Source organism: Doryrhamphus excisus, linkage group LG22 (genome assembly GCF_037039965.1).
Source record: "Doryrhamphus excisus strain RoL-2023G ecotype Guam linkage group LG22, RoL_Dexc_Guam_v1.1, whole genome shotgun sequence".
Taxonomy (NCBI): domain Eukaryota; kingdom Metazoa; phylum Chordata; class Actinopteri; order Syngnathiformes; family Syngnathidae; genus Doryrhamphus; species Doryrhamphus excisus.
The window spans coordinates 285,735-412,659 of NC_136378.1; the positions used below are offsets into that span (position 1 = coordinate 285,735).

At 49.7% G+C, this 126,925-nt stretch overlaps 4 protein-coding genes and 1 long non-coding RNA gene across 21 annotated transcripts; 1 reads left to right on the top strand and 4 right to left on the bottom strand.

Moving 5' to 3' along the window:
* Positions 1-4,927: 4,927 nt before the first annotated feature.
* Positions 4,928-18,532, bottom strand: f8 (coagulation factor VIII, procoagulant component). Of its 10 annotated transcripts, XM_078788164.1 has the most exons (28): positions 18,314-18,524; positions 18,136-18,236; positions 17,221-17,343; positions 16,133-16,345; positions 15,431-15,586; positions 15,210-15,313; positions 14,806-14,926; positions 14,481-14,733; positions 14,249-14,420; positions 14,087-14,174; positions 12,663-12,874; positions 12,450-12,591; positions 12,166-12,375; positions 10,942-11,684; positions 10,715-10,857; positions 10,179-10,353; positions 9,862-10,101; positions 9,360-9,582; positions 9,091-9,273; positions 8,822-8,938; positions 6,984-7,055; positions 6,770-6,847; positions 6,666-6,696; positions 6,547-6,595; positions 6,036-6,177; positions 5,822-5,964; positions 5,567-5,749; positions 4,928-5,299 (listed from the first exon to the last, which is right to left on the bottom strand). In XM_078788164.1, exons 1-28 carry the CDS (start codon positions 18,463-18,465, stop codon positions 5,144-5,146), a joined length of 4,725 nt encoding a protein of 1,574 aa, XP_078644290.1. In that variant the 5' UTR covers positions 18,466-18,524; the 3' UTR covers positions 4,928-5,143. The 10 variants fall into 10 exon arrangements, 7 of the variants coding, with proteins under 7 accessions (XP_078644290.1, XP_078644291.1, XP_078644289.1 ...); XM_078788165.1 differs by having other exon boundaries at positions 6,547-6,696; positions 6,766-6,851; positions 14,806-14,871; positions 15,511-15,586; positions 18,314-18,522; XM_078788163.1 differs by having other exon boundaries at positions 6,547-6,696; positions 6,766-6,851; positions 10,179-10,344; positions 18,314-18,522.
* A 1,540-nt stretch (positions 18,533-20,072) lies between these two features.
* Positions 20,073-26,702, bottom strand: pmt (phosphoethanolamine methyltransferase). Of its 3 annotated transcripts, none has more exons than XM_078788168.1 (12): positions 25,656-25,941; positions 24,655-24,826; positions 23,898-24,053; positions 23,699-23,835; positions 23,337-23,488; positions 22,962-23,150; positions 22,580-22,669; positions 22,428-22,517; positions 22,230-22,352; positions 21,655-21,786; positions 20,471-20,587; positions 20,073-20,409 (listed from the first exon to the last, which is right to left on the bottom strand). In XM_078788168.1, the coding sequence occupies exons 1-12, from the start codon at positions 25,753-25,755 to the stop codon at positions 20,299-20,301; spliced, it is 1,569 nt and encodes a 522-aa protein (XP_078644294.1). In that variant the 5' UTR covers positions 25,756-25,941; the 3' UTR covers positions 20,073-20,298. The 3 variants fall into 3 exon arrangements, with proteins under 3 accessions (XP_078644294.1, XP_057918789.2, XP_057918791.2); XM_058062806.2 differs by having other exon boundaries at positions 25,665-25,939; XM_058062808.2 differs by lacking the exon at positions 25,656-25,941 and adding an exon at positions 25,971-26,702 and having other exon boundaries at positions 20,074-20,409.
* A 5,416-nt stretch (positions 26,703-32,118) lies between these two features.
* On the bottom strand, positions 32,119-90,183 carry mid2 (midline 2). Of its 4 annotated transcripts, XM_058062805.2 has the most exons (12): positions 90,166-90,183; positions 89,330-89,410; positions 57,837-58,708; positions 49,627-49,692; positions 48,902-48,997; positions 45,512-45,619; positions 43,828-43,976; positions 43,615-43,742; positions 42,925-43,068; positions 40,768-40,929; positions 33,842-34,049; positions 32,119-33,507 (listed from the first exon to the last, which is right to left on the bottom strand). In XM_058062805.2, the coding sequence occupies exons 3-12, from the start codon at positions 58,650-58,652 to the stop codon at positions 33,087-33,089; spliced, it is 2,298 nt and encodes a 765-aa protein (XP_057918788.2). In that variant the 5' UTR covers positions 58,653-58,708; positions 89,330-89,410; positions 90,166-90,183; the 3' UTR covers positions 32,119-33,086. The 4 variants fall into 4 exon arrangements, with proteins under 4 accessions (XP_057918788.2, XP_057918787.2, XP_057918785.2 ...); XM_058062804.2 differs by lacking the exon at positions 90,166-90,183 and having other exon boundaries at positions 89,330-89,540; XM_058062802.2 differs by lacking the exons at positions 89,330-89,410; positions 90,166-90,183 and adding an exon at positions 67,452-67,670.
* On the bottom strand, positions 73,398-74,182 carry LOC144894641 (uncharacterized). The gene is made up of 3 exons (XR_013625303.1): positions 74,126-74,182; positions 73,965-74,023; positions 73,398-73,430 (listed from the first exon to the last, which is right to left on the bottom strand). It is a non-coding gene; the product is annotated as an uncharacterized LOC144894641 (long non-coding RNA).
* A 3,851-nt stretch (positions 90,184-94,034) lies between the features above and the next one.
* Positions 94,035-121,066, top strand: tsc22d3 (TSC22 domain family, member 3). Of its 3 annotated transcripts, XM_078788231.1 has the most exons (4): positions 94,035-94,262; positions 94,323-94,662; positions 119,230-119,281; positions 119,752-121,066. In XM_078788231.1, the coding sequence occupies exons 2-4, from the start codon at positions 94,352-94,354 to the stop codon at positions 120,007-120,009; spliced, it is 621 nt and encodes a 206-aa protein (XP_078644357.1). In that variant the 5' UTR covers positions 94,035-94,262; positions 94,323-94,351; the 3' UTR covers positions 120,010-121,066. The 3 variants fall into 3 exon arrangements, with proteins under 3 accessions (XP_078644357.1, XP_057919190.2, XP_057919191.2); XM_058063207.2 differs by having other exon boundaries at positions 94,035-94,662; XM_058063208.2 differs by lacking the exons at positions 94,035-94,262; positions 94,323-94,662 and adding an exon at positions 117,415-118,944.
* The last annotated feature ends 5,859 nt before the right edge of the window (positions 121,067-126,925 follow it).

Consider the following 126,925-nt stretch of genomic DNA (forward strand, 5'->3'; position numbering starts at 1 on the left):
CCTTCTATCCTGACTCATCCAAAGGCTTTGAGTCTTGACCTGTTCTTGCAGCGACACCAAGCTAACAGGAGTTGGAATATTAGCCAGCCATTGAACGAAAGAACCCACGCAAGGAGGATAGACTAGGTTGGTTAGCTGGGCTTTTATTGTGGAGGGTTCATGGGCTACTCTCTACTAGCTTGTACAAATCACCGTTCTACGTCATGTCTGACTGCTGTTGGCTACGTATGTAAACACTTTAGAGCCTATCATACGGTATGCTAACATTCACAGCTAAAGGTCACACGGCATGCTAACATTCACAGCTAAAGGTCACACGGCATGCTAACATTCACAGCTAAAGGTCACACGGTATGCTAACATTCACAGCTAAAGGTCACACGGCATGCTAACATTCACAGCTAAAGGTCACACGGTATGCTAACATTCACAGCTAAAGGTCACACGGCATGCTAACATTCACAGCTAAAGGTCACACAGTATGCTAACATTCACAGCTAAAGGTCACACGGCATGCTAACATTCACAACTAAAGGTCACACGGCATGCTAACATTCACAGCTAAAGGTCACACGGCATGCTAACATTCACAGCTAAAGGTCACACAGTATGCTAACATTCACAGCTAAAGGTCACACGGCATGCTAACATTCACAGCTAAAGGTCACACGGTATGCTAACATTCACAGCTAAAGGTCACACGGCATGCTAACATTCACAGCTAAAGGTCACACAGTATGCTAACATTCACAGCTAAAGGTCACACGGCATGCTAACATTCACAACTAAAGGTCACACGGCATGCTAACATTCACAGCTAAAGGTCACACAGCATGCTAACATTCACAACTAAAGGTCACACGGCATGCTAACATTCACAGCTAAAGGTCACACGGCATGCTAACATTCACAGCTAAAGGTCACACAGTATGCTAACATTCACAGCTAAAGGTCACACGGTATGCTAACATTCACAGCTAAAGGTCACACGGTACACGGTATGCTAACATTCACAGCTAAAGGTCACACAGCATGCTAACATTCACAGCTAAAGGTCACACGGTATGCTAACATTCACAGCTAAAGGTCACACGGCATGCTAACATTCACAGCTAAAGGTCATAAGTAGGCTAACATTCACAGCTAAAGGTCATAAGTAGGCTAACATTCACAGCTAAAGGTCACACGGCATGCTAACATTCACAGCTAAAGGTCACACGGCATGCTAACATTCACAGCTAAAGGTCACACGGTATGCTAACATTCACAGCTAAAGGTCACACGGCATGCTAACATTCACAGCTAAAGGTCATAAGTAGGCTAACATTCACAGCTAAATTTATGTCTTATGTTCTCTGATTATGTCTACTACATAATAATAGGGGTAATAGGGGTGTAAATGTGACTATAGGGGTGCTATTTCACGTCTAAAGGGCTCTAATAATGTATTGTCCAATGAGGAGCGGAAGCAGCGCTAAACGAAGGCTGACCGTATCTCGTTTGCATCCATCTGCTCATATCCATTTGTCTTTATTACTTGTATGCGGCAGTCAGTTCTATGGTTATCATCACACCTCCTCTTGCAAAGAGACTAGTGAACCCTGGAGGATGTTTGGGGTTGCAGCATCTCATTGGGCATGAAGCAGACGCATCTCCTGGCCTGTGTTTGGCTTGAGCTCTTCATGGCCATCGTGGTCACCTGAGCCATGGTTGGCCTCCATGGAGACGTTCCTGCAAGAACCACCACAGCCGCCATCTCTGCACAGACTATCACTGATGCGCTACAAACTCATGTAGCCATCACTTCTCTTCTTTTGTCTGCTTTCTTGTTGACGTGTGTGTGCGTGCGTGCGCTGACCTCCATAGAGGTTCCTGCAGCTGAACCATGATTGCCTTTGTTTTTGGCAGCCTTGGGACAGGAGCCTCGTCCTAAGAGAGCAGGCCAGTAACTGTTAGAAACATGAAAGTCCTCATGCTGTTTGTCCAAGTCCTGTTTTCTAATCAAACAGCATTAAAGAAGCTAATAGGAACATGACGTGTGCTGTCATTGTGAGCGTTCCTGTCCTCAGCCTGCAGGAGTGGTCCTTGAGACTTGCATTCATGGGGGGTGGGGGGATTAACCCCGCATCCCCTCAGAAAGCACGCAGTGTGCCAGCTGAAGAGCTGGGCTGCTAGGACATCCATGTGTCTCCAAACGCGTGACGTGGAATCACCACAGCAACACGGCTGAGTTCAGTCAGGCATCCACCCCCCGTGTACGCTCCAGCGCCAGGGTGCTTTCATAGTCCACCTGCACGGTCATTATCGGGAGGCATGAGGGAATTATGATGTCATACGGATAAATCCACGCGACCGTGAGCAGTCAATCAATAAACCGCCTGCGACTTTAAGGGCCCGTCCTAACATGCCCTGGGCACAAGCCACCCGGCACCCGAACAACCTTAGCAGCCGCCCGAAACACCAGCATCGCTACAGCGCCTGGGACCACCAATGCCCCCCCCCCCCCATGCAAACAGAGAAATACTGGATGGAAGTAGAAGTACTCCTAAGGCATGTCTGGCTGGCACTGGATGGAAAACACCTAAAAACTACACGGCTTCCATCCATGAAAATACTGTACAGCACTGCCGCTGGTGGGACAATGCATGCAACACCAAACATGTCCGCTAGAGGTCCTCCTCCACCCTGAAGTACAAACGCAACGTTGGAGAAACTCGGAGACAAACAACCTCGTTTGTGGGAAGAAAGAACTGAAAATGATATATGATGACAGAAATATGTCTGTTTGACACAACACCTGTACTTATACTTACCTCACATATACCTAGAATACTAACACTTACCACACATGTACTTAATACCATTAATAATAGCAATAATAACGATAACTATAACAACACGACCTACTAATAATAATGGATTTCATGTACTGCTGCCTGTGATCCGGATGAAAGAATAAAGGTAAAACCAACAAAGCCACAGTGAGGATGAGTTATGAGTTATGAGTCAGGATATGAATATGAATACTAGGAGATGATGGGCTCACTGTGCCCCATTTTGAAGAGCCCCGTTGAGCTAAGACTCGGATTTGAAATACATTAGCTGGAGGTGAGACCAAAGTGGCGGTGGGAGGCTTCCAGGACGGCCCCCGAGGACCTGACGCAAGCAAGAGGTCGAGACGCTCAATGCTGGGGCACAGGAAGTTGCTGGCTCGGTTGCGTCACAACGAGCAACGAGATGTAAACAAACACTCACCAATTCCGTAGTTCTATCAAACACTGCTCCTTTCAATATGGCGTCCCGCCGGTGGACCCCCCTACACTCCGACAACATATACATTATGTTTACACTTTTAGATTGTGAAATGACGACAACTTTGCCATACCTGCAGCATCTCTTCCATGGGTGTCCCCCACGGCTCCCGGTGTGGAATCTCTTCCGGGTGACTGGTATAGACCACACTGATTGGTGGCGCACCGTCACGTGACCAAGTGGCCCCGGGGTTATGTGTGGCCTGTGCACTTTGAAATAAGTGCACTGAGAAATAAGTGCACTGAGAAATAAGTGCAGTGTGAAATAAGTGCAGTGTGAAATAAGTGCAGTGTGAAATAAGTGCAGTGTGAAATAAGTGCAGTGTGAAATAAGTGCACTGTGAAATAAGTGCAGTGTGAAATAAGTGCAGTGTGAAATAAGTGCACTGTGAAATAAGTGCAGTGTGAAATAAGTGCACTGTGAAATAAGTGCAGTGTGAAATAAGTGCAGTGTGAAATAAGTGCAGTGTGAAATAAGTGCAGTGTGAAATAAGTGCAGTGTGAAATAAGTGCAGTGTGAAATAAGTGTACTACGGCAACTCACAAGGACCACTCCCAGGCAGGATCAAACACATTTTACAAAACCACATTGAAATTGAAGTCATTCATACATTCATACTTTTTAATATGATCAGCCACTAGGGGGTGCTGTTGGTTATGAATGAGTTATGAATTGTCTTCAATGCTTATTTAACTGAATTGGCCACCTTATTAGGCCAACATTGGCGCGAAGTCCCAACACGACACACGCATCGTCACACAACACTTCCTTATTATCAACCAATCACTGTCACGGCGAGCGAGGTGAGTTCAGGAACACCGGAATTCTGATTATCGTACAGCTGCTGCTTCTGCTGTGATAAATGACAATTTATTGTGTCTTGTATTCCATGATGATGACATTATGACTTAGTTATGCTTCCATTGATATTATTTAGAATTTAAATGACTATTTTCTTCAGGATAAAAATCAAAAGACACTATTTTTTGTATTTTAGCATTAAAAATACCAAACGAGTGTATTAACCATACAGTAGACAGGACACAAGGGGGGGGGGGGGGGGGCTGTGACAGATAGAGAAGACATGCTATGGGGGGGGCGGGGGGGGGGGGGGGGGCTGTGACAGACATGTTTCTGCTGTGCACGTTGTGCTTTAAAGCCCCCAGGTGAAGCTCAGGCAGGGGGGCTGACCTCGGCGTGCTCCCTTCAGTGGTCCCTCTGCGCTGAGAAGACACTGCTATTGTTTTGCAAGCCTATCGGCCAAACACGATGTCCCCGTGCTAACGTCCTGTCCGTTGTTGCTCTTCCCTCCCCGGCTGGAAACTTCCCGGGCCGATAATGAGGCGATAACGTCGGTTTGGAGCAACAAACACGCTGATGGCGTTTCCTTCGCTGCTGCCCGAGGCACAAACCTGCTTGTTGTCTGAGAACAATGTGCGAGGTGGATAAGCCGAAATAACACCAAGAAGGGGAGAAGATAAAAGTGCTGGCAAGGGGGGGGTGGGGGGGGGTCTGTTTCCCACGACAAGAAAATGTTAACCAGGACAGGAAACAAGCAGCTTTTGGGCGCACGTACTCTGTAAGGTTTTAGATTCACGATGACACACCATGAGGATTGATGAGGAATTAGGATTTATCAGAAGCAGGAACATCAGGAATACAAGCCATATCGGAAGCATTCATCCATCCGTGGGCGTGACCAAGCTGGTCTCCATCAAGGCTGGCCTCCCCCACTCCCACAGTGACATCATTCAATATCATAACGATACGTACTTCAGCGCTAGCTTAGGGTGCTATTGGGACAGGAAGTGCAGTACGGGACGGCGCTTTGTTAGACGACCTTCTCCGTGTCGCAGCCCAGCACCTCCAGACGCAGAGCGATGTCGTTGACCCAACGGCGGGGGTAGATCCGCAGGTAGCGGCCAAACAGAGCCGGTTCAAAAAGCGTGAGGGCCTCCTCGTCCGGTTCGTTGGTTCCTGTGAAGATCTGGAGAAGAAAGCTCTGTCACCGTGGTTCTCAGCTGCTTTGGCCGCGGGGCCACCCGCCATCGCCGCTCATCAAACGAGTCTTAGCTTAGGTGGGAGGGACTGTTTCTCCAAGCACAAGCTCATCTAGCAGCAATAACGATACCACCAATTGCCATGAGACGTTCAGTGCTGCTGTGTTGATGGGCACCACAAGCATGGATGAAGTCAGATGGTGATGGACATTTGGGAGTACGTGTTTGGCGCTGGCGCCGTTGTTTGCGTTTACCTTTTCACTTTGCGAGTCCTCCTCCAGCACGCCGCGCCACGATGCTTCATCGTAGCTGACGCTCACTGCAAACTCAGTCACCATCATCTTTGTCAGCAGGGACCGCGCCCCCTGGGTCACCACGCCCGTGATGCGCTTGACGGTCCCCAGGTCCACTTGGATCCACTCCTGAGGGCTGTTGTTCTGGGGAACCGCGTCAGACAGGATGTGCGATGATTCCCTCGGGAATCGGGAAGGTCATGTCTTATTATTCACCTTGGGCCTCCAGGCGTTGACGCTGCCCTGCTGATGGAGGCGAGCCAGAGTGGGTTCCCATCTCCGAAACAGAGAGGAGCGATAGGAGGAGGCGCTGATGTCCGTAATCTTCCCTGAGCTCAGGCCGAGCGGCTGCGAGCAACCTGCACACAGACGATGCCAACGTCACTATCCCAGCATCCAAGCTACCCGTGCTAAATATTCCAACGCTGACTGTTGACATCGCAGCCCAGCAGCTCCAGGCGCAGCGCCGGCTTCGGGGAAAAGTTCTCAGGGTGAATCCTGATGTAGCGAGCCACCAGCGGCGGACGGAAGTGGTTGCTTTTCACGTTGGAGTGGTGCATGCTGCCGTGGAACTACAAGACAAAACAATGCTTAGGCTCCTTCGTGGAGGAACTTGGTCTTTACAGAGCAACCCGAGAAGCACGCCTGAAGGCCACATCAGGAAGGCTCTCAGGTCCAGCAGCCGTGTATCTGCGGCGTGCCCAGCATCTAACCTTGATGCCGGAATTGGGAACGCCCTTTTCATTGTCTGCAGCTTTAATGCTGATGAGCCCTTTGCCCACGCCCTTGTCTGACCTTGTCTGACCTTGTCTGACCTCTCTCCAAAGTGGAGCCTTTCTCCCACAGACATACTGGCCTGTACTATTGGTACACTTGCAGGGTGGAGGACCTTCAACCATCACCAACTGGTGACTAAGACAATGCAGGCTGGGGTGTCTTACCAAATTTGTGAGGTTCCCTTGGTAGGTGGTCCACTTCTCCTGGTCCAGGCTGTAGGAGACAGTGAAGTGTGAGATGTAGTGGTCCCTCAGGTTTGAACTGACTCCCTGCGTCTCAATACCGTGCAGCAAGGTTGGCTTCAGCAGGTCCACCTGATGAGATGTTCATGAATCAAACACATGCTTTGCTCATGGACACGTGCAGCGTGTCAAAAGTTCAACCTGCAGCCAAGAAGATCTGCTGGACCCCATCCAAGCATTGATGTAACCAGACTGATGCAGCCGCGCCAGATGGGGCTTCCAGCTTCCTGGCCAAGGTTGCCATCCCGGAGAAGGAAAATGATCACACGGACACAAACACCAATAGAAGGAAGACATTTGGAAAGGTGTCGTACCCTCAAAAATGATAATCAATCATAATCAAATAAAAGGTGTGATACCGATATGATCTGAAGCGCTGATCTGGAAATCCTTGATTCTTCCTGATTGCATCCCCAAAGGTGAAGAACATTCTGCATGGAAAGATGTCATTGGAAGTGGAAGAATAGGTGGGGCTGTTTATTATACTAGACTGGAGATATTCATGGATGGATGGATGGATAAATGGATGGATGGGTGGATGCATAGATGGATGGGTGGATACATGGATGCATGGATGGATACATGGATGGATGGATGGATACATGGATGCATGGATGGATGGATGGATGGATGGATGCATGGATGGATGGATGGATGGATAAATGGATGGATGGATGGATAAATGGATGGATGGATGGATAGATGATGCATGGATGGATGGATGGATGCATGGATGGATGGATGGATGGATAAATGGATGGATGGATGGATAAATGGATGGATGGATGGATAGATGGATGCATGGATGGATGGATGGATGCATGGATGGATGGATGGATGGATAAATGGATGGATGGATGGATAGATGGATGGATGGATGCATGGATGGATGGATACATGGATGGATGGGTGGATACATGGATGGATGGATGGATGGATGGATGGATGGATGCATGGATGGATGGATGCATGGATGGATGGATACATGGATGGATGGGTGGATACATGGATGGATGGATACATGGATGGATGGATGGATACATGGATGGATGGGTGGATACATGGATGGATGGATGCATAGATGGATGGGTGGATACATGGATGGATGGATGGATGCATAGATGGATGGGTGGATACATGGATGCATGGATGGATACATGGATGGATGGATGGATACATGGATGGATGGATGGATACATGGATGGATTGATGGATACATGGATGGATGGCTGGATGGGTGGATGGATGGATACATGGATGGATGGATACATGGATGGATGGATGGATACATGGATGGATGGATGGATGGATGGATACATGGATGGATGGATGGATGGATACATGGATGGATGGATGGATGGATGGATACATGGATGGATGGATACATGGATGGATGGATGGATAAATGGATGGATGGATGGATGGATACATGGATGGATGGATGGATGGATACATGGATGGATGGGTGGATACATGGATGGATGGATGCATAGATGGATGGGTGGATACATGGATGGATGGATGGATGCATAGATGGATGGGTGGATACATGGATGCATGGATGGATACATGGATGGATGGATGGATACATGGATGGATGGATGGATACATGGATGGATTGATGGATACATGGATGGATGGCTGGATGGGTGGATGGATGGATACATGGATGGATGGATACATGGATGGATGGATGGATACATGGATGGATGGATGGATGGATGGATACATGGATGGATGGATGGATGGATACATGGATGGATGGATGGATGGATGGATACATGGATGGATGGATACATGGATGGATGGATGGATAAATGGATGGATGGATGGATGGATACATGGATGGATGGATGGATGCATGGATGGATGGATGGATACATGGATGGATGGATGGGTGGATACATGGATGGATGGATGGATACATGGATGGATGGATGGATAAATGGATGGATGGATACATGGATGGATGGATGGATGGATACATGGATGGATGGATGGATACATGGATGGATGGATGGATGCATGGATGGATGGATGGATGGATGGATGCATGGATGGATGGGTGGATACATGGATGGATGGATGGATACATGGATGGATGGATACATGGATGGATACATGGATGGATGGATGGATGGATGTATGGAAGTATGGATGGATGTGAATGTGTGAAGTTGCCCTTGAGGGTACGCACCTGGATCGTAGACCAGCAGTTTAGCTCTCATCCCAGCCAGCTGGTAGTCTCCTATGGTGCACTCCACCAGCCAGGTGCCAGTAGTGGAAGGTACCATCTCCACGGTGCCGAACACGCCTGCACAGTCAAGGTGACTTTGAAGTGGTGTGGACGCCATGACATGAGTAAGAAGAATGTTCATGAGCCAAGAGCTCTTGGTACGGAGTACTGGATCTGACCGGCCCGGGCAGGAGAACTTCATATGTTGGTATACCCGTGTGCGTATTTACCAGGGAAGAGGTTGTAGACGCCCATGCGGTGGTTCTGCTCGATGGGCACGGTGAAAGGCAAACCGTGGAAGTGCACAGCGTGGTACTCTCCATCACCTCCCACACTGAGCAGGTGCCACCTGACCGTCCAGTTGTGGGGCACCAACAGACCAGGAAGTGTCTCTGCCACGTAGCCATTGATGGCTGGAGACAGAACAACACGGAGGCGGGGTTGACGTGAGCGACCGGACAGTTAATAATACAACTAATACACCAACAGGTATCTCCACCTGAAAACTTATTGCTGATGTGGTACCACGGGTCCTCAGGGTTGACCTGACAAGGAGGGGCGCAGTGCCTGCGCAGGTTCTCCTCCAGGTACCAGCTTTTGGTCTCATCAAAGGTGTGGAAGAGAAGCGAGAACTCCTGGATCTTAGGTTGATGGTTTTTCCCAAGAGTCCCGCTCTTACACACAAGCAGCGGTCCGATCAGACCCGAGTGAAGGTCTTTCTCCTGGCATACAAACATGAGGAGTCAACTTCGGGAATAAAGTCATCACGAAGTTGAAATGACATCAAAAGTCCACCCAAATGGACAACTCATTCTAGCAGGAAGATGTAAGGATATGAAGAAAAACAAGTAGACAGGCCCAGTAGGCCCAGTAGGCCCAGTAGGCCCAGTAGGCCCAGTAGGCCTAGTAGGCCCCAGCCCAGGCCCCGGCCCCGGCCCCCCAGCCCCGGCCCCGGCCTTTGTAAAGCTATGACTTGGCGAGGAATTGACGAGCGTGCAGACCTTGTTGACGGTGGAGTAGTACGCTCCGGCCTTGCAGTCAAATTCCACCTTGGTGGGTCCGTGTTGCCTGGCTATTTTCCAGCTGTAAATGCGAACCTGCCCCGGTTGGACGGGCTCTCCTGGGACCCCAGAGAGCAGTGAAGTGCTGTAACTTGGTGCAAAGCCGCCCCCCTGGGTCCGATCATAAACTCCCTGAAGGTGAAAGGAGTACGGCCTGGATGCCTTGTTCTTGAACATGACCTTCAAGAAGACGGTCAAGCAGACAAGGTCACCCATCAATCTTTGGTTGTTCTTCGGTCTTCCACTGCCTGACTTACGATGAGGACGTCGTTGACTTCCACTCTGATGACAGGTCCCATGATTCCTAGGTGCTGATGAAGCTCGCCTCTGTTTGCAGGAAGCACGAAGTTGTGGTCGCTGTAGTTCTTGAACACCACCTTCTTGTAGTCTGGCAGGAACTTTCTCATTCCACGTCGCATCTCTCTGAAAGGAAAGGATTACGGTACCTTCATGACAAGCGAGTACGCACTCTTGCCAAGTAGTCTTAGACCTTGTTAGGATGGACAAAGCGAAGGCGGTTCAGTCCTAGTAACAGTGCTGTGTTGTTTCATCGTTACTCCCAAAGTACTGCAGCTCAACACCCACCTTTCCATGTGGAACATGGTCGTATCCTAGCAGATCATCTGCTAGGATACGACCATGTTGATGCTGTAGATACGTATGAGCATGTGTCTCAACAGACACAACAAACGGGAAGTCCCCAAGAATGAGGAACCTTACTGGAAGGACGGACGTTTGCCAACCATCCAGCAACACCAAGGAAGTTCTTTCATCAGACAGAGTTTGGCCCCACCTGGGTTTTATGAGGTGATGAGGTTTCTTGATGCCGTAGTCCCAGCTGATCTCCTCTGCAGCGATGTAGTAAGGGTCGGGGTTGGTTTTCCTGGAGCGCATGTCCAGTCGGTCTGAGGCGATCCCACCAGACGTGCTGTTCTCCTGCACAACAGGAAGCAGCAGGAAGAGATGGTGTGGGATGAAACGGTCGGCTTGCAAGGAGGAGAAGAGAAGAAGTAAGCATACCTCTTGGCTGTAGTCATCAAACTCCACTGAGAGACCGATTCCTGGCGCGTTCCCGGTGGCAGTGTCATTAGAATCCATCAGCAGATCCACTTCCTGACCTGAACCGGACTCGCTCCTTCCATCTGTCGCTAGTGAATTACTGGAGATCTTCTCTGGGAAGATTGGTTTTCTCTCCAGTAAGATCTCGTTGCTCTCTTCCATTGTCCCATTCATGTCACCTGGGCTCTCCTTCCTTGGCTCAACGCTGGTATCTGTTCCATTTTCCACAGAGTCTCCTCCCAACTCTCCATCTCGTGGCCCTCCAGTTGTCCAGTTGCCTTCTGCCCGTCTTCTTCGTCTGCCGCTTCTATCAGGTTCGGCGTCTTCAATCCAATGCCCGTTTCTGTCCAATTCCTCCAAGACGTCCTGTGGGATTCCTTCTTCCTCCTTTTCCTCACGGGCTTCGTTTGGTTCCTCTGAAGACACTTGGGTCACGTGTAGCATCTGGCAGATTTGGTCTCCTTCCACGGTCCCCACTGGTAGACCATCCGTGCCATTTTGACTGGCAGTGTAGTTGTGACACACTTTGACCTGCGTGGGTTCAGTTTCAAGCCTCTTGCCCTTTGGTAGGAGGTACGTCGGATCCCCGCACTCAGAGAGATCATCCAGGTTCAGGACGTCTCCGTCGCAGGAACAAACGCTGTAACGAAAGCTCATCCCCCGGTTCTTGAGGCTGCTGTCAAAGGCGCCGATCTCCCACTCACCTACGAGAGGAGAGGAAAATCACACACTGGTATTTCCCGACGTACCTGAACTAACCCTGGAACATGAACCCTCCAACTACTCCAAGTCCATAAATGCTCCAGACCACTACCACACCCCTCCAGCCTCTACTGGAAAGCCTGCACCCCCAGCGTGGGGGCTGCCTGATGTGTTCTTCCAGGATGGACGGCCACCAGACCTCTGTGGGAAAGGGCTGGACAATTCCAGGGAGAGAGAACGTGCTGGAGGTGTGGCGGTGGACGGGTTCATCTTTTGTGACCCCCGCCCATCCAGTAGGTGAATTCAGACATGGGTGCAATCAAGCACATTGCTTTTACCAACATTGGTGACAGGATGCCCAGGGAGGGGGCCCCCATGCCCGACCCACCTCACCCGGGCAGCAGTTCCACTCCCCCATGACAGCCATCTTGTCCTTCGGGTGACCTGCTCGACCACGAGGAAGGAGTCGACTGAGCGGCGTACCTGGCAGGTCCATTTCCGTGCTGATGGTAACGGCAGTCATGGGAAAGAGGGTGAGGACGGACTGATGAAGGCCACGATACTGAAAGAGGTTTCCGGTGAAGTAGACCGACAGGAAGCGGTCGTGCATGCCCACGCTAGCCACGTGCCAGAAGGCGATGTCGGTCTGACACGCCACCAGCTGGTGGCCGCTGAACACCAGGCCGTTGATGCCTGGAAGATGGAGGTGAAAGGTCAACTGCTTTGGTTTGGTCTCTACAGCAGAAGGCAAAGACCAGGAGACTCACTGTGGATGACGTTGGAGTCGTAGAAGTCCGGATCGGAGCTGTTGGATGAATTGGGATCTTTGGAAAGGTTCTCATCCACGTACCAACTCTTGTTCTCATCGAAGACGGCAAACATCAGACTCCACTCCTTATCGGCACGCAGCTGGAAGCGATGACACGTCAGGCATGAGGAGCGCGGCGTACGTTCAGGTGGACGTGTCAAGCGCCTCTCACCAGCCGTTTTCTTCTGTCCATGGAATCGAACTTGCAGATGAGCAAGAGGCCAACCAGCCCCGAGGCCAGATCTCTCTCCGGGGACACGGTGCTCTGATAGAGCTGGGCCAGGCACTGGGGGTCCTCCTCTAAGGGCGCATCATCGATGGTGACCTCCCAGACGTAGACAAAGGTCCCGTTGGGCGGCACCTCCATCGAACGCAAGTCCGTTTCTGCGCAGAACAGATTTGGGACTGAGCCCGGCGGAGAGCAGCAAAGCGAGCCAGGTAGAACATGAACACGGACTGGGGTCTCCATGAGGAAGTGCTTGGGTGTGTCTACTCCCACCCAACCATGACACTTCAACAGCGGGTCCCCAACATGGCAACACCGCGCCAAAAAGGAAAGAATGGACTTCAGCACTGGTGGACCTTAGGGAGCTTCTAGGGAGACATCCAAACCGCAGGAAGAAGAGTAGGTTATCTCAAAGAAACAGCGTGGGCCGCTCATCAGCGCGTCAAAGGTTGGAATCCACACATGAAGAAAGTAAAGTGGTAAAAAATAAAAGAATAAAATGGCCGTGGGCATGCCTGATGCCTGATGCCTGATGCCTGATGCCGGATGCCGGATGCCGGATGCCGGATGCCGGATGCCGGATGCCGGATGCCGGATGCCGGATGCCGGATGCCTGATGCCGGATGCCGGATGCCGGATGCCTGATGCCGGATGCCGGATGCCGGATGCCTGATGCCGGATGCCGGATGCCTGATGCCTGATGCCGGATGCCGGATGCCGGATGCCGGATGCCGGATGCCGGATGCCGGATGCCGGATGCCGGATGCCTGATGCCTGATGCCTGATGCCTGATGCCTGATGCCGGATGCCTGATGCCTGATGCCTGATGCCTGAGCTTCCAGGAAGCCGGTGGGAATGCTTCTCCAGGTGATGAAGATGTCTTCACTGTCTGGAAGTCATGTCCATCTTGGTAAATCCAGGCCCAATGGTCTCCGTTGGATTTGGATGAGGGGAAGACCAGGATCTGCAAGATGTGAGGCGACTGAACGTCTTCCTGCGTCCAAGCCAGAGGCCTCGCTTCTCCATCCCACCGTGTTCAATTGCCTTGGCCGTCAAGAGATGATGACGATGGGAATTCCTGACACTAAATCACATCCAGTCCACATTTTGCTTTCATGGCTTATATTTCTTCTTCTGGCCTTCTGGATGTCTACTGAGAAGCTCCAGAAGATCCACCAGTGCTGATGTTCAATCCCACTTTCCGTTTTCTTTAATATGCCAACTTCATGCTCCTAAAATGTTGTCTTTCCTCATAATTTTGGTTGAGGTTGTTTTCATAACATTCACAATTGTACTGAACCAACTGCACGTTTTTCTCCTAATATTTTGACCTTCAGCTCGTTTTGGGATCAGGCAGCGGTTCGGCTCACCCTCCGTGGGCGTCAGCAGCGGGTAGACCTTGGTGAGGCCGTTGGGGTAGATGTTAAAGGGGTGACCGGCCAGGTTTTTGAAGACAATCTGGAGGTGACATGGAAGATTACCAGCAGACTGCGGTGGTTCCTGTGGTTCCTTCTGATGCTCCTCTGACTTACGTGGAGGTGATCCGTGACCTTTCCTTTCAGCAGGGGACCCATCAGCGTCCGGCCGGTCTTCTTCCTCTGTGTGAACGATGCGTCCGTGTATTCCACGTAGGCCACCTTCTTGTACTTGTAGTCCAGGTGATGAGGACCGGGGGGCGTGTCCCCGTCCCCGAACTGCCCCTCACTGTTTGACAGAGGAAGCTTTCAGTTGTCTTACCTCCCCGCCGCTGGCGTCGCGTGCTACCTGTCCGTGGCCTCCAGGTGAGGAGCGTAGTCCCACACGACCTCCTCGGCTGCGATGTAGTAGCGCTTGGTTGGGAACGACCTCCCGCTGGATCTCACGTGCGCTTGTGGCATCTTCTGCGGGATCAGCATGGGCTCGAACACGTAATCTCCCTCATCGTAATTCTCCGTGTATTTGGCTCGGCGAAGATCGGGCCCCGGCGGGCGGGTGGGGTCCGGGCACGTGTCCACCGTGAACACGGCGTTCATGCCATCTTGAGGGGACACCGGGCGGATGTTTAGGGGCCATGTCAAGGTGGGACGTGACGGAAGAGGACCTCCCTTACCCAGGTGGTGGGAACGTATCTGACAGCTGATCAGGAAGTGGCCCACGGAGGCGGGCTTCATCTGCGCTGTGACAAAGGTCATGGGGGTCACCTCCAAACTCACTTTCCGATGGTTCATCACCTGAGGAACACGAGGAGCCTTGATTTGTCCCACAGTGAAGAAATGATTCAAAACATTTCAATAATGTTTAACATTTCCAATAAATCAACATTTTGTTTTTAGAGATGGACACGGCATGGCGGAGATGGGCGGCGGAGCAGTGACCCCTGACCCCCACAACTTCACTGCAACCATGAAGGAACGCATGTCCACGTGTACACACTAAGTACACAAGTACACATGTACATACTAAGTACACATGTACACATAGGAGTATTAGCACGGCTCGCTCGGCCTGCCTTACCTTCAGCGTGTGATGCTGGAACCGGATGGAGTGTATCTGGGGGGCGGTGCCGATGCCAATCAGATGCCAAAACACATGGTGGTTGCTTTGGCACATTGTCAAACCTGCACACGCACACACGCACACACGCACGCACACACACGCGCACACACACACACGCACACACACAATGAAGGCGTCCATGAAGAGCAGCCAACGGCACCTAGCATCTCCTGTCCTACCAGGCAAGGTGGAGTTGACGTATCCGTTGATGGTGTGATATTCCTTCCTGCTGCCCCTCCCCCCCCCCACGTGTCCGTACCAGCTCTTGCTCTCGTCAAACACGGCAAAGAGCAGGAAGAAGGCGGGGTTCCTCCTCTGTCCGTCATGCAAAGCCGCTGGAGGAGCAGAGAGAGAGCGTATGTACTTTATGTACTTCAGGTCCTTCAAGTATCGCCTCAGCTTCCCCAGAATCAAGAAAGTAAAATAGTTCACTAAAAGTATTTGCCATGTCATAGTTGTATATCATATATATCATATATATCATATATATCATATGTATGTATATCATATGAAGTATTTTAGATCTATGATTGGCAGCAATACTACATCTGGTATACATCCATCCCCACTACTTCGTAGTTCCAATTATGCGGCATTACTGTGCTTAATATATGAATATATAATAATATGAATATAATAGAATAAAATATATGACATATGTCTCAAATGAGACATATCTCATATAGCAGGAGTTTCAATTGGACTATAGGGTTGTTATTTCATGTCTAGAGGGCTCTAACAAAGCCCATTTGGAAGATGGTCGTCTATGCTGTAACTAGGAAAATATTGTATTCCCAAAAAGGAATCCTTTGGGTGGGAATTCCCTCATCATCGTTCTGGAGGGAATTCCCCGCCATAAGAACCAGTTTTCATCGACTGACTTGGCTTGCAGATGAGCAGGACCCCGATCAGTCCTGAGTTGAGGTCTCGGACGGGGTCCACCTGGGAGGAGTAGGAGTACGTGAGGCACTCCGGGTCGTCGTCCGTGGGGCCGTGCTCGGGGTCGATGTCCCACACGTACTTGTGGTATCCTCCAGGAGCGACGGCGTCGTCCTCCTTCTCTTGGCCTCCCGTGGAGTCCTCGTAGCCCGCCCCTGCACAGGAAGTGACCCAAACAGCTGAAGCGCCAGGCCTGAGCCGTGGAAACGTGCGGAGCGGAGATGGACGGCGAGGATGAAGTTCATGGTGAGTCATTGAGACAGGAAGACACGGGCTGCTTACAGGAAATGATGCGTGCCGCTGAGCACACACACGATAAAGCCCCCCCCCCATGTCTTAGTGAGTCTTGGCTCAAGTAGGATTGGACCAAGGGTACCTCCTACCGCATCACGACGACACAGGGTATAGAGCGGGGGGGGACAACCATTACTGCCGGTAATACTCCCCACGATCTCACATGGAAATGATGCTGAGCAGCAGGGGGGGGGGGGGGGGGGCATCTACGGAAGTCAATAAAGGAAGCTGAAGCTATGGCTTCCATACCTGCTGAGTGTTAGCTTGCTGTGTGATGAGTTTTGTGTTCTTTGTGTGTTATTTTATGTTGAAGCTGGACCCCCCCTGCAACAGCGGCAGAGAGGGGGACCCTAAACAAACAAACTGCGGGCCGTTCTGGACAATGCCAGCCACCCTCTGCACACCGTCACCAGCAGTTCCTCCCCAAGTGCAGGACCAACAGACCGAAGAACTCCTTTGTTCCCCGCCATCAAACTGTGGGGGGGGGGGGCATAATAATACCATATATATACGTACATATATATGATAGTATGTATGACGTCTATCTATTTGAGCTTTTATATACTTTTACACTTGATTGTATTTATTTACTTTGATTAGTATTACTATTATTTCTTGACTTGAAACCGTGCTCCACACGGAGCGGTGGAGATGCCAATTCCCCTGAGGAAGTATTCTGTCTGGGAGGAGACATGTCATCAAGGCATGAGCCCCAAGTCCAGTTAAGCTGTCCTACCTTCAGACTGCTTCCCGTATGAGACCCCCACCGGGCTGATACTGTAAGGCTGAGACGCCAGGTTTTTGAAGTGCACCACCACCTGGACTTCGGTCTCCATCACGATCACCGGACCTTGGATTCCTGAAAGCAACACATCGGAACCCTCGTGTGTACGTGTTCAATGAACATGCTCGTACTACCACATACAGTACTTCTTGAATGAACATGGTAGTACTATCACCTATAGTACTTCTTCAATGAACATGGTAGTACTATCACCTACAGTATTTCTTCAATGAACATGGTAGTACTATCACCTACAGTACTTCTTGAATGAACATGGTAGTACTACCACCTACAGTACATGTTGAATGAACACGGTAGTACTATCACCTGCAGTACTTCTTGAATGAACATGGTAGTACTACCACCTACATTACTTCTTGAATGAACATGGTAGTACTACCACCTACAGTACATGTTGAATGAACACAGTAGTACTATCACCTACAGTACTTCTTGAATGAACATGGTGGTACTATCACCTACAGTACTTCTTGAATGAACATGGTAGTACTATCACCTACAGTACTTCTTGAATGAACATGGTAGTAGTATTACCTACAGTACTTCTTGAATGAACATGGTAGTACTATCACCTACGGTACTTCTTCAATGAACATGGTAGTAGTATCACCTACAGTACTTCTTGAATGAACATGGTAGTAGTATCACCTACAGTACTTCTTGAATGAACATGGTAGTAGTATCACCTACAGTACTTCTTGAATGAACATGGTAGTACTATCACCTACAGTACTTCTTGAATGAACATGGCGGTACTATCACCTACAGTACTTGTCAGTAGTTGTACTAGTAGTTGTACAGTATTTAGTCAAGCGGTGTATCATCAGATATACTGCAGTTCCCCACCTGCCCACGGCGGTCTGGTCTTGGGGACGGTGTATGTGGCGTCCGTGTACTCCCTGTACATCACCTTCTTGTATTTCTGAGGCGCATCCTTGGAGTTCCAACTGGGGGCCAAGCAGGAAGACGTTAGTCTCGGCAGGTTTAAAGCCTGAGCCAACCACAACAAAGCCCCGGGTCTCACCTTTGGCCGGGCATCGCACCTCCATCATCAACGTGGACGTAGTCCCAGCCCATCTCCACGGCAGCAATGTAGTGGTCCTTCACCCTTGTGGGATGCCCCCCCCCCACGGCGACCAGCAGCAGCAGCCAAGGCCTGAAAAGCGACGTCGCCATGGCAGCCTGAACACCTGATGGCGTCCGGTTCCTGGAGAGACTGAGCTGGAAGTCAATGCTGCAAATACTGAAGTCAGTGTGGGCGGGTGGGGGCGGGTGGGGGGGGCTGAAGCGGTTGTGGGAGTGACAAAGACTGCAGGGGACTGACCAGAGTCCAAGGTGACCCCACGCATGTCAGAGGGGAGAAATATAAAAAGCACCATCTCAATAGAAGAAGTATATATGTACATATACGTATGTACATATATACTTATATATGGAACACTTCTCATTTCAATAGAAAGACGACTATAAAAATACAAATATTTCTATAAATACAATACTTCATCAATGTGGTGTACAACATTTAAAGCAGTAACAGTGCTATTTGATGAATCATTTCTAATTGTAACTTTGCAGTGGCCTCACATAGTCTTTATAGTACTACGTCCTAGGATGTACTTGTACACGCTGTTCATAGCAGATTAGCACCCATAGAGTGACCAAGGTGTGAAGTTAGGCCATGTTACTGTTTATGTATTTTACAGTATTTGTTCACTACTACCAGGCACACCAAAGGTCTTGACCAGCCTTTGGTGCCCCCTTGTGGTATCGATGACGAACTGCATTGACTTGAAGGAAAGCAAGACTTAAATTGTGTCTTGCTGGTCCAAACGTGACCTTGTAGGATCTCCAGGTGGTTAGAAATCCTACTGACAAACAAGACTTACTGCATCGTGGGCGACCTTGCCTATGCTGTGTAACAAACATATTATCCATGCAGCTTCCGGTTGATAGGCGTATTCCCGCCTTTAAGCGGTCTTTGGCAGGTACACGTATTATAGTGTAGATCAGGACTTCCTTACAGTTCAGGGCAAACAGGCCAGTTTGTCTCATGCATCAGTTGCACATTTGCAAAGGAAAACCCAGACTGCGTGAAAACCCAGGGGAGGTTTTGGTGGACATTTTTCATTCCTATGAAAACTGTTTTTTTTTCTTCATTTTTCTGCTGTCTGTGTGGTCTCAGAATGACAGCAAAGCTCTCCTCATCTCAGCCAAAGCCAGGAGACATCCCCGGAGAGGCCTGACCGTCTTCCACTGAGCATGAAGACCTAAAGACCCGACGACCACGACCAATGCCCTGCGTGGGCTTGGGTAGTGTGGAAAAGAGGGCAGGATATGGAGAGCATCGATGATCTTGTTGAGGAACTTCCTCTGTTGAGCATTTGACGGATGGCTAATGGACTCCAGCGCTGTAGGCCGTCTGGCCCGAGGCGGGCCTGGTTTGCTGTCACTCACTGCCGACGCTGGTCGACGCGTCCACGCTGACATACAGAAGGGGAGCGTGTCAAAGCATCTCCAGCTCAGTGAGTGGCCGTGGGTCGTTGCTTGGGGCGAACGTGGCCTGCAGCAGGCAGATGATGATCAGATGTTTCGTGATCATCAAATGAATCATCATCACTCACGCTGTTTGGTTATTAGTATGAGTAGTTATTAGGCCATTATGCATTCTCAAGCATCAAAATGGCTAAATGAAGAAAAAAGTGTCCGCGCCAACCATATGTAGCATTGTCCCCTGGCCACTAGGTGTCAGTAATGTTGCTGTAATGTCGGGCGAGACGCAGACACACCAGACTTGCTAGCCAGAGCAACAGGCTTTTATTGCAGCTATGAATGCGCTCACAGCCGGCACGGTACGACCCTTGATAAGTAGTGCTGCTGCTGCTGCTGCAGCCCAGGGTAGGCTCCTTCCAACGCCCCCGTGATGAGGACGTGACGGCCCGTCTTTCAAAGGAAAGTGGACACCACTCCAAACTCCCACTGACTCCGCCGCCCCTTTATAAAGGAGACCACTCAGTTCCGTCTGGCGTGAAAGAGGCCCCACCGCTGGTCCCCGCTGCTGGAGCGCTCCAGTTTTTCCCTCCAACCGTTCACTATCTCGTTGAAGTCCTCCTCAGAGAACTCCTGAAGGAGAAAGGCCGTTAGGTGCGCATCGTTTCCCAACTAAGGGCTTTGTTGTTCCGACCTGGATAAATTCACTCCTGGCCGCATCGGCTCTCTGCAGCTCTTCCCTGATGACCTGGATGAACTGGGCTGTCCGGTCCTGTGCCCGAACGCTGCAGAAGCCGGCATCCTGAATGAACTAAGGACAGTGGGCCAGTCAGCTATCAGCAGCTAGGACCCGTTCCAGACACAAAAGGCTGGTTAAGAGCTAGCTACTGACTACCAGGCCCCAGCCTTTAGGTGGGATGGAGCCAGTATCGCTGCTTGCTAGTCTACTGCAGGTACCGCTAGTATAGTGTAGTGTATAGTATAGTGTAGTATATGCACAACTAGCTACCGAGTTAACATTTCCCATTCCAGCAGGCAGTTTTTTCTTAAATATAAAATACATATTTGCATATCTATGCGGGTTAGTTTAAAAGTGGCCCCTGCATCTTTTAATATTTCAGTATCTGCCTCCTAGAGGAAAAAGTTTGGACACCCCTGATTTAGGTCATTTGAGTCAGGTGGCCTTTCTGATTCTGCTGTTATGATTGACATATCCTGTGTGGACTGAAAGTATTATTACTTTCCTTAATGAAATAAAGCTGACATATAACACGTTGGCGCGCTCTAGTGGACGACTCCTGTAATTGCGACACCTTCTCAAAGTTGTCTTCACGTGTTTTGCTTGGTGGTGTGTTTAGTAGATGGAGGGCAGATGGTGTGTTTAGTGGCTCACAAGGGCAAAAGATATGATAATGATAACCAAAAATCAAAGAAATGCTGGGAAAGAGGGAAATGCTGCCAAAATACACCGAAAGCCCCAAACCAGCACACGGAAGAACCAGGCAGACCAACGTATCTACCAAGACATGGGCACGATGCCCACCAGCTGATGGAAAACATCAACATTTATGTCTTTGTTAAACACCTCCTGTAGTATCTGACAATATTACAGCGCTAGCGATCACCTGACTAAGGCTATGGCGTCCATTTTGTTGCTGAACTGCAGCATCTCTCTTTGACCTTTTGACCTTTTATGTGACTGCTGCATTTTTGCTTTGCATCTTCCTGTTGCACGAGTCGTGTGGTGTTTGTGTATTTTTGTTCTCGGGTCACGTCTGTGTTTGGAGCGTTCGGCCGTGGCTTGGCCAGCGTAGTTTGGAGGGTTCCAAGGGGGCGTCGTCGAGTGTGACGTCACACGAGGTGGCGCTGGGCACCTACCTGTCCATACTGTGACGGCGTGTGGAGGATGTAGCCTCGCTGCTTGACGTAGGCCTCAAACTGGGGGGTCCACGGCCTGTCCCCACAGCAGTAGTCCGTGATGAGCAGCTGACCGCCAGGCTTCAACCACGCCTGGACACAACGAGAGGAACATTCCAGGGCTCGTTATTGTCCTTGTACGCCTCCAATCCTTCTTCATGCATCCTGCCAAGGGTGCTGTGGAACTTGCTGTTTTCCAGTAACGTCAAAGAGTGTCGCCCTAAGTACACAAGAGTACGCAGTATTGTCCAAGAGGAAGTCCTTGTATTCCCTTGGAAGTAAAAACTACGTAAGTAAACCATCCCAGGTCCTTACCAAGAGCGACAAAGCGGCTCTGAAGGAGAGGCTTCAGTGTTTGGCGCCATAAAAACTGGGGTCTCTATCGTGCAGACGTCGTTCACCCCGACTTACGGCTGAGCCATAACACGGGAAGAAGCCCTCAAAGGGCGTAGGGAGGGGACAGGAAGCGTGGTCGGGCACGCCCGAGGGAACATAGCGTGTGCTGAACATAAGACGTCACATGCAGACGTGCTTACATGGAAGCGTTTGAAGAGGGCCAGCTTGTCTGCGATGTGCAGGATGGTGTCCCTGCTGTAGATGACGTCAAAGGAACCCTCGGGGAACATCCTCTTTGTGGCGTCAGACACCTCGAATTCCACCTGCGGCAGATTATTTGTGACCAGGACTACCATGGTGCAGCTTCACCCCGCCATCGCTTGGACCAGCCTACACACCGACGGCAGCCTCTCCGCTAGCGCCCGCTCCATGGCGATGTCTACCATGTTCTCTGACAGGTCCAAGCCCAGCACCTTCACCTTGAACGTCTGAAATAAGAGCTGCCGTCACACTACGGCGTGGCCGGGCACGTTCCGTGGCGCTCTCTCACCTTTGCCATGTAGAAGTCCCCTCCGCCGATCCCACAGCCCACATCCACAACCTTCTGGCCGGGCTGCAGGTTGAGTAGGTCTACGAACTCCTGTTGGTAGAAGGTCACCATCATTGCTCCTCTGACTCCATCCAAGTCATGACATGCATCAGGACTCTTATCAGAAGGGAATTGGGCATACGCATCTGCTTTATTATGATTATGGTTATCATATGGCGCGTACGTGTAAGGGCCAGTATTAACAATATCACTACTACTACCACCAGTACTACTACTACTACTACCACTACTACCACTACCACTACTAGCAATGAATCTAGTCATTTTGGAGTTATGGTTATGATTATTGTAATGAATCATGACGAGCGCTGGTCAGTCTGACCTTGGTGGTGGCAGGTCCTCCAGTGCTGACATAACCCGAGCCAAACATCTTCTCGTAGCGCAGGATGCCCCTCCTGGTGTACTGCTGGTTGTCCAGGAACTGCTGGAAGGAGCTGAACGTGTCCTTGGTGTCTGAAGGGCGTGGGACCTTCTCCAGAAGCCAGCAGATCTGGTTTGGGTTGTTCTTCACCTGCACGTGGAGGAAACAAAAGCGGCTCACAAACAAGGGGCTTCACCGCGGACGTCGGTGCAAAGTTGATCAAGCCAGATGTTTCAGAAGCACACAGCCTGGAAGCACGGCGCAGAAAGGACAGGGAGATGCGGCAGCAACACAATGTCAAAATCTACTTTACAGGCAGCAATGTGGAAGACCCACCTCGATGTAGGTTTGAATCCTCTTTCTCAGCACGATGTCCAAACCAAAGGACAGACCCGCCTTCTGGTCCTCCACTTGGACCGACCTGGTCAGATGGTTGTACTGGGCCTCCGTGCGGTAATGTGTGGGGTTGAACTCCCGTTTGCAGTCGCCTGGCAGTAGGTGCAAGGCAGCAGGACATCCTGTTTACCAGGGCTTGTGGTACATCTATTACATCTCCATGAAGTCTTTCTGCAACACGCCACGCTCGCCACGCTCGCCACGCTCGCCACGCTCGCCTCGCACGCCTCGCACTCCAAGGACAATGGCGGCCATATTCCCGAGGTGAGTCTGCCGACCACGAGGACGGACGGCTAGCGTACCTGAGCGATAGTTGCAGGACTCCCTGAAGAAGAGCGAACCGCCAGGCCGCAGCCACGTCAGCATTTTCCTCAGCAAGAGAAGCAGCTCGTCGTCGCTGAGGTACATCAGCAGCCAGTTGGAGAAGATGAAGTCCACACTGCGGACGGGAGACGTTGCATGAAAAGTTCTCACCAGTGGTCGGGGTCCGTCGTTACGCACCTGTCTGGGGGGACCTCCATCTTGGTGACGTCAGCTTGAAGGAAGGTGACGTTACCGTGGTGACCGTTGCTTTGCTGGTTCTTCTCCACAAAACTCTCCATGAAGTCCACGGCGGTCACGTGGGCCGCTCGTGTCAGCAGGTGGCTGGTATATCGACTGGAGATGAAGTCCTTCATCATTACTTGGGCATCCAAGTCATGTGACTTAGAAACTTCCCACTCCTGTCCTAAGTCCGCCTCCCAGCCTCTCCTATGCTAAGTAGCACTTTGACCAGCACACAGGATGAGGAGAGTACGTGGTTTCAACGGGACCTGTGATGCTTCTGGCCCTTCCTGAGCTCTACATGGAGGTAGAACCTTCTATCAGGTAGAACCTTCTATTCTGGTGGTAAACCGTGCCAGGCTTTCAGACGTTTGGGATGAACGCTCCCTTTCAGAGACTCAGTGAGCTGGACTTCCTTATATGGGCATGCCCGGTACAAGCCGAGAGGGACCAATTACGACGGACGGGCCCACATCTCAGTACCAGGGCAACATGAGCATCATAGGTCCTTCAATAGCCTGGAGTTGAAGTATTCAAGAAAAAATAGCTTTGTTTTTAAAAGTTCTAATATGATGAGAAACAAGGTGGAATTTCTGGAGATATACGTTAGAACATTAGAAGTAAGGATGGAATAGCTGACATCTGGACACCAGAAGTCACATGACTCCACGTCAAGTGGAACCATGGAGCTCCATCTTCAAAACCATGTGCTCACCCGATGCCGGCCCCGAGTTCCAGCACGCGGCACCCATCCAGACTGGGAAGTATGGACAGGATCTCAGGCAGCTCCTGCTGAGTCAGCTCCAGGGCGCGAGAGTCCAGCATCATCTCCTCCACCGTGGCCTCCTTGGAGTGCTCCTTCCAGAACTCTGTCATGGTGCTGCGCACTGAACACACAGCACAGGATGGATGGATGGATGGATGGGTGGATGGATGGGTGGATGGATGGATGGATGGATGAACGGATGGATGGATGGATGGATGGGTGGATGGATGGATGGATGGATGGATGGATGAACGGATGGATGGATGGATGGATGGATGGATGGATGGATGGATGGGTGGATGGGTGGATGGATGGATGGATGGGTGGATGGATGGGTGGATGGATGGATGGATGGATGAACGGATGGATGGATGGATGGATGGATGGGTGGATGGATGGATGGATGGACGGATGTGTATGTGTGTATGAGCTATCATGGCTGGATGCTGTAAACAAAATGTTGGCAACGCTGCTAAAAGGTAAAAGAAAAGCTATGGCGTCCACCTTCATTTGGCTCCTTAACCCCCCCCCATAAAGTAGAGTTGAGTCATTCCCGTTTCCCAGCCATTCAGCAAAAAGGGAATTAGTTTTGGACTAAACGGCCAGAGCCCACCCCACCCAGGAATAAAAGACCAAATCACATACGTTCTATTGACATGGGAAAGAGAGGCGTCTCCCCAGGGGGATGAGGATGAGGATGAGGAAGAAGAGGAGAAGGGATGGATGGAAAAGAAAGGAAAGATCGATTGTGCACACAGCCCGTCAGCCAGGGTGCACTGGGATAGACTCCAGCGAGGTAAGGGTAAACACAAACAACAGGAGTAGAGTAAAGGTGAGCATAAAATGGCCGCCAAGCCTCTACCAGTGAAGCAGATGAAATGGACCAGCATCCAACAGAAGGCTAAACCAGCAAGAAGGCCTACGAGAGAGATGGGGGGCCAGCATCCCACCTGACGTACCGTGCTCCATACCCTGTGATGGCTTACAAGAGACAATGAGGGCGCCAGCTAAGTCCTCCCCCAGCAGGCTTGGACCAGGTCGGACCCCCATGGCTTATATAGGGGAGGCCATGAGGTGGAAGGAACCTGGCCATGAGGATGCGTCCAATCTGGTGAAGCCGGGCTGGGGGAGTGGAGCGGAGGGGGGGCCGTGGGGGCGTTTGGACCCTGCATTGACACTAGCGTGGACCCACACGGCTTCTTGGCGACACGGACACAGGAAGAGCGATGGCACACGTCGTCGACGGCGGGATGGAGGAGACTCACGGAGGAGGAGGAAGAAGAAGCAGAAGAAGAAGAAGTCCTGCTGTCTCTCGGCCCGTCAGTCAGGCAGACGACCTGGCTGCCTGTTTTTGTGCTGACACGTTGGAACTGTGCGGTGTGGCATGCGGCCATTGCGCAACATTGCGTCATGTTGCAGCCGAAAGGGTGGAAAAACTCTTCTGTTCAAGTGGAGGGAAGCAACACGGCGTGTCCTGGTCACTGTGGCCATCGTGGGCTGGCCGGACCATGCTCCATGAAGGCTTTCTTGGGGGGCGTGCAAGTCAATCAAACTTCAAGCTTGCAGTTCGTACTTGAAGTTTATTTACATGTTTAATAACTGTAAAGTAAGAAGAAACAGGTTCCCAAATAATTAAAAACAGGCCACACAAGCACACATGCCGATATTCCAGGCCATGGAAGGCTGAAACAACCTAAATACGAAGAAAAGAATACAAACGTTCAAATAAATGATTGCTGACTAACTACTTTACGAATGATTGACAGCTCACACAACCTATCGTGGATCCGTACGTCACTAACGTGGAGACGTTGCAGCATCGTCCTGTTGAGGGATAATCAAAGATCACCTACCTCTTCAAAGGAACTGCTTTAGTGAGTTTTTAGTGGGCTCTCCTTCCCAAAAGAATCATCTCATTCAGCCAAAGTATATTCTAAATTAGAAGTAAGTGTATTCTAAATTAGAAGTAATAAAAAGCAGAGCACGTACAGGCTACCGATTAGCATGTCTATGATGGGTCTTACCGGCAGGTGGCAGTATAACACCAGCAGACGTCAGCACACTGCCTGCGAGGAAGAAGCTGCTTGTTTTGTTAGCCAGTTACGGTAGCAGGAACTAGCTAGCTAGCTAGCTAGCTAATGCGGGTGTCGTGTCGCCTGTCTCTGAAGCGGCTCTATCACCATGGTAACGTACACTGAACTCGGAACCTGCCCCCACCGTGAACACAAACACGGTCCTTGTCTTGATGAGCTGGAGTCGCTCGTGTTTCTGGGATTTTTCACACAGTTCACTCCGAGCGAGGTCAAAGGTCATGGTCAGCACATTAGTTATGTATGGTTATATAGCATTCACACCCTCAGTAATCACATTACTGCCATATGATAATTATATGACATTCTAGCCCTCCTCCATGGTGGCTAGGTGTCTATGTCCATTTCCCTGAAGTAGGATTGGGAAATGGAATATTTTCATAGTTGGGGCTTGGAAAAACAATCTTCAAAAGATGGCTTTTAACATTACCGGAGCAACGTAGGCATGACATAACAGCCCTACAGTCTCCGAGACACCCCTGCCCAATACAGTAGACGTAACAACAGAGGAAGCCAGTAAAGTCACAGTGTGGCTCAGTAAACGCGTTCCAGTGGCACAGACAGGAAGTGACGTCGTACATCAGCAGCTCCTGTTGGGGATTATTGTACCTGTTGTGAGATCATTCCAACCTGCAATAAAAGCCTGTGGTGCTTCACTGAGTATTGTGCTAACATTGCTGACACCTAGTGACCAGTGTGGGGTACTACACACCATTCACTACAAAAGCCTGACTGGTTAAAGTAGGTTGAAACGCTGCCATTGTCGTCCATTTTAAAAGCGACCAGCTAAATTTACAGCACTGAAATGTCATCTAGGTTGGTCATGACAAAAACAATAACCACATGAAGTCAAAATGAACACGATGATCTGAAATACAAAGGTCAAGGCCCAGGACACGTGTGAACAGCGCAGGAAGACCGCCTTCAGTTTCAAAGCTGCAGGCCGGTTCTACGGGTCTGTAAATGATCATTTGAAGCAATCATGTTGTGTAACGCGTCTATATCTTTACACTTTCATGTCACCCTAACCAGGAATGACAACTCCTCGAATGACCTTCATACTGCAGCACCATCAGTGCTTACTTATCATAAGCCAGAGTGAAAGGTGATCATTCATTCATTCATTCATTCATTCATTTTCTACCGCTTTTTCCTCACGAGGGTCGCGGGGGGGTGCTGGAGCCTATCTCAGCTGTCTTCGGGCGAGAGGCAGGGTACACCCTGGACTGGTGGCCAGCCAATCCCAGGGCACATATAGACAAACAACCATTCACACTCACATTCATACCTATGGACAATTTGGAGTGGCCAATGAAGCTAGCATGTTTTTGGAATGTGACAACAGCATAATAATATTTAACATTGACTGCCTTCTTCATAATTGCTTTCATCTTGTATCCAGTCCACCCAACTGTTGATTGCTAAATGCATATGAGTACCATCATGTTTTCAAGGTTCAATGTTATTGTCTTAGCAGCAAAAGAAAGAGTCATTGTCGTACTGGGGGGGGCTTTTGAGCGATACTGAGATCACCTGGCTTCCTCCCCTTTTCAGGTATTTGCAATGATTGCTTTTGTGGCCTTTTGTACGTACAACGCGGCTTGAGGAAAGATCGTGTCCGCCTGGCCTGATTCAATAATTCCCCTACTCGGCTCGTGTACACAAACGCCTCATTTGATGTCGTCTGCATATTGTTCATGTTGACGTTTGACCACTAGGTGGCAGTAGCGCCTCAGGCAGGCAGTCGCTACTTCCTGTGGGTGAAGAAAAGTAGGGAACAGGAAGTGGCACCAGTTCATAATGGCTTATCATTTCTAAAATACAGCAAATGGCAAATAGTGTGGTGCAGGAAATATTTTTACGACAAGGTCTGAGTAGCTTAAGTTAAGTAGAGAGCAAACGGACTCACCAAATGTAGCAAGTTGGTCCAAACGAGTCAGGCAGGTCACGTGTTTTGTTCCAGCCAATCAGCGAAGAAAGGCAATGCTCTCCGTTAAACGCAATAGAAAATATCTTAGGGATATTTGCATATTTGAAAAAACACTGGAAATGATGTGAATGACTATTTACAAATAGTATATATACAAGAGGAGCATCCAGCGGGCCACGACAGAGGAGTAAAAATAAGAGTGCTCACTACTTAGGAATATTCCTGACGATGGAGTTAGCGTAGTGATCTATGGAAACAAAGTTCGGCTTCAGTAGACGTTCAAGCTAAGAATGCGTCACATGAAAGATTTAGAGGAAAGGCCATCTTTCAGGGTTTACTCCTGTTAGGGAAGATGCTATGAAATATTAGCCGAGGGAGTCTTGGTGTCCTAAATGTTTCATTTATTTATTTACTGCTCTCACTGATGCCCCATCTCTGAATTATACACTCAACATTGCTATTAATGTAGCTGTGGACACATGGCAGATGCTTCTCATGCTCTACGCCCCTCCACGCATGGATGGATGGATGGGTGGACGGGTGGATGGACGGATGCATGGACGGATGGACGGATGCATGGACGGATGGACGGACGGATGGACGGACGGACGGATGGATGGATGGATGCATGGACGGACGGACGGACGGATGGATGGACGGATGCGTGGACGGATGGGTGGACGGACGGGTGGACGGACGGATGCATGGACGGATGGATGGACAGATGCATGGACGGATGGGTGGACGGATGGACGGGTGGATGGACGGATGGGTGGATGCATGGACGGATGGATGGATGGATGGACGGATGGGTGGACGGATGCATGGACGGATGGATGGACGGATGGGTGGATGCATGGACGGACGGATGGATGGATGGGTATCCATAAAAAGATCCTATCTCCCCAGAAGCCCAGAGCATCTATCAGCAGCATCAACAGAGCAGTGAGTCCCAGTAACCCAGACTTGCACTCCAAGATGTTATTTTCCTGCAGGGACTTGATGACGTCTTCTTGGTGGGTCACATTAGAGAATTCTATCCATTTTTTATGATCCTCAGCTCATAAGCGGGAGTGATGAGCGGCAATCACAAACTGGCATACTTTATATGGAAGGGTACTTTATGGGCAGCTCGTCCAAATGATGCTAAGTCCTTTCCACATAGTAATATTGGTGGGGGGTAAGGCTGATTAAAAACACTTAGATCTGAGGAAAGAGGAAAGACTATGAGAAAAAGAACATTTACAAAGACGTTGACAGAATCGATAGCAAACAAGACAAGTGAATGAAAAGCGACAGGGCGACATCTAGCGAGCAAGTGAAGCATTACAAGGGTGACACCTTTTGTTCCGTGTGTTTTGGAGTGGTTGGAAGTAGACCAAGAGGAAATATTAACATATAAATGTAAACATGACTGTGATGCCAGCCAGATTAAAGCCCCTTGGGACTCAGCCAGCTGGGAAAAAGGATGAGAGAAGATAATAATATCACATTATATGCAGTATTAGAAAGTATTTCCTGGGTTGACTATTAACCAACGTAGTTTTCCAAATAAATAAATAAATATATTATTTATTTGAAAAACTACATATGTATATATATATATATATTTGAAATAGTATTGAAAAGCTGCAATATGAACATATTTGAAGATTGTGTAGTCCAGCCCCCCACCAGTAGGTTCCTACATGAGGAAGATAAGGAGAAGAAAAGCACAACCCTTACTGTGGTGGGACGTTTAATGGGACGTAAACGGACATAAATAACACAGCGTAGGTCTGTATACAATGTACAAGAGTATATCATATATACTGTACTCCATCCACCGAGTACATGACTCCATGCTCCTCTCCTGCTGCTCATGGAAGGACCAGCAGGAGACGAGGAGAGTGCTGGACTGGCAAAGAACATGAAGGAGTGGAATCTATCACACTGTCTCTAGGGTTGTACACTGCACTGCGCGGGGGGGGGGGATACTGAAAATCATTCACTGGGTATTTTCTGTATTGATTGTGACACAAAGAAAGAAAAACACTGCAAACGGCCCCTGATGGCCCCGGACGGCCCCGGACGGCCCCGGACAAAGAAAGCACTCACCACCGCATCAGCCGCCCTCATGTCAACGCTAACAAAGCTAACGCTAACAAGACCCTTGAGCTCCACAGCTCGCATCCCGCCGGGACGGTCGACCAGACCGCTTGGTCCCATCTCCTACGTCAGGTGACGTACCAGCATGTCACATGACGGCAGGAGGACCATGGCCGCTGGCGACCTTTGACACGGGAGCTGAGGAGGGATTTCGGTGAAACGCCGGGCCTTTGCAAGCCTTCTAAACAAGAATTGAGTATTTGAAATGAGGATTTTGTACAAGTAATTGCAATCCTTTTCCACAGCAGATTCATCATGAAAAGTCCATTTAGCAAAAGTGAGCGGATAGAAAAGGATAAAGTGGAATATAGAGGAGGATAACCTAGATGTGGGGGGGGGCAAGTAAAGGTAAAACAACTTTGTGTTATGGTCTGCTTGCATCGGGCCAAGAAGAGGGGCAGATGGAGATGCAGGGCCAGATGGCAGCTTGCCAACCTCACGTGGGATTTGCACTCCAAAGAAAAGTCTTTTTAGCAGCCTTTTGTTGGAGACATGGTGCAAGTACGTTTGCTCGTGGGCGGCGGCCAGAGATGAATGGAAGGAGTGCACGTGATGCTACTGTTGTCATGCATTCATCAGCGTGAGGCTGAGCCAAAGGAAACGGGACACGTGCGTGCGTGCGTGCACGTGTGTGGACACCTAACACAGGAAACAGCATCATGCCATGACGTTACAGTTAAAGTGTCAAATCCACCCTCATCCCGGAATGGTCTGGAAGAAAGTCTTCCTTCTCTTTTTGGAAAAAAACACAAAAACATCAAAGTCCTTCGCCAGATAAGATCTTAGGAGCGGCGGCACGTCCGTCCCGGATTGATTGCTGTCACGTTAAGAAGCCACAGAGCTGTGGAAATAGTGCACGGCGGATATGTCGGCATTCAAAATAAACTTCTGTCATAAATAACACGTCTGTCTTCTCCCATAAAACTCTTATGATACAAGTGAAGGAGTCACCAAGTACACATTTGGACCGTGGGCCGGGGTCCTCTCCAGCGGGGAGCCGAGGTGCCACATGTCCCCGGGACAGCAGACCGGGATCAGCGGGTGTCAAACTCCATGCCACTGAGGGGGACCAGGTGCCATGGCTTGGATCAACAAAATGATGGACCCCTAACTGACCCTGAGTCGTGTCACTTCATACTTATTATATATATATATATATATATTTATATATATACTATATATTATAGATTTCTATCCCAACCTCAACGCATTATTGACCCTTTAGTCTCGGTAGGATGTGACTTCCCCAGTTTGGTTTTCTTGCCAGTGTATATTTTTACAATGTGCCATGGGCTGCACATGGCCCCCGGGCCGCATTTTGGACACCCCTGGTTTAGCATGGAAAGAAGTGATGAATTATTGAGGGGCCGCATGGAATGATGTGGCGGGCCAGGTCTGGCCCCCGGGCCATGAGTTTGACACCTGTGACATAAAAGATCTGCTACATTAAAGTCCAATGACGTCCATTAGTCCAACATTCCTACTCTTACACGATTCCTTGAACACAACACAGCCATCGCTGACGGTTTGGACTGCTTGCTGGTGGTCTCCATCCGAGTGGTCATGTGATGTTCCTGGACGTGAGGTTCCTGGACGTGATGCTCCTGGACGTGATGCTCCTGGACGTGATGCTCCTGGACGTGTCTGCCAGATGATATGTGGATGTTCCTGTTCCCCGTCAAAGAAGGCAGGGCGACAGCGCCATCCACCGTCCGGCCCCTCCAGGACCACATCCCAGGGGTGGAGTACAGAGGCCCCCTGGTCCCGGTCTACGGTCCAGCGGGCATGCTTCCCAATTTCAATTGCCTGGCGTGACACGTCCCCGGAAGATCCCGTGACCACTCCGATGGAGACCGCTAGCAAGGCGTCCAAAGGTGGGCTATGACTTCGGTCTGTTCCAAGAATAGTTGAAGAGCATAAAAGATCTTTTTGGTTTGTGGGACCTCCAGAACGCTCCCAGACGTCTGCCAGGACCCCGGAAGGCAGGGATCAAGTAGGAAGACGGAACCCTCCCCTTCGGTCACGATGCTAACGATGCTAACGATGCTAACACGAGCCGGCTCCCAAAGTCCAAATGCTGACGGGTGACCTTTCCGACCTCCGATGGATCATCCGAGGATGAGGACATTTTTTTTTAACAGCCGTCCACGCAGCACTCGCACGGATCCGTCCATCACCGGTCCCGGCGGGACTCTGTGGGGCGGACGCCTCCCTCAGCGGCAGGTCTTCATGCCGGTCAAGTAAGGGGACTCCTGTCTGCAGAGACCCATCTGCTGCTGCTGGTCTTGGTGATCCAGAGCCATGCCCTCCACAAAGTCGGGCACGGGAAGCCCTGAGAGGATCATCACCGACTTGTTCCAGATCATGAAGGTGGGCACCACGGGCAGCAGGAAGGAGATGTCGAAGGTGTGGATGTGGTGGGAGTTCATGGCGTCGTAGAAGGACACGGCGTTGTTGTCGTAGTCCAGCAGGACGCCCAGGCGCCTCAGCTGCAGGCTGGCCTCCACCAGCATCTCCTTGCCGTCGTGGCGCACCACGAAGTTGTTGTTGCAGCGCGAGAACACCCACGACGACGAGTTCTTGCCGCTCCATTCGTTCTTGGGGGCCGACTTGTAAGCCACGCCGATGGCGTACCTTCAGGGGGAAGAGGCGTATTTTGGAACGCGTTAGTGATGCAGAATCAGTCCTTAATTACTAGCGTAGCCGAGCTAGCGCACGCCGAGGACGCGGACGTCGCCCTGTGGGTCCTTCCTAAGGGAGGCGCTCCACACGGCCAATTAGTGCAGGCAACATAACGAGGCTAAGAGAACACGCCGCGAGTCTCCCACGAGAATCACATCTTGAGTAGAACATCTCATAAGCTGTGTGTGCGTGTGTGTGCGTGCGTGTGTGTGCGTGTGTGTGTGTGTGTGTGTGCGTGTGTGTGTGTGTGCGTGTGTGTGCGCGTGTGTGTGCGCGTGCGCCTCACCACGTGGAAGCTCCCAGCAGCACCTCCCAGTAGTGGCACCCGCTGTCAATGAACACATTAGCGGCCGCCCCGTACGAGCCCGTTCCGCCAAAGCGCTCCGGCGTGTGACTCTTCTTCAGCGAGCTCTCGTCCTTCTCCATGGTCAGGCAGTCGTTGGACAGGCGCAGCTTCTTGTGCGCCGTTTTGGGATCCAGCTTGAAGGGCTGACCTGCCGAGAGACAAGAGACACGTGTTGGGGCAAGGATATCACTTCCAAGTATCAGGATATCGCTTCCAGGTATCGTCAGGATAACTAGGATAATCAGTAGATGCCGAGACAGGAAGAACGGATAGCATTCTCCCGACTCCATACGGACATGTGGGACTGTGCCACGTGTAGGCCGTCCTTCCTACGTACTGTACGGCGTTCCCTTGGCGTGGGGCGGTGCCCCCGTCCGTGTTCCCGAGTGTCGCCGGTGTGGACGAGTCAGGAGGCGATGCTAACGAAACGTTAGCAGCAGCAATCCAAAGGAAAAGTGGAGCGTCTGCACAAATTGTTTGCAATACAAGGAGCGCAAGCGTCAACTTCAAAGCCCCCCGCAGCCTTTGGAGAAAAGATTCCGTGAGCGTGCCGCCATCCGCCTCGGTGCCGCCATCCGCCTCGGTGCCGCCATCCGCCTCGGTGCCGCCATCCGCCTCGGTGCCGCCATCCGCCTCGGTGCCGCCATCCGCCTCGGTGCCGCCATCCGCCTCGGTGCCGCCATCCGCCTCGGTGCCGCCATCCGCCTCGGTGCCGCCATCCGCCTCGGTGCCGCCATCCGCCTCGGTGCCGCCATCCGCCTCGGTGCCGCCATCCGCCTCGGTGCCGCCATCACACAGACTAGGAAATGAGCGGAAGGAAACTCGGGCTTGGAGATGCGGTGGGAGGTGGGAAGGCTACCGTTGGACTGCAGCTAAAAATAGCCGCTCTTTTTTGGGTTTTTTACAAATACGCCCCCCAGAGCAGGGGTGTCCAAAGTTTCTCCAGCGAGGGCCCCGCGGGGACAACTTTGCCAACTTTTTGTAGAAGTGAAAACGCTGCGGCATCGAGGCCAACACGCCAACTGAGGAGAAATCTTCTGCCGGGTTTCCACGCTTCTGGGCGCCGTTGTCCACGCTTCATTGTCGGCATTCCCGTAATAAGAGCGGTAAATGGTATGGAAAGCTGAGAGGGAAAAGGAGGTGAGAGACAGAAGGCAGAAGTTGAGGGGATGATTCCAGGAAGAGGTCAGCATCATCCCTCTTAGACCCGACATTTAACTGACACCTCTCTGCCTCCCACGGCTTAATGAGACACAATGAGCCCCCATCCTCACTGTCACCCCCGCTGCCCCCCGCCCCCCACGCACCCCACCCTTTCAATCCCATCCTCTCGCCCCTTCCATAATCCGCCTGCTGAGTGCAAGTGCTTGTGGGAAGTGAGAGGACGAGCCAATTACATGAATGCTCTCCCTCCTTTCAACTGCTTATCGCTGCCAGCAGCCTCTTGCAAACACTGGCATGGCTTTCCAGGGGGGCCGCCCCCAGATCCGGGGCCGGGCCCGAGGTTGGGCGAGGAAACGTGAGGACAAAGCACGCGGCGTACGCCAACACGAGTGGAGATGCCAGCAGGTTAGCGACACGCCTTCGCTCGTCGCCATCAGCTGATGACGGCCATCACGACCGCGCTCCTTCACGCCACGCGCTCCTTCACGACCGCGCTCCTTCACGCCCGCGCTCCTTCACGCCACACGCTCCTTCACGCCACGCGCTCCTTCACGCCACGCGCTCCTTCACGACCGCGCTCCTTCACGCCACGCGCTCCTTCACGCCACGCACTCCTTCACGCCACACGCTCCTTCACGCCACGCGCTCCTTCACGCCACGCGCTCCTTCACGCCACGCGCTCCTTCACGCCACGCGCTCCTTCACGCCCGCGCTCCTTCACGCCCGCGCTCCTTCACGCCACACGCTCCTTCACGCCACACGCTCCTTCACGCCACACGCTCCTTCACGCCACGCGCTCCTTCACGCCACGCGCTCCTTCACGCCACGCGCTCCTTCACGACCGCGCTCCTTCACGCCACGCGCTCCTTCACGCCACGCGCTCCTTCACGCCACGCGCTCCTTCACGACCGCGCTCCTTCACGCCACGCGCTCCTTCACGCCACGCGCTCCTTCACGACCGCGCTCCTTCACGACCGCGCTCCTTCACGCCACGCGCTCCTTCACGCCACGCACCAACGTTTGCCGCTGGAAGCTATCTGGAATAATAACCATCACGCTTTTTATTCCCAAGCGTCTTTCAAGAACGCCAAGGACGCTGGACACAGACTCTGGTAAAAGCTACGCACACAAGCCACCGTCAGCCCCCCCCCCCCAGAATATAAGACGGCCCAGCGAACCTTCTCCTGCCTTGGAGCGGCCATGGTTTCACTGGAAACCAGAAACACGTAGAGAAGCTGTGATGGAGGAAAATAGGACATCAACAAAACAGGCCTCCATCCAACTTCATTCCTCCGGGTCCTGGTTGGGATGGATGGGATGGATGGGATATATTTAGCCCACCGCTTGTATTCCGCTCCACACTAGCGTTATCTACTCCATGCTTCTGATCCACGTTCAAACAGAAGAACAGCAGGAGGCTCCATGAGCTCTCCAGCCACAATGCCCTAGCTCTGGTCTACATGTACTACATGTCTAAGTACATGTACTACATGTCTGGTCTAAGTCAAGTCCCGAGTCCAAGTCGGGCTGCAAGTCTTTGGTGTTGTGACCAGTCTACAATGGATGGTCCAGACCGCCGGTTTACCGTAGAAGACGGGAGGAGGAGAGCTTCTCCTGGAACGTTACGTCTGCTAAAGCCCACCACCATCTTGGGCCCTTTGAGGGATGCCTTGGTGGATCCGTGCCAGAGATGCAGAACCAAATATTTGTCTTCTCTCCCTCAGAGCTTCATAGCCGACACGTCATCTCCTCTTCCCTCTCCACCTCCGACTGTTTACCGAAAGGGCTGCACGCCGCAGCCTGACGCCTGTCATGGGGGGGGCATGCTGGGTAAATATTAGAGGGAGTAAAGAGGTGTGTACCCCCTGGGGCACCTTCACGCCTCTTATTGTCAGCCTGGTTTCTCCGGCTTAGGCAAAGTAGAGGTTCAGGATGCACACACGCATGCACGCACGCATGCACGCACACACGCATGCACACACACACGCACACACGCACGCACACACACGCACACACATACATGCACGCACACACATGCATGCACACGCACGCACACACAGTTTACATCCAAACATGGCAGCAATCTCCTTAGAGTCAGCAGCCGGATGTTTGCCTGTCAGCCTCTTCTTTTTAAGGCATTACAAGCTGAATGACGTAGAATCCACCCTGGGTGGAAATAAACGAGGTAGAATCCACCCTGGGTGTAAATAAACGAGGTAGAATCCACCCTGGGTGTAAATAAACGAGGTAGAATCCACCCTGGGTGGAAATAAACGAGGTAGAATCCACCCTGGGTGGAAATAAACGAGGTAGAATCCACCCTGGGTGGAAATAAACGAGGTAGAATCCACCCTGGGTGTAAATAAACGAGGTAGAATCCACCCTGGGTGTAAATAAACGAGGTAGAATCCACCCTGGGTGGAAATAAACGAGGTAGAATCCACCCTGGGTGGAAATAAACGAGGTAGAATCCACCCTGGGTGTAAATAAACGAGGTAGAATCCACCCTGGGTGTAAATAAACGAGGTAGAATCCACCCTGGGTGTAAATAAATAAGGTAGAATCCCCCATGGGTGTAAATAAATAAGGTAGAATCCCCCATGGGTGTAAATAAATAAGGTAGAATCCCCCATGGGTGTAAATAAATAAGGTAGAATCCCCCATGGGTGTACTGGTCATGTGTGTCGGTGCTGGTATTTGCCCAGGAGGGACTCAGACCAAGGGCCACATCCGGAAACCCTCATGGGCATGGAAATGAAAATCTCCAAATGTTATTTGGAGTCCTGCATTGGACTTCCACCCGAGTACGCAGCCAAGCCGGACGTGATGAGCAGGAGCACACTTCCTGTCGCGCATGGCGTGTCCCAGGAAGTGTCGACATTCCAGTGGAGGTTGTGAGCATGCTCAGACGGCGGCATGCCTACGGATGCCAGAACGATGCTTGATGATTTCAACGACTGCCATGTGACTTTTAGGGTGAGAAAAGGAGGCCAAAGTACGAGCTGGGCTTTCTCGGCTGTTATTCCTCCTTTCCGGATGCTTTCCTAGCCTGGTTGGAGGCAAGGGAAATTTGCAAGTCATTAATGAGAAAATGCTGGCTTGGTGAATAGAAAATCAACTCGGCGACTCTTTAATGAGCAAGAAACTGCTGCAGTCCTCGCAAGGCCAACAGCGAGGAAACAACGAGGAACATCACATGAAAACTTGCAGCTTTTAGTCCAAATCCAAAGAATCCGAGATCTGACACGAAATTAATCATCCAGAAATGCGGAAGCACGAAACCTTTCTACTCCTTAGTTCCACAAAGAAACATTAACCCCGCAAACTTGACTAAAGTAGAGTCAAAACCAACATGATGAAGAACCTTGTGCATGTAGAGTACATACTTATACATATATTCACGTATACTACACATGTATACTACACATGTATACTACACATGTATACACATATTCACTAGTCATGGCCAAAGGTTGACATAAGGATCCACAAGTTGGCTGCTTCAGTGTTTTTAGATCTTTGCCGTCTTGTTCTCCACGCCAAGTGGGTTATGACCTGTGGCGTTCCCCAGGGGTCAATCCCGGGACCGCTATTGGTCAGTTTGTACACGCTGCCACTCACATCTGGCGGCAAGCAGGTTTGCTTTGGGTGGGGGCTCAGATCTCAGACCTCACTCATGGGTCATCGGTATCGGAATTGACGGCATAAAAACCGGATTGGGAACATCCATAAGGATCATGAGTTGGAAATTCTTCCCGCATTACGACTGACAGAAAATAGAAATGTTGTGAAAGCTGAATGGGGAACGTGCTGCGTATATGAAAATATGAACATATGACTTATCTACCCATGATACCGCCTCGCTCGGTGTTGTCTGCCATGAAATGACTGAACTGCAACCCCCCCCCTAACTCCTGTCCTATCAAGATGAGCCCCCCCCCCGAGGAGCGGACGGTGTTGGTGGCGACAAAGCCGTAGATGGAGGCCACTCGCGTCCACAGACACTTCTCCCTGCAAAGAGCTATTTGGTGTCTTCAGGCCACTTTGTGTCATCCACCCTCGTGCTCTCCTCCACTTAGACGCTCCTCACGCCACTTTAGGAAGCGCGTGGATGGTAAAAGGTCACACACTCGTCCAGGTCCTCCTCATCATGCTTAATTCATACATGCTGGGCGATGCTGGCCGATGCCGGGCGGTGCTGGGCCACTTTGAGGGGGGGTGCAGTGAAGCTTTGATCAACAGCAGTGGAGCGCCGGCATTAAGCGTCGCCCCCGTTGGAGCCTGGACTGACCTAAAAAGCTGAGAAAGCCTTTAGAGTGGAACAACGTGGGTTCAAACCTTGTTCCAACCAAGGCACCGTGTCGCGTGCCTGGAAACAATCTCAAAGCTAAAAAGCCTTTCCAGCCCTAAAGTCCTGGAGCGCTCCAATCCCGACTGGCCACCATGATCCAAGGAAGGGGCGAAGGCTTCGACAGGAATTACATGGAGAACCAGACGGCAAACTCAACCATGGTTGGTCAACACGCGAGCCTGGGCGGGTCATCGAGAGGTCAAACTTGCCTCCTAGAAGCTAATGGCTACTTGACTGCTAGCAACCCTGCAAGGTTGTGCTGTGAGTATATGTAGTACCAAGTACATCGGTGGTACTCAAACCAAAGCCAAAAGCTGGTGAAACTTGCAGTGACTGGAAGTAAGTTTTGTTGTGCATTTGATGTTGTTTTACTCGGCAGCGGCGTGTTGAGATTACCGCTAATCCTCCGTGCGGCGGCTCGGCTGCTGACAGCAGCTCAGCGGCGTCATCATATCCACGCCATTTAAGCCTCGCTCAACTACTTTGGCAATTTCACTTTCTAAAAATAAAGCCAGGAGTTTGGAGAGTTTGTCACCCTCCATGGGCCGCTGCTGGGGGGGGGGGGGGGGGGGGGGGGATTTGGGGGGTATCGTGGAGCACATCTTCTGTCTTCTGTGCGTGCGTGTTCATCTTTTAATGCTAATGCTAATGCGGTATACTAATTTACTGTATACTAATATACTGTATACTAATATACTGTATACTAATATACTGTATACTAATATACTGTATACTAATATACTGTATACTAATTTACTGTATACTAATATACTGTATACTAATATACTGTATACTAATTTACTGTATACTAATATACCGTATACTAATTTACTGTATACTAATATACTGTATACTAATATACTGTATACTAATATACTGTATACTAATATACTGTATACTAATCTCTCTGCTTTACTTTCTAGTATTTTTGTTGCAGTAGGAAGAGCAAAGAAAGCTTGGATAAATAATAAATACATGAATTTATTTATTGATTTAATGATTCAAACACAGTAAGTGTTTTTATTCTAATTGATCAGATATTAATTCATTATTTGAAAAATTATTTATTTGTGTTGTCCTTATCTTTCCACACTCGTTGGCCTTTAACTGTATCCAATGAAGTATCCAACAACTGTGTACAATAACGGTGAGCTTTCCATGATCAGACATTTTCCATGAATGAGCTCAGGTTCTGCCTGCTCCTTTTTGAACCAGACGTAGCAAATAAAGCCGAGCACCCGGAGTGTAAAAAGGCCACCAGCAGCAGTTAGGAAGGAAGCTGGAACGTTGGGATGCTACGTTCCTACTGGTCAGCAGGGAGGAAGAGAGCAGCGCTCCAAACGGGACTTACTGTTGGTTTTCAGTCGTGCCGGTTCGCTGTTGCGGCTCCCCGCCTGGTTGATGGCCTTGACGAAGAAGACGTAGCGCGTGCCGCTCTGCAGGCCGTGAACCGTGTAGTGGTTCTGCTTGATGTTGGGAACGATCATCCAACTGTCGGCCGAGTTGTACAAGCCTGGCACACGAGCAGAAGACACCACGTGAGGAGCCGTCCTCGCCACGACACGTAGACATAGACTTGGACAGCAGACAACAGGACCTTCTCCCCCAGCGTTATTTACGTTTGCCCCCCCGAGTGACTCATCACACGTTCAATAGCTGATGGAACCCACAGCCCCGGGTGTTACGCAACATGTATGAGCGCAGGCTCGTCCGTGCTGTTACCTTTCCATCAGGTTCAACTCAAGTTCCATATTCGCTGCTCCTCTCGTTCTCCCGAAATCTTTTCCTAACCTGGAACTCTGGGAACATTCCTGACTTGAAACTTCCTGGGACGAGGTTATGAATTATTGAGCGAGGTGGCGACGGCATCCATGCATAAGTAATGGCGGAGAACCTCTTGTAAATAGAAATACTTCACAGGACGCAAATACTACCATGAAATGGGAGGCACTTTTAACAATGGATGAGGGGAGACTTGGATAGTAAAGGGTCTTTACCTCGGGACTAGAGTTCTTTACCTCAGGACTAGAGTTCTTTACCTCGGGACTAGAGTTCTTTACTTCGGGACTAGAGTTCTTTACCTCAGGACTAGAGTTCTTTACCTCGGGACTAGAGTTCTTTACCTCGGGACTAGAGTTCTTTACCTCGGGACTAGAGTTCTTTACCTCGGGATTAGAGTTCTTTACCTCGGGACTAGAGTTCTTTACCTCGGGACTAGAGTTCTTTACATCGGGACTAGAGTTCTTTACATCGGGACTAGAGTTCTTTACCTCGGGACTAGAGTTCTTTACATCGGGACTAGAGTTCTTTACCTCGGGACTAGAGTTCTTTACCTTGGAACTAGACTTCTTTACCTCGGGACTAGACTTCTTTACCTCGGGACTAGAGTTCTTTACCTTGGAACTAGACTTCTTTACCTCGGGACTAGACTTCTTTACCTCGGGACTAGAGTTCTTTACCTTGGAACTAGAGTTCTTTACATCGGGACTAGAGTTCTTTACCTCGGGACTAGACTTCTTTACCTCGGGACTAGACTTCTTTACCTCGGGACTAGAGTTCTTTACCTTGGAACTAGAGTTCTTTACGTCTGGACTAGAGTTGTTTACGTCTGGACTAGAGTTGTTTACGTCTGGACTAGAGTTGTTTACGTCTGGACTAGAGTCGTCCCTCCTCCATGGCGGCTCCTTGCGTCCAGATATGAATGTATTTATAGTAAACTTAACAGCGTTTCAAAGAGTGAAGGAGGACTAAGTAAGAGAAAACCTTTGAACTTTGACTTTCACTGCAAGCCTCCACTTCTTCACTTCTTTCCTTGCTGCCGACGTGCTGGCATCCCTGTAGAGAGCGCCCAGCCCCCACGAGGCCTCCTCCGCTCATCCGCCCTCCTTGGGGGGCCAAAGAGAGAGGAGGCGGGCCGGGTGCTCAAGTGGAAGCGTTTAGCTCCTCTGAATGTTTGCCATGATGCAAACGTAAGCGGCGGAAGGCGGACCTAATGGCTTTCCCTCTTCCTGCGTCTGCTGGGAATCTCTGAGGACTGAACGTCGGAGTCGCAGAGTTGAAACGTATCCTGATGTTTGAATCTGGCCCACAGACACTCCACTTTCAGGGGCAGACGGCGGCAAAGAAGCAGCAGGTGAGAGTGGAGCGTCGCGGCTGCGTGGGTCCAAGTGCAGGAGCATGTGTGATTATGTATCATAATGTATCATAATGTATCATAATGTATCATAACGTATCATAATCCAGGATCCTCACGGCAGCCAGAGCTCATTTCTCCCTCCAGCAGAGCCATTATCCACTCCGACTTCCCTTTCATTCTCTCTGTGGCGGCAAAGTGGATTTCGTGAGCTTCCATTGAAGAGTTCGCTAACTTTATGAAGAACGTGATGAAAGGTGAGTCACTAAGTGAACAGTTTCACTTTCTAATGACTTGGCTGGTACACTGGGTGGTTGCCGGGGCAACGGGACCACGGATGTGTTGATGCTGATGTGCGCGTGTCACATGACTCACTGATGAAATTGGTCTGGCCGGTGTAGATGGTGTACTGCAGCTCGTAAGACGTGACGCTGAACTCGTCCTCTGACGTCCAGTGGACGGTGATGGTGTCGTGGGAGGCCGTGCACAGCTCGTCTCGGATGGCGGGGGGGCTGGGTGCTGTATGGGGGGGCCACACAGATGCCTTCAAGTCAGTCGGCGGCCTGCCCGCCTGATATGTGCCGACGAGGGCACGCTAAATACAAGATGGCCGTGTCAGAAAGGTTCCAGGACTGTGAGCGTCATCGTCGAGGACCAGCCAGCTCGAAGCTCGTCTACGATATCCTGCAGCGTTCACCTCCGTCACGTCGCCAGAAGAGGCGAGAGACAACTCGTGACTGCTTCAGGCTGGAAAGGTATGGGGGGGTCACTTAATGGGCCAAACTTTGGAGTCCAAATCTATCCTCTGTGACTCCAGTCCAGTCCTGGAACTTTCCGACACGCCTCGTCTCCCAGTAAGTGTGATACGGCATCGTAGAGCTTTTCTTCTGGTCACTCACACCCGCCCAAGACAGCAGAATAAAAATCTGTTTGGGCATCAATGAAGCAGTTAGCATTATTAGAGCCCTCTAAGCATGACATAGCACCCCCATAGTCTTTTACACTCGCACCTTCACAGGTTCGTGAACATTTAGTGGTCCAACCAGAAGCTCAAACATCTCTGACCTGTCAGGTAGTCGAGGCCTTCCAGAATCTTCTTCTCTCTGGAGAAGTCCAAGGCAAAGTTGTCGAAAGCTTCATTCAGGTTGACGTCGGGAATGAGCACCTGGGAAGAGGCCGTTGCCATGGCAACCCTGGAGGGCGTTCACACACGAGAAACATCAGGAGAAGGTTAAGAACATTGAGCCATGACATCACGCGGCGTCGCCATCTCTTTACCTCTCCGCTACATTTCGGGCGGTCTGAAGGAAGCGGGCGTGGTCGTTCTCCTTCAGGCTCTGCTCGGCCTGAGTGATCAGGGCGCTGGAGCGCTCCAGACACTGGCGGCAGTTTGCGATCTGCTGGGCCAGCTTACGGAGCTTCATCACCTGCGGCACACAAATCCTGCTTGTCATGTCCGTCTGCTGGGATCCAGGAAGACCTTCTGGAAGCCACTCCCCCTTGTGGCCGACAACAACATTTCATTTGCTCCCCAAAGCAGCACGTTGAGAGTTCAACTCTGGCCAACCCTTTGCCCAATAGTTCCAAAACACCAGACAGGAAGTCCCCTGCTAGGTGATCCCGTCCTGCAAGGTCGGGGGTGACCCCCTTGGCTTCTGGTTCTTGCCTCCACCTTCGGAACACGTTACGTAACGGGGGTGCTGAGGGGTTCAGCCCACCCTCGGATCCAATGGCCACCCTCACGCCCTCGAGAGTCCAGCCCCTCTCAGGGGCGGCTTTCAGTGGCCCCCCAGGAAAGAAGATGGCAGTGTGTGTGTGTGTGTGTGTGTGTGTGTGTGTGTGTGTGTTATCGGAGCATCCAAAAGCGTGTTTGCATTGCACAGATTAAACGGTGGAGGCATGCTGGGTAATTAGAGGATGTTGTTGGTTGTTCGCCGTAGCGGTTAAACGTCCTCATCAGCCCAATTCGTTAGGAGACCAAAAAAGACGTCAACTTGAAGCTTTTCATTGGTTGGAAAGTTTTGCACTTGGGGACAAAAGCATCAAAACGTGAACAGAGCGACGCTGGAACCAGACAAACTTCTGAGGCATCAGCTCCAAACTTGTGTGACCCACTTTCCACCAAATATACCCAAACTTTTTTTGCTGAAGTGAACTTGTTTTCCTCTCCTCCCACCTGCTCAGCCGAGTACGACAAGCAGAGCAGGAAAGGTTCAGCTGAGCACTAAAATCAGCGTCTGATTTGATATTTCATAATCTAAAAGATTGGCCGTGAAAAGACAGGGCCAGGTGAAGTAAGAACATTCCACAAAGACACCACGGGAACCCAGATGAAGCCTTCTTCTTTCTGAAGAGTTCTGAAGAGGAGATGATGAGAGAAGGAGCGCCTCGCTCTGCCGTGTGATCACGCCTGCTAATCCTGTTATTCCCGCCTTCCGCAGGAGACGACTCCACGGCAACATCCCTGACGCCGCCTACGTTGCCGTAGAACGTCCCAAACACCTCCTGGTCGCCCACTGAGCCTGCCGTGGTCCTACACGGCCCACGTGAGGAAAACTGCCTGACGTGGGTCACTCCTGATCAAAATCACAAAGCAGTTGAAAAACTCTGCTCCCTGCGGCAACACAACCAATGTTGGAACAGGGGGAGGAGCCAAGGGCTCAGCAGGCAGGAGCGTTTGAAACAACAGCGCAGCGAGTAGCAAAACCGACACTTTAAAGCGCACGCAGAGGTACACGCACATGCTAGCATCTTCTGGAGTTAATACAACAACTACATGAGGTGGTTGCCTACAGCCACAACTGTTAATGAAGGCCTGGTCCGTCACCCGCCATTGCGACATCACTTATTGCATCTCATGATGGAAGAGCGCCACCGCCACCTCCTGCCAGCCCAGCCTCCTCCTGCCCTCCTTCTCCGCGCGTCTCCTTCATCTGACCTCCAGACCGACGTGTGGCCTTACCTTGGACTCCTTGATTTTCACAGCGATGACCTGCTTCCTCTGGCGGATGATCTCCACCAGCTCGTCACACTCCTCCACCAGTTTGGCTTCGTGCATGGCGGTGTTGACCTGGGGAACAAACACGCGTGGATGTTCTGCAGCTTCCATCAGTGATCGTCTTTGGTGTAGATCAGGGTGGTCCTAACTCGTTTGAGCTGTCCTAGCTAGTCTTTGGGCACGGACTGCTTGGATGAGACGGCAATTAGCCAGCACACACCGGTTGTGGCTTGGAATAGCTCGGAAGTGCCGGAATATTCACTAGTGAGGCCAAATGACGTTTACTCATGAAGACGATTTCACTCGAATCACGACGGAACGTCATTAGGACTCATGGCAATGCAACCTGAGAAGAAGTGAGCCTGAGTGAAGGCATCACGCACGCCCGCCTCGGCAAGACATGAGCAATCTATGCCGGATAAGAGGATGACATGGGCAGCATCATCAGCAGAATAATAGGGAACAAGTCAATCATGTGCCATGTGATCCCTATGGATCATCTGCCATTGTCAGGTTTATTAAAAAGTAGATGTACTTTATATACTTCCTATCTGTCACATCGTCAGCTTGACTTCTTCTGCACTAATCACATGGAAGCTCATCTACCTTCACATTGGAATGGTTTGGACTGCAGCATAAGCCCTATAGAAGATGGATGGATGGATGGGTGGATGGACGGAGGTGTGGGTGGACGGAGGTGTGGGTGGATGGATGGGTGGATGGACGGAGGTGTGGGTGGATGGATGGGTGGGTGGACGGAGGTGTGGGTGGACGGATGGACGGAGGTGTGGGTGGATGGACGGAGGTGTGGGTGGATGGATGGATGGGTGGATGGACGGAGGTGTGGGTGGATGGATGGGTGGATGGACAGAGGTGTGGGTGGATGGACGGAGGTGTGGGTGGACGGATGGGTGGATGGACGGAGGTGTGGGTGGACGGATGGGTGGATGGACGGAGGTGTGGGTGGACGGATGGGTGGATGGACGGAGGTGTGGGTGGACGGATGGGTGGATGGACGGAGGTGTGGGTGGACGGATGGGTGGATGGACGGAGGTGTGGGTGGACGGAGGTGTGGGTGGACGGATGGGTGGATGGACGGAGGTGTGGGTGGACATTACACGCGTACAGCCTAGTGTACACATGTATACATCTTCTCTTTCAGTTCAGTGGGTGTGGCTTAAATTCAGCTGTGGCAATGATACAAAGTTGATCTGTTCTGATATCGGCTTGATATCAGCGTTGGCTGATATTCAGCCTCGTAACAAATCAGAGGTGAAAGAAATGCACCCCTAGACTCCCCTAACGTTTCCTCGCGGTTGAGTTCCCATCCAATGTAAGAGTTGACGAATGGCGCCTTCTAAATACGCCAACAGTGAAAACAGCGAAGTGAAGGTTGGTTCCACCAAGCGTCCAATGAGAGGCCAAGAACAACACAATGCTACTTTTGTCCAAACAATAACGGAGCTAAATCCTGACATTCCAGGAGGTGTAGAGCTTTCCCTGACAATGGAAGACATGATGAGTCCCTCCTGGCGTTCCTCCTATCGTGTTGTTGCAGAGAAGACACTTCTCCCGGCCCTCCGGTGAATGCGGGAGCTGGAGGAGCCGTACGATATTTGGTAGCTCAGCAACAACGAACAGGCCAGATACGGCGTGCGTCACACCGTCAGCATCCCGGAAGATGAAACCAAAGTCAACAATCCCGACTGCCAGCGACATAAAAGCAAAGGTGGAGAGGAAGCGTCTCCTCTCCCGTGTGTGCCGACACGCCGGGAGAACGTTTGACGGTATCTTCTGAGCAAACAAAGAGGACGGGGAATCCAGGTCGGCCTTCAAAGCTCCTCTTTTTTTTACCTTGCACACTGTCACTCAACCTAAATCAATGCCCGCCCCCTCCCCCCCTTTGCCCTCTTAACCCCACCCTTCCCCTCAACCAGCCCCCTCATTTGTCCTTGTGATGCAGCAACGTTCCTACAATATCAAGCAGCCTGGCTCGTTCTTCAAGGTGACCTTATTTCCATTCATGCCCACATTAGCCGCGCTTATTCCTTCCATCAATAATTGAAGTGGCGTTTGACGAGGACGCTCCATCAAGGAAGAACCTCGGGAAGGTGCAAACGCGGAGGAGAATGTGTTGCATGTTCTGCATCATGCATCTGTATGCAGACGGCCACCGGAGAAGACAAACAAGACGACCTAATGTTGGCTTTGTCTGCACTTCATCCATCACGCTGCCATCGTTTCGTATTGATTGGCGGAGCTGATGCATTCAGGGACCTCAAAGTCTGATGTGAGCCATAACCAGCCAAACCTGACCTCGCGTGGGTGTTGTCACGCTGGTTCATGGCAAGCATGATGCGTTTATGTGCAGCGTGTGTGAGGTGCAATCAGTGCTTCATGGCCAAGCGGAAGAATCACACTCATGACGACTTCCATGAATCCACAACACGGTCCGGATGGAAAAGGTCAATAGCGACAAGCGGATGCCTGATGTTTAACGACAGGTAGGGGGGGGCACCAGGACGTGCCATCAACACCATGTTTTGGCACCGCACGGCCACAAATGGGCCGTGACGTCAAATCCCAAAGTAGCTTTGCCTTTCAGAGGTGCTGTTTGTCGCGGTTAGATACCCTCAGCATCCTAAAACCCGACACGTTTAGTTTGCCCTTCTGTTAGGACCATCGACGCAGAGGCTCAACCTGACGTCAACATCTAACTTCCAAAGCTAGGCACCCCCCAATGACCCGCCAATGGACTCACGCACCCCCCAATGACCCGCCAATGGACTCACGCACCCCCCAATGACCCGCCAATGGACTCACGCACCACCCAATGACCCGCCAATGGACTCACGCACCCCCCAATGACCGGGGAAACGGACAACATTCCACATCCTTCAACATGACTCATTCAGTTTTCCCTTCTGTTGGTACCATTGGCACCGGGGCCCCACCGGACTCCAACATCTAACTTCCAAAGCAACACGCCCGCCATCGGACTCCCACATCCAAAGGAGCAACTCCGGTAGTAAAAAGAGCCGTTTCAGCGTTGAAGTGACTCTTCCATGATGGATGATTCTAAAACAAGGTTGCCATGCGCACTTCTTAAATAAATTGCTCATAAAGAAGTGAAATGAACTTGAAGTGACTCCTCCATATTTGACCAGTCGCTGGAGGACTTCCTTTAAATAATGGATCAGAGTGCTGATCGTTCTAAAACCTTACGGAATAGCAAAAAGGAAAGGATGGAAGTCGGATAGTTTTTTTTAGAAGCAAAGTGACTGATATCAAACATTGGATGAAGGACCACCAAACCAAAATCAGCATTGAGAAGGTGAGAAGGATGCAGCATACCTCCACCTGTTGGCAGATCTGGATGAGTTTGGCCATCTGGTTCTCCAATTCGCTGTTCCTCTTCACCAAGTTGGTCAGGTTGTTCTCCAGGGTTTGCTGTGGAAGTGGAGGAGGGACAAAGGGTCAACACGGGGATGGAGGGTGTGTCCAAAAGTCATTAAGATGTTCGACGTTAAGGATGATATGATCAGTCTGCAAAAATGCATCCTGACTGACGGAGTGACTTTGTGTACTTTGTGTACTTTGTGTAGCAGACGTCCAATTGTGTTGTAAGAATGACATCATTCCTGTCAAAACAAACCAATCACCTTGTATGAATTTTAATGATCAAATGCTCAGTCACCTTGACGGTTAACCGAGTACGCTAAATACACTTAACCAACGTGCAGGTACAAAAAGATGGAAAACGAGTGAAGCCGCAAATGGCTGCAACAAAACGATGGCGGCAGGCAGAGACGGAAAAGGCGGCCGTTTAAAGAGTTCATGCAGTGAAAGGGAAATGGGTTTGAACCCACACCTGGCCACTGCTCCGACCAGCCCATCTCTCTTCCACCTCTTAACAACATTACTTGGGCTCCTCTTGGGCGTCTCGTAGCGTGCACCCTAGCAGCAGGCACCCTAGCAGGAGGCACCCTAGCAGCAGGCACCCTAGCAGCAGGCGGGGGGGGGGGGGGGGGGGGGGTTGGTGCTTGAGGTGGTTAGTTGGTAAAAGCCGGGGAACTCACCGCAGCGCTCGTCTTTGAAGCCTCCATCACCGCATCTGACACTCTGCCCGGGCTCACCTGATAAGCCTACAAACACACACACACACCTGCGTAAGTACACACACACACACACACACACACACACAGGGTGACACAGGCCAGCCTCGCCGGTCCCTGCACAACAATGGCAGGATGCCACTAAGCTGCCATAAAGACTTTTAATAAACATCTAAAACCCTCCAGGTGGTCTCCCGTGCCAAGGACCTGACAATCCACTGGTTTTTGTCAGCAAGCAAAATGACACAAAAGTTGCTGAACGGTTTTCCATGAGACTTGGTGCAGGGAAGGACTGGGGCAGAGGCCAAGGACACGACATGGACATTTTGATGCAGGTCTGGATAAACGTGCAACAGTCTCAAATACAGTATTGACTTGAATAAAAGACACAAAAAACACGAGTACAGTCGTCCCTCGCTATGTCGAGGTTTAAAATGTTTGGTTGACTCTGGCCTGTTTGTCCAAAAATATTGAAAGACCAGCATATGCATATTACTGCATATGTAGTATTGTGGTCACTCGGCATCACTAATGTTATGACACATGGAGACTGGCTAGGAACCAGCAGATCCTAGCCTACATGCCAAGGCTGAGACGGACACGCCATGGCATGGACACGCCAAGGCTGAGTCGGACACGCCAAGGCATGGACACGCCATGGCATGGACACGCCATGGCATGGACACGCCATGGCATGGACACGCCAAGGCTGAGACGGACACGCCATGGCATGGACACGCCAAGGCTGAGTCGGACACGGCATGGCATGGACACGCCATGGCATGGACACGCCATGGCATGGACACGCCATGGCATGGACACGCCAAGGCTGAGACGGACACGCCATGGCATGGACACGCCAAGACTGAGACGGACACGCCATGGCATGGACACGCCATGGCATGGACACGCCAAGGCTGAGACGGACACGCCATGGCATGGCATGAGAGAAAGAGAAATATCCCTGTCACACAGATGTATACGTTCATCAACCATCCTGCCTTTGCTACACCAGCACAGCCTCGTGATACCAGGGATGTCTGGTATTAGCCTAGCGATACCAGGGATGCATGGTATTAGCCTAGCGATACCAGGGATGTCTGGTATTAGCCTAGCGATACCAGGGATGTCTGGTATTAGCCTAGCGATACCAGGGATGCATGGTATTAGCCTAGCGATACCAGGGATGTCTGGTATTAGCCTAGCGATACCAGGGATGTCTGGTATTAGCCTAGCGATACCAGGGATGCATGGTATTAGCCTAGCGATACCAGGGATGCATGGTATTAGCCTAGCGATACCAGGGATGCATGGTATTAGCCTAGCGATACCAGGGATGTCTGGTATTAGCCTAGCGATACCAGGGATGCATGGTATTAGCCTAGCGATACCAGGGATGCATGGTATTAGCCTAGCGATACCAGGGATGTCTGGTATTAGCCTGGCGATACCAGGGATGTCTGGTATTAGCCTAGCGATACCAGGGATGCATGGTATTAGCCTAGCGATACCAGGGATGCATGGTATTAGCCTAGCGATACCAGGGATGCATGGTATTAGCCTAGCGATACCAGGGATGCATGGTATTAGCCTAGCGATACCAGGGATGCATGGTATTAGCCTAGCGATACCAGGGATGCATGGTATTAGCCTAGCGATACCAGGGATGCATGGTATTAGCCTAGCGATACCAGGGATGCATGGTATTAGCCTAGCGATACCAGGGATGCATGGTATTAGCCTGGCGATACCAGGGATGCATGGTATTAGCCTAGCGATACCAGGGATGTCTGGTATTAGCCTAGCGATACCAGGGATGCATGGTATTAGCCTGGCGATACCAGGGATGCATGGTATTAGCCTAGTGATAGAAGAAAGACAGAGTCCCATTCCCATGTTGAGGAACGCATGCGTCACATTCATCCTTCGGTCCCATGCAAAGATCTTCCTTCCAAAAGGTGAGTGTGAAGTTCAAGCATGAAGCAAAGCAGCAAGAAGACAGGAGGAACATTACAATGCCCCCCCCCCCCCCACTGCCTTGCTTGCCTAATGAGATGAAAAAGTCCAGTAGCAAAAACCTTGGGCCATTATGGCGCGGCGACACCAGCAAGGCATCAGCACGCCCCAAGGGGAAGTATCTGACTTCAAAGTATTTTCCCATTTAATGAATTTGGGATCCTCTCCGATACAAAGGACATTCGGCGTGACGGAGACGCAGAAAGAAGGAAGGCAAGCTGGAGATGAAAAGTCATGAAGAGGAGAAGAACAGAAGCGGGCTGGCGTTACAGCTGTTGTTAACGAGGAGCATTTTTGGGAGCGTCGTCGTGTCAGTAACACGAGCCTCCTGGGAAACCGAGGAGGATATTCCACGGGACCAAATCCCGGCAGCAACACGGCCGTGAGGCCTGTTCCTTTGTTGTCATGGTGGAATGTTAACGCTTTGGAAATGGCCGCCGACATTCATTTGGACGTGTTGGCCACCTTCCAGGGTTAGGCGCTCGTGAAACGACGCATGCTAACGTTTGATTTTTACAGCGTGAAAATGTCATCTAAATTCTAGTGAGGACGCCAACGTGTGGTGGGGGGGGGGGTGTTTGGTCAAATGGGCACCCTTTGTGTGCAGCGGGTGGGGCGTACAAAGACACCTTAGTCTGGGGGGGTCCATTGGCTGTGCTGCTTTCCATCTATCTGTCCCTCCGTCTGTCCCTCCATCTGTCCATCCGTCCATCCATCCATCCCTCTGTCAGTCCATCCGTCCATCCATCCCTCCATCCATTTATCCGTCCATCCATCCATCCGTCCATCCATCCATCCATCCATTTATTGACCATGAAACCATGAAAAGCCAACATGATGAAAATAGATCCGGGACAAAGTGACCTTTTTAAGTCATGGAGGCGTTTATGGAAATTCATATCATCCTCGTCTCGTATCGTCTCATATTTGAACAAAAAGAAAGAGTAACATGTTGAAAAAGCTTCAAAGATCTTTCCTTCATTTCACTCGACCTCATTGGAGCAACGCGACCACGGGACAAATGATGGCGCTCGTCTTGACACTTGACCTGTGCGCAGTGGAATTTAGTGAGCCATGCCAAGCCATGCCAAGCCATGCCATGCCAAGCCATGCCATGCCATGCCATGCCATGCCATGACATGCCAAGCCAAGCCATGGCTGTTTCATCCTGCAGCAGCTATCCCAGCTATCCCTGCCAACAGACTCGGCTTCTCTGAGAACCTTCATCCGACCTGTGAACCACGTCCGCCCCCGAATGGCGTAGTATGCATGGAGAAGGCCGCGTGGATCTTTGAAATAGTTTGATCATCCGAGCGGGACGCCATGCGGCTTGTTATCTTTGTCCTTTCTCATCCTCAGCAGATGATATCACCAGGCTGCTGCCAGGAGCTCCAGGCGGGATATGGAAGACCGGTCCTTCCAGACTCCAACTACGTATGACTCCTGGCCCAAGCCGCTGTGGTCACGCGGAGGCTTTGTGCACAGATAACGCAGCTCTGCTCCGATAAGGTGGCGGCAACAATGCGGGACGTACGGCCGCCATGTTTCCATGACTCAACTTCTTCTGAAGTCTGGAGGAACAGACAAGACACGATAAAGAACACAATGACGACAAACAAAGTGCGATAAGCAGATTCGTTCCTCCAAATCTCAGACTTGCATCTTGTGTACCCAGGCCGCATCCGACACCGCGGCGTAGGCCAGAGTAAATACGCGGCCGACGCGAGACACCCGCTCATGGGAGTCTCATTGGCGGCTGCCCAAACAGTATTGTCCTCACAATGGCGGCTGAATCAAAGAAGGGATTTGCCGTCAGGTGCAGACCAGCAAAGCTGAGCCAAGTGTACACACTGCTGTCATGGCAACGCCTCAAGCAGGAAACCAGGAATGATGGCGGCTCAGGCTCTGGTGGGGCATTCACAACGCAGTACGCCCTTCACGGCAAGCCTTCCGTCATATTAGTGTACACTACAGTGTGGTGTAATACCACACTCGTCCTACGGAGGCAACAGTGAGCCACAGACTCAACATCAAAAAATACTCGACCATTTGGTCACGGCCCCCCTCGTTTGTAATGTTGATAAATGGAATATTGTCATAGAATACCTGTTTTTATGATTTATAAATAGGCTTTGGAACACCATTAGAGTCCTGTAGAGATGACATAACACCCCTATAATCACTGTTAAACATTATCCAGCGTTTATCAGCTGTGTTCATATGCAATTTGCTCCTCAGAACCAACCCGAGGTTAGCAAGATGGAGTATTCCTGACAGCCGTATGACCTCAGGCTTTCCTGGAGGCAAACGGAACGGATGGGAATGCTTGTCATGTTAATCCCTAGCAAGGATCCTAACATCTTTCCTTTCCTTTCCCTGCCACATCTCATGACGCATCCTCGCTCTGCCACAACGTCGGCTGTCCTCCGCTTTGCCCCGACCGACTCTCCTCGTCCTCCTCTTCTCATCCTCCTCTTCCTCTGTCCGTGTCGCTACGTTTGCGCCCGGATTGGCTTGACGAGAGGATATCGTATATCAATAACTGGTCACTTTGGACGGCAGCTGGGGTTACTGGGGTTACTGGCGTTACTCTGGCAGCTGCTGGGAGGGCGATGAAGACCATCAAGATTATCTGGACATTGTAGCGGTGGGAGGGGTTGGGGGCATCTGCATAAGAACCTGACCTTGGACCACAGGCTGCTGAGTCATGTGATCATCATGTGACTACAGTATGGTCAGTATGGCATTACTGCTGTGGACAGCGCCGTCGGGGTGGGGGGTGGGGGGACCCCCTGTGGATGGTGACCGGAAGGGCGGCTGTAAATAGCAAACACACATTCCCGCACGGTGTCTGGTTCACACGCTCCTCCTCGAGCAAGAAGAAGCTGGAGGGGATGAAGGTGGAGCAGGACGGGATTCAAGTGAGAAATCAAGGTTGGTTGCAGCGTTAGCGTCAGGTCAATAAATGATGGGATGCTACCATTGTTCAAATAATTCCACTACCTCCAACGCAAAAAGTATTTGAGGAGTTTTTTTCTGCGTCGAGCAAATGCTTCCATCACCAACAATTGTGTACTTTTCTTCTACGACTACTAATACTACTACTATTAATACTACTTTTCTACTTGTGTAGGACCCCTGCTGTGCAGTCTTGACGTCTCATCTAGCGACAAGCTGCAGATCCAACAGTACCAAATGCTAATTCTTGCAGTTCCTGCGTTCCAGATGTGGATCAGGACTGGATGTGGGTCCCTGAGCCCCCAGCTAGCTTGGGGTGCGACACGCAGCACCTGCTGGGTTTCTGCTTTTTGCCCCCTTTTCATGAAACGAGTCTTCTTAATGAAATTCTGCTAAATCCCTTCCAGCATCCAAAGGCTCCCCGTGACTGGAGACCGTGTGTCATCACTTTCCACGAGCAGAAAGGAGATCTGCGCCACAGATGAATAAATGAAGTGCTCATTCATCCCATTTTACGGTAAACAACGAGATGTGGAGGTGGGGGAATGCACCCGGTGCTTGACTGTCCTATTATTAGTCCAAAAATATTGGAACACAAGTTAAATATATATTATATATGTTATATATATTGTGGTCCAGAGGGACGCACCATAGCTTAGATTGAGTGAAAAAGGGTTCTCCTCCTCTTCTGTGTGGAAGTGGTAAGCTTGGGGCTTTTTTGAAACACTTTCCGAAGTTTTGAATAAGTAAAGTAAAAATATTCCCTGCAGTGATCCCACAGTAAACAGAATAATAGGAGAGTAAAAGTGACTATAGGGGTGTTATTTCCTGACTATAGAGCTCTAATGGACAGGGTTTCTATGCTCAAGCTACAAAAATATTCCATGAATATTGAACCTTTTTAGTGGAAATGACTTGTAAATCCATAAATATGAGACAGTGTTTCTGTTGAGTCGAGGTGTGTGGAGGCCACCTGAGCACTGGTGTGAAGTAAAGACAGGAGATGCATAGAAGTGGTCCATATGATCCCAGTATCCAAGTATGATCCCATTCTTCTTCCTGCATGCTGACGTACGGACGACAACAACAAAGCTCTTAAAAGCTTTCCATTTCCATAAATGCTCCACAGGCCCAGATTGATTTGTTAAGCTTCTCTTCCATGACCTACCAAACCCTGTGATGGGCCATCATCGGCACGTGTGACCATGCAGTGTGTGTGTGTGTGTGTGTGCGTGTGTGTGTGTGCGTGTGTGCGGCAACACTCTTGCTCACACATCTTCAAGCGGTACACAAAAAGCTTTTTACTCATCTTTGCAGTCTGCATGACTAAGTGATCTCCATCTCCTGCAGGGCTCCACATGGAGCTGTGATTCCCCCTGGCAACGCACTCAGCCCCCCCACCCCAGCCCAACCCCATCACTTGACATGTCAGACCTAATAGTCTGCTTCCACATACGTACACACCTGTAAACACAATCTGGCCCACTGGGGAATGTCCCTTGGGTGGGTTACCTTTTCCCTTCCGTGTGAGGACCCCCTGTGGTGGGCTTTCAGCAGGAAGGGAACAAAGAGAAGGCCGAGCGTCTTCACGGAGTCCAGATGCTGAGCAGGTCCGACAACCACCGCAACCACGCTAAAACAACACCAGCAAAACATAACCCCCCCCATCCCCCCAACGTGTCTTTATTCCGAAACACAAGAAGAACAATTCCCAAGCAAACCAGGAAGTATGAATGGAGATAAAGTTTTTTTTAACTTCTAATAAACTTTGTTATTAAAAAAGGAGAATAGACCCCCCCCCCCATTTCCCCCCGACCTACATCCTCCATGATCAGCCTTCCTCTCCTATGCCAGATTATCCATTAGCTGCCAGCTGAAGTGGCCTTGGACTCGGACAGCTGCTCTCCCAGATGTGGGCCAGATTCCTCAGGATTTCAAAGTGGAGAAAGTTCAAAGCTTGGCTGCAGGGAGCTTTTCCGAAGAAGCACAAGAAAGAAGGCGTGAAGAGGAGGGGGGAGAAGTGGGGATGGGTGAGGGGCAGCTACTTCTTGCAGTAAAGTCTCTCACCCTCAACAGGAGGAGGTGGCAGGAGGACGCAAGCGTGAAGTCAACACGGTGCTCCTGTGGGTGAGGCTCAGCGGGTTAACTTAGCGCCGTGTCGTGCACCCTGAAGTACGAAGCTGGTGTCTACATCTACATCTACATCTACTCCTCGTCAGGAGGAGGAGCAGACTGCTCCTTATGGCCTCCTCAAGGCATCCAACATGAATAGAATATTTCATTCACAAAGCAAAGCCTGTCAGGGAACCAGCAGCAAGGTCACGTTTTGACGTTTTGACGACTAAAGCCATGGAGAACAAGGTCCTGGACGCGTGTTCGACTCCAGCTGCTACCGGCTGGCCCTGGTAGGCCACGGCTGGTGGAGTCCACGTCAGCCTGTGCCTCTGTCGTGGAGTTCACACCGACTCAGCAGTCTGGCTCTGACAGCTCAGCGGTCACACGGAATGCCAGCTCATCGACTATTACGCCGCCACTGCCGGCCAGCACCGCTCCCTTCCTCTGCGTGGCTCTTTGTTGCCGAGGGAATCTGATGATGTGGCGGCATGTGACGCTCCGGTGTTGGGGCTGCACGGGCGAGGATGAAGATCTAAGTGCTAAAAAGGTGAACTGGTCTGATCTGGTTCCAACCAGTCTGGGGCGCCTTGTGACAAAGTGGACCAGGTGCACAGAAGCGTTTCTTGGAGACCCGGGGTCAGAGACACAGAGAGAGGATAAACAGCTCATTAGCATTAGCATTAGCATTAGCATTAAAGCTGCAGACACACCCAGTGGCACCTTCCCAGTAGAGCTTCCCGACTGGAAGCACTTCCAAACCGTTCCAGCATCAAGGCGACATGTCAGCTATTGCAGGATCTCTAAGACTTATTTACAGTTTTGCCGTGGGAGTCCCGACCCGGTCAAGCTGGGAATCAGGCTTGCTAGCCCAGTTTGACTACGCTCTGTTTGCCTTGGATTGTACGTCTATCATTTGCATTGGTTAGCAATGCTGCTAATCCAATATCACGGCGCAGCAAGAACCCCTGGGATTGACCCGCGTCAGTAGAAGAAGCGGAACGAAAAGCAACCGCGTGCGGGACAGCATCGGTTAGAATGCTAACACCAATCAAGCGACAGGAAGTCAAAGAAGACGGAGGACCTACTTTGAGCTTGTCGAAGCGTTCGGTGAGCGAGGACACCTGGTGCTCCCGGTGGCGGCCGACCAGCTTGCAGAGGGCGCATATGAGCTGGTCGTCCACCAGGCAGTACATGTTGACCTTCTCGTTCTCGTGCTCCACGCAGGTCAGGCTGCGGAGGTGCGTGTCGGGCACGGGCTCCACCAGGCGGTGACCGGTGAAGGGCTTCTTGTTGGGGTGGGTGGCCCGCAGGCAGCGGTCGCAGTACGACACCTCGCACGTGACGCACGTCTTGATGGCCTCGCGAGGTGGATCCTGCTCGCAGAACTGGCAGCTGATGCGCGGATCCATTTTGGCCACAAAAGCCGGGCTGTGGTTGGCGTTGGTGTGGTTGGCGTGGTTGGCGTGGTTGGCGTGGTTGGCGTGCGGGTGGCTGGAAGTGGCCGGGCTGCTCCGGGCGCTGCTTCCACTCGTGCCCCCGCCGCCAATCGTTCCGGCTATGGTGCCGCTAATGGTGGCGGTGTAGGGCCGCTGCAGGCGCCGGCTCTCGGTGGGCGAATTGGGGCCGCTGAGGGAGGCCTTTTGAAAGCGGTCAATAATGTTCTGCAGCGTCACATTGCGCTTCAGGCCCTCCAGCCCGCGGTGATTCAGCGTGATGACGTAACGACAGGTGGGGCACTGGAAGGCCGAAACGGACTCGAGCGGCTTGCTGGAAGAGCAGTGGGACACCAGGATGCGGTGGGCGCAGTTGAAGCACAGGCTGTGGGCGCACGGCAAGAGCAGAGGGTCTTCAAATAACTCCAGGCAGATTGGGCAGGTCAGCTCGGACTCCAGTGTTTCCATCTTCAGTTGAACCGATCTAAAGGCGACATCAGATCCCACGGAAGCTGGCCCGTCACCTGCCGGGAAAAAAGGAAAAACAGTCAGACAACGCGGACTTTGTGGAATGATGGAGCCATGAAGGGAATGGATCAACACGTTCTCGAAAGACGTCACAGACTGGATGGCAGAAACTGGAAGTCCACGAGTGTGGATTGATTCAAGCCATCACATGGAGCAGATGTTTGAAATGATCCAGTCCAGATCAGGAGTCAGCAGTCTGGCCTCTTTCCCGAGGACAAGTCAGCAGCGCCGCCGAGACCAGCGTTAATGTGACTGTGCTTAACGGAGCATCGTGTTCTAATTAACACGCCATCAGCAGGCCCATTAAGCCCAGCCATGTCACTCTGGGGAAACCGTGCCGGCAGTGATGGGAGCTCCTTGGGGCGGAGCTGCACAGTCGGCGTGCGACACGCGTGCACGCCGCACACGCTCTCTGCTGCCGTTCTTCCGACGCTTCTGGAAGGAGAATGTTTTCATCTGGTACGCGCGTCTGCACGCCATCAGCGTGTACGACGGTGATTACAGTCATAGACGCTAAACAGCAGGCTGGCGTGGAATGGATTCCTAGTCAGTCGGGTCTTGGAGCCTGGAGCCAAACCAGGGTGTAGTACTGGACTTCAACCAGCAGAGGCAATCTTGCTTCAGCGGATGAAAAAACAACACCACATGGGGCCAAATCATTCATCGATTATCCAATTAACTATTTGGGATGAAATTTAGATTTGTCTTTTCAAATTCCCAATCGATTCCCTGACCTCATTGCACATATTTTGTTTCCAAAAATGTTCCCTCATCTTAGGAGGTCGATCATGCTGTGGACTCGCACTACAAATTCCATCTTTGCTCCTTTCTCTTATCTCCCGTCGTGTCCCGTCGGTCTTGGTTGTTTGACCTTGGGGTGAAGTGATTACGTTTATGATGACAGAGCTGCTGGAAATGGGAATTTCTCCCGGAGGTATGTTCCCGTTATTCTTACACAATTACTGACCTGCTCCTCCATTTGCTGCAGATGCTCGGACCCCAATGGAACACCACCTTCTGGAATGCACAACGCACATGTACGTTCCTTCCCATCACCCCCCCCCCCCCCCAACCTGACATTTAATGTTGATTGGAAACAACTATTTTTTTCATGCAGAAACACGGCAGTCCGACACAAATCCTTCCCCTTCTGCTCGCCCTCAGAGCTTTCATTCACGGGTTTCTTATGAGGTCACCACATACCAAGCCAGAGGCCGCCATGTCACCTTCCAGGAATAAAAGATCATTTCATTCATTTTCCCAGCACACAAGTCATCATTATGAGCACGCTGCATGAATGCTGCCATTATCCACGGAAATCTCAAAACACGCTGAGCTTTTAAGAAGCCGGACGTTGTTAAAGTGCAGCCAGTGGAATTTAGACGCATTAGTGGAGGTTGTGTTCCAGCCATCCTGGATCACACTCCTGCTAAGACCCGCTAAGACCCGCTAAGACCTGCTAAGGTCTACTCGGGTCTGCTGGACAGGAGGATCCACCCGACAGTTGAACCTGGGATTCAGGAGGAGCCGTGTGGCTTTGATCCTGACCGTGTTCCTCGGGGAAGACACATTGGAGAGGCACGTTGGGATGGAAGTGGCTGGGGAGAGGGAAGTCCCTTCCCATCCCACAACCCAACCTCCCATAAGCAGAAGAAGATGGATAGATGATGGCTGGATGGATCCCGATGGATGCATCCCGATGGATCCCCTTTCCTTTCCAGTAGCCGTGTCGTTAATAAAACACGCCGTTACATAAGACTGTTGACTTTATCCTGTTTTCGTAGTTTTTGACACAAAAAGGAACAACTAGCATAAAAGCCCCCCATCTCGTCCCAATGTTTGCTTATCTGCCCCTCCTTCGGTCTCATCCCAGTTCCATCTTCCACCTGACTTCCCCTCCTTCCTTCTTTCCGCCAGAGTCCCCAAAAAGGCTGGTTCGTGACGCCTGTTGATAAAACGTAGAGTCCTGCAGCCAGAAGGGCGTTTCCATCCCTCGTTCACCGCAGCCTGGCAGACCGGTTTAGCTTTAGCGCTCTCTCTCTCTCTCTCTCGCCGCTGCGTTTGAAAAGCAACCTTCATGTGTTTCACTGAGTCAACATCAAGTCCCAAAGTACCCGTGTGAGGACTAAACCATGAAACATTTCATATTCCTTTCAAGAGTTCCTGGAAAAAGAAACTTTTGTACATTTCAAGGTCGCTTTCCTACATGCGCCGAGTAGAAAAAAGGCAGCAGCAGGCAAAGATGGAGGCAACAACGTCTTCGCTACCCGGATCCTTCGCTCCAGCTTAGGATAGCATAGGACTGGACTGCATTGTGGGTTCTCATCCATCCCGTCTTCGCTCGCTACATCACAGATCCCGGATGCAACATTGCACCCTCACTCTATCGTTTTGCTTCAATAGAAAGTCAATAATAGATCCCTGTTTCATGGTGGAATACAGCCTGTTATGATAAAAAAATAACATTTGCAAGCATAAAAATGGTTGAACATCTTCTTTATGTCTTCTTATCGTTTCTGATTGGGTAATACAGATGTAAGTGTGACCATAGGGGTGTTATTCCATGTCTTGAGGGCTCTAATGTATTTCACCTGTGGAACCCATCAATCACGCTAAACCAGGGACAACTAAAATCGTTGGAAGTTCAAACATCTACTGGAGATGAAGTACAGGAGAGGTAGGCCAAAGTGAGGTAAGCCAAAGGTCGTACCAAGAAGACGCATACTTGGAGGTACACGTACGGATGCGGGCCAGGATGGGTACACGTGTTTCGCAAGCCTGCAGGCTTCCATTTTCCTGCCTACGTGTATTTAAATTGGATTTTTCAGGCCTGCCACTATGCCCCAATTCTGTATGAAAAGGCACCGCGCTCGGGCATAACATTACCTTGGATTATGTCGCTGTCACTTAAACACGTGACTCACTGTGTGTACGGTTAATCCGCTGTGGGCTTCTGCAAGACCAGGTTCTGCTGTCCTACGTACTTCCACTTCGGTTTGGCTCACGGCCGGGATGCCAATCACATGACTTATAATATACTGTATATTTATTATATTTACAATATACTAATATCAGCCCTCGTTCACTGCGGCTCATTGTTCCTTCCCCACCGTGATGAGTGGATTTCTTTGGAAATGGAATATTGTCACACTTAGGGCGTAGAACTCCAGTTTTTGAGCGTCTAAATACGCCTTTAAACGTTAATAGCTACTATGTCCTGCATCCATGCGTTGTTGTCATATAGTGACGCCCGCGGCCCACAATGCATTGCGCCTGTGATCTAAGATGGCGGTGTCCACAAACCCAGTTGTCTTTTGGACGCGAAGCCGGCGAAGGCAAATATTTTGGATGTAGACCAAAAAATGTGCTAACCAAGGCGGACGTTAACCAAGGTGCGCTATACAGTATGTGCCTGGGACCAGTGAATACTGCATTAAGCAGCTTGACAATGCAAAGCTCTGCCATTTTGCCAAATCGTTTGAAAGCCACACGTCAAAAGGCCGAGACTTGGACCCGTGTGGATCCTCCAGCCGGTCATCATGAATGACCACAGTCAGACGTGGTCACCTCTCCGAGTTGGCGGTGAAGTACCACTGCGTGTGCCGAGCGTGTATTTGTCCGGACGACGGGGAAGGGATCGAGCGCTGGAGAGCTCAGCCTGAACGCCTCCCAGGCCGCTTCTCCCGACGTGAACCTACGACCCCAAAAGACACGCCCCTCATCAGCGCTCGGGACGGAGCGGTGCACGAGGCGTGTACAGTTGACACCTACTCACATTTGGTATTTCAACATGATGACGCCCGTGTGGGGGGGGGCACACCTCCTTAATGGCTTAGCTTTCACTGGAATGTTGTGGGAATATGCAAATATACTCCACACTGCTAGACAAAAGCAATCTGCACCACGTAAAGCAAAACATGATCTTTTCAGCGAGTAATTGCATTCCTAACCCACACGCACACACAAACCCGAGCGGAGACGGGGAAAGACCACCACCTCCTGCATTAGCATCGATGCTACATCCCTGGCTTCAACCGACAGCAACTGCAGGGCTTCTGCTCTACAACGAGTGAGGGTCATCTCCATGAACCAAAGACTGGCGCATCGTCTCACCACAGCTTTCCATGAGTGGAACCAGCAGTGGTTACGGACTGCCGCTATTCCCGCTCCCACTGACCAACGCATTTGTCTAAAATATCAGACCATGCTCCTGGAAAGGGAAAAGGGAAAAGGGAAAAGGGAAAGCCACACGGCCTTGCAGAAGAAAGCTGCCATGAACGGATGGAAGCCTCAAGCCCACAGCCTTGGTGGGGATGTGGGTGCTGGTGTGCAGGCCGCCGTGCGGCTGAAGGACCAAAGACAGAAGAAAGGCTTGCTACAATAAATCATGCACGACCCGGTCCACTCAATACAAGTGTGGACAATGAAATGGTGGATGAGCCCTCATGTCAAATCCACACCAGGACCTCCAGGAGGCTGACAAGAACTTGATGCAGGTGCTTCCAGGAGGCCGGTGGGAACGTTTCTCCAGGTGCTGAAGATGTCTTCACCGTCTGGAAGTCTGGATTTAGATGAGGGGAAGACCAGGATCAGTTGGAGACCTTGTGATCGGGGCGACCCCGCGGGCGGGCGTTCCTGTCCTCTATCTTGTGCTACAAAGTCAGGCTCTGCTATTTATAGCACACTAATGTTTGGTATTTCCTTCCATGGGGGGTCGAGAGTACAAGCCATTGTTTTCCCTGGCGGCTTTTCGATTGGCTCCTGGCTCCCAGCCCCCCCCAGGCTTGTTTAGGATCATGTGTCCATATCAAACACCGATTGGTCTCCTCTGCCAGTTGATTCTTATTTATTGATCAGTGGCAACACACAGGCAGCCTGCACACGATCAATAGAGGATATTTGTTTGCCTCTTAAGACGACTTTCACTACTTTTGGCCAACCACCAAATGTAGCAAACATACTTGGAGTTGTTGGCTGTTTGTGTCTCTCATTGGTGACAGAGCAGGAACGATAAGATAAGATAAGATAAGCCTTTATTAGTCCCACAAGGGGAAAGGGATGGCAATAAGGCTGCTGTCAAAAAAAGCCCTCCCCATTTGAAAGAAACATTTTCCATTCTCACGCTAATACGGGACCAACTGCATCCCTTTTAAGTCAAGACTAGACACGTAGTTGGCAGGTGAACAATACCAGGACACACCAGTATGTACCAGTATGTACCAGTATGTACCAGTATGTACCAGTATGTACCAGTATGTACCAGTATACCCACTCGTTGGCCATCTTAAGCATTCACAGCACGCTGATGTTCCTGGGTGCACCCATTCCACAGACAGCACAGCCACAGCAGCGGATGCTTCCGTCAACAGCTTCTACTTTTGACTTTTACTGCACCCAGACAACGATGTGGCCGGTTGCCAGATCCAGCAATAGTAAAACACTCATGTAGAGTTAGCATGTAGCGCTACTGCTAAACTGTCACAATGTCTGTGCTGTACGACGATGGCTTTAGGACGCTAAACCGAATACTGGTGATAGGAACCTCTGGGACACCGGTGGATCAAAGCCAAATGTTTCATCCATGTTTCATGCAGCCCCCCCATTCATCGATAGCTTCTCTCCTACGGTCTATTCCGGGCGAAATGCTGCACACCATTGTTACGCCTCCCCAGTCCGGATCCACACAAAGCCGGAAGGGGGGGCAGCTCTGTTGTCAGCAGTCATTGGTAGACGGGGGCACGGCGACGGTCCCATGATGACTGTCCCACGGCGACTGTCCCACGGCGACTGTCCCACGGCAACTGTCCCACGCCAAGCCGGAGCACACGCTTGTGGTAAACGTCCCGCCTCTGACAGAGGAACACATCACTGGAGAGAACGGCGCCAGGATTTAGCAGCCATCCGCTTTGTTTTGGAGGCAATAATGAATATTGAATACCATCCCCCCGTACCCCCCCCCCACTTTCCATCTGTACTCCATGCCTCTGCTTCTCTCTTTTAACAACGTGTCACCCAGGCGGGGGCTGACATCAGCACCGTGAATAATACGCTAGTAAAAGACTTCCACTAAAGTTTTTACCTGGGAGAAATGTTCCCAGAAACAATCTGGCATGTTTTAGTGGAGGAAAAACGTGCATTCCTGCAAACAAGCAAAGCTGAATGTTGCGTTTCCACGCCACGTGCGGTCATGAGGGGGAAAGAGGACCCCCCCGGGGTTCAAACATTTATGGTAGCGCCTGTGGATTGAGCTCACGTGTGACACCCAACCACAAGGTTTACAATCATGACATGATGGCGTCCATGTTTCTCAACCAATCTTGCTGATCTTTTACAGGCCAGTGCTTGGCCGCCCCCCAAGGGTGCACCACCTTGGGGTGTATTGGTCAGGAAGATCACAGGCCAAACGGGTGGTGCTTCTTTTGGGCGATACCAGGAGCACCAGGAACAGAAGAGGTGTCCTGGGTTTAGAGCAGCCCCTCCCCTCCAGGTACGCCGGGAAAGCTCGAGGGCGGCGACGGGCCGGGTGGGAGTGGGGGTTATCGCCAAGACAACGGGGGTTGGACTTCATCCCACACGGCGGGTGCCAGCAGGTTGGATCATGGGAAACGTACACGACGCAGCCCGCTAGCAGCTGGGCGCTAACTAGCTTAGCCATGGAGGTCCACTGCTCGAAACTCACTGGCCACTTTATTAGGTACAAGCACAACAAGCCAACGTAGCTTCATTTGTTTCTTTAAATCCTAACTGGTCTCACGGGAGCAGCGTGCGCTACATCACCATGGCCACCATACTACACCACTGATGGGGAAGTCCTAGACCTTCATGTCCCAAAACCATCCCTGCATCACACTTTGGAATGAGACCAGAACTCAGGCCAGGACCAGGGGAACAATGTGCCATCCCTGCAAATAAATAAATATATGATAATAAAATAAATACATGAGAACATAAACATCGCACCTTTTCCTGAGAAGAAGATGGAAGAAGAAGATTGCACACAGGAGCCAAATTATTGAATGAAATCAGGCGAGAAGATAAGAGATAATAGATAAGAGATGTCTATCTGCCCTCTTGCTTCTTCTGGTGCTTTGTGGGCCTCATGTGTTTCACATTATGACTCAAAGTCAGTCTGAAGGTCGCACGCTGCCTCAGGCTCGCTTCCTTTTGGAGGCTTTAATGTGTTCAAACGTGACGTTCTACGTCACTGGCACTCGGCCGCATCGTTAAAGTTAACCATCAGCTATGGACGTCGTCCCGCAGCACACACGCTAGATGTTCACGTCCTCCAAGAATCAAAGAAGGTTAAGCAGGTGAAAAACTTTGCTGTCAACTTCTCACTGGAACTAAATGTCCTCCAGCCCTCGCAGCACAAGCAGGAAGGCACGCGAGAGGAAAAGAGGCAGGTAGAACGATAAATACTGGCAGGGAGGAGAGCATATGGAGCTGGAAGATAGAAGCCAATGCCTACTGGGCTGGCTGGCTGGCTGGCTGGCTGGCTGGCTGGCTGGCTGGTTGGCTGGATGGCTGGCTGGCTGGCTGGCTGGATGGATGGCTGGATGGCTAGCGTGGGGAATATGTATCACGGAACAGATGATAGCGTGAGAGGAACACCTCCAAGGCTTGGAGGGGTACCCTGGTGGTCTCATGGGACATGACTGGAGTGGACGGGTTTTTATTCTGATTTAGCGGCGTAGTTTCTGCTCAAAGAAATATAAAAAAATATAAAATTAGAAATATTCCCATTGCCGATGGCAGAGCTTAGGTTCTCCGTGGTGCTTCCTCGGATACACGACGGTTGGTCATGTTGAACTTCCCTGCTCCGTGCCGTCGTGGGGGGAGGGGGGGGTTGTGACATGTTTTTCCCAACTTTGACGTCGCTCCTGCTGCCTGCTAACTGTGTTAGCATACACTGCTGGTCTTGCTAACCTGGCAATGCGGGTCAACACGACGTCAACACAAGCTGCTTGTGCCCTCAGGAGGATCTCAGTCCAGAACCGGATTCAACCTCCACTAGTGACACTTTTCTAGCCCCTGGATGGAGGCTACGCTAGATCGCCGTGTGGGGGGGGGGGATTGTTGCGTCACACCTGCTTAGCATGAAGACACCCCATGCGTGGCAAAAGAAGGTTTACACCACCCCAAAGCAACCAAGTTCTCCGTGGTACTTGGTCTGGTCCGAGGGCAAACTGGGGGTCCGGCCTGCGGTTTCCTGACACCCCTCCACCTCCACGCCATTAACCCTTACATTTGAAGAACACTTTCAAGGATCTCAGCACAACCAACCAACCCCAATACTACTAGTGATAATAAGGTATGCAAATGAGGTGATTGTATTGCAGTACTCCTAGCTTGCCACTACTGTCAAAATCCTTTTAGTCAGAGAATGAGCCTGCCTTTCTGTGTACTGTGTACTGTGTACTCTATACAGTATTGTACGGAAGGCTGTACCCTGAATGGACCAAATAGACGGAATACAAAACGTTGAAGCAGAGTTTCATTAGGTCGCCATCAGACCACCTGGCCATTACGCACCATAAAGTGGTCCAATTACTGCTTCCCATTAGCGACCCACACCCGCACTTGGCGTTCTTGGCTCTTAAATCATTCGATGCAACGACGAGACCCGTAAAAGAAGGAGAATGCGGCAGCGGCAACACGCCGACTCACGCCGATGTTTTCCGGACATCCGTGAGCCCGAGCGGCTCGACACAAGACGTGTGGCCGTGCGTAAACACTCACCAGCCGGACAAGTGGAGCGTGCTGGTCGCCTGTCATCCTGGAGCTGGACCAAGTTTGGAAGAAACACCGAAGACAAGCACCGAGTCCGGATACCGTTCCACAGAGTGACGCCAAGCTAACATGGGAAAACACCGGAGCTCCCTTCCTGGGTCCAACTGCTCCACCGGATCACGCTTCCAATCCGGGAAGTCGACGCTTCAACTTTGGCCAGACAGGAAACAGCGAGAGAGAGAGAGAGAGAGAGAGAAAGAGAGAGAGAGAGAGAGAGACACAGAGAGAGAAAGAGAGAGAGAGAGAGAGAGACAGAGAGAGAGAGACAGAGAGAGAGAGACAGAGAGAGAGAGAGAGAGAGAGAGAGACAGAGAGGGAGACACAGAGAGACAGAGAGAGAGAGAGAGAGAGAGACAGAGAGAGAGAGAGAGAGAGAAAGAGAGACCAGAGAGAGAGAGCGAGACATTTTTGGGGGAGGCGTCGAGCAACGTCTCCGCCCACCAGCGCCCCCCCAGCATAAAGCAGCATATTGGAGCCAGTTAGTCTTTCATAAACTAATAATGTGCTTATTCTACAGACGACTTACAAGGCCACTTCATTAGGAACACCTGTTCACTGGTGATGGGGGGGGTACCACTGGTTAGGATGCCATACAATACTTTTTAATTCCCTTACACCAATGAGGTGGACGTGGGAGGTGGGGGTTGGAGTGCAGGCACCTTACCCCCCACCTCCCACCTGCTGTGGCCCTGCAAGGTGCACTGTATTTGGGCACACGCTCCGAGCCGCCGTGGCACACCAGGAAGTCTGTGGTCACCCTTGGAGTCCACATGGTCAATGATTCCACAGCTTTGGTGATTTCAAGTAGAAGGCTGGTGTCTTCACACCACGCAAATACAAAAAACACAAGGTCACCATTCCCGATGGTCACATGAAATTAGTGCAGTTTTCCAGGTTTGATGATGGCACCAACACTCTTTGGAGTTTTCTCTTCGTGCAGGATGATGATGATGCAACCGTGAGCAATAAAAGAGATGAAAACGGAGAAGAAAGACCTAAAATGGCCAAAGGCAGTCATTAGAATAATTGCAGATATGAATGTGAGCCAAAGTGGCCGATAATTGCTGTGCCATTTGGAGGACTTGTGTGGGTTCTAGCGTGATGTCGTGTAGGGAGTATTACTGTGTTCAACTGTCTGTGTGGACTTCCAAGAGAGTGTGGCACAGACTGGCACGGACTGGCACGGACTGGCATGGACCTAGTGACACCATTACTAATTGATACCATTACTACTTGATACCATTACCAATTGATACCATTACTACTTGATACCATTACCAATTGATACCATTACTACTTGATACCATTACCAATTGATACCATTACCAATTGATACCATTACTACTTGATACCATTACTACTTGATACCATTACTACTTGATACCATTACCAATTGATACCATTACTAACTGATACCATTACCAATTGATACCATTACCAATTGATACCCTTACTACTTGATACCATCACTACTTGATACCATTACTACTTGATACCATCACTAATTGATACCATCACTACTTGATACCATCACTACTTGATACCATTACCAATTGATACCATTACTAACTGATACCATTACTAACTGATACCATTACTACTTGATACCATCACTACTTGACACCATGACTGAGTGCATGACTGTGTAAGTCCGTTCAAGCTTCACCCATGCCGGCCAACCCCGGACTCATGGACCTCCATGCAGGCCTTCTCCATGGCGCCTGGAGGAGGACAGATTGTCATCTATCCTATCCTGGAGATAGATTAGGAGATTCCCTAACGGAGCTACCATAGCGGTGCTTGGAAGCGGTATTGTGTAAACAGTGTGGGTAGGAAGACACGGAGCGAGAGGCTGCCTGAGACGGAGGCTCGGTGACAGAATGGGAGCAGGCAGGACCAGCGAGGATGTTGACAGTAAACAAAGCGGCCGCTGGAGACCAGACCTCCCTCTTCTGAGGGTCCAGCCAAGTACATATGGAAGCCCCATCACCATCATCACCGTCTCACTTTGCATCCCTGCATGACAAACCATGGACAGTAAGCGTCCAGAGGAAATGCACCATGCCCCCCCCCCATCTGGGATGCACCGTGCAGCCCATCCATACACTCTACTCGTTCCTTTCACAACATCTGAGCCCAGAGAAATTGATCCGTGGTTGTGCTTCATGCGGTGTCGTCTCCCGCCATGCTGGAAGGATGGATGATAACCACGGCACCGCAGGAACGATAACAGCAGCCTTCAGAGAGAAAAAGCGACTTCAATAAGATCGTTGGAAACAGCCTTTGAGATCTACTGTGTCAGATTTGTTTCCTAACCAATATGGTTTCTTGTGACATCACGGTCCGCCACTGATCATATACGGAGGTGAAGAAGAAAAAAGACCAACTCATGAAGCTCATTCATCAGCCAAGCGTCAACAACAGGAAGCCGTGTTTGATGACGACATGCTAACAGACGCCGTGGTCTTTGACATGGCCAAGTCCCTTCCAAGGAATCCTCAAGCTAACGCAGCTGGAAAACTGTGCTAATTCCTGCTGGAGCGGCGCTTCACAGCTTCTTGGTGTCAGCTGCCATCGAGCGTTGCCTCGCACCCGCTGCTTTTGGGCTCTAATCATGCAACGAGATCACCGAGACCACCAGCCCGTCTTGCTGTTGATGGCCAGGTTAGGCCTGGCGTGTCCACATGTCCCCCAGGGCTGAAGACACAAAATACTGAAGAAGGCAAAGCAAACCAATGTAGGCCAAACGTGCAAAGCAGTAAAACACGTTCATCCACTCCGTGGATAGAGGTTCTTTTACAGTTGGGACACTATAGACAGATCCCAGTCTTCAATGGTCTGTATTACGCTTCGTTTGTGGTAACCTCTTCCTTGCGGGAAAACGACCCGTCCAGGTGCGAGTCAAGCCCTGCTCCTTTGCTCCGGAAAATCACACCCGTGAACAATTTCACCAGGCCTGGTCTAGTCATCTAGTCCATCCATCCATCCGTCCATCCATCCATCCGTCCATCCGTCCATCCGTCCATCCGTCCATCCGTCCACCCACCCACTATTAAGGCAACAAAGCTGCATCCTTTGGTTGATTCCAATGTGACCCCCGACCCCCTGCAGCCATGACACACCCACCAAGGGAAGAGGGCTTATGAAGAGGATCTGACGCAGCAGAAAGCAGAGTGGCTTGATGGCTGCCTAACAAAAGGTGTTCTCCACATGCAGCAGCGACTCAGGCAGCCGGAGAGCAAAGGAGAGAGGAAGACTTGAAAAGCCAAGAGCAGAGAAATGTGGGTCAGACCGAGAGACAGGAAAAGGCTCCATGCAAATCAGAATGTGTAAACATGTACAGGCCTAATCTCATTATCCCCCAATCTCCCGGGCCTGTGATCAGACACTCGATTGAAGCCGGAGAGGGGGGGGGGGGGGGCAGGGGGAGAGATGGAAAATATGAGAGGAATGAAAAGATTTTTAGCAAGTGAGTTCAAGACTTTAAGGGATCAAATAAAGCAGACCCTCGTGGTTTTTGGAGGTTCTTGTACTGCCCCACTGCCGCACACGGACCCCCCCGTGTGCCGCCTGTGTACGGTCGCGATCCTATGAAGCCCCCGAGCTTGACCGACACCCACTAAAAGGTCGGTCAACATACTAAGGATAAAGTAGCAGAAAGATTGAAATATGTTGTTTCTAAATATTATGACACACAAAGCTAAACTTTGTCCCGGATGGCCCCCGCATCCTTTGATTCGTCAGCATCCGGCCCTCGGGGGAAAACGTCTGCTTGGGGCCACGGAGCTGAAGCGCCGCTAAATTTCACAAACATGGCCGCCATCCAGCAAAATGTCTTTGAAGATGGAACCCGACAACACTGGCAGCCATTTTGTCTTCCTTAGATTCTGCCATGATGTCCCACTTGGCGTCTACATGATGGCCCGCTTCTGAGGCATAACATGTGACCGTGACGTGACCGTCGGCTCCGGCGAGCCTTTTATTGTTGGCGTTGCTGATGGATGGATGGATGGATGGATGGATGGATGGATGGATGGATGCGTGCTTGTTCAGCATGGACCAGACTTGGTTAGGGAGCTTTTTACTGGGGCGAGACTATGGATTGGCTGGCTAGCATACAGCCAAGCGTAGCGATGCGTGTATTGTGGATTTCCGAGCTGCTGGCTTCAGAGGCTAAAAGTCAACTCTGAGCCCCGACATCACTTCCTGTGCAGACATGAGTCTTATATGGTGTATGAAATGATGACATCTACTATGTCCAAAGGTAAAGGTGACTGTACGTCACGTCTGAGGGGCTGAAGGCATGTTGGAAAGCAGATCTAGAGGGTCGTATGCCAGCTAGGAAAATAGTCCATTTACGGAATGAATAAGGAATCCTCCATCTTGGAAATCCACTCATCACGTTGGGGTTTGGGGCCAAGAGATAAATCCTAAACGCGGGATTCATTGGAATTGACAAGCATGCTCGTTATTGTGGTGCAGAACTCTGCCGTCTATTCTGGAGACACGCAGCCGTCAGTCGGATGCTGAGCAGGGAAGGCAGTCCTTGCTGGTCCCACCTTGAGCTTATGCAGGTCCTCCTAATGTGCGTGTTATGTCAGGGGTGGAGGGAAGCTGATAACTGGAGTTACAATCCATGACGCAATACCTCCAGGCTGCGTTTCATCCCAAGTTCTGTGGGATTGGCGGAAGGGGCCAGATGTTGCGTTTCCACGTGAACTGAGACCTCGGTTGAACTTGGGACATGAAATGACGAGCAAGACCTTCATAGTCTGTTTCAAGTCTCCGGGTGGTCTCTGGTCTGGCCTCTTTGGTCACTAAGCATCCGGAGAAATGCAATCACGGAGATTCCACACTCTGTCATCATTGTTGCTTCTTCTGCGTCTGTCATTATCCTCCTCTTCCTCTCCTCCATCTGGCCGCCAGCGCCCATCAAGGGCAGCTCAGGTGGAAACAGAAGGTCTGTTTGAAGCTGCTCCTGCTGCAAGCTTTCATCTCCTGCTCTACCTGGCCAAGGGAGGCTGCGGGCTACCTGAGCTGTCAGAAGCCATACGCCACAGTCTGGGGGGGGGGGCAGCAGGACACGGGGGGGGCAGCCAAGGGGATGAAGTCCAATGAGTGACATTCATCCATTTTTAAAGACCATATTATCTTATACGGGACGCGTGGAAGGAGCACAGAGCAAATAAAAATACTGACCTTCGCTGCTACTCGCTACCGCCCCCTGCAGGCCGCCCATGAACACAACGAGAGCAGGGTTGGTGCTTTGATGGCCTGGGACGCACTTAGAGTAGAATGTATTTGTACGTATTTGTACGTATTTGTATGTATTTGTACGTAGTATTTGTACGTAGTATTTGTACGTATTCGTACGTCCATCATCCCACTGGCGGTGCCGTCAGTCGGCATAAAGGTCGGCCAAATGGATTCTCCTGCAGCCGCTACCTGCGTGAATGGAGCATGGGGGAATGATGATGGAATGCTGCAAGCAGGTCTGTGCTTAGTCAAAATGCATGTGCACGTGGACACATGCACACACACGCACACACGCACACACACACATACACAAACACAAAAAAATACTACTGCCCTCCAAACATAGCCAGCCTTTAAACAGATTGTTAAGGCGGGGGAAGTATTTGTGTGGGGGGGGGGGGGTGCAGAAGCTGAGCTGAGTGAAACTGAGACATGATGTCATTTGTTGACAGATTCCACGGGCGTCCGTTCAAGTGGACTTCTAAAGAGGCCTGTTCAGAGCAGCCGTGTTGGCGGAGCTTCCCGTGGAAGCAGCAGCCACGTCTGATGATGTGGGAGGGGCAACGGCGTGTGCATCCAATCACGCTGCAGCCCCGCTCAGCGCTTGGTCTTGGTCTAGACACCATAGAGCTTCCGTGTACGGTCGCTTGTCGGAGGAGGAAACTTGGGGAGCTGCCGGAGAAACGGCAATCATCAGGACAACATCTGAACTTGCTGGAAGACGCACGGCAGAAAGCCAAATATAGTTCTACTTTGTTTTCATGAGCAATGCCTTCCAAAGAGTCCAACAAAGACAGATTCCATAGACGTATGGAAGCATGGAAAGCTCCATTTTTATCCCAGAAATCATGGAAATCCATTGAATCATGATGTTTGACCACCATGCAGGATAGATGGGAATGATGAGCGAAGAGGATAAGCTAACATGTACCCGCAGTTAAAACTACATCAACCACCTGCATGCCCCCCGCCCCCCCTCCCCCGGTCCCCAGAGCAGCCTAATTTAATCCAATTAGCTCCTTCTCCTGAATAGCAAACAAAGAAAAGTTCATGAGGAAGCATACATGATCAAACAGGTTCTGGTGCTCCCACTCGGCGAGAGAGTTTGGGAGGGAAAAGGAAAGACAAAATCCCCGGGAAGGATCCGGCACGGTGCTGCTAAAAATAGAGCGTGGAGTGGATGGAGGGGGATGGGGGGGGGGGTACCTGTGGGCTTGGAGGCAGCCTAGTTAGCGATGAGCAGTTGCAACGTCGATGCAGACCGGCTGGAGAGGAGAGAGATGCAAAGATGGAGGGATGAGAGACGCATGAATAAAGGAGTGAAGGATGAAAGGGAAGGAGTGAGGATTGTGCCGAGCGATCCATACGTAGATACCGTATGAAGACATCAATATCTTCTATTAGTCAGCCTGGAGGATGCTGTCTTCACTTGGCCGACAATGACCGAGGAGCAGAACTTCTACTCCGAGTTTCTCATCTCACAGAAACACAAAGAAAAACGCACAGCGCATTCACGGACATGGCACCATGAAGTTATATTTGATTGTATATATTTATATATAAATATATATGCATATATTTATATATGTATATATGAAGGCGGTAGATGACCATAAAGCATCTTCAGACACTTGAGTCAATTTGGGCTAATGATGCGTTGATCATGTTTAGCAGGTCCACTAGCCGCCTTGTCGGGATGTACACAAACGAAGGTCGACATCCATAACAGGTCTCCATGACGGCCATCTGTTGGCTAGCGTGCTGCTATTAATAGCGTCTATGAAACAGCTGTTCTATCATCTTTTTTCCAGCACAACAAACCACTGTTTCCTGTCGGCCCGCCCGGTCCGACCGCCGTCTTCTGCTCGTCCGCTCATCCACAGCACAAAGTGCCCCAGGGGAGGGGTCGCTCTGTCAGCCAAACCGCAGCCGTTACAGTAGCTCATCTCAAGGAGATCACTCGCATCCGCTGACAAGCTCTACTTAATACTTAGCGACTGTAATCATGTTTGCTTCCCGCACCACATCCACCTCCATCAAATTGGAAATGACTTCCCTTCTCCGCCATCAAGATGGTAGATGGTAGATGGTAGACCGTCTACCAGATAATGCGACCGGAGTGAAGACCGGGTTCGTGTATTTGCTTCGTCTGCCAGAATGAGTCAGGTCAGTGAGGTCGGACAGGACTGAGGCATCATGGGATGGAACTGTCATAACTAAACAATGTCAATAATTGGCAGGATGTGGAAGTCTTCCCTCGTTTATCCCAGTTAATCAGTTCCAAACGCTGCCGGAAGATGGATTCAATATTAAGAAACGGAATAGTTTCATCGTCCTGGCGTACAAAACCTTACAGTCTGTATAGTACATATAGTACATATAGTACAGTATAGTACAACATAGTACATGGTAGACATGTTGTTCTGTTGTCTCATCATTGCTTTGGCAGCTTGTACACTCGCATCACCCGATGTAGGACGACCCGATAGTGTTGGACTAGACCTAGGCCATGACCTAGGATTAGTCTACAATAGTGAAAGACCAGTCAAACGTCCTATTGTGGTCACTCGGCATCAGCCTTCATAACAGCATCTTCTACTGTCTGGAGGCCCTTCCTCCTTCTTCTGCTGGGACCTCTTTGTGTGGCCCCAGCACCCGAACACCATGTAGGAATATCGCTGGGAGTCGAGGTGAGGCTCTTCTATTCTTGGTGTCGACACAATGGGATGGGGTGGCTATTTTACGAGACGGGGCGTTGGTTGGCTGTTCCAGAATGATCTCACCACACACCCATCTGCACTCATTATCAGCAACGCCACAACACAAAGGAGGGGCTTTGTGTCACCAGGAAAGCGATCGCACATTCCTTTTGTTTCCTGCTCGGGTGGGACCTCACACACGTCACACGGCCAAGGTTTTTCCCACCGTGATGCAAGCGGCGGTCTTTCTAGTACACACGTCAACTCGTTGAAGAAAAAAGGTATTTCTTAGTTGCTGAATGAAGTCTTATCGTTGCCATGATGCATGGGAATATAGGAAAGGGAAAATCTCATTTGTATACAATGACTGATTAGAGCCCCCTACACATGAAATAACACCCCTATAGTCACCTTTACATTTGCATTAACCAATATAGCAGCTACTGTATAAACAGAGAAAATAAGACATATTAGACGTACGTTCCATGTTGGAATTTTGGACAGAATATTCCCTTGCATCTTGACATGACTCCACACTGCTATTAGCCAATAGAGTGGACAGGTTAGGAGTAAATAAGCCATGTAAAACCTTAATCAGTGCCCCCTGGGAACCTGAGTTAGGGCTCTAGTGGCTGCCTCACTGCCGACACCTAGTGGTCAATGTAGAATACTACATTACAGTTACAATGGCCCATTTGTTGGAATTATCATTTAGTTATTTATTATCATATAGCCACTTTATGCTAATAAATTCATAATGTAGGCCAGGAACACGTACAGTTTGATAAAAATAATAATAGACCATATTCAACCAAATTCCCCAAACTGTGATATATCGAGGGAGCAATAATCCAACCGTGCTATTGCTAGGGACTACTGTATATTATATTTTTATAAGGAGCCAAAAACAACCCAGCTGCAGGCTGCAAATGGCCCTCAGACTCACTTTGGACACCCCACTGAGAGCCACTTCCTCTTTAGATGAACCTTGAATTCAAACTGTGTTAACAATAACTTGGCTTTTCAACTAATACATTTGGAATTTGGCAGGAGAAAATTCCAGCAAGTGAAAGAAAGTTTTAACAAACTTTGAACTTGATATGGACTCACCATTTATGCTCAATATTTGCATGCGTTATTAATCTACGGTCATTTTCTACTGTGAAAGCATGACGATACCTGGAGATGATGCAATCAGAGCATCACATCAACAACGCCGACTTTGGCATGGCTGCTTCCTAAACAGATGAGACTCCTTCCTCCTGTCTTCCTGGAACGCTGGGGCATGGATGCATGGATGGATGGATGGATGCATGGATACATGGATGCATGGATGCATGGATGGATGGATGGATGGAAGCATGGATGGATGGATGGAAGCATGGATGGATGGATAGATGCATGGATGGAAGCATGGATGGAAGCATGGATGGATGGATGGATGGATGGATGGAAGCATGGATGGATGGATGGATGGAAGCATGGATGGATGGATGGATGGATGGATGGATGGATGGATGGATGGAAGCATGGATGGATGGATGGATGGATGGATGGAAGCATGGATGGATGGATGGATGGATGGATGATGGATGCATGGATGGATGGATGCATGGATGGATGGATGGAAGCATGGATGGATGGATGGATGGAAGCATGGATGGATGGATGGATGGATGGATGATGGATGCATGGATGGATGGATGGATGGATGCATGGAAGCATGGATGGATGGATGGATGGATGGATGGAAGCATGGATGGATGGATGGATGGATGGATGGAAACATGGATGGATGGATGGATGGATGGATGGATGATGGATGGATGCATGGATGGATGGACGGCTGGTTGGATAAAGAGTAGAGGGGAAAAGGCGGCGCATTTGCAGCGATGCATCAAACGGCGGAGGAGGAGGAGGAGGAGGAAGAGACGGAAGCCAAGGCATGTCCTCGCTTCCTGCTCTCTTCTCATTCTGGCGTCTAAATATTTGATACGTCGCCTGATGTTGTTTGGGGGATTAGTCCCGCTCTTTGATCACACTGGCTGTCAAAAGGATGCGTTGCTGGTGCAACGTCAGCCATTGCCATGAAGGAGACGACAAGTGGGTTAATAATGAAGCGCATGTTTTATTAAAAAGGCCACTGACAATGTTTGTCACATGCGATAATTGCTGCTAAAGTCAGAGCCCAACATGAAAGCGTAGTGTTTGGGAGAATAAGACGCTTGCCTTCCATGCGCCAGGAAGTCTTCTTCAAATCGGGAGAGAGACGGAAGTGTTGCTGCCTTAATCCTTGGGGTGCCGGTTTACCATGGAAAGCATGCATGAATATGAATATGAATATGTCCTTCAAACATCCCCAGACTTACAGTGGCGTCGCTAAGGATAAGGACTGGGACGGCAGAAGGAAACGTGAGGAAGTGGCTCATACGGACTTTGGTCCAAGAAGGAAGATGGCAATTACAGGCCACTCTGGTGGCGAACAATGGCAAGCGGGAGATTACAGATTGTTGTCTCTGTGGGGTGGGGGGGGCTCATTTTCTGCCACTCACGGCTGCAGAACCTCGCGTCGCAAGGAAGGCACAGAGGAGAGACGAGTGGAAAAACCACACGTTAGTTTGCGGTTCTACATGCAGGAAATCTGATGTTCATTTTCAGTGGACGAGTTAGTGGTCTACAAAAGTCCCACTAAGGAATTGTCACCTACTATGACAAAGTAAGGACTTTACCAAATATCAAAGTTGCATCCTATCGTATTCCCCCACGTGGCCCCGGACACGCCTGCACTGGGGTACCTAATGTTATGGCCAAGTTTCCAGTCAAATGAGCATACGGGATGGAATGGTGCGCCTGCAGCGTCTGATGATGACGTGGCCTTAAACAACTCGGCACACATTCCGTCTGCTCTAATGTGGGACTTTTACAGCGAAACCACTAAAAGCCCAAACACGACACTCACAAGGCCAACGCTGCCGCGTTCCCACGAGCCAAACCAAGGACGCAAACGCCCAACAAATGGCTGACAATGAAGACCATTACCCACCCAGGGCCATATTTGATCTACTGGCTTCTGACGCCTTTCAGCATCAAAGGGAGTCTTTGTGTTAACTCCGACAGAGAACAGTGGCAATGCCTCATGGGTAATCCCGCGTTGCTGGTGTCTGGTGTCAGACACGCACACACACACACACACACACACACACACCAAGACACATGAAAACAAGCGAGTGGATTGATGCCGACACTTCTTCCCACTGCCAAGTTCAAAGTACACACTCGCATTGACTCCTCATGACAGAAGACGCCCTTTGTTGGAGACCTTTGGGTTGCAGCATCAGCACCACCAAGAACATCTACTGGACGTCATCAAAGGACCATAAAAGCCCATAATGAGACATTGTTCTTCATCAAGAACAAAGATATAGATACATATGAAATATGTATCTATATCTTGTGTGATATTGTGCAGCTTTGAGGGGAGCTTAGGCGACAAAATGAATGAAAGGACAACAGAAGAACATGTTCTACGTGCTTTTACCCTCTAAAGCAGCGACTCAAAGGGGGCTTGACATGAATGTTGGAGAAACTGATGCTATTACGCTCCATTAGCATGTTGATGCTAATGTTGATACATTTGGCTGAGTGCAAACCTTGTGGGAATGACTCAGCGTTACGAGCGGTAATGTTGGTCAGGCGTATCGGCGATGACGTATTAGAAGATAAGCATGTAAATGTAGCATGTAGCATGTAGCATGTAAATAACCATAGAGGATTAGTACCTGGAGCATGGTGCAATAGCGTCTTGGCCGTGCTTAACAAGGGCCACTAGTTGGGGGCCCAAGTACGGCCCATTTTATTATACGTACTGGTTTTTATAACGGTGTCTGCCAAAACAAAGACTGAAGGCCCAGGTACCAAATGCAGCACTGGAATAGCCCCGCCTCCAGAGGCAGATGTTGCTTCCTTGGCATCTGGATTCGTTCATATCACAGATGAATCAGGACCACTGAATCATGAAACTCAGGAGACATGACTTAGCATTTCCACATGGAACGCCATTGTTGGACCCTCTTCTCATTGTGTAGTTTTACACCTGGGCTTCTGGGCTTCTGGGCTTCTGGGCTGATGGGCTTCTCCATCTGCATTACTAATCAGCACTAATGAAGGAGTTGGAGGAAGAGAAAGTGCCAGGTCATAGTTTTCCTTTGAAGCCTTTGGAGGATGAAGTTTTGCTGAGCAAGCGATGCACTCCACTCAAGCGTGCGGCTGCCCCGAGCCCCCCCCCAATAGTCTCCTTAATGATATCACAGTCTATAAATCAGCAAAGCAACTAAGCTGTCCTCACTAATCCCAGCATGTAAACGCTCCTTTAGTGCGCTACTGCCAAGGAAATAAAATCAATGACGATAAAATCAATGAGTCTGCTCTCCTCGTTGTCGGAGCGACGGCCGTGTTGCTCCTTCACGGCCGTGTTGCTCCTTCACGGCCGTGTTGCTCCTTCACGGCCGTGTTTTGGGTTTGCTGACTGAGTCATCACCGGCTCACAAACAAGCCGCCACGCAGCTCTGTCCACTCTCTGTGCTAATTGGCGTGGATAAATACTGGACAGCACTACTTTAACGTGACCGGAGCATTGATTTGTTGGTTCCGATGCGGAAAAGGTCACATCGGATGCCCCGGCAGCTTTGGTGAGGACAGCATGGTCCACCATGGAGGACCAGGTAGGTTGGATGACCCGTGAAGACCACAGGTGTGGACGCCAGTCACAAAGCACTGTCGATGACTTTGGACTCGACTTGGACTGTGACATCAGTGTCTTGGGACTTGACTCAGACTTTGGTCTGATGACTCGTGTTCTATGCAGCGCACGAACGATTCAATTCATTTTGATACAATACGATATGATTGAAGGTTACATTTGTTAATGTAGATATGAATCTTACCCAATAAAAGAGCATCATTCTTCCAGAGCACACCGTAACCCCAAGCAATCTTTCCTGGTGACTCGCTAGCGCACTGCTAGCGCACTGCTAACGCTAGTTACATCCACCCCCCTTCAGTGTTGCTAAGCTACGGAGACTTTCGCTGGCCGCCCAGGGGCTTGCGTTGTTCAAAAGATGAACATCTGCTAGTCTTGAGATACCTGGTGCACGTCTCCACAATCCAGTCATACAAGAAGGACTTATGGCCGATTCTTACTGATCCAGGAGGCTGCTAACGATGCTCTCTCTTCCCACTTAGGGTTATTGGTGACGACCCTACTTGTCTCTTTCAAACCCGACTAGGACTTGCACATCGTTACTGGAGACTTGCAAGTACTGAGTTAATACGCAGTTACATAACAGAGCACCATGGCAAACGACGGCTTGTTTTTTTTTTGGGGGGGGGGGGGGGGGGGGGGCATTTCCTGGATTTGCTGGCAAATGAAAGGGCAAAGAAATCTATGAGCAGAAAATGAAAAAGTTGGATGGGAAACGGAAGGAAAGCAGAGGAATGAAATGATAGGGAGAGGAGAAGGAAAGGAACCGGAGGAAACGAAGCTAATCCCATCCATGGAACAGATTACTGCAAGACACAAATGATGCATTTGAGACAAGCTGGGAAATCTTCTTCTTTTCAGAGCAAACACATCGACACCCTCACTCCGTCTTTGCTGCATTGACACACATGACACGGCGTAACAGGACTTATGTTACATCCACACGACATTGGCAACGCAACCCCCCCCCCCCCCACTCCAATTCCCAAGTATTATGAAACAGATGAACCTGATTCCTACTTCCACTTTGCCCATGACCTAACTAAATCAGCCCCATGGGTTGGAATAGTGAGGGAGGGAAGAACATTGGATGGCATAGCCATAGTGCCATCTGGTGTCTGGATGAAGTACATACACTTGACTTATACATTTGGTCCACATGCTATGCTATCAACCCTGACCTCAACCCTGACCTCAACCCTGACCTCAACCCTGACCTCAACCCTGACCTCAACCCTGACCTCAACCCTGACCTCAACCCTGACCTCAACCCTGACCTCAACCCTGACCTCAACCCTGACCTCAACCCTGACCTCAACCCTGACCTCAACCCTGACCTCAACCCTGACCTCAACCCTGACCTCAACCCTGACCTCAACCCTGACCTCAACCCTGACCTCAACCCTGACCTCAACCCTGACCTCAACCCTGACCTCAACCCTGACCTCAACCCTGACCTCAACCCTGACCTCAACCCTGACCTCAACCCTGACCTCAAGCCACCCAAAAGATTGATGAGGAATGAGACCCGCTCCTAAATCAGCTTTCCCAGCCCCGGGTCCCCGGATACGGACCATGAGGAGCATGAGCTGTAGGAAGAAGACAGCAGACTTCATCCAACTTGGCTGCAGGATTGAATGGCAGGCTTTTGTTGAGCTTGAAATGCAATCTGTAGCCATGGCGGGGGCCATATGCTGCCACATGCATAATGGAGCAGCCCCCACTTGAGGGCACAGAGACTGCCGGATTTCAACGGCTCGTCAGTGTAGTGTCACTGCTACTGGTGGCTTTTAGGGGTGGGGGGGGCTTGAAAATGCCCGTCTTTGTGTATATGGCCTTTGTGTTTATTCTGATATGACTGCTTGCACCTTCCTGCTGTCGTAGCGACTTAAGAGGGGCAAACCTTAGGACCTCCTAAAAAACTCCTAAACTCCTTAGCAGCAAAGCAGAAGCCCAAAATCAACATAGCTCAGCATTATTATCCTTTTTAATGCTGACAATTAACATACAATTTAAGATGATGCAATGGAATTTTAGGATTCTGCCTTTTGACCCAAAATGGAAGGGGGGGGGCATTTCTATATCTCAGTGGTCTGTGTTGATTCTCAGCCATTTCTTGTCGCTGCAAATTCATGTTGCTCTTAAATCTGCCAAAAAACACGACAGGCACGTTATGGCCATGCACGATCTCCGTGCGGTCGTGTTGGCCTTGTGAGTGTCGTGTTATGCACGATAAACGCTACGCTTCCATGACTTAACCAGCACCTTCAGTCGGCCTGACGGTTCCTTTGCTGTGCTAGCCAGGCTGTTAGCGCTCGCCCCAAAAGGCCACTTCCTCTATTTAGCCCGCCGGGGGGGCAGGGACTTCAAGGTCAGACCTGCTGTGCCTGGAGGAGATGACATCATCTGCTGGTCACGAAAGGGAATAAAAAGGAGGTGGTGTGATCAGTGTGGTACACCATGAAGCCCAAACAGACCAAACAGACCATGCTTCCTGGATGTTTACTAGGAAGGTAAAGCAAAGGTAAGCGAACCCTTCATCCCTTCAAGGGCCTGTGAGCTCCTGCAGAAGGTCCCGCCAAGGCTTTTTCTTAGGACTGGTTGTCACATAACCCTAAATGTATCTCAGCACACTAATTGTCATGTCGGTGGGGCGTGGTTGGTCAAGGTCGCAGGGTGCCTCCAATACGACTATAAACCAAATTGTTTTTAAAAAGGACATGTTGAAGAACATACCCCCCCCCCCCCCAAACTGACCTGAGAATACATTGCTGCCTCATCAGACACATACTGTACATTAGTGCCTTTGCCAGCTGCCCTGCTGATGGGAAATGACTTTTGATGATTGCGCTTCCACCCGGGTAACGTAGTAGAAATGATAGTATTAGAGTAGTCAGAATCCTAACATTAGAATAGTTAATATGATATGGTAGATGCAAGATATTTATTTCACTGTACTTTTCTTAAAGGTGAAGTTCATCCATGTCCCGTCTCGTGACATCCCAACCGATCATGTTTTTCATCAAGCATGGAGATTTACGCACCTCAGCTGCTCCACTAAAGACCAATCCAGCCTGGACACAAGTGGAAGGGATGAGGACGTGACCTGCGTCACCAAACCATCGCCATCCTGGATGGCGTGTTTGCCTTTCTTTGCGGCTCCTGATGATGAAAATGATTGCGTTTGATGGCCTGGCACACCTAAGGAGCCCTCATGCAGGCACGCCAAGAACGTGGCGTCAGATTGGAACCTTCGCACCGTGAGGCGTGCACTGTCAGCCATCAAAGACACTCAGGGAATCCATTTCCAAAACGCTTTCAGCAGAAGCTGTCACCCGTCTTGGTGCAAGGTGTAGGACCAATCAAAGAAATCTACGTGACATGGAAATGGCTTCCAACCAAAGCACGCTGCTCTCCGTGTTCAAAGAGAGAGATGGTGTGGTTTTACAGGAACGCTCGTCTCGTCTAACCAGTTAGCTTAACTTCAAAGGACAAAAGCCGCCCAGTTGCTTTCTGATGACATGGGAGCATATTTCATCTTACATCATCTCCTCCACACAGCTGCAGAATGGCGCCCCCCCCCCCCACCCCAACTCATTTTCCCAGGATGCTAATGCTGCATGTGAGCTCACTTTTATTGGGCTTTTTCCCCTGAGAGCAGGCGTCCTTTTCCATCGCTGGGAGAGCAGAGAGGAACGTGATGCAACAGTGCAAGCCTTTGTTTGGGGTGTGAAAAGCCCCGTGGAGGGGGTGGACGCCAGCCAGCGTTCAAAGACGTGTTTGTCACACACGCTATGGTGCGGTCAGTAAAGCGTGGACTGCATAGCGCCGCATTAAAAATGTACGCTTTATTTGCTCTCTCAAAGGGGGATGGCTTGTTTATTGGGGACGGGCGGCATCCAGTCATCCCTCAGCACTTTACCATTTCTATTTCACAGCTTCACTCTATCCAGAGTACAGTACGGTCCTCCTTCGTTATACCCGGCTTCAAATATGGCTCCCTCTATTTATATCACAATATTTGTAAATATTGTCATGGCCAGGACAGACGTGCCACAGCCAAGGTGAGTGGAAGTGGTAAGCTTGTGGCTTCCTGTCCTTCTTGCCCACTGTTTGATAACCGCAATAAACAAGGGACGACTGTAATTAATAAAGCAAGCTGTTTCATGATTGACAGCGGTATGTTATTAGTAAAAAAATATGCATATTAATGCAAACTGTACAGATAATTTGCCTAAATGAAGCATTTCCAGCATAAAACTGGCTAAAGGAAGTCAAATTCAAATATATTGTAATGCAATCAGAAGATGTATTCAAAGACGCTGTGAAGGACGTAGTACTTAAACTGGTCACTAGGTGTCGGTAATGTTACTGTCACGTTCCCTGACACACAAACACCAGACATTCTAGACTTGGTCGCCTGTACAGCAGGCTCTTATTATCATCGCTCATCAAAAATGGTGGCAGTTTTATCGGAATGACACCATTTTATAATGAAAAGAATAGTTGGCGTCTTCAGTGGGAGGTGCTAAGATAAAAGAGATCAATGAGGCTGACCCCGCTCTTTCCCAGACGACTGTAGAATTATTCAAACAAGCCATCTGCTATGAAGGCTTCATGGGAGATCCACGCTGAAAGGGACGCCGCGTGATGCACTACATGCCAAAGGGCACGCGGGCACAAAGTGGCTCTCTGGCTTCCTGACAATATAAACCATGTCCCGCTAGCAGCTTGGAATTGGGAGGGGCATAGCCAGCGTGACAGCAGAGTTAATCACCATACTTGCGCTACAAGAACGTTTAGAGAAGCTGCACGTGCACGTGCACACAGACACACACACACACAGACACACACACACACAGACACACACATTCACACATACCCCCCCACACACAGACACACACACTCTGGGTGATTACTGATTAATTGAGATTTACAAGACGGCTCAATGCTTCTTTCAAAGAGGCAGCAAAGCCTCAGTGAAGGGACCTTCTAATTTTCCTGTTTCTTTCCATGAGCCGGATAATTAAGATTCCAGAAGAAGCAGGACAGAATGGCGTTACTCTTACAGAGCTGCAATATGGTCACCACGAGGCCACACGGCTTTTTCCTTACTTTTCCACGTTCCAAATGAGAATCTCTATGGTGGTCTCTGCCATCTTCTGGGGCGGGGTCTGCTGGGGGAGCAGCATCCCCCCAGCATTGGCTCACAGGCCACTCATCTGACCCGCAGCTCGGTCCCACCTTCAGCCAAGAGGCAGCAAGAACATCTGACAGCTGAAGAATTGCATCCGCTACCAGATGACAGAGCGGATCTCTGCACCCATCGGCACCCGTTGAGCCACCCGTCCGAATCCCTTGGCTCTTTATCTGACTGTTGACTGTCAGCACGACGCCCCGATAAAGGTCTTTCAGCTCACTGGAAGCTGACGCTTTGACAAGCTGTCACTGTTATTGTGTGGGAAAAGGCAGCTTTAGGTTCACCTTCACCCCATGATGGCCTCCTCTTTCATGGAGGCAGTTTATGCATTTCTCTTCTGGAATCCTTACAGAACCCCCACCTCCACCAGCCATCTGCCTTCCTGGGACACTACTGGGAGCTACGTTGTCCACTTAGCAACCAGTGGGACGCTTTTCCACCCCGATGAGCTCAGCTTGCACGTTCAGGGCCGTCCTGATTGAATAATACACAGCTGATGACTAACGAGGCTAACTAGCGGCCTGTTGCCAGAGAGTCACATCAGACCCCCCAGGGTGTTTTCATGGCGCTCTCATTGACCAATCTGCACTGCTGCATACAAACAAGTCCTGTCTGACGATGTTCTGACCTGCCTGAAACATCCAGAAAGAAAACCTTTTAAGGATGCAGTAAAAAGGAGAGAATTGGATGGAAAAACCTGAGCAAATAGGATTTTCTCGTTGCGGTAGGAAGCAGGGTTTCTAAAAAAAAGTCAGTTGAGCCCTTCAGCATAAAACACCACCACTGAAATTATCCGCCACAGTTCTGTTAAGCATTTCTCCGAATTACACACTGAAACATTAGCTATGCTCTAATAATACACCCGGCGCAGAAAATGGCTTACATAACCTAATCCTTCACATGATAAGTGTCATCCAATGCCTTTCTCTCGCTGCAGTCAGATGGACCCCCATTCTTCCCGGGCCCCTCCTTGCTGCTTGCAGTGTGGGGCTGACACTTGGAGAAACGGCCCCTTGCTTCCAAACTAGCATCACTTGCTAACGAACGGCAGGCACAAATGAAAGCAGGATTCCTACGACAAGAACGCCATTGGCTGGATGGAGCGATTCCCTCCTCATTCATTAAACATTTTAGGACACATCAATCCAAAATGGAGTGTAAATATACGTTTGGCACTCCCGACTTGCTTTGGCCCCATGGTGGGTTATTTCGCAGTCCCCCTCATACACAGTATGCATGAACACCGAGTCAGCACCATGAAGAGGCTTTGTTTGGCCACTCCGTTTAGCCGAATGATGCAATACGGAGCAAAGGGAACAAGCCAGTGTACAAAACTGGAGGCAAACTTTCATTTTTGACAAAAACCAAACCATACGCATGAAAACTGAGGTTCGACTGCATGTGTAACGTCTTCATTTCCAAACTATCATAATGATGTGGAGGGCATGATAAAATAAAGCTGCTGCAGCTACTGCCGTCCAGTGGAGTTAAAACCACACTAGGGGGTTGCCTACAGCCACAGCTGTTCATGTATTTTGAGCCTTTCTTATGTAGGCCCTGCATCCACAGCCAATGGTTCATTAACTGGACCATTCCGTAGCAAAAAGCCCAAGAAGTCTGCAGTTTTCCGCCACTTTAGAGGAATATTTTTATTGAATTATGAAATGACTTTTGCTCAAATTCCGCCATGTTCAACCTCGGCGGTGTTTGACTTTAGAGTCTTACATGACATACGCTTCAGAACTACAAGAAGCGAGGTCTGCAAAGGGTCTCAGTTCCCTTGGTTACTGCCTCTCCATTTAACCGCACGTTTAATCACCGCGCCTGGTTAAACAAAGGCCGCAGGTGCGAATCCACGCAGGCGTCAGTGCACCTGCAGCAGCACCACAGCCCGTTGATGCCGCTCCAGCGCACGCTGCAATTAGTCGGGGTGCTGCAGCGGGCGTGGAAGGACACCGGAGCAGACATGACGAATGGTGGGTGTCAGGTACTGGATCCTGGCTGAGCCCCATTAAGACAATCCATCATCAGACCGCTCAACACCTCAGCTAGCTGCCAACTCGGTGTGGGACTTGCATTATTCCTATTCCGACGAGGAATCACTGCCTCTGCTATTTACAGTAGCTTGTACCACTTGTCCTCTCCACCCGGTCTCCACCCGGTCTCCCCCCGGTCTCCCCCCGGTCTCCCCCCGGTCTCCCCCCGGTCTCCACCCGGTCTCCACCCGGTCTCCACCCGGTCTCCACCCGGTCTCCACCCGGTCTCCACCTCGCTCCCTGATGAGGACAAGTGGTACGGAACGGATAGATACTTTGGGGGTGTGCCTTTATGTTTGGCCAACATTCACCAACAACCACTGGTTGTTTGGGTGTGCTTCATTCATCATGACATCTTATCTTCTGACCATCCTTAGGGGCATACTCTAACTAATCACTATACTGGATAATTACCATCCATACTCTAACTAATCACTATACTGGATAATTACCATCCATACTGGAACTAATCACTATACTGGATAATTACCATCCATACTGGAACTAATCACTATACTGGATAATTACCATCCATACTGGAACTAATCACTATACCGGATAATTACCATCCATACTGGAACTAATCACTATACTGGATAATTACCATCCATACTGGAACTAATGACTATACTGGATAATTACCATCCATACTGGAACTAATCACTATACCGGATCTTTACCATCCATACTGGAACTAATCACTATACTGGATAATTACCATCCATACTGGAACTAATCACTATACTGGATAATTACCATCCATACTGGAACTAATCACTATACCGGATCTTTACCATCCATACTGGAACTAATCACTATACCGGATCTTTACCATCCATACTGGAACTAATCACTATACCGGATAATTACCATCCATACTGGAACTAATCACTATACTGGATAATTACCATCCATACTGGAACTAATCACTATACTGGATCTTTACCATCCATACTGGAACTAATCACTATACCGGATCTTTACCATCCATACTGGAACTAATCACTATACCGGATCTTTACCATCCATACTGGAACTAATCACTATACCGGATCTTTACCATCCATACTGGAACTAATCACTATACCGGATCTTTACCATCCATACTGGAACTAATCACTATACTGGATCTTTACCATCCATACTGGAACTAATCACTATACCGGATCTTTACCATCCATACTGGAACTAATCACTATACCGGATCTTTACCATCCATACTGGAACTAATCACTATACCGGATCTTTACCATCCATACTGGAACTAATCACTATACCGGATCTTTACCATCCATACTGGAACTAATCACTATACCGGATCTTTACCATCCATACTGGAACTAATCACTATACTGGATCTTTACCATCCATACTGGAACTAATCACTATACCGGATCTTTACCATCCATACTGGAACTAATCACTATACCGGATCTTTACCATCCATACTGGAACTAATCACTATACCGGATCTTTACCATCCATACTGGAACTAATCACTATACCGGATCTTTACCATCCATACTGGAACTAATCACTATACCGGATCTTTACCATCCACACTGGAACCAATCCCTATTCCTGGTCCACCTGGGATCTAATGAGCTCCACGGCAAAGGTGTATCCAAAACGACGCCTTCAGATTGTGGTTGCAAACTCAGGGAAAGTGCAGAAGCAAACGTGACTGTCAATCAGTGACGCGTCAAGGAGTCCGTGGAATAAAGACATTAGCATACAAGCCGTGGATGACAACAGCTCCGTGCGTCCCCGTCACGGAAGTTAAAATGATACATTTCGGTACATCGCGTCAAGAAGGCAATTAGGGGTGGTGGTCAGCACATAAACAGCATTATTATTCCACGGTGCGGGTTACTCACCGCGTCCTCATTCAAACAGCGCGGCGTGACAGCTCCACGCAGGGCAGGATTCGAGGCTCTTTCGGCAGCCAGAAGTTTGTCCTGGAAGACAAAAGAGTATCACCGTGGGTTGTGTGGAAGGCGACACTCGAAACGATGTTTGAGGTGGATCGCTTGAAGCGTCCTCGTCCAGAGACGCTCTCCACGAAGTGAACGCTCCCCTGGCGTGGACTCCTACCCACCCAGCCCACTGGGGAGCAGGAAAGGAGCTCATCTCACGCCTGGAATCAGCTCCCTGACACTTCGATTATCATTTGGAAAGCCACACTATATTATAATTATAATGTGTTTTACATTTCCACGCTTTGTTTTCATGAGCACTTTACCACACCGATTATTAATTACAGGCTGTATTGGCGCCTCCGAAGCAACAGGTGGCGCTGTGACCTGTGACGTAGAACATTTCATCCAATCACAATCCGTCTGAAGGCGAAAGCGACGCAATACGGAAGTGAAGGAAACAAAACAAGCACCAAGTTCGTTTGGGCTCATCCAAATTAGGGCCAAAAAGACTTCTAAAGCATTTTAAATCTTGGCTATGTGGGATCTTTCTTACACAGACAATTCAAAGGGAAGGTGGGAGGATTCCCAATTGGACAAGAATAAATAAAAATGGCACTAAAGGCACCTTATAAATAAATAGCTTATGTCGTTATTACATTCTTCATTTCATTTCAATGTATAAATGAATGAATCCATAAATGAATGAAAGGTCTATCAATATTTTTGCGCTGAAACTTCTACAAATTTGAATCCGCACAAAGCATCGTTATCGGATTGGTATGGCCGATACATACCATCGCTCCTCCATGTCGAGATGGTGAAGTACATCCTCTCATTTCTAGCGAGCGAGCGAGCGAGCTAGTGAGAGAGAGAGGGATATTATGGGATATCAATACATCCAGACAGGACTGCCAGTGGAGAAAAGGGGATTGGGAAATGTAACAAGGCGTGACTGGGATGCTTGGCGGCTGTTAAGCTGCCACTCGGGGAAGGTGGGGGCTATCTTTTGGAGGTTTACGTGTAAGACCTGACAGCGGATTAAAGGGAGTCCCGCCCTGCACTGGACTCGCCTGGGCCAGATCCATCAGTTCTTGATACCGGCCTCAAATAGGAGTCGTGGCTGCACGTTGTCGACCAAAAGGGATGATTCCCTGTGATGATGATCAGTTATAAGGCATGGGATTGATGGGATTGATGGGAATGATGGGAATGACGACCGCGTCTGTCGCTCCTTTGGATGTAGGAGCCGTTAAGCCTTTGTTGACGAGTCGTCCATTCCAAGTTCATTTAGTGGGACTCGGGCCGTTGTCCTCCTAGCAGCCGCTGGCGAGGAGACACACAAACCAAATGTACCGTGTTGTTTAGTGGACACCCATCAGAGCTTCCTGTACGAGTGTTGAGCCAAGCTGGTAGAACGTCAGGCACATCAGAGGACAAAGAGCGGCTGATCTGAAGTCAGTCAAGATGGTGAGGCAGAGTGGAAGATAAGGCTGTGACAGAGACCGTGCCTCAGCAGGCGAGTTTGCTTTCCTGACAAGATGAATTACTTCCCGAGCTGAAGTCATGGCCTGAGTGTGCTGCACAGACGAGGCCTAATGCTCGCTATTTTGGAAACTCGCAGCCCGGAGCTCTATGTTCCCGCTCTCTGATGAAACAGTTTGCTTCAAGAAGCCTCGCCCGACCTGTAGGGCCCACTTTCTAAAGATGAGTGGACTGCAATAAGAAGCTTAGGGATTAAAAAGCATATCTCACCAAGCAGTGTGAGGATTTGATTCTGTCTGACCGCTCACAGCCTCAGGAGGAGGATGAACTCAATCGTCATGGCAGAGCGGCTGCCTGTCTGCTTTCACTGCCCTCTGGCGGCAGGACGCTGGCAGTGCACTATGCTGCTACGCCGCTCTGACAGCTTTCCAGTCGTAATGACTCTAGTGTCTGTTTCATGTTTACTCAAACACTTCAGTTGCAAAGTCAGCAAAATCAATGGAACAAAACAGGAAGTGACTACAAAATAAAGGCAGGGATAAAAGGGAAACAAACTGTCACGCGGGCTAATAGTCTATTGTATACTCTATTGTTGTCGATTGTATAGTCTACAGTCTAGTTTATAGTCTATTTTATAGTCTATGTGTAGCCGGTCTGGACTGACACTGGCTGAAATTGAACTCTGCGTTGTGTTCTTTTGGTAAATAGACGAGGTGGGAGGCTGCAATTTCTTCGCCAAACCAGAAGAGGGCGTTTATTACCGTGCACAACAAACAAAATATACGGCAGCTTTAGCACAATTTTAGCACAAGTTTCCTCGTCCTCAGCAGTGCAAAAGGCGACTGACGAGACTCTATGCAAATTAAATGAAACAATAATGGATCCACATACCTGTGCACAACAAACAAAATGTACAGCAGCTTTAGCACACTTGCACAAGTTTCCTACAGAAAGGAAAAGTACGGTAAGAAGTACAACGGTATCTTTTACAATGTGCCTTTACATGCCGTACATAATACAAGTACGTACTGGGGGTGAAACGTGTAACATTAATATTTGATATGTAATTAACAATCGCTGCCACCGACTAGCATACCTCGTCCCCGGCAGTCCAAAAGGCGACTGGAGAAGCGCGCGCCAGAAAGGCCGGAAGTGACATCACACGATGTCAAAGTTCATGCAACAAAAATAAATGCAAATAAAATAATTGACAAAAAAATGCATAAAGCGACAAATACATACAAGAAAGGAATCATTGGTGAAATGAAATTGCATCGGTTTCATATGGTCTCAACCAATCACACCAAAGCTTCCTGGACTTTGGTCCCCATTGAATGTGTCACAAACGTGAGCAGCCTCTCAGGGCCAAAGGTCAAAGGTCAAATATTTTTAGTACCAACTTCACTCTTTGCCCCTCATTTTTAATGTTGCTTTTTATTATTTTCTTCATAGTTCAACTTTGTCCTGAAATAATAAATAATAATTTGTACATGTCCTTATTGGAATATTGGAGTCCCATAATATTCCCAAGACATTCTAACTTTCCTCCAATGTAATTTCCCAGAAGTTGACACTTTATGTTTGTGTTGAGTTCATGGAAGACGAGCACGTCATCACATGCCCCCCCTTATCAACGTGGGGGTTGCTCATGTGCCTGAACGCATCCTTGTTGTTCTCCTGGCTTTGAGGAATGTGCTCTGACAGCAGCCGGAGTCTCCGTGACCTACTTTGGCAGCTGCGGGACGCCATGAGTTCTGATCCCAGGAATCACTGATGCACAGCGCCAGCGTCGCTGAACACGTTGCTGCTGGGCTGACTTCTGGACCATCCAATGGAGAACATTTGGCCATGGGTCTACCAAGGTGGCTGAGATGAGCTGCAATGCTGCCAACTGGCCACCAGAGAGCACTGTCCCCCAAGCAAGGGACGTCCCCCTGACAACCAGAGGACATCCTTACCCCTCAAAGGAACAACAATCCCTCATTTTCTCGGCTTAACTGATCCCAGTGCTGCCAGACGCTGATTGTGCTGCATTATTACTCCAAGATATTTGCGGTTGTATCGTCGGTGGGCTTTTGCATGATGAGAGGCGGCCAGGCCGCAGTGCCCTTGTTGGGCCAGGGGTCAGAGGTCAGAGGCTCAGGTGTTTGGTTGGACGGTGTGATGACATTACGTGCTCTTTACAAGGCTTGGGAAAGATTTATCTGCAGCACTCTTGCCCAATGAGAATGTTTTGGACAAGAGATATAGAAATTGTGAACAAACACGACTCAGGACCTGATAAGATAATACGGAAGTACAGTACAGGACCCAAAACACCAGGCAGGACGACAAAGTCATGTTTCAGTTGCTCTTTCGTGGAAGAGACACAAAACTGGTCCGGCTCTGACAGACAGACTCACAGCCTTGACCGGAATATAAGACCAGGTCACTGGTGTGTGGGGGGGGGGGGGGGGGGGGGGGGGGGGCGTGCTTTGCGTGTGTAAATCTAGAGCATACATGATAAGACGACCCGTCTTCTTGGGTCAATCATGCTAATAGCTTTTCATTTCAGCAAAGGAAGCCTGACCTCCATAATGTTTTTCACCACACTCTTGGCGTCCATGTGGTGTCCTGGTGGTATGCTGGAGCCTATCCCAGCCTATCCCGGCTGGGCAAGCCTGGTGGCTACATATTTAAACATGCTTTTAAATGATTTAGTCCACCTTTATTCATTGCTGATGAAGCCTAGGCAATGCTGCTTGTGTAGGTTCCTACGACGCGTCCTTGGTTTGTTTTCTCTTCTTTCAGGACTCAGCCTCGGCGTCCTGCTAGCGTGGCTTTGTGTGTGTTCCCTCAAGCCGCTCCTAGCGGAGCTGTCAGCATGGGGGGGTGGGGCCGAAAGGCCCGCACGTTTCCAGCATGCTCTGTAAGGTTCCCGCCCTCCCTGGCCGCCCCGCCCCCTCTTCCTCTGAATGCGTTCACAGCTTGGCGTACAACCAGAAAAAGGGGAGGGGCCTGGGGGCATGTTACCAGATTTTTCTAACCAATCACAGGGGTTTCCCCGCCCTCTTCGTCACCCTGCCCTCCCTTTGGCCCCGCCCTCACTGTCCTCAAGCACAACTCAATAAAAAAAGTGATAAGCAGCAAGCAGCTTCTGGGTGTTGCTTTCAAGTGCACTCCTGCTGAATGTGTGTGTGAGCGTGTGTGTGTCAGGAGGGGGGGGGCCTCCATTCTTTCTTCCGCTACAGTAGCAACGCACAGCGGCGGCGTTGGTCCGGGACAAAAGGCTAAAGCCAGCAGAGCCGCAGGAGGGGGGCACTCAGGGACGGGAGCAGGCAAAGTGCATGCCCAGGAGGGACTGCACTTCTCAGGGCGGAATTCAACCTGCCGCCTCACCTCGTTTGGGGCCTGGACTGCAGACGTGACAGTAAGGCAGACGTGACAGTCTGCTCTTTGACTTTCTCTTGACTTTGTCCGGTCTCCACAGTCCCCCCCTCATCCCCCCGCCCCTCAAAGATGTCAGAGGATGAGTGCCGTTCCCCCATCGGCCTGGACTGCTGCAGCTGCTGCCTGGACCTGGCCAACGGATGTGACGAGTCGGTGTCTCGGGGCCCGCCGACGAGCCCCACCAGCCCCAGCGTCAGCCACTTCCGGCAGCTTCGCAATCAGCTGATGTACCCCAACCTCAACACGGACAAGCTGAACAACATCATGAGGCAGGACTCCTTGGAGTCGGTGGTCAGGGACCCGTGCTTCCTGCTCAACCAGGGGATCTGCAACAGCAACATAGACCAGACCATGCTGTCCATCCTGCTCTTCTTCCACAGGTTTGACCCCCAGTCTGTGCTTTGCATGTCCCACTGCGCACGTTTGATCACATACAAGCTCCTTCATCAGGAGGTGCTGGAGGGCCGCGTTATTGTTTGGACGCCAAGCAGATGGTTGATGGAGACTAATCAGGGCTCTTTGAACCTCCACCTTGAAGCTCCAAAAATGAGCACATAAAGCGATGTCTCCGGTCCAAAGGTCCTCTATTTATATCAGCGGGGCGATCTGACATGTTGCGTAACATCACAATTACCCGCCAACGCCGTCTACCTGCCCGACCGGGGGAATTGTTGATGAACGTGCAGGACATATGTTTCCAGTCGCAGCTCCAACATTCACACCCGAAGCACAAAACAATAAAAAGATTTTGCGGGCAGCAAGGAGGTAAACAAAACCCAACCTACACAAAGAACAAACAAAACCACGCTTTAGGGTGGCGTCACACGGCATCCATTGAAAGGATATTTTACGATGAGGGGTCAATTAAATCTCGTTGGGTTGCTGGTAGATGGTTCACTTGGCAAACGCTGGCCAATGACTTCAGCCTCACATTAGATGTACCGTCGTTCCGTCACCGCAGAGCCCAACACGGGCCTGGCGATGCTAGGCTAGACAGATACAGCATGTTACATGTGTGTGTGTGTGTGGGGGGGGGGGGGGGCGCTCTACACCTACGTTTGTCTTCGTTTTGTATCATCTTCTCTCTCTACAATCTCAATCAACACGAAAAATACACTCTGATGGATGCTGAGTTTGGCAGAGCATGCTGGTGTGTTTGTGTGTGTTTGTGTGCGTTTGTGTGTGTGTGTGTGTTGGGATTTACCGCCTGTTAACGTTTAACGATGCCCGCCGATGTTGTGCAAGTTCTGGGTGAATTAAGGACGAGAGACACCCTTTTCTTGGTCCCAGCTCATCTTAACGTCAGCAGATATTCTCCACACACACGACACACGTCTGGCCTTCAAAATAAGAGTTCATTACAGTTTGCTGGGGACTTTGGAGCAGTGTGAGGGGCTGCCATCCCATCGGAAAGCTGCAGCCGTTTGGGAAACACTAGGTGGGCTGGACCATTGATGGAGGTCAGAGTGCTGTCGGCGACTTGACATCAACCCACAGCCTCAACGCCGCTAAATACGACCCTGGCCCAATGAAATATGCTGTTGTACCCCAGAAAGGGATTCAGCATTTTATATTCATATTTATATTTATATGTTCGTCCCTCGCTCATAGCACTCAACTGGTTCTGCCAAGTAGGATTCCAAGTTAATAAATGGAATATTTTTGGTGTTAGAAAACCTGCTAATGGTTTTCTAAATATTGTTTTTAACCCGATTAGAGTCCTGTAGACATGAAATAACATAACAATAGCATATCACATGTATTTCACTATGTTTTGACTAATAATATAAAATACCTCCACTGAAAACACTTGCTATAGTGCAGCAGCAATGATCCGTGATCAATGATCAGTGATCAGTGATCAACCGTGATATTTGGTGGGACAATTCCAGTGTTGTTGCTGCCGTCATATCAGCAATAATCCTGGCGTTTATCAGTATTTTATACAGTTGCTAACTGAGGGCAGCTACCAAAGCTAAGTTAATTTTTACCTGTGGTCTTATCTCTGGGCTAAGAAAGATAGCGGAAAGTACAGCGAGTACAATAGACATTACCCTTGTACACCGACCGTGGCTGATAGAGCCGTGGCGGACACCATTGGACTTCACCGCCTTCATCTCCAAGCCTTCTTGGAGGTGATTGGTGATTGGTGATTGGTGATTGGCATGCAGCGTCACCCCGAGTATTGATACATGAAGAACAGGTCATGGGGTTCATCACCTGGGGTGTCACCCTGATGGGTGCTCCTAGAGTCCTTTCCTTCAGGGCATCGCTTTGGGATTTGTCCTCAGCAAGATCATTTGTTGTCCATCGCAGTCTGTTTGCACGGCCATTGGGTAAACGATGCCCCCCTGTTTTGTGAAATAGGTTGTTACAGGTCCGGAGAGATCGCAGCAGAGAAATGATCACAAACAACGACTGTATGTACATTAATGATATTTAATGGTAAAACACACAGCAGTTCACAACACTTCCCCTCAAGTTATTATGCTAGACACAAGCTGATCACCCCTATGCCCCCACATAGCACTCCATCATGAGTTATGCTAGACACAAGCTGATCACCCCTATGCCCCCACACAACACTCCTTCATGAGTTATTATGCTAGACATAAGCTGTCACCCCTATGCCCCCACATAACACTCCAATCAACATAGTTCGAATCCAGAATAGCATACCTTACCGTTGACAGAGGGCGGAGAGCCAAAAACACCCCGGTAGAGTAATCTGGAAACCGAAAGCTGGACACTCGTGCACAGTTCACAGCAGACTCTCACCGGGATTGAGAAAACAAATGCCTTATATGCTCGCTCGTGCGAAAACAGGTGGCCAGCCTGTCTCCGCAGGAGGGGAGTCATCGCCTCCATCCTCTGTCTCAGGCACCTCAAGGTAACATTTTTCTCACAACCTTCTAGTTCGTTTCTCACAACATTCACAACATTCTATATGGGCATAATATTTATCCCGTTGCCGGGACCAGTGAATATTTAAGTGTGTGAAGTCAAAACAAGTCAAAAAGTGTGCAAAGCAAGTTACATAGCTGTAATAGCTGTCTGCAAAAGTACAAAGTTATATAGCTGCGAAGCAAGTTACATTCAAAAGTACAAAACAAGTGGTATAACCATTGGTATATAACCATGTGGTGGGTCAGCACAGGACAACACACCTAAAAATCTCTTCCTTCACTCCACCCTGTGGCCTGAGCTGAAACCACCACTTAATTGATAAACCGTTCAGGTAGATCATCTTCATTTTCAAACATCCAATTAACATAGGCATCCCCCTGGAGCAACAACACCATGATGTCATGATTCCCGTGTAACATGTGCCCAATAACAAACTGATACATAGAAATACGATCAGGAAACGTAAAATGCAGGGGGTCCGAACGCCTTGGCCACCAGGATGCATGATGACCCGGAGGGTCAGCTTCCACAAACATCTTTGTTATTTCCCTCCCAAACGGCCCCAAATCATCGTATAGTTCTATTTTCATAATTCAAGAAACTGCGTTATAAATGCGTCGCGACAACATAGCTCGGGTGCGTCTAATATACCAAAACATGCAGAAGTTAACCAACGTTAGTAAAGCTAAGCATATGATAAGAACCAATAATGGAGGGACTAAGTGTCGTCGTGCTGTTATCGACATTCCTGTAAATATATCCCACCAGTGATGAGCCGAAGATTGCTCAATTGTCCTGGTGGCATGTACCACCTCATTCCGGGCGATCATGGTGGACACCTGCAACCTGGACACATCTGTCAAATGAGTTTTAACAAGATGCTTAAGTGTCTCCGAACGGTTCAGTGCGCTGCTGAAGCGTGTCAGATCCACCTGCCAAGGCAGCGATAGGGCTTGCCATTGCACAGTAGACAGTCGGTTTGTCCAACTGAAATTTGTCAATCGAAACGATTGATTGTGCCAGGTAAACAGATGCACGTCCCATAAACATCCGGAAAACGGTGTCGTTGGCAACTGGGGATGTGGATTCACTGTTGCTACACAAATAGAGTGGGGCCCTACCTGATATAGCAAGTCCTCAGGCTTCTCCACATTCCAATCACACAGTGCCGTGTCATTCGTAAAACATGGGTCTCGATATATTTGCATTTGTAAGCATACAGTCCCCTTGTCCATTACGTCACAACCTTCCAGATCATAAGTCAGATTAGTCTGTGGACTAAACCAGTCCCCATGCGTTTTCAAGAAATAATAATGGTTTCCCACTATTAATGGCAAAATCCGATATCTGCATATGGTCATGGGTCGGGTTACGTTTACTTCCAACCACATCCCTTGACAGTGTGTTTCATTGCACTGAGTCAGGCTAGGTTTAACTTGTAACCATACGCGGTCCGATATGTTCCATAAGTGTCTCCACGGCTGCACTGCTGAGGAGGTCAATGTTCTCAACAGACGTTCTTGCTGAACTTTAGCACTAAGCATTTGCAAGGTACATTTGGTACTATTCAACGTTGCAACCTTGTGTAAAACTTCTGATGTTGCATCCCACATATCAACGTTCCAACCCAGAAATGTGTCTACTACATGAGCTCCCCCTTTCTGTATTTCTACAGTGGTAGGCATCCATTGTGCCACCCTGCGGAACCCATGAGCTGTCGCCTGACCTGTAGATGATAACATAGATCGTGTCACTTCCCCATCAATGGTGTTGAATATTCCTAACAAAGTTCCTGTTCCCCCTAACAGTGTATCATACCACGCTCGTTTGTTCCTTCGTGGCTTGCAGGTTGGTATCGATGGTAACCTTATCTCCCAATGAATCTCATTATGTGCCGCCTGGTAAGCCATGTGTGTGCATGATGTCACTATTGGCACTAACGTAGGGTGTGTCACCTGCTGATGTGGTGGTACTACCAAGATGACCCAGATTGTTGACCTGCGTCCCGTGATCTCAGTTGAGTTTGAAATCCAGATGTCAGTGTCGCCTGACGTTACCGTCCATTGAGTCCCCTTGGTCGATGAGCATGATACGTCCTCACGAAGTGTGAAGGGATATTCCGTCAGGAAGGGATTTCCCGTTAATCGACAGAGGCTTACTTCAGCTTCAATGGTAACGTTGCATCCCGTTCTCAGGATCATGGACCATGCATGTGGTCCTGGGTAGGGGTCGCAGTCCATGGTGATGTTTGCAGTCTGGCAGACGGACCACGCAGGGCAGCGGAAGTTATCCTGCGTGCGATTATTGGTGCTGTTCTTCCATCCCACTCGAACCACGCGAGGCAAGCGAGGAGCTCCTTCCACCGGTGTCCCCCAAGAGTGGGCGTTCCTCGGGCCGCATGCAGGCAGGACAGCCAGGAGAGTGCCCCAACAACCGACATGGCCATCTCCTGGGTGGGACCCCATGGTACGATGATCCTCGGGCCCCTTCTGCCAGACGTCCCACCAGCAGCCTCAACATCCACACTCCAACGCTCGCCACCAGGCTGTGACTGAAAAACAAAACACATGCTCCTCCCAGTCCAATCATGGATATTTTCGGTCCCTTGAATTTAGCAGGATTGCCTGAAATTATCGTGGGCTCCGCCCCTGTATCAACTAAAGCTCTTACTTCCTGATCTGAGCTTTTCCAATGAATAATCATATTTACATGAGGCCTAGGGTCTTCTTGTGACCAGCGGGGTACAAATTTGGCCGCTGCCTCCGGGGCTTGACCCCCATCCTATTCAAACTTGGCTAAGGAGGGGTAAAGACCACCGCCTTCCGAAAAGGGGTTCTTATTCTGCCTCCCCTTCCGATTCTGTTTTTTGGCCTTACTCTTTTCTTTTCTTTCTTTGCGTGCTCGCTTTAATGCAGCTATTTGATGCTTTTCCCGTTCGCCTTCTGATGTAGTTGAGTCTGAATCGGAATCATCAGAGCTTCTAACAGGCACACCAACCTCCTCCTCCCTTGGTGGCGGATTGGCACGCATCCATTTACACAGTGCATCATACAACTGCTGACCTTGAGCATCGGTCACCCTTTCCTCAGCAGGGGGCATCGCTCTTTGTACGCGTCGCCGACGCTGTACAGGTCTAGCTACACGAAGCTCACCATCACCCTCCCCCTGCTCTGGGTCAGGATACAGATCAGGGAAAAACTTCTCCCAATCCTCCTCTCGATCCCAGGCATCGGGATTATCCTCCCCACTTATCACAAAAGCTCGTATTTTCACCTCATCACCCCTGAGATTTTTCCTCTGCTTGCGAGTAACATGCCTCGTGCTAGCAACAGCCTTCTCACACATCCGCTGTAAATTAGCTTTTTTGCACTCCAGCAATGTTATTTTGGTTTGTAACATCTGATTCTCTATTTTTACTCTATCAACTTGTTCTCTTAGTTTCAACGTTTCATGCTCCGGGCTAGTATATTTTTCTGGCTGAATTTTCCATGCCTGCGCGCATGCCCACATGCACTTAACAGCTCCTCCAAGCGGAGCTTTGGGTTTCACCACAACCCTAGGAACACCAGCGGTATTTTCTGTCCATGCTTCCGGACCAGAACTCCCCGCTTGCAACAACTTATCAGCTACCGTCTTAACAGCTCCTCCGAGCGGAGCTTTGGGTTTCACCACAACCCTAGGAACACCAGCGGTATTTTCTGTCCATGCTTCCGGTCCAGAACTCCCCGCTTGCAACAACTTATCAGCTACCGTCTTCCACGGCACTGCCCCCCACCCCGGAACAACTCTGCTCTCCGCGGCGGGACTATTTTCCTTTTTCCTAAACATTTCTCTCACTGAGTCTCTCCTTTTCAAAAAGTTCCAGGTTCGTGACGCCAAATGTTTTGTGAAATAGGTTGTTACAGGTCCGGAGAGATCGCAGCAGAGAAATGATCACAAACAACGACTGTATGTACATTAATGATATTTAATGGTAAAACACACAGCAGTTCACAACACTTCCCCTCAAGTTATTATGCTAGACACAAGCTGATCACCCCTATGCCCCCACATAGCACTCCATCATGAGTTATGCTAGACACAAGCTGATCACCCCTATGCCCCCACACAACACTCCTTCATGAGTTATTATGCTAGACATAAGCTGTCACCCCTATGCCCCCACATAACACTCCAATCAACATAGTTCGAATCCAGAATAGCATACCTTACCGTTGACAGAGGGCGGAGAGCCAAAAACACCCCGGTAGAGTAATCTGGAAACCGAAAGCTGGACACTCGTGCACAGTTCACAGCAGACTCTCACCGGGATTGAGAAAACAAATGCCTTATATGCTCGCTCGTGCGAAAACAGGTGGCCAGCCTGTCTCCGCAGGAGGGGAGTCATCGCCTCCATCCTCTGTCTCAGGCACCTCAAGGTAACATTTTTCTCACAACCTTCTAGTTCGTTTCTCACAACATTCACAACATTCTATATGGGCATAATATTTATCCCGTTGCCGGGACCAGTGAATATTTAAGTGTGTGAAGTCAAAACAAGTCAAAAAGTGTGCAAAGCAAGTTACATAGCTGTAATAGCTGTCTGCAAAAGTACAAAGTTATATAGCTGCGAAGCAAGTTACATTCAAAAGTACAAAACAAGTGGTATAACCATTGGTATATAACCATGTGGTGGGTCAGCACAGGACAACACACCTAAAAATCTCTTCCTTCACCCCCCCATATTTACACAGCAGAATGACGTGAAACTGGCTTATTGAACGCCACGCCATGACGGCTGGCCATGCCTGTGAATGTGATCCGAACGTGGATTGTGGAGGCAGCTGAACGTTAGTATGTATAGTAGCAGGGTAGTACTTGTACTTTATTGTACTTTATTGTGCTCTCTTTGGAAATGAGTATCTTCAGGCCTCTGACTCTGGTTTCAGAATCTTGGAGAGAAAGAGATGTGTTCAATGAAAGAGCTACCGATGGTCCCCACCTATGGTCCCCACCTATGGTCCCCACCTATGGTCCCCACCTATGGTCCCCACCTATGGTCCCCACCTATGGTCGGGAGGGGAAATAAACATTTGAGTAAAGTAAAAGTACACCTACAATCCTTACGTGACACATGTACACATGTGCTCTTTTATGCGTCTTAAATATGAAAACTGGTACAATGAGGCAGCTGACGAATGCACGCCATGGGACACACCCATTGGGTTGGAAAGCCGGCTGTCCAAAGCGTTCCAAAGCGTTCCAAAGCGCTCCAAGAGGGTTTAGTACTTTCCCATCCACGCCGAGGGCATGTAGTAACAGGTACTGCATGTTCATGATATCATGTCACACTGGAGTATTTTGGCAACTTTCGTCCTGCTGCCTTTCAGGCTGCTGTTCACGTAGTCGTCCTCCGGCACACTCCCATCATGTCAAGTTCACAGACGCTGGGAAATTGTGCAACATACAAAACAGCTCAGTCAAGCTAGAGAGGTGCTTAGTTTATCTTTTGTATTACTGTTTCAATTCAGTCTTATTCATAGATCATATTTAGCCTTGTAGTTGTATGTATATGGTATTTAGCCTTGTACTGTACGACCGTCTTTGCTGCGTTCCAGCTTACACCAAAACAAGGCTTACATCACCGTCTAGGAACGGTACTTGTACGTAACCCGAGCACATCAGTAATTAGTACTTTGACCTCATATGGAAGATCTTTAGCCACAAATATCGACTGTTGTCCTCTCCAAAAGTCCCTCACGCTGGCCTCCAGCGGCCAAGGAGTTCTGGCCGTGGTCCAGAAGGCTACCGAACATGACGAGCCGTCCAACAATGCAGTGGAGACGGCGTCCTGCTGTGTCGCGGACCCCGTGGGGACCTCAAACTCTGCTCTCCAACCCAAATATAAACCAGAAAATAGCTGCACCGCGAGAAGCCTTTATTTGATCCACTGGCCAAAGGTTCCCAATCCAGGAAGTAGTGTCCGTATGTCCCGAGTATATATTTACAATGACCAGAAGGGGTGAGTGCAGGAAACCTAAGGACATGTTTTGGACACAGGACATGAACTAGAATTGGAGGTTGCCCAGAGACATGCAGGCTCCATCTGATGGCGGAACAGCTGTGCGTGATGGCGTTATCTGCTTGGACTGGTTTCAGCTGTACAGAGTGCAATATGAGGTGTTTACATTGCAGTCCTAAATGCTGACCTCCTTTCGGGCCAACTCGGAGTAAGAACAGACAGGCGTGGAAAAAAGGCTTAGGCCGCCCTTGCTTCTTCAGTTTCTTGGAAGCCAACCAAAGAGATTGATAGAAGTCCTGGATGTCGACATTCCCAAGCTTTTCCCTGTAATAACCCACATCACTTCCCTTCTAACATCCATAGCTTTCTTATTGCCGCCATGATGTTTCTATATATATATTTGTCCAAACAAACGTACCTTTGTTTGCCCCATATAAGATAAGAAAATAAGTGTTTTAACATTATTAAAGCCCTGTAGACATGAACTAGCACCCCTAGAGTCACCTTACTCTGCTTTTAGTCCTTCCTTACACCATCAGGCAGGCAACGGGTTACTGCAGGGACGTAAGAGATGGCCGCCGCTAGCTTTTACACCACAAGTGATCTGATGGAACATAGTCAGCATTGTAATGATGAACCTGTTCAACCTTGTTACAGGAGGTATTGCGTAAGCGGCTGCTGCATTGTTGACTTTGTGTGAGTGTTGATGATGCATAAATGGCATCAAGCACACAGAAAGGTAGTCAAGAGCAAAGAGCTACAGCCACGCCCTTTACTGTACGCTTGATGACGGCTAGGACTCCATCATTCCATGACGCTCCATGAATAGATACTTGGGAAGTCGTGGTAGGTGCTTGCAGGAACTGAGAGGAACTGAAAAGAAGCAACTTATGAACTTTTTGTTGGTATTCAGTGTTGGATTGATGAATTCCATCTTTCACTTTGAGGCACGGATAATTGGGAGAGGTGAAATGGTTGATTGGTTATGATTGGTGATATGGAGGAATGGAACGGACAACCTCATAGTCAAGGTCATGTGGACGTGAAAGGTGCACAGAGGCGACCCACAGCGTACAGTACGTGCTCTTCATACGTCAGGACACAATCCATCTAAGCTCTTTTGTCCTGAATAATCAGTCACCGAGACAGCGGCCGGCGTGTCCCGCAGGTGGATTACAACTCTATAATAAGTCCCTGCTGACATCGGCAAATCCTCCGCGTCCCAGCAGTAAATGACAAGCATAAAACATAACACGGCCTTTTGGGCTCCATGCGGGCGCCTTAAAAATAAATATATTGGCAGCCAAACTCCGGGATGGAATTGAACATCTCAACCAAGAAGACACGGTAGCCTTGCTTGTTTGTTCTGCCACCGGCTTGTAAAGGCTGAATTCCCGATATGGAGGTGTCACGGAATGTCCTCAGGCACAGTACCCAAGTATGTTGTGGTGTCTGCAGGAAGGGCTTCCAGCTACAGACGCAGCTTGGTCACCCAAACGCACCTTTAGTAAGGCACCCAAACGCACCTTTAGTAAGGCACCCAAACGCACCTTTAGTAAGGCACCCAAACGCACCTTTAGTAAGGCACCCAAACGCACCTTTAGTAAGGCACCCAAACGCACCTTTAGTAAGGCACCCAAACGCACCTTTAATACGCCACCTAAACGCACCTTTAATACGCCACCCAAACGCACCTCAAACTATTCCATACAAAACAAGCAAACACCGGGATTTGCACCCTGAACTCCTCTCTGTGTGAGGTGCTGCAGAACCACCACATGCCCCCCCCCATGCCCCCCCTTCCACTTCTTACAGTGCGGCTTCGTCTGCAGCACACTTGTGTTGTTTGGCAGTCGTGGCTCTTATATAATGCTGAGGGTGGGTGGAGTTGGGGGGCTGCATGGGGGGGGGGGTTGGAGACTCGTGTGCTCGCTAGGCTTATCTGTTTGGACCTCGGCTGTGGCACCCATTCAGATAGTTAAGAAGTCTGTCAACACACACACACACATGTACACACACACACGTACACACACGTACACACACACACGTACACGTACACGTACACACACACACGTACACGTACACACACACACACACACACACACACACGCACGCACACAGACAAGTACACACACACACACACACAGCCCTTGCCACGAGCTCAGACAGGGGTGAGTAATAGTTTCCCAAATAGCGAATATGAATGACATCCTTTAAATAGACATTACAAGCGACCACACCTTGCATGACCCCCGCCATCGGGGTCGGGTGCCCTGCTCTGTTTGTCAGACTGCAGTTGGCATGCAAGAACCAGGAGATGTTTTTGTTTTAACATGAAGAGTGCATGGTTGGAGAACGTAGGAATGTTCCATCCCAGATTCCCCAGCGAGGAATCCTCACTTTGTTGAAAAGCTGAGAATGGGGCAGAGGTGGGGCCGGGCGGCTGCACGTCTCAAGGTAGTCTATTATCTAAAACCATAAGAGAAGAACTGTACCTTCTACACATCCCTTCTGAATATTTGGCCAGCATTCCATGGAAGTTCTTAGGGGAAATACTTGAACAACAGCGTTGCCGAGGCTTGGTACTGCAAAGCGGGGTCACCGGGTCACCAGGTCACCAGGTCCCCAGGTCCCCAGTTCCCCAGTTCCCCAGTTCCAGATCACAGGAAGGGTTGCAGCAAAGGGGCCAATCACATACAAAACATCGTGTTCTCTTGAGCTCTCTTGTGGTGGACGGACGTGCAATTTCAGTTTCCCAATGATGAGCCCCCGTCGTTTAGGTGAGCAAGAAGGAAACCAGCGTGTAGAAACAGGAAAGAGAATCAGTTGCAGTCAGGGTGTGAATGCAGACTCTGGTATGTGGTTATGGGCCATCATGCTTGACCCATGATGTGGGTGGATGGATGGGTGGATGGAAGCATGGATGGATGGATGGATAGATGGATGGATGCATAGATGGATGGGTGGATGGATGGATGGATGGATGGATGGATGATGGATGGAAGCATGGATGGATGGATGGATAGATGGATGGGTGGATGGAGGGATGGGTGGATGGATGGATGGATGGATGGGTGGATGGAGGGATGGATGGATGGATGGATGGATGGATGGATGGAGGGATGGAGGGAAGCATGGATGGATGGATGGATGGATGGATGGATGGGTGGAGGGATGGATGGGTGGATGGATGGGTGGATGGAGGGATGGATGGGTGGATGGATGGATGGATGGATGGATGGAGGGATGGATGGGTGGATGGAGGGATGGATGGGTGGATGGATGGATGGAGGGATGGATGGGTGGATGGATGGGTGGATGGGTGGATGGGTGGATGGATGGATGGATGGGTGGATGATGGGTGGATGGAGGGATGGATGGATGGATGGATGGCAGCAAGTTACTGTAAGAAAAGCTGAGAGGAAAGAAAGCCAGATGAGTTCCTGGTCTATTTCCTCTTCTTCCTTTTTTTTGTTGCTGGTGGACGTCAGAGAAAGAGAGAGAGAGATAGACAGAGAGAGAGAGGGAGAGGGGGAGAGAGCGAGCGAGAGAGCAGGAGAGAGAGAGAGTCCAACATGTGTGCCAAGTTTGGGTGAGTCTGTGATTGCTTTTGGCCGTTCCTCCAACTCTCAGATGGGGGGCGAGATAAGGGGGCAGGAGCCTGCAGACTCCGATGGGAGCAAACCACAAGATGCATCCCGTCCAAGACCCGACTTGGGTCTTGGTGCCATGGAGCTGGGGACGTGCCATAGTCCGCATTCGGATGGCAAAGCCAATGTCGCTCCTGCAGCAAAGAATTCGGAACGCCATCGGATGGCTGCCAAGAAAGTGTGGACTCAGTCAGGAATGTTGATGATACTTTCCTGCTCCTCTTTTTATCTTGCACTTGGCAGAACATTCTTCCAAAGGAGAAAAAAAGAATATTGGAAGCATCCAATGATCCATTAGCAGCGTCTCCAGGAGCGTAAGTGCTGCAAGTAGAGACACAAACGAGGCGTTCCCCTCGGAAGGAGGAACAATCGTAGCGTGATTTGTTGTGACTTGACGCCCGCTACCGTCCGCCACTTCCTGGTCGATGACGTTTATCGATCAACATCGTTCTTGAACACCTCGAATCCCGGCCCATTCCTCAAGGGGTGTGTATGTACTTTAAAGTAGCCGGTGTACAGCTTGTGTCGCTGTGTACATTTACTATCCACTGATGATGACGCAACCTTTCTGCATCATTTACTGTGTGCCAGCTCCCCATCTCATCGTTCCCATGGTTACTGAGTGATTATTAAGATATGTGATTATCCGCCAGGAATACACATCTTAGGACGTCTTAGAAAAAGGATCCGATACGAGATGTTTTCAGCGAGCTGTGCTGTAGAGCTTTTATCCAGCCTCCAGAAGAAGGAATCCCTTCCTGTTGTTCCCAAGTCTTTCTGGAAAGTAAAACCAGATAATGAATGGAACCTTTTGACCTCAGCTCATGTGGAGGAAGTTAGCGTTTCCACCTAGCTTCCAGCTCCGCCCCTTTTGCTAACGTTCCCTTCTGATCGGGAGCCTGAAATATTAAGATTACAATCAAATCCGAACTTTGGAGCCATAAAACCTTCGTTGTTTTTAGTCAGCGGACATATTGATGACGGGGAATTAAAGGTCTTTCCACCGTCCTGGACGGGGGCCGGTCTGTCCACCCTACTGGACGGGGCCGGTCTGTCCACCCTAGTGGACGGGGCCGGTCTGTCCACCCTAGTGGACGGGGGCCAGTCTGTCCACCCTAGTGGACGGGGGCCAGTCTGTCCACCCTACTGGACGGGGCCGGTCTGTCCACCCTAGTGGACGGGGCCGGTCTGTCCACCCTAGTGGACGGGGCCGGTCTGTCCACCCTAGTGGACGGGGCCAGTCTGTCCACCGCTGCCATCCAGATTCCATCCAGGCGACCATCCACATCCCAGTCAAAGACCTCCTGCCTCAGGCCTACTCATTCCTCAGCGCTCCATGCCTGCTCCTAATGCCAGGCAGCCCACCAAAGGGGAAGCAGAGACCCTCATTCCCACCCACATTCATACCTACGGACCATTTGGAGTTGGGTTTGGAGCTGAGATGATGTAATCCGGGACAGGATTTGACTGCATTTGCATGTCAGCACTTTTCAATTCAAATCTTCGGAGGTGAGATTGGTGGAGGACCACAAGGAAAACATCTAAACAGGAACTTCCTCGACAGGAAGTCTTCCCACACTAATTCCAGCCACGGCGGGCCAGCGGTGGTGCGAGCGTTGTCTCGGTGTGTCAGGGCGGTGACACCCAAAGAACGTCGGTAGGCCAGGCAGCGCCCGTCTCGTCATGTTACGTAACAAACAGGCAGCCATAACAGCGCCTCGCTATTGTGAAAACAAGCTAATCCTTCCATGACGCTCATCATCCTGTCAGTGGAATCATCTGGGAAGGTGCCGCTCTCCGTGTTGGATGTCCGTCACTTGCCATGCGTCACGTGCCCCCCGCTTCCCGGCCCGCCATTGGGAAAGGAAGCCATTGTACCTTCCTCTTATTCCTCTTATTTCTCTTATTCCTATTATTCTGGGAATAAAGTCTTAATCTGAGGAGAAGAATCACAAAGATGATTCAAGATGGACGTTGAAACAGTTGAAAAAGTCCAAGAAAAAGCGTTCTGTTCACCTTCACGCCACAGCTGAGATGAAATGTATGAATATCATATCTCCCCAGGTGGGCCTGGCTGGACCCCCCAGGACAGATTGCAGACTTAGACACCTTCATCCCTAAGAGGCTAACGCTGGTCTTGCAGATGTCTGCAGCTTATAAACACGTTCAAGATCCCGGAGAGAAAAAAGTGGCTTCGCTTGGCGGCTTCCTGCTCAAGCGATGGCGTGGAGGGCTTTCCTGCGGCGTGGGGGCGCGCAGGTCAAACGTCTTGAATGTTGAAACGTTTCCCTAAAGAACTGGGAGTGCAGCCAAACGTCTCCAATCAGAGGAAACGCCACCTAGCAACGGCTGCCAAAGCCTCGTCCTCCCCGCCGCCGCTGTCCCGCTCTCTTTCTCTCTTCCTCATTTTTGCTTTTCCTGTTTGCTTGTTTGCCCGCCGGCTTCGCGCTTCCTCCCTGCAACTGGCTGGCTGACCTCGGCGCAGACATTCTTGGCCTGTTCATGTTTTCATGTTTTCAGTACGGCTCTCATAGCGAGGCGGATCAAACACGGAACATTAAAGCAGCAGTAAGGAACAAACGGAACAAAGGTAGCGTTGTGCTGGCTGGTCACCAGCGGTTTTGCTGGCCATATTTCAGCTTTCTTCCCAAGCATCCATCAGTTCCGACCTCAGGAGAATGAAATGGGGGTGTTTGGGGTCATTTAAAGACCAGGGCAGCATCTTCTGTGGCAAGTGGTAGCCTTGCAGCCCCATGGAAGGAAGCGTGGCATGAGAAGTGTTGCGTTATCTCCGTGTTGCGTCTCTTGCAGCATTTCCTCAACTTTCTTGGGGCGTGGTGCTGCCGTCCCGCACGGTAACAGAAGAAGAAAGAAATGTTCTTATTGTTATTTCAACGTCTCTGCGGAATGTACTGAATGTGTGACCGCAGAGTGACGAGCAAATCGACGTCGAGATGATGTTGTTGTCACGGTGACAGCTCTGCTGCACCTTAATCCCCTGAGCAATGCCCACGTACGCCCGGCAAAGGCTGCACGGCCGCGTGGAAACTCTCCCTGCGGCGCCAGTAGCCGGGAATGTACCAGACCACAAAGAACACCAAGACCAGGTAATTACCTCCAGGCAGGGCCAGGCTGTGCTCAAGCACGTCACCTGGGATCGCTGCTGCAGAGACGCCGTGACGGACAGGAATAACAATCAATGGAGGAGGAGGAGGAGGAGGAAGAGGAGGAGGAAGAGCCATGACCATAAAGTGTGCACAAGGTGGCAGACAAGACAAGGAAGTGGGCGTCAGCGTGCTTGGTGGGCAGGAACCTGGTTGTTGTTTTAATGCTACACAAATACTTCATGGTCTAATAACTGGTCTAATAACTAGTCTAATAACTAGTCTAATAACTGGTCTAATAACTGGTCTAATAACTAGTCTAATAACTAGTCTAATAACTGGTCTAATAACTAGTCTAATAACTGGTCTAATAACTGGTCTAATAACTAGTCTAATAACTGGTCTAATAACTAGTCTAATAACTGGTCTAATAACTGGTCTAATAACTGGTCTAATAACTGGTCTAATAACTAGTCTAATAACTGGTCTAATAACTAGTCTAATAACTAGTCTAATAACTGGTCTAATAACTGGTCTAATAACTAGTCTAATAACTGGTCTAATAACTAGTCTAATAACTAGTCTAATAACTGGTCTAATAACTAGTCTAATAACTAGTCTAATAACTGGTCTCATAACTGGTCTAATAACTAGTCTAATAACTGGTCTAATAACTAGTCTAATAACTAGTCTAATAACTGGTCTAATAACTAGTCTAATAACTGGTCTAATAACTAGTCTAATAAAACTAGTCTAATAACTGGTCTCATAACTAGTCTAATAACTAGTCTAATAACTGGTCTCATAACTGGTCTAATAACTAGTCTAATAACTGGTCTAATAACTGGTCTAATACTTGATGGTGTAACTAGTCTAATAACTGGTCTCATAACTAGTCTAATAACTAGTCTAATAACTGGTCTCATAACTGGTCTAATAACTAGTCTAATAACTGGTCTAATAACTGGTCTAATAACTAGTCTAATAACTGGTCTCATAACTGGTCTAATAACTAGTCTAATAACTGGTCTCATAACTGGTCTAATAAGCAGTCAAATAGTCGATGGTGTTGCGAGACGCTGGGAAACAAAAGGAGTTTGTCTGGTTTTGTTTCTGTTCTGCAAATCCAGCAGCAGTTCCCTAAAAAAGCTTCCTGCTTTTGTCAGACGGTATTTCCATCCCACAAATGACATTTATTTTGAAAGCGGCAGCTGGAATAGAAAAGCTGGCACCAATGCTGGGATGCCAACGGAACGTCGGCCATCATCCACACTTTGCTTTCTCTGCTCCGTGCTCGTAAAGATAGAAAAACAGAGGAAATTTGCTCCCATACGTCTTCATAAGGTTCATAAGGACGCACACAAGAAAAAGGCCATGCTATTTTTTTCTTGCAGTTGACTGCCAAGTTCCACAGGAGTTGCAAGTGGAAGTATTTCCTGTTTGCCACTTCCTGGTTGCCTTCGCCTTTGGGACTTTCAAAAAAAGGGCTGAACTTGCAGGAGAGTTAGGAAAATAATAATATACTTTATTTCATATTATTTTTTAATTTAAGGCATCAAAGACGCTTTAGGGGAGCTAGGACACTGAAGGCATCGTGTTGGCTTCACTGGAGACGCCAAAGTCTGAAAGTGGAAGGATGCAACTTCCATGGCATATCATGACATATCTTATATATCTTATATATATCATGTCAGGCAACATGCGTAGATATGCTCAGGCTTTTATATATTCCTTCCCAGGTCATTCTTGTCAAACTACAGCTTTCTTCTCTTCATGCTTCACGTTATTCTCCTGGAATACAGCTAATTCCCAATTATGACATCATACGTCGATGTTATTCTCCTGGAATACAGCTAATTCCCAATTATGACATCATACTTTGATGTTATTCTCCTGGAATGCAGCTAATTCCCAATTATGACATCATACTTTGATGTTATTCTCCTGGAATATAACTGCCTAATTTGTAATTATGACATCATACGTCGATGTTATTCTCCTGGAATACAGCTAATTCCCAATTATGACATCATACTTTGATGTTATTCTCCTGGAATACAGCTAATTCCCAATGATGACATCATACTTTGATGTTATTCTCCTGGAATACAGCTAATTCCCAATTATGACATCATACTTTGATGTTATTCTCCTGGAATATAACTGCCTAATTTGTAATTATGACATCATACGTCGATGTTATTCTCCTGGAATACAGCTAATTCCCAATTATGACATCATACTTTGATGTTATTCTCCTGGAATATAGCTGCCTAATTCCCAATTATGACATCATACTTTGATGTTATTCTCCCTTTTTCCACAGCATCACTTCCCCAACAGGATGTTGTTTGTTTGTATTCAACCTTCCAAAACAAACCTTTCCTTTAATACTGCAACTCCATGCTAGTGAAATGAATTCTTCTCAGCCCTCGACGTGAAAGGAAGGCGCTACGAGAGGTGCAGGATGTGCAGCTGCATGAGTTATGTCCCGTCGCCTTTGGACGGAAGTCATCTAAGAGCGACGGCGTGCTTGGCGTGGATATTTACATGTGAAAACAGTCGCGGTGCACAGGGGCCGCATGGGAGCGATCAATCCCAGTTCTCAATGGTGCTGTTCCACTGGGTGATTAAGGCGTGACAAACAGCTCCCCTAAAGCCAGGGTCGGGCTCGGGGAAGAATCGAGGCTTTTTGTTTCAGGCGGCTCTTCAGCTCTCAGCGTGACAGGGAATGGTCCTGTTGGTTAACAATACCTCTGGTATGTCCAGTACGGTAACAAACAGAGTACACCCTCATGGTTTGGCCTTCTCAGGAGACCATACGGTAGAACGTCATCTTGGACATCCAGCAACATTCTGAGCCTTGCTTCAATCTCAACATCCTCCTAAAGCCTCGGCCACAACTCAACGGGACTTTTTTGGCCGTGCGGTTTGGGGTGTTCCCCAAGTGGCTGGATTTTTATTTATTTTCTGGTATTTGTGGTGACCCCCAAGGTGTAAGTTCCCCGGCTCGAGCCTGAGGCTGCTGGGACCCCCACTGTGGCTTCACTGGTGCCACCAATGTATGTAAGCTGTATGTATAACGTATGTAAGTCCGCTAAGGAGGGAGGATGGAGGGATGGGTGGGTGGATGGATGGGTGGGTGGGGCTTTTTTACAGCTGGGACGAGACTGGAAAGCAACCCCCCAGCTGCCAATACACTCAGTCCGGTTAACCGCAGATGACCTTGTCCGGAGTCACCCATGGGAACGCCGACGTGTCTCCATCCTCACGTCGCAGGTGACACCCAGCAGGGCGACTCTGCTGGAGGCCGTGGGAACAAACTCTTGTGTTTGTGTAGAGCAAGCGGGGCGCCAGCCGTCCCCTCACCGCTGGTGTGCTCGCATGCGAACGTGTGGCTGACTGCACGCAAACAAGCGTATGTGTTGGAGCACCGCGGGCCCGGGTCCCTGCAGGGTTTGTCCCAGTTGCCTGTGACTCGGGGTCACACAGCTGCATGCTTGGCCAGACTCGCGGATGGAAAATAAGGACATGGTTGGACAGGCACGACTAATCAAACATGAAGGCAGATAATATGATCAATTTGCAAAAGCGATGCTGTCGTTGGCCTTAAAGGATATTTAGTGTTGACGGGCGGCTGCCGCACATTGGACCATCAACGTGACTTACACGCCATCCATTGCAGGCTCCTGCTAGTGGATTGCATGTTTGTAACAAAGCACTCCACTTTGGAATGCAAATGGGGTGTTTATTTCCAGCTCTTGTTATTCCTGTCGCCATGACAACTGAAGCCACAATGTTTGTTTTACTTTGTACAACGTCAACCAGGAAAGACTCATGCGGGTGCGAGTCTGCCGTGTATGTCATTATGGCAACACTGGCGATGTATAGCCTGTCTGCTACATGGAAGGATGTGTCTGCGTGCCGTGACGGTGAAATGGAATGGTCATCGGACCCCTGGTGTTGAGCTGGGCCCCGTCCGGCTTGCAGAGAATAGCGCTGGATGTTTGTGTGCTTGGTGTCCATGATGGATGCTGGCATTTCTTAGTGTCACGGGCGCTACGCTATGTACCCATCAGCAAGCTGACCGAGGCCTGACGGCTGAGGTTTACAGTACGCAGATGAATGCCGACAGGTGCTCCTGACCCGCCAACCTTTTGTTCCGGGACACCGGTGCCCTCCGTCACAGGTGGCGTCACTCAGTCATTGCGGCGACTCCATCCAAAGTACCGTTGCCGCTTTTCCTGCAAACAAACATTACACGGGCAACAGACGCCAGTCAAGGCCTTTGACGGGACTCCGTAGCGATGTCCTGCTGTTGAACACCCTCAGCCCCCCAGCCCGGGACCTCTGCCCTTTTCCCCAGCACATTAGTGGGATCGCTTAACTGTACCCACTAGAGGCCTAATCCTTCATCTCTGAGAGGCGCTCTTGGGTGCGTGTCAAATATTTTCACCATGACATAACGAGGACGCTAATTGGTCTTTAGAAAAGGAATAATTGTTCCGTAAGGCCAGCAGTTAATGAAGCCATTTTGGTCAGCTAATTCATTCATATCTTCTTCTTAGTTCATTTCAGACATGCATACAATGTTACATTAATTTACATCGCATATACACATATATACATATACACATATGCACACATACGCTATACAAATATACAACATACACGAATACACATATGCACATATACATACATATACACATATATACATGTACACATATGCACACATACGCTATACAAATATACAACATACACGAATACACATATGCACATACATACATATACACATATATACATGTACACATATACACACATACACTATACAAATATACAACATACACGAATACACATATGCACATATATACATATACACATATATACATGTACACATATGCACACATACGCTATACAAATATACAACATACACGAATACACATATGCACATACATACATATACACATATATACATATACACATATGCACGCATACGCTATACAAATATACAACATACACGAATACACATATGCACATACATACATATACACATATATACATGTACACATATGCACGCATACGCTATACAAATATACAACATACACGAATACACATATGCACATACATACATATACACATATATACATGTACACATTTACACACATACACTATACAAATATACAACATACACGAATACACATATGCACATACATACATATACGTACACATATATACATATACACATATACACGCATACACTATACAAATATACAACATACACGAATACACATATGCACATACATACATATACACATATATACATGTACACTTATACACACATACACTATACAAATATACAACATACACGAATACACATATGCACATACATACATATACACATATATACATGTACACATATACACACATACACTATACAAATATACAACATACACGAATACACATATGCACATACATACATATACACATATATACATATATACATATACAAATATACACATATATACCTCATTGTCCGAAAAGGAGCAGGAAGAAGCAAAGGATCAACATCAATATTGCGTTTGTTACTGGGAAGTCTGAACTTCCCTGAGGCTGCCATCCCCGCATCAGCAGGAGAAAATGGATGGAAATGCATCAGATGTAGAAGCTTCATTCAGAGATGAAATAAAGCAGTGTGGTAAAAGCTGCCATGAAGGATTATGGGAGATGAAGTCGTACTTAGGCTCATCCAGAACATAACGGCTGGAAAGCTTGCTGCTTCTTGTGGTTAGCAAAGGACGGGAATGAAGTGTGGCGTCTTGGGCGTCTTGGGCGTCTTGGACGTCTTGGACGTCTTGGACGTCTTGGACGTCTTGGGCGTCTTGGACATCTTGGACGTCTTGGACGTCTTGGGCGTCTTGGACGTCTTGGACGTCTTGGGGATCCTTCTCATCCGTGCCTTCCCAGCCGCTTTGAAGTCAAGCCAGGGAAAGTTGTCGGAAGTTGGACGTAAATCTTGAAAGAAGCCACATCTTTGTCACTAAAGTGTTTTAAATTAACGATGCATGATGCCGACGGAACGCCGACAGTCGGAGCCTAGTTGGACTAAATATGTTCCCTAAGCGCACGTGTCGTCATACAAACACTAAACTTTCTTCTGTGGCTTCTCTCTGATGGCGGTTGCGGTTGTGCCAGTCTGAGCGTGGCACTCGGTTGATGACCGCACGTCTGTTCAATTGTCCCATTGTCCCGGTGTCCCGTTGCGCCGTAGTCCCGATGTGGGAAGAAGCAGCAGAGCAGTCACTTGGAGGCCAGCATGGGACATCGGCAGTCGCGTTTCTCCGAGGCCAACGCCCCTCAGCGTAGTTCGGTGTGTGCCTACCATATGGCCGAACCGTCTCCCAGGTTTGGCTGCCATTACCAGCACTTCAGCTACCACGACAGACCTTACGGCTACTCCCCCCCTTACTCCCCCAGTCTGTTCAAGAGGCCAGATCGGCGGTAAGTAGGAGAAATGACCACCGTGTGTTTTGGTAGCGCTGGGTTGATGTATGGGACGTATGGAATCGTTTATTTGAAGTGAGCTGGGATAGGCTCCAGCATACCCGCAACCTTACTGAGGATAGGTGGCAGATATGATGGATGGATGGATGGATGGATGAAGTTCTTGTGTTTCAAGTACATGGTCCAGACGTGGCCCAAAGTGGCCATACAGCTTATGTACATACCAGTACATAAGGATGTTCATGAGGTGTTTTGGTTTTTAGTGTGTGTGGCGTTTCTGACAGACTAAATCCGCCCAAAGATGTTATGGTTTTCATCCCGGGTCGTCTTCGGCTATTGGCGAAGATGAATCACAGTGTTACACAACCCAGTTGGCTGCAGCTCAGGGAACATTTGACGAGCAGGGCGGCCCATCTTTGCGAGCTTTTGAACAGATTTGCACACGCCAAACAGGCCGTCGGGCCGTGGAGTGCTCCACAGAGGTTTGACAAAGTGAAACTCTATCTGCCAGGAAACAAGTCCAGCCCCCGGTTTGCATTTGCTTCCTAACTTGCCCAATGCTCGTATCAGTGAATCTTAACTCCGTGACAAGAAATGAACGTGACAACCTCCCCTGTTCCTAAACGGGAGTCCCGCGGCCGGGCAAGATAATCCCTTCTTCCCAAAGAGAGCTTGATATTAAAGCTGACAGCTGTACAGTCACACTTGTCACCCTCCATAGTCTCCTGTGGGCGCTTTCTTCATTAGGCTTCCAGCCCGTCGAAAGGCAGTCCTTGTGCTGGCGTCGCTTGGACTCAAGTCCCTTTTCTGCAGCTCATGCAAACCATGCATGGTCCACAACTGCATTGTGAAATTGTGCTTTAAGAAATCGTGTAATTTGGTGAGCACCCTATGGATGGGTAGGCGCTGTCAGCACAACAACATGCTAAATAAACACTGCACTTATTGCAGACAATCAATCATGAGGACGGGCTGTGGCGACTTCAAGAACACAATGTTACTTGCACAGTTCACTGACTTTTTTTCCGAGTGTGAGAACAAGCTGCCTTGCGCAATCAACAACTGCCATGCGGGGGGAGGAAGAAAAAAGGGGGCCAGCAGGTGTGTGTTTTTCTCGCACTGCGTGCACGCTGTGGGCAATGCATGTCTCTGTGACACGTCGCGGGAGGTTTGATACGCTTGCATCACACAAGGAACAGTGTCAAACTCAAAGGTCATGCATCATGACCCCCCCGACCTTATGAGCGGGTCAGTGATTGTGTGTGTTGTCATCCTTTACATTTTCCATATGGTTTGGACGTTAAGCACATCTCCTTGAAAGCTGAACGTTTTAAATTATGGAGTCAGGAGAAGATCCTGGAAAATTCCTTCCACCCTGCAATGCAATGTAAACACAGTGTGCGTTATGGGCCGTTGCAGTTGCAGGGCTTGGCCAGTAGAGGCCGACAGAATGCAGGAACAGAGTGAAAGGAAATTCACCAGAAGACCGGAATGGAAAAGTACCTTGACTTTGCACTTGGTGGTGCAGTACTGTACATTCTGTTATTATTTTCACACTGATGTCTGGTGATAACATGTAGGCGTGACAGTACGCGTTGTTTATCTTGATCAACTGTACCCTCAATCCTGAGTGAAAGAAAGCACATCAACAACAAGTGAAATTAAAGTCCCGTGTTGGTGAAATTAAATCATATGAGCAGAAAATCCGAGTTGCAATGCACATTGTGCAGGAAACATGTATTTCTCTATTTATTGACCAAAACCAAGAGTAGCTTATTTAACGCAAGGCTCAGTGGCAAGGCATCGGGAACCCATGCTGCGTTCAGGTGTTCGACGTAAACAAATGTCTACCTGCTTGATTACCGTTTGATAACCTGCCCATCATTCACTACAAGTTGGTATAAAGAATAAATAACTGTATGTAGACTGTATGTAGTGTAACAATGACTCTGCACGTGTCATAATGCTCATAATTGGTAAATTATTGCAAAACAATCAGGATCGTGAGCCGTCTTGTGTCTCCTATTGTTTATGTAAAATCGTGTTTACAGCGAAGCCGTGTTTAGGAGTCAAATTGTAGTTTTCCCAACGGTACTGAAACGCACCGCAAAAAAACAACGCCCGCCACCCTCATTTACATAATATATGCACGCGTCATGTGACGTCACGACTCCTGCCGTTTATATACTGGCGAGTTGCAGAAAATAGCTCAGCAGACAGTCGCTCAGCCAGACAAGCGACCCTCAATAAGCTTTGACTCTGCACTTCGCCAGTGCATCGACGAAACCGAAACACAAGGATTTATTCTCCATATTTTTCATACCGACTCGCAAAGGTGGCGAAAAGTATCTTCCAAACGAGTCTGTCGCTGACCATGAGCACGGAGATGTTCGCTAAAACGCCAATGGAGGTGGCCGTCTACCAGCTGCACAACTTCTCCATATCGTTCTTCTCCTCGCTGCTCGGAGGAGACGTCGTGTCGGTCAAACTTGACAACAGGTAAACAAACGGCAGCCATAGCGTGAGGGAATGCGGTGGCCATCCAAAACCTATCCATGCGTTGATTCCAAAAAGACAACAACTGTGCTGTTGTTGCTTTCTAACCGACATGACGTAACACCAACCGCCCTGATGGCTCCGAGGGTTGATTCTTTAAACTCGTAATGGATCCCGTAATCTCTAGCGTTCACTGCAAGCACATTACTCATAGGTTACATGCCAGGCTCCAAGTGTGGGTGTTTGGAGGTGAACTGACGGTTTCTGGTTGTGTTTTCTCTGCTGCAGTGCCTCTGGTGCTAGCGTGGTGGCCATTGACAACAAGATAGAGCAGGCCATGGTAAGCTCTTCTCCATTCTCCACACAACTGCACCACATTGCACCCAATGACAATGACTATTGTATTATGCATGCATAAATGCATCATCACAACAGTGCAATGGAGCATATGTGGTGTGATTGTCCCAATGACCCGGGGGAGGTCCTTAATAATAACAATAATATTATTATTATCATTATCATTAGCAGTTGGTTCTATGTTGCATGGAAGTGCACCAAATCACACCTCTTATGTGACGATTGTGTAAAAATGCATTTTCCACTAAAGCAGGGCCGAATTAGCAAGCCCAACCTAAAAACGATATTTACCTCCGAGGATTTGGGCCATGTGCTGTATTATATAAATATATTTTACTGCTTTGGTTTTGCTTGCTGCAGTTTTTTGCATTGTTTTGGTTTTGGTTTGCGTGGGGGAACGCCAAGTCATGAACAATGTGAGCTGATCCCCCCCGTTCCCCCTCTTCACAACAGGACCTGGTCAAGAACCACCTGATGTACGCCGTGCGTGAGGAAGTGGAGATCCTCAAAGAGCAGATCAAGGAGCTGGCGGAAAAGAACAACCAGCTGGAGAGGGAAAACTACCTGCTGAAGAACCTGGCCAGTCCGGAGCAGCTGGAGAAATTCCAGTCCCGCATCCCGAGCGACGGCCTGCTCCCGCTGGACAATCAGAGCGTCCAGGCGATGTCCGAGCAGCAGACCTGCAGCCACGCCACCGGCTCTGCTGTGTAAGTGGCTCTGCCTTGGGGCAGGCAGAGCCACTGTCCCTGTTCAGCAATGGACCTCCATGTTTTTGCGTTGAAAGAATTGCTGCCGCTGGAAAAACAGGCAATGAGGGCGTGGCCTAGTGGCCGCAAAACGCCCAATGGGACTTGAAAAGTTGAGCACAAAACCCCAGACCGGCGCAGCGTCAGGTCCCGTCCTCTGAACCCGTCCAAGTCTTGGCCGTCGTGCCAACGAGCGCCAAGAACTGAGAGGCGCATTAGCGTGTGCTCGCTCGCTTTCGGACAGCGGGTCGGAGTGGGCGCCATCGGCGACCGTCCTTAGGCTCTGGTTGGGCTGGTCCCGCAGGTGCTAACTCAGAAAGCCTGTGAGGCGGGTGCGGCCACTTCCTGCTCCACCCGGGTCTGGGCGTGCTGTGAGGGGCCCCCCCTCGGCGTGTGGATGCGTTCTGAGTTTCCAGGATTCCTGACTCCACATTTCATCCGCAAGGACTTTCCCAGTCTTGATGTTGACGTTGATTAACCGAAATAACAGGATGAGCAGAGGTGACGCTTGGCGTATAATCCAGCCTGGTGGACTGACTATGCTGTACTGATTGCTAATCTGTAATCTTCTAATGTCTGCACTTAGGGCTTGCCGCTTCTGGGGGGGGGTTCATCCGTGCCGTATTTTGTTTTGTTCCAGTCGTATAATAGCGATGCTCCTTAGAGATCATTTTGTATTCGTCATCGTCCTGCAGCCGAAGACCAGCGACGGACTGCTGGGACGTCTGCAAGCGTTGACGCCGTTTCCTAAGCCCGGCGCCAACCTGAAAACGATGGCATGACAACAGTGCCTGCACGTAGTCAGAGAGGAACACGTTGCGTTTTTCAAGCTACCAAAGACTCCAAATGCAAACGAGCAAAACGACGAGCTGCCAGCCAGGACCATGTGTTCCAAGTTAGTCCTCGTCTTTGGTTTTGTAAAGATAACGGGATTGTTGCTCTAAAGTATCCAGACAACATTTGTTTGCTACGCTCTTTGGATACACCTGCACATTTGCAATAAACCTTATGTTTACATAACAGTACAGTCTGTTGGTCTTACTTTCAACTGAGTTCATGGATCTGATAGATCTCAAAGATCTCATCGACCTCAAAGATCATGGATCTCCTTGTGTGATCCCACTTGTCATGACTGACAGGAATAACCAGAAGAGACCAAACAAGGTAAGCCGTCCCACAGCACGTTGCATGCATCCCGTTTATTTGTAGCCTAGGAACATCCCGATGGGACCCAAGGGGCGTTCATGCTCGGCGTGCCAACAGAGGTGTCCAAGGTGCGACCTGCAGTGTTTCCTTTGAATTGGCCCCCCCGCATGTTCTACAAATACCATTCAACCAGGAATCCAACTAAAGGAACATCAGGACACGAGAGAGAGACCAAAGTTGATCTTATGACCAAAATGTTATAAAATTGTACATGGATGATATGGGAATGTGGGAATGATGCACACATGTAAACAGCTGTCTCCTCATGGTTGTCCATGGCCCCCGGGGGCCCCCAGACATATTGGCAGCCAGCCTGTGTAGCTCATGTGTAAGTGGCTCATGTCGTGGTGGTCCTCATACACCAGGCCTTCCAACACTGGGGGCGCAGAGACGTTTGACAGAGGGCCTTTGAGCAAACAGCAGCTTCTGGAGATCCAATAGCAGTGGAGGCAACCTGATGTCCTTCCCATTGTTCACCTTCAGGGATGAAAGTGACAAAACAAACCGTTGGATGCACAGATCCTTATTTTATTAGCCACGGCGTGGATTCTTTGAACGGAATAGGCTGGTTTGTACTGCAATGGGAATGTTTCTCCAGGTGGGGGGGGGGGTCCGTGTAGACTCTGGTACTGGGGGGCATGCCGAAGATTGCTGGTCATTTTCAAATCTTTAGGAACCAAACCAGGCTGAGTTTGTGTAAAAAAAAATATTTTCAATGTGAAAAAGTCTGCAGCAGCCCCCCCCCATGAAGGGGCAATGGTGGCATCTTGATCACATGATTCAGCTGTGGGACGGCCCATCATACGGTGGACTGTCGTCAGAATGGAATGTTTTTGTCCTCGCAGCTCCAGAATATGTAACCCATGAAGTGTGTGAGGGTAAAACGTCCCATCTTTTGTCTTCTTCGGCGGTTCCATGAGTTGGTTACATCATGGGGGTCAAAGTGGGTGAATATTAAACAAACAAACGTTGGATTGAAGTTTGCCCTCGCGAAGCAGCCAAGGGAAGGGTTTGTTTTGGCCGGCGTGTGTTATGTAAGCCACATCTGCTTGAGATGGAAATTCTAGACGTACTGGGCTGCGTGCGCCTCGCTGCGCCTCGCCGCGCCTCGCTGCGGTTAGCTTTGCATGCGGAGCCACAGTCGAGTCTTTTGGAGCACACAAACACGTCGACATCAACAACGGAGCAGAAAGAAAGAACCGCCGGCCATTGTTCGGTAAAAAAGAGACTGTCATCGCAAGAAGGAGTCGGCCCAGATTCCCAGGCTTCCTGATGTTATGTCATGGGAATCCGGGCCGACTGCCTTCCCTCCTTCCGACGTGCTCGTCTTCATCCAACAAGCCTTTCTACCGACCGCCACGGTGCTGCTTGATGTCAGACGGCGTGTTTACACAGGAGCCCCCCTGCTGCTCCTTGGGACCACCTCACCTGTCCCACAAAAACACCAAGCACTTTTATGCACCCCCCCAGGAGCCCTTTAGCCTTAAACATGAAATGTCTGCTCCCCTTTAGAAGTTGAAGATGGACAAAGAGCAGGAGAAGACCTCCAGGTGACCTTTTGGGGTCGTGGATTTGTTTGTTGAAGGTTTCCCTCGCCATCCTTGTCCGAGTGTTCACCTGCACACGTTCATGCAGGCGTTTAGTCTCAGGACCCCAGCGTCACCACGAGAGGAGGTGTCCACTCAGGTGGCCTGAAGGCCATCTGGATGACTTTCTATGTGCATCCCAAACCAGAAGAGAGCATCAACAGCGCCATTCGCCCCGTGAAAGCTCCGGATGCCACGTCTGTCACTCCCCACACGTCCGTGTCCACTTCCATGCAGCGACTTCCACCTCTGGTCTGTTTTTGGCTCGTGGAAGGCGATGTTCCGTACAGTATGGATTTCACCCTCCGGCGGTTCCTCAGGGCCGTGAGCTTCTTCTTGAGCACTTCTTGTTCTGTGCAGTTGGAGCATCGTGGAGGAGGTCCTGCTGTTTGCCAGCAGCTCAAATCTTGGCGTGCATCACTAAAAATCAAGCATCGACTCAAATGAAAAAGATGGGAAATTTCTAATCGTGCAAAGGAGGAAGATGACCACAATATCAAGCATCAGTCGTACGCGACGTCGTTGATGTCATTTTGCACCCGCAGGTTAACGAGCACGTCAGTCTCAAGGAAAACCATCAGACGGTTAATGAGTGGCCATCACGTCTGTTCAGCACGCCAACATTCCAAAATGGTGGCAAGTCTGTCACATGTGTCAATGCTTGGTGCAGCCTGAGGATGATTGACAGCCACTAAATGTGCTCTTTGAAGCTCCTCACGTCAGCAGACTGACATCTCCTTTCTGTGTCGTTTTGGGAATTCATTTGTGGGTGCGAAGCTCAGCATGACATCGTCTTTCCACGGATGAAGATGCAGCAGGTCCAGCAGGGAAAGCCCACAGACGCTTCCTATGTGCCAAATAAACGTTTCAACACCCGCGTGTTGAATTTATGACTCAACACAATTTTATGATCTTTCCACACAAATGAACACGCTGGCACGCATGCTAGGTTTCACCTGCTAAACCTTGTCTTGTATTCCAGGCCTGACATCTCCACATGCATACGTTTATTTAGAAGGTTGGATTTATGAGTGTTGGGGAGCGTGTGTGCACGTGCATGTAGAAGAGCGTCCAAGAAAAACGTCATTTTTTGTCCTGCAACACGCCGCTCTGCATGCATGAATATACGATGTCATGCTAGGAAATAATGTTTAGCAGTCAAATGAAGCACTATTTCACAGTACTGGCCTGCTCATACGGAGTGGCAAAAATACAGTATGAAAGTATTGAAGTATTAAAGTCCACAAGTACTAAGTACTGGTAGATTAATGATCAAGTTGAGCAAACAGCACCGATCATCGTCTTCAAAACAAAACAATCAATGCAGCCTCGGCATTGGACTCCTTGCTCTGCAAACCCTTTGCCATGGTTCTCGTGGGTGAGCTTTGAGACTCCGAGGTGTGGATTTGCCAAGGAGACGTGTCAGCTAACGACATTCCCAGCTGCTGGGCTTTGGGGCTGACGGTCGGCCCGGGAAGACGCCGCCGCAGACGGACAGATAGTGGCGTGTGGGGGGGGGGGGGTGATGGAATGACGCCTTTGACAGATTTCCAAGAAGGCCGATGCGCTTGCCCTCATGCAAACAGCACATAGCGTACATTCCCACAGGACGGAAATACAAGGCAGGGCCAAGACGTTTCATTCTGTCGCTGCAGGTCAACGAGCCGCCCGACTTTGGGAAAAGTTGCTTCGGCGATGATGTTTTGTTGTGGGCGTACATGGGCCATTGAAGAATCAACACCACGACAGGCGGCGACCTTTGCTTGAGCATCGCTGAAGGACACACTCAAGTTATAAAATGACACAAAAAGTACACATTCTTCTTTGCTGCATATGGAAAAATATCCATACACAAAAAGACATGCATGCACGCTGGCACACACCCCGTATGCACACGGAGGCTTATGCAACACGCAGTTAAGGCAGGCAGGTCGAGACACACGAGCCTCGACCTCATTGGAATAATAGCCATTGGCAGGAAGGAAGTCACGGACCCGCGACACGCACACGCACACGCACACGCAAGCCAAGCAAGCAGACACGCATGCTGACAGACACTTACATAAAGCGTGTACGACTCCCCTGCGGGACATTCCTTTCACACCTTTGGATGACAAAAAGACGCTCATTACCTGAAGCCATGTGTGTCATGGTGTCTGACACGGAAAAACCGGTTTGGGGAATGTTTGATGTTTTGGTGGATGTCATCACAGGACGGCCATGATGAATATTTACCTGATTCACTTAGCTTCCTGCTTGCTTCCATCATTATTGGAATATTCTTACGTTGCACCGCTCCCCCTGAATGATGGCCACTTGTTGCTAGGCAGAGTTCATAGGCTAAGTGTTGTCACGTGCCATCAATGACATGCATTGTATAGGACGTCCATGAAGGATAGAACGCTAGAACATATGGCAACCTCATGTTCACACCAGCCCTGCGACCAAGGCTGACCTTAATCCATGTAGGAGATAAACAAGGGGGGGTCAGACCTTCTCCCGATACAGCCGGTGTGTGTTCCCTGGGGAAAGAACAACCAAAGTGCAAAGGACGGCAGACGCAGGCGGTCGTAACAAACGAAGCCCCCACCTGACGTTTCAAATGGAAACCATCCAACCAACATCCAGCAATATTACATCTGATAAATGGATTATTATTATTATTATTATTATTATTATGGAACGTCTGGGAGGCAAGCCCTCATGTGACTCTTGGGTGTTTGAGAAAAAACAAGCCCTAATTGCTCTGAATCCTTTAATTACCGCACAACATTATTTTGTCACGACATGCACCCACTTGATTCCACACCCTCGCTAAGCTAGCACACCCTGCTAAGCTGCTAGCGACTCCTTAGTGGCATGGTGTCCTCACTGTGCTGTGAGAACATCATAGCTTACAGGAACACCGAGGCGGGAAAGTATACTCATGCTAATACGGTAGCACACAGTGTGACATTGTTTGTTAGCATTCTAGCATCTACTAGCATCTACTAGCATCTACTAGCATCACAGCTACATCAGCCCAAGAGCACATGAACTCTTCATCCTCAACTTCAATACGTGAGGCAACTTTCTGAGAAGAGCAGCACAGAGTTGCCAGACGCGCTTAGGTCAGCCTTCATCACTGAACACCAGCATCTGGCTAGCTGTCAATCAATGCCCTTGGACGCCACGCTGTTAGCTTTAGCTGGTGACTCACCTCTCGATCACAGAGGAAGGGCATCGCACTGATAAATGGCGCTCCTCTCCCCAATGTGGGTCGAGGTGGGCCGTCTAATACCCCGTCATTCCTAGACCTGGAGCAGGCCTGTTGGCAGGCACCGTCCTGGTCTCGTGGGAGGATGTTAGCATGATTGCGGCGCTTGTGTTACGAGATGCGGAATCTGGGAACAAATGAGTCAGCTTGCTTTGGAAGACCAGGCGACACTAAAACTTCTTCACTTCTTCACGCTTGTCAATGATTGGCTGTCCAAGTTTAGTCAAACATTCTCCAGCCTTGAACGTTTGGATTTGAGTCCTTGTGGATTTTAGGCCAAGCTGGATTGGCAGGTGGGTGGCAGGTAGGTGGTAGGTGGGTGGCAGGTGGGTGGCAGGTGGGTGGCAGGTGGGTGGTAGGTGGGTGGCAGGTGGGTGGCAGGTGGGTGGTAGGTGGATGGCAGGTGGGTGGCAGGTAGGTGGCAGGTGGATGGCAGGTGGGTGGCAGGTAGGTGGCAGGTGGGTGGCAGGTAGGTGGCAGGTGGGTGGTAGGTGGGTGGCAGGTGGGTGGCAGGTGGGTGGCAGGTGGATGGCAGGTGGGTGGCAGGTGGGTGGCAGGTGGGTGGCAGGTGGGTGGCAGGTGGTCTAAGCGAGTCTTAGAAGATCACATTTATGAACTCAGAGTGGTTCAGTACGTCGTTGAGCAAAAGGAGGTCAAACAGCTATCATGTGCTTCCTGTGCGACTTCTAGCCGCCAAATATGGAATTTAGATTCCTGGACTAGACAACTGGGACAGCCAGTCCGCCTTTGACTTGATTTGAGTCCTGAAAAGAGAAGCAGGTTGGGTTTGTTTATGTAGCTTCATGCGTCTCCTCCCTTTTCCGTATTTACTA

What these genes read in the sequence shown, in the direction of transcription:
- f8 (XM_078788162.1), bottom strand. Translation starts at nt 18,465, where the DNA reads ATGGCGACGTCGCTTTTCAGGCCTTGGCTGCTGCTGCTGGTCGCCGTG. An exon ending in CACCTGGAGGCCACGGACAG is followed by an intron (nt 14,421 to 14,480) that starts GTAGCACGCGAC and finishes TCTGTCAAACAG; the next exon opens with TGAGGGGCAGTTCGGGGACG. An exon ending in GCTGGGCTGCGATGTCAACA is followed by an intron (nt 5,965 to 6,035) that starts GTCAGCGTTGGA and finishes GTCTGTGTGCAG; the next exon opens with GTTGCTCGCAGCCGCTCGGC.
- pmt (XM_078788168.1), bottom strand. Translation starts at nt 25,755, where the DNA reads ATGGGGGTCCGACCTGGTCCAAGCCTGCTGGGGGAGGACTTAGCTGGC. An exon ending in ATGGAGGTCCCCCCAGACAG is followed by an intron (nt 23,836 to 23,897) that starts GTGCGTAACGAC and finishes TCCCGTCCGCAG; the next exon opens with TGTGGACTTCATCTTCTCCA. An exon ending in GTCCTGCAACTATCGCTCAG is followed by an intron (nt 23,489 to 23,698) that starts GTACGCTAGCCG and finishes ACCTACTGCCAG; the next exon opens with GCGACTGCAAACGGGAGTTC.
- mid2 (XM_058062805.2), bottom strand. Translation starts at nt 58,652, where the DNA reads ATGGAAACACTGGAGTCCGAGCTGACCTGCCCAATCTGCCTGGAGTTA. An exon ending in AGATCTGCCAACAGGTGGAG is followed by an intron (nt 45,620 to 48,901) that starts GTATGCTGCATC and finishes TTTGTTCCCCAG; the next exon opens with GTCAACACCGCCATGCACGA. An exon ending in GCCCGAAATGTAGCGGAGAG is followed by an intron (nt 43,743 to 43,827) that starts GTAAAGAGATGG and finishes AACGCCCTCCAG; the next exon opens with GGTTGCCATGGCAACGGCCT.
- tsc22d3 (XM_058063207.2), top strand. Translation starts at nt 94,352, where the DNA reads ATGTCAGAGGATGAGTGCCGTTCCCCCATCGGCCTGGACTGCTGCAGC. An exon ending in ATCCTGCTCTTCTTCCACAG is followed by an intron (nt 94,663 to 119,229) that starts GTTTGACCCCCA and finishes TCTCTGCTGCAG; the next exon opens with TGCCTCTGGTGCTAGCGTGG. An exon ending in ACAAGATAGAGCAGGCCATG is followed by an intron (nt 119,282 to 119,751) that starts GTAAGCTCTTCT and finishes TCTTCACAACAG; the next exon opens with GACCTGGTCAAGAACCACCT.